The sequence below is a fragment of the Argopecten irradians genome, chromosome 11 (genome assembly GCF_041381155.1).
Source record: "Argopecten irradians isolate NY chromosome 11, Ai_NY, whole genome shotgun sequence".
Lineage (NCBI taxonomy): Eukaryota > Metazoa > Mollusca > Bivalvia > Pectinida > Pectinidae > Argopecten > Argopecten irradians.
In genome coordinates this window covers 1333004-1473670 of record NC_091144.1, presented here as the reverse complement: position 1 = coordinate 1473670, position 140667 = coordinate 1333004, and the positions used below count along the sequence as shown (strand labels likewise).

At 38.5% G+C, this 140667-nt stretch overlaps 2 protein-coding genes and 1 long non-coding RNA gene across 3 annotated transcripts; all 3 read left to right on the top strand.

Annotated features, from left to right (window-relative positions):
• Window positions 1-70912: 70912 nt before the first annotated feature.
• Window positions 70913-76900, top strand: LOC138335653 (uncharacterized). The gene is made up of 4 exons (XM_069284817.1): window positions 70913-70984; window positions 74645-74798; window positions 75090-75371; window positions 76423-76900. Exons 1-4 carry the CDS (start codon window positions 70913-70915, stop codon window positions 76644-76646), a joined length of 732 nt encoding a protein of 243 aa, XP_069140918.1. The 3' UTR covers window positions 76647-76900.
• Window positions 76901-80141: 3241 nt separating this feature from the next.
• On the top strand, window positions 80142-86966 carry LOC138334266 (uncharacterized). The gene is made up of 3 exons (XR_011210079.1): window positions 80142-80334; window positions 83480-83645; window positions 86820-86966. It is a non-coding gene; the product is annotated as an uncharacterized lncRNA (long non-coding RNA).
• Window positions 86967-89508: 2542 nt separating this feature from the next.
• On the top strand, window positions 89509-107179 carry LOC138334265 (ubiquitin thioesterase zranb1-like). Its single transcript, XM_069282901.1, has 7 exons — window positions 89509-89540; window positions 92556-92612; window positions 94745-94849; window positions 94968-95084; window positions 96407-96541; window positions 97867-97905; window positions 98717-107179. Exons 2-7 carry the CDS (start codon window positions 92591-92593, stop codon window positions 98836-98838), a joined length of 540 nt encoding a protein of 179 aa, XP_069139002.1. The 5' UTR covers window positions 89509-89540; window positions 92556-92590; the 3' UTR covers window positions 98839-107179.
• The last annotated feature ends 33488 nt before the right edge of the window (window positions 107180-140667 follow it).

Here is a 140667-nt window from a genome sequence, read left to right as displayed (position 1 = left end):
AGTCTGGTCTAGACTTACCCGACACAGACGAACACTGTGACAGTGATCAGCTGGGTTATTAGGGACACACTACAGCCGATATAGGTGACAAGACTGAGGACCGTCAGGTCTAGACTTACCCGACACAGACGAACACTGTGACAGTGATCAGCTGGGTTATTAGGGACACACTACAGCCGATATAGGTGACAAGACTGAGGACCGTCTGATCTAGACTTACCCGACACAGACGAACACTGTGACAGTGATCAGCTGGGTTATTAGGGACACACTACAGCCGATATAGGTGACAAGACTGAGGACCGTCAGGTCTAGACTTACCCGACACAGACGAACACTGTGACAGTGATCAGCTGGGTTATTAGGGACACAATACAGCGGATATAGGTGACAAGACTGAGGACCGTCTGGTCTAGACTTACCCGACACAGACGAACACTGTGACAGTGATCAGCTGGGTTATTAGGAACACACTACAGCCGATATAGGTGACAAGACTGAGGACCGTCTGGTCTAGACTTACCCGACACAGACGACTGAGACAGTGATCAGCTGGGTTATTAGTGACACACTACAGCCGATATAGGTGACAAGACTGAGGACCGTCAGGTCTAGACTTACCCGACACAGACGAACACTGTGACAGTGATCAGCTGGGTTATTAGGGACACACTACAGACGATATAGGCGAAAACACTGAGAACAGTCTGGTCTAGACTTACCCGACACAGACGAACACTGTGACAGTGATCAGCTGGGTTATTAGGGACACACTACAGCCGATATAGGTGACAAGACTGAGGACCGTCAGGTCTAGACTTACCCGACACAGACGAACACTGTGACAGTGATCAGCTGGGTTATTAGGGACACACTACAGCCGATATAGGAGACAAGACTGAGGACCGTCTGGTCTAGACTTACCCGACACAGACGAACACTGTGACAGTGATTAGCTGGGTTATAAGGGACACACTACAGCCGATATAGGTGACAAGACTGAGGACCGTCAGGTCTAGACTTACCCGACACAGACGACGGAGACAGTGATCAGCTGGGTTATTAGGGACACACTACAGCCGATATAGGTGACAAGACTGAGGACCGTCAGGTCTAGACTTACCCGACACAGACGACTGAGACAGTGATCAGCTGGGTTATTAGGGACACACTACAGCCGATATAGGTGACAAGACTGAGGACGTCAGGTCTAGACTTACCCGACACAGACGACTGAGACAGTGATCAGCTGGGTTATTAGGGACACACTACAGCCGATATAGGTGACAAAACTGAGGACCGTCAGGTCTAGACTTACCCGACACAGACGAACACTGTGACAGTGATCAGCTGGGTTATCTAGGAACACACTACAGCCGATATAGGTGACAAGACCGAGGACCGTCTGGTCTAGACTTACCCGACACAGACGACTGAGACAGTGATCAGCTGGGTTATTAGGGACACACTACAGCCGATATAGGTGACAAGACTGAGGACCGTCAGGTCTAGACTTACCCGACACAGACGAACACTGTGACAGTGATCAGCTGGGTTATTAGGGACACACTACAGACGATATAGGCGAAAAGACTGAGAACAGTCTGGTCTAGACTTACCCGACACAGACGAACACTGTGACAGTGATCAGCTGGGTTATTAGGGACACACTACAGCCGATATAGGTGACAAGACTGAGGACCGTCAGGTCTAGACTTACCCGACACAGACGAACACTGTGACAGTGATCAGCTGGGTTATTAGGGACACACTACAGCCGATATAGGTGACAAGACTGAGGACCGTCAGGTCTAGACTTACCCGACACAGACGACGGAGACAGTGATCAGCTGGGTTATTAGGGACACACTACAGCCGATATAGGTGACAAGACTGAGGACCGTCAGGTCTAGACTTACCCGACACAGACGACTGAGACAGTGATCAGCTGGGTTATTAGGGACACACTACAGCCGATATAGGTGACAAGACTGAGGACCGTCAGGTCTAGACTTACCCGACACAGACGAACACTGTGACAGTGATCAGCTGGGTTATTAGGGACACACTACAGCCGATATAGGTGACAAGACTGAGGACCGTCTGGTCTAGACTTACCCGACACAGACGACGGAGACAGTGATAAGCTAGGTTATTAGGGACACACTACAGCCGATATAGGTGACAAGACTGAGAACAGTCTGGTCTAGACTTACCCGACACAGACGAACACTGTGACAGTGATCAGCTGGGTTATTAGGGACACACTACAGCCGATATAGGAGACAAGACTGAGGACCGTCACGTCTAGACTTACCCGACACAGACGAACACTGTGACAGTGATCAGCTGGGTTATTAGGGACACACTACAGCCGATATAGGTGACAAGACTGAGGACAGTCTGGTCTAGACTTACCCGACACAGACGAACACTGTGACAGTGATCAGCTGGGTTATAATGGACACACTACAGCCGATATAGGTGACAAGACTGAGGACCGTCTGGTCTAGACTTACCCGACACAGACGAACACTGTGACAGTGATCAGCTGGGTTATAAGGGACACACTACAGCCGATATAGGTGACAAGACTGAGGACCGTCAGGTCTAGACTTACCCGACACAGACGAACACTGTGACAGTGATCAGCTGGGTTATTAGGGACACACTACAGCCGATATAGGTGACAAGACTGAGGACCGTCAGGTCTAGACTTACCCGACACAGACGAACACTGTGACAGTGATCAGCTGGGTTATTAGGGACACACTACAGCCGATATAGGTGACAAGACTGAGGACCGTCTGGTCTAGACTTACCCGACACAGACGAACACTGTGACAGTGATCAGCTGGGTTATTAGGGACACACTACAGCCGATATAGGTGACAAGACTGAGGACCGTCAGGTCTAGACTTACCCGACACAGACGACGGAGACAGTGATCAGCTGGGTTATTAGGGACACACTACAGCCGATATAGGTGACAAGACTGAGGACCGTCAGGTCTAGACTTACCCGACACAGACGAACACTGTGACAGTGATCAGCTGGGTTATTAGGGACACACTACAGCCGGCATAGGTGACAAGACTGAGGACGTCAGGTCTAGACTTACCCGACACAGACGACTGAGACAGTGATCAGCTGGGTTATTAGGGACACACTACAGCCGATATAGGTGACAAGACTGAGGACCGTCAGGTCTAGACTTACCCGACACAGACGAACACTGTGACAGTGATCAGCTGGGTTATTAGGGACACACTACAGCCGATATAGGTGACAAGACTGAGGACCGTCTGGTCTAGACTTACCCGACACAGACGAACACTGTGACAGTGATCAGCTGGGTTATTAGGGACACACTACAGCCGATATATGTGACAAGACTGAGGACCGTCTGGTCTAGACTTACCCGACACACACGACTGAGACAGTGATCAGCTGGGTTATTAGGGACACACTACAGCCGATATAGGTGACAAGACTGAGGACCGTCAGGTCTAGACTTACCCGACACAGACGAACACTGTGACAGTGATCAGCTGGGTTATTAGGGACACACTACAGCCGATATAGGTGACAAGACTGAGGACCGTCAGGTCTAGACTTACCCGACACAGACGAACACTGTGACAGTGATCAGCTGGGTTATTAGGGACACACTACAGCCGATATAGGTGACAAGACTGAGGACCGTCTGGTCTAGACTTACCCGACACAGACGAACACTGTGACAGTGATCAGCTGGGTTATTAGGGACACACTACAGCCGATATAGGTGACAAGACTGAGGACCGTCAGGTCTAGACTTACCCGACACAGACGACTGAGACAGTGATCAGCTGGGTTATTAGGGACACACTACAGCCGATATAGGTGACAAGACTGAGGACCGTCAGGTCTAGACTTACCCGACACAGACGACTGAGACAGTGATCAGCTGGGTTATTAGGGACACACTACAGCCGATATAGGTGACAAGACTGAGGACGTCAGGTCTAGACTTACCCGACACAGACGACTGAGACAGTGATCAGCTGGGTTATTAGGGACACACTACAGCCGATATAGGTGACAAGACTGAGGACCGTCAGGTCTAGACTTACCCGACACAGACGAACACTGTGACAGTGATCAGCTGGGTTATTAGGGACACACTACAGCCGATATAGGTGACAAGACTGAGGACCGTCTGGTCTAGACTTACCCGACACAGACGAACACTGTGACAGTGATCAGCTGGGTTATTAGGGACACACTACAGCCGATATAGGTGACAAGACTGAGGACCGTCTGGTCTAGACTTACCCGACACAGACGACTGAGACAGTGATCAGCTGGGTTATTAGGGACACACTACAGCCGATATAGGTGACAAGACTGAGGACCGTCTGGTCTAGACTTACCCGACACAGACGAACACTGTGACAGTGATCAGCTGGGTTATTAGGGACACACTACAGACGATATAGGTGACAAGACTGAGAACAGTCTGGTCTAGACTTACCCGACACAGACGAACACTGTGACAGTGATCAGCTGGGTTATTAGGGACACACTACAGCCGATATAGGTGACAAGACTGAGGACCGTCAGGTCTAGACTTACCCGACACAGACGAACACTGTGACAGTGATCAGCTGGGTTATTAGGGACACACTACAGCCGATATAGGTGACAAGACTGAGGACCGTCTGGTCTAGACTTACCCGACACAGACGACTGAGACAGTGATCAGCTGGGTTATTAGGGACACACTACAGCCGATATAGGTGACAAGACTGAGGACCGTCAGGTCTAGACTTACCCGACACAGACGAACACTGTGACAGTGATCAGCTGGGTTATTAGGGACACACTACAGCCGATATAGGTGACAAGACTGAGGACCGTCTGGTCTAGACTTACCCGACACAGACGAACACTGTGACAGTGATTAGCTGGGTTATAAGGGACACACTACAGCCGATATAGGTGACAAGACTGAGGACCGTCAGGTCTAGACTTACCCGACACAGACGACGGAGACAGTGATCAGCTGGGTTATTAGGGACACACTACAGCCGATATAGGTGACAAGACTGAGGACCGTCAGGTCTAGACTTACCCGACACAGACGAACACTGTGACAGTGATCAGCTGGGTTATTAGGGACACACTACAGCCGATATAGGTGACAAGACTGAGGACCGTCAGGTCTAGACTTACCCGACACAGACGAACACTGTGACAGTGATCAGCTGGGTTATTAGGGACACACTACAGCCGATATAGGTGACAAGACTGAGAACAGTCTGGTCTAGACTTACCCGACACAGACGAACACTGTGACAGTGATCAGCTGGGTTATTAGGGACACACTACAGCCGATATAGGTGACAAGACTGAGGACCGTCAGGTCTAGACTTACCCGACACAGACGAACACTGTGACAGTGATCAGCTGGGTTATTAGGGACACAATACAGCGGATATAGGTGACAAGACTGAGGACCGTCTGGTCTAGACTTACCCGACACAGACGAACACTGTGACAGTGATCAGCTGGGTTATTAGGGACACACTACAGCCGATATAGGTGACAAGACTGAGGACCGTCTGGTCTAGACTTACCCGACACAGACGAACACTGTGACAGTGATCAGCTGGGTTATTAGGGACACACTACAGCCGATATAGGTGACAAGACTGAGGACCGTCAGGTCTAGACTTACCCGACACAGACGAACACTGTGACAGTGATCAGCTGGGTTATTAGGGACACACTACAGCCGATATAGGCGAAAAGACTGAGAACAGTCTGGTCTAGACTTACCCGACACAGACGAACACTGTGACAGTGATCAGCTGGGTTATTAGGGACACACTACAGCCGATATAGGTGACAAGACTGAGGACCGTCAGGTCTAGACTTACCCGACACAGACGAACACTGTGACAGTGATCAGCTGGGTTATTAGGGACACACTACAGCCGATATAGGTGACAAGACTGAGGACCGTCAGGTCTAGACTTACCCGACACAGACGAACACTGTGACAGTGATCAGCTGGGTTATTAGGGACACACTACAGCCGATATAGGTGACAAGACTGAGGACCGTCAGGTCTAGACTTACCCGACACAGACGAACACTGTGACAGTGATCAGCTGGGTTATTAGGGACACACTACAGCCGATATAGGTGACAAGACTGAGGACCGTCAGGTCTAGACTTACCCGACACAGACGACACTGTGACAGTGATCAGCTGGGTTATTAGGGACACACTACAGCCGATATAGGTGACAAGACTGAGGACCGTCAGGTCTAGACTTACCCGACACAGACGACTGAGACAGTGATCAGCTGGGTTATTAGGGACACACTACAGCCGATATAGGTGACAAGACTGAGGACCGTCAGGTCTATACTTACCCGACACAGACGAACACTGTGACAGTGATCAGCTGGGTTATTAGGGACACACTACAGCCGATATAGGTGACAAGACTGAGGACCGTCAGGTCTAGACTTACCCGACACAGACGAACACGACTGAGACAGTGATCAGCTGGGTTATTAGGGACACACTACAGCCGATATAGGTGACAAGACTGAGGACCGTCAGGTCTAGACTTACCCGACACAGACGAACACTGTGACAGTGATCAGCTGGGTTATTAGGGACACACTACAGCCGATATAGGTGACAAGACTGAGGACCGTCAGGTCTAGACTTACCCGACACAGACGAACACTGTGACAGTGATCAGCTGGGTTATTAGGGACACACTACAGCCGATATAGGTGACAAGACTGAGGACCGTCAGGTCTAGACTTACCCGACACAGACGAACACTGTGACAGTGATCAGCTGGGTTATTAGGGACACACTACAGCCGATATAGGTGACAAGACTGAGGACCGTCAGGTCTAGACTTACCCGACACAGACGAACACTGTGACAGTGATCAGCTGGGTTATTAGGGACACACTACAGCCGATATAGGTGACAAGACTGAGGACCGTCAGGTCTAGACTTACCCGACACAGACGAACACTGTGACAGTGATCAGCTGGGTTATTAGGGACACACTACAGCCGATATAGGTGACAAGACTGAGACCGTCAGGTCTAGACTTACCCGACACAGACGAACACTGAGACAGTGATCAGCTGGGTTATTAGGGACACACTACAGCCGATATAGGTGACAAGACTGAGGACCGTCAGGTCTAGACTTACCCGACACAGACGAACACTGTGACAGTGATCAGCTGGGTTATTAGGGACACACTACAGCCGATATAGGTGACAAGACTGAGGACCGTCAGGTCTAGACTTACCCGACACAGACGAACACTGTGACAGTGATTCAGCTGGGTTATTAGGGACACACTACAGCCGATATAGGTGACAAGACTGAGGACCGTCAGGTCTAGACTTACCCGACACAGACGAACACTGTGACAGTGATCAGCTGGGTTATTAGGGACACACTACAGCCGATATAGGTGACAAGACTGAGGACCGTCAGGTCTAGACTTACCCGACACAGACGACACTGAGACAGTGATCAGCTGGGTTATTAGGGACACACTACAGCCGATATAGGTGACAAGACTGAGGGTACCGTCAGGTCTAGACTTACCCGACACAGACGAACACTGTGACAGTGATCAGCTGGGTTATTAGGGACACACTACAGCCGATATAGGTGACAAGACTGAGGACCGTCTGGTCTAGACTTACCCGACACAGACGAACACTGTGACAGTGATCAGCTGGGTTATTAGGGACACACTACAGCCGATATAGGTGACAAGACTGAGGACCGTCAGGTCTAGACTTACCCGACACAGACGACACTGAGACAGTGATCAGCTGGGTTATTAGGGACACACTACAGCCGATATAGGTGACAAGACTGAGGACCGTCAGGTCTAGACTTACCCGACACAGACGAACACTGTGACAGTGATCAGCTGGGTTATTAGGGACACACTACAGCGATATAGGTGACAAGACTGAGGACCGTCAGGTCTAGACTTACCCGACACAGACGAACACTGTGACAGTGATCAGCTGGGTTATTAGGGACACACTACAGCCGATATAGGTGACAAGACTGAGGACCGTCAGGTCTAGACTTACCCGACACAGACGAACACTGTGAACAGTGATCAGCTGGGTTATTAGGGACACACCTACAGCGATATAGGTGACAAGACTGAGGACCGTCAGGTCTAGACTTACCCGACACAGACGAACACTGAGACAGTGATCAGCTGGGTTATTAGGGACACACTACAGCCGATATAGGTGACAAGACTGAGGACCGTCTGGTCTAGACTTACCCGACACAGACGAACACTGTGACAGTGATCAGCTGGGTTATTAGGGACACACTACAGCCGATATAGGTGACAAGACTGAGGACCGTCTGGTCTAGACTTACCCGACACAGACGAACACTGTGACAGTGATCAGCTGGGTTATTAGGGGGACACACTACAGCCGATATAGGTGACAAGACTGAGGACCGTCTGGTCTAGACTTACCCGACACAGACGACACTGTGACAGTGATCAGCTGGTTATTAGGGACACACTACAGCCGATATAGGTGACAAGACTGAGGACCGTCTGGTCTAGACTTACCCGACACAGACGAACACTGTGACAGTGATCAGCTGGGTTATTAGGGACACACTACAGCCGATATAGGTGACAAGACTGAGGACCGTCAGGTCTAGACTTACCCGACACAGACGAACACTGTGACAGTGATCAGCTGGGTTATTAGGGACACACTACAGCCGATATAGGTGACAAGACTGAGGACCGTCTGGTCTAGACTTACCCGACACAGACGAACACTGTGACAGTGATTTAGCTGGGTTATTAGGGACACACTACAGCCGATATAGGAGACAAGACTGAGGACCGTCTGGTCTCAGGACTTACCCGACACAGACGAACACTGTGACAGTGATCAGCTGGGTTATTAGGGACACACTACAGCCGATATAGGTGACAAGACTGAGGACCGTCAGGTCTAGACTTACCCGACACAGACGAACACTGTGACAGTGATCAGCTGGGTTATTAGGGACACACTACAGCGCATATAGGCGACAAGACTGAGGAACAGTCTGGGTTTAGACTTACCCGACACAGACGAACACTGTGACAGTGATTAGCTGGGTTATTAGGGACACACACTACAGCCGATATAGGAGACAAGACTGAGGACCGTCAGGTCTAGACTTACCCGACACAGACGAACACTGTGACAGTGATCAGCTGGGTTATTAGGGACACACTACAGCGATTATAGGGTGACAAGACTGAGGACCGTCTGGTCTAGACTTACCGACACAGACGAACACTGTGACAGTGATCAGCTGGGTTATTAGGGACACACTACAGCCGATATAGGTGACAAGACTGAGGACCGTCAGGTCTAGACTTACCCGACACAGACGAACACTGAGAACAGTGATCAGCTGGGTTATTAGGACACACTACAGCGATATAGGTGTGACAAGACTGAGGACCGTCAGTGTCTAGACTTACCCGACACAGACGAACACTGTGACAGTGATCAGCTGGGTTATTAGGGACACACTACAGACGATATAGGTGACAAGACTGAGGAACGTCTGGTCTAGACTTACCCGACACAGACGAACACTGTGACAGTGATCAGCTGGGTTATTAGGGACACACTACAGGCCGATATAGGTGACAAGACTGAGGACCGTCAGGTCTAGACTTACCCGACACAGACGAACACTGTGACAGTGATCAGCTGGGTTATTAGGGACACACTACAGCCGATATAGGTGACAAGACTGAGGACCGTCAGGTCTAGACTTACCCGACACAGACGAACACTCGTGACAGTGATCAGCTGGGTTATTAGGACACACTACAGCGATATAGGTGACAAGACTGAGGACCGTCAGGTCTAGACTTACCCGACACAGACGAACACTGTGACAGTGATCAGGGTTATTGGGACACACTACAGGATATAGGGACAAACGAGGATCTGGTCCTAGGGACACAGACACTGTGGACAGTGATCACTGGGTTATTAGGGACACACTACAGCCGATATAGGTGACAAGACTGAGGACCGTCAGGTCTAGACTTACCCGACACAGACGAACACTGTGACAGTGATCAGCTGGGTTATTAGGGACACACTACAGCCGATATAGGTGACAAGACTGAGGACGTCCCGCACAGACAACTGTCTAGACTTAACCCGACACAGACGACGGAACACTGTGACAGTGATCAGCTGGGATCAGCTGGGTTATTAGGGACACACTACAGCCGATATAGGTGACAAGACTGAGACCGTCAGGTCTAGACTTACCCGACACAGACGAACACTGTGACAGTGATCAGCTGGGTTATTTAGGGACACACTACAGACGATATAGGTGACAAGATGAGGACCGTCAGGTCTAGACTTACCCGACACAGACGAAACACTGTGACAGTGATCAGCTGGGTTATTAGGGACACACTACAGCCGATATAGGTGACAAGACTGAGGACCGTCAGGTCTAGACTTACCCGACACAGACGACTGAGACAGTGATCAGCTGGGTTATTAGGGACACACTACAGCGGCATAGGTGACAAGACTGAGGACCGTCAGGTCTAGACTTACCCGACACAGACGAACACTGTGACAGTGATCAGCTGGGTTATTTAGGGACACACTACAGACGATATAGGTGAAAAGACTGAGGACAGTCAGGTCTAGAGACTTACCCGACACAGACGAACACTGTGACAGTGATCAGCTGGGTTATTAGGGACACACTACAGCCGATATAGGTGAAAGACTGAGAACCGTCTGGTCTAGACTTACCCGACACAGACGAACACTGTGACAGTGATCAGCTGGGTTATTAGGACACACTACACTACAGCCGATATAGGTGACAAGACTGAGGACCGTCCGGGCTCTAGACTTACCCGACACAGACGAACACTGTGACAGTGATCAGCTGGGTTATATAGGGACACACTACAGCCGATATAGGTGACAAGACTGAGGACGTCTGGTCTAGACTTACCCGACACAGACGACTGAGACAGTGATCAGCCTGGGTTATTAGGGACACACATACAGCCGATTATAGGTGACAAGACTGAGGACCGTCTAGACTTACCCGACACAGACGACGGAGACAGTGATCAGATGGGTTATTAGGGACACACTACTGCCGGGTTTAATAGGTGACAAGACTGAGGACGGTCAGGTCTAGACTTAAGACCGACAGACGAGACACTGTGAACAGTGATCAGCTGGTTATTCAGGGACACACTACAGCCGATATAGGTGACAAGACTGAGGACGTCAGGTCTAGACTTACCCGACACAGAGGAACACTGTGACAGTGATCAGCTGGGTTATTAGGGACACACTACAGTGACGATATAGGCGAAAAGACTGAGAACAGTCTGGTCTATCTCAGACTTACCCGACACAGACGAACACTGCTAGACTTAGTGATCAGCTGGGTTATTAGGGATACACACTACAGCGATATAGGTGACAAGACTGAGGACCGTCAGAGGTCCTAGACTTACCCGACACAGACGAACACTGTGACAGTGATCAGCTGGGTTATAAGGGGACACACTACAGCTCGATATAGGTGACAAGACTGAGGACCGTCCAGGTCTAGACTTACCCGACACAGACGAACATTCTGAGGACAGTGATCAGCTGGGTTATTAGGGACCACACTACAGCCGATATTAGGTGACAAGACTGAGGACCGTACAGGTCTAGACGTACCGACACAGACGACGAACGACTGTGACTAGTGGATCAGCTGGGTTATTAGGGACACACTACAGCCGGCATAGTTGACAAGACTGACGGACCGTCAGGTCTAGACTTACCCGACACAGACCGACTGAGACAGGTGATAAAGCTGGGGTTATTAGGGACACACTACAGCCGATATAGGTGACAAGACTGAGGACCGTCAGGTCTATACTTACCCCGAATACAGACGAAACACTGTGGACAGTGATCAGCTGGGTTATTTAGGGACACACTACAGCCGATATAGGAAGATGGACAAGACTGAGGGGACCGTCAGGTCTAGACTTACCCGACACAGACGAACACTGAGACAGTGATCAGCTGGGTTATTAGGGGACACACTACAGCCGATATAGGTGACAAGACTGAGAACGCGTCATGGTCTATACTTACCCGACACAGTTGACGAACACTGTGACAGTGATCAGCTGGGTTTATTAGGGACACACTACAGACGATATAGGTGACAAGACTGAGGACCGTCAGGTCTAGACTTACCCGACCACAGAAGAAACACTGTGACAGTGATCAGCTGGGTTATTAGGGACACACTACAGCCGATATAGGAGACAAGACTGAGGGACCGTCTGGTCTAGACTTACGACACAGACGAAACTGTGACAGTGATTAGTGGGTTATAAGGGACACACTACAGCGATATAGGTGACAAGATGAGGACCTGTCAGGGTTAGACTTACCCGAACAGACGACGGAGACAGTGATCAGCTGGGTATATTAGGGACCCCACACTACAAGCCGAATATAGGTGACAAGACTGAGGGGACCGTCTGGTCTAGACTTACCCGACACAGACGACTGAGACAGTGATCAGCTGGGTTATAGGGACACACATACAGCCGATATAGGTGACAAAAACTGAGGACCGTCAGGTCTAGACTTACCCGACACAGACGAAGACACTGTGACAGTGATCAGCTGGGTTATTAGGGACACACTACAGCCGATATAGGTGACAAGACTGAGGACGTCTGGTCTAGACTTACCCGACACAGACGACTGAGACAGTGATCAGTGGGTTTATTAGGGACACAATACAGCGGATATAGGTGACAAGACTGAGGACCGTCTGGTCTAGACTTACCCGACACAGACGAACACTGTGACAGTGATCAGCTGGGTTTATTAGGGACACACTACAGACGAATATAGGTGACAAGACTGAGAACAGTCTGGTCTAGACTTACCCCGACACAGACGAAATCCCTGTGACAGTGATAAAGCTGGGTTATTAGGGAACACACTATCAGCCGATATATGTAGCACAAGAACCGAGGACCGTCTGGTCTAGACTTACCCGACACAGACGACTGAGACAGATGATCAGCTGGGTTATTAGGGGTACATACAGCCGATATAGGTGACAGGATGAGGACTCAGGTCTAGACTTTACCCGACATAGGCGAACACTGTGTACAGACTGGTTTAGAGACCACTACGACTGACGTCTAGGAACTGGAGAGAACAGTCTAGTCTAGAACCGACGACACTACAGACGAACACTGTGACAGTGATTCAGCTGGGTTATTAGGGACATCACTACAGCCGATATAGGAGACACAGACTGAGGACCGTCAGGTCTAGACTTACCCGAAACAGACGGAACATGTGACAGTGTTGAGCGTGGGTTATAAGTGGACACACTACAGCCGATATAGGTGACAAGGACTGAGGACCGTCAGGTCTAGACTTACCCGACACAGACGACCGATGAGACAGTGATCAGCTGGGTTATTATAGGGACACACTACAGCCGGCATAGGTGACAAGACTGAGAGGACGTCCAGGTCCTAGACTTACCCGACACAGACGAACACTGTGGACATGATCAGATGGGTTATTAGGGACACACTACAGCGTATAGGCTGAAAAAGACTGAGACAGTTCAGGTCAACCCGACACAGGAACACTTCTAGGGGTTATTAGGGAACACTACAGACGATTATAGGCGAAAAGACTACAGTCTGGTCAGACAGAACACTGTGGACAGTGATCAGCTGGGTTATTAGGGAACACACAGACTACAGCCGATATAGGTGACAAGACTGAGGACGAGTCGAGGTCGTAGACTTACCCGACACTAGACTCTGAACACTGTGACAGTGATCAGCTGGGTTATAAGGGACACACTACAGCCGATATAGGTGACAAAGACTGAGGGACCGTCAGGTCTAGACTTACCCGACACAGACGACACTGTGACAAGTGATCAGAGCTGGGTTATTAGGGACACACTACAGCCGATATAGGTGGACAAGAAATGAGGACCGTCAGGTCTAGACTTACCGACGACACGGAGACAGTGATCAGATGGGTTTATTAGGGACACAATAAGCGGATATGAGGTGACAAGAATGAGGACAGTGATCATGAATCTGGGTTATTAGGGGACCACACTCTAAGCCGGTTTTATATAGGTGACAAGACCTGAGGACCAGGTCTAGACTATACCCGACCACAGGACGAACACTGTGACAGTGATCAGATGGGGGTTATTAGGGACACACTACAGCGGATATAGGTGGACAAGACTGAGGACCGTCACGGTCTAGACTTTTACGACAAGAGGAACACTGTGACAGTGATAGCTGCGGTTTATTAGGACACACATAGCACAGCCGATATAAGGTCGACAAGACTGAGACCGTTCTGGTCTAGACTTACCCGACACAGACGAACACATGTGACAGTGATCAGCTGGGTTATTAGGACACACTACAGCCGATATAGGTGACAAGGAACTGAGGACGCCGTCAGGTCTAGACTTACCCGACCACAGACGAACTACATGAGTGACAGTGATCAGCTGGGGTTAAATAAGGGACACACTACAGGCCGATATAGGTGGACAAGACTGAGGACCGTCCAGGTCTAGAACTACCGCGACACAGACGAACACTGTAGACAGTGCATCAGCTGGGGTTATTAGGGATCACACTACGACAGCCGATATAGGTGACAAGACTGAGGGACCGTCAGGTCTAGACGTACCGACACAGCGACTGGTGACAGTGATCAGTGGGTTTTTGGGACACACTACAGGGCTATAGGTGGTCAAGACTGACGACGTTCAGGTCAATGACGTTACCGACACAGACGAACTGAGACAGTGATTAAGTCTGGTTATTAGGACACACTACAGCCGATATAGGTGACAAGACTGAGGGACGTCAGGTCCTACTACTTACCCGACACAGACGAACACTGTGACAGTGATCAGTGGGTTATTTAGGGACACACTACAGCCGATATAGGTGACAAGACTCGAGGACCGTCAGGTACTAGACTTACCCCGACACAGACGAACACTGTGACATGGGTTATTAGGGACCCACTACAGCTGGTGACCAACGATTAGGACGTATGTCATTATACTTACGAACAGAGACACACTAGCAGCCGATATAGGACCACCTACAGTGACAAGGTGACAAGCTGAGGACCGTCAGGTCTAGACTTACCGACACAGAGAACGGACTGTGACAGTGATCTGCTGCGGTTTTAGGGACACACATACAGCGATATAGGAGTTACAAGAATGCTGAGGACCGTCAGGTCTAAACTTACCGACACAGACGACTGTGTGAGACCAGTGATCAGGGCTGCGGTTGATAAGGGTACACATACGAGCCGATAGAGGTGACAAGACTGAGGGGGACCTGTCAGGTTAGACTTACCCGACACAGACGAACGTGAGACAGTGATCCAGTGGGTTAATAGGTGAAACTAAGCCGTATAGTGTGACACGACTGAGGACCGTCAGGTCTAACTTACGACACAGACGACTGAGACAGTGATCAGCTGGGTTATTAGGGACACAATACAGCCGATATAGGTGACAAGACTGAGTGACACTGTCAGGTCTAGTACTTACCCGACACAGACGATACACTGTGACAGTGATCAGCTGGGTTATTAGGGACACACTATCAGACGATATAGGTGACAAGACTGAGTGGTGGGGTGGTTGAGGACGCAGTCGGTCGTAGACAACCCGACACAGGACGAGCTGTGACAGTGATAGCTGGGTTATATAGGGACACAATTACAGCCGTATATAGGTGAACAACGATGAGGACCGCTGGTCTAGACTTACCCATGGACAGACGAACACTGTGACAGTGATCAGCTGGGTTATTAGGGGACCACACACTACAGCCGATATAGGTGACAAGTACTGGAGAGACGCGTCTGGTCTAGGACTTACACTGACACAGACGAACCACTGTGACAGTGATCTAGCTGGGTTATTCGGAACACACTACAAGCCGATATAGGAGACAAGACGAGGACCGTCTGGTTAGACTACCCGAACACACCGACTGAGACAGTGAATCAGTGGGTTATTAGCGACACACTACAGCCGAAATAGGTGGATCAAGACTCGAGGACCGTCTTGGTCTAGTACTTACACGACACAGACGAACACTGTGACATTGGATCGCTGACGATATTAGGGACACACTACAACGAAAGGCGAAAAGACTGAGAACAAGTCTGGTCTAGACTTCCCTGAACACAGAGCGCGAACACTGTGACAGTGATGCAGCTGGGTTATTAGGAACACTCTAACATCTACAGATTATAGGTGACATCGATCTCTGAGGTCCGTCTGGTCTAGACTTACACGACACAGACCGAAGTCACTGTGACAGTGATCAGCTGGGGGTTATTAGGGGACACCCACGCACTACAGGACGATCTATAGGTGAAGCTCAAGTACGTGAGGAACCGTCTGGTCTAGAACGCTTACCCGACACAGACGACCACCTGTGACAGTGATCAGCTGGGTTATTAGGGACCACACTACAGCCGAATATAGGTGACAAGACTGAGGACCGTCAGGTCCTAGGAACTTACCCGAAAACACAGACGACGAGACAGTGATTCAAGTCTGGGTTATTAAGGTCACAATAGACAGCGGATTATAGGTGACAAGGACTGAGATCACCGCGCATGGTCTAGACTTACCCGACACAGTACACGGAACGAACTGTGACCAGTGATCAGCTGGGTTATTAGGCGACACACTCCAGAGATATAGGGTGACCAAGAATCTGAGTGACCGTCAGGTCTAGAGACTTACTCCACACAGAACGGAACACTGGTGAACAGTTGTAAGCCGGGTTAGTTAGGTGAACACATACAGCGCTATATGTGATAATCTCCGTTACCGAGGAGTACGCTAGGTTAGTATTACCCGAAACAGACAACGATGAGGACAGTGATCAGCTGGGTTGATGTAGGGACCAGACACTACAGCCGATATATAGGTGAAATAAGATGTGGACCCGTCTGGTCTTGACTTACCCGACACAGACGAAAACTGTGCCATGTTCTCAGTGGGTATATTAGAGACATGACTACAGCCTCCGTTATAAGGCGTCAATAGATGAGAACAGTCTGGTCTAGACATAACCCCTCGGACAGACACTGTGACAGGTGATTCACAGTGGTGTTATTAGGGTACAACACTACAGCAGATCATCAGGTGATAACAAGGACTCGAGGACCGTAGGGGTCTGAGACTTACCCGACACATTGACGAACCACTGTGACAGTGATCAGCTGGGTTATTAGGGACACACTACAGCCGATTATAGGTGACAAGACTGAGAGGACCCGTCTGGTCTAGACTTACCGACACAGACGAACCAGACTGTGACAGTGATCAAGCTGGGTTATTTAGAGGGACACACTAACAGCCGACTATAGGGTGACAAGAATCTGAGGACGTCTGGTCTAGACTTACCCGACACAAGACGACACACTGTGACAGGTGCAGTGATCCACTGGTTATTAGGGAACTCACCCTACATGACCGATATAGGTGACAAAGACTGAGGACCGTCAGGTTCTAGGACTTACCCGACAAAGACGAACCACTGTGCCAGTGATCAGACGCCCTGGGTTATTAGGGGACACACTACAGCCGATATAGGAGGGACAAGATCTGAGGACCGTCTGGTCTAGTCTTACCGACAAGAGGAACACTGTGACAGTGATTAGCTGGGTTAAAGGGAACACTACAGCGATATAGGTGGACAAGATCGAAGACGTCAGGTCTAGGAGTTACGCACACAGAGACGGAGAGCAGTGATAGCCTGGGTATTAGGGACACACGTACAGCCGATATAGGTGACAAGTATGAGCGGCCGTCATGGTCTAGACTTACCCGACACAGACACAACACTGTGACGTGATCAGATGGGTTATTAGGGACACATACAGCGTATAGGTGACCAAGACTGAGGAGGTCAGGTCTATACTGACGACACAGACGAACACCTGTGACAGTGATCAGCTGGGTTATTATTACCTTTACAGCCGATATAGGGTGACAAGACTGAGGACCGAAGGTGTTAACCTTTACCGACACAGACGAACACTGAACAGTGATCAGCTGGGTTACCTTTAGGGAACACCTACAGACCTATACCGGTGAAAGACTGAGGACCGTCCAGGTATATACTTTACACAGACGAACATGTGACAGTGATCAGCTGGTGTTATTAGGGACACACTACATCCCGGTACCTGAGGTGACAAGGTGTGACCTTATAGAACTTACCTTTACATACTGACAGTGATCAGCTGTGTTATAGGACCTTTATACCCCGACCTGAGTCAGGTTTATATTACCCTTTACATCCCGAACCTGTGAGGTGATAGCTGGGTTATTAGGGACACCTACAGACGATTTAGGAGAAAAGACTGAGACCGTTGGTCTAGACTTAACCGATACAGATCCTGTGGACCTGAGAGGCTGTTATTATACAGCCTTACAAGATGGACCGTCATCAAGTCTTAATTTACGAAACACTGTGACAGTGATCAGCTGGGTTATACACTTTAATCCCGACCTGAAGTAGGATTGACAAGACTACCGTCAGGTCTAGACTTACCCGTCACAGACGAACACTGTGACAGGTGTTATACCTGGGTTATTAGGGGACACACTACAGACCGATAAGGTGACAAGACTGAGACCGTCCAGGTTTACCTTACATGTATATAGACGAACACTGTGACATATCAGCTTTTTATAGGGACACATTACACCGATACAGATGTGACTAAATGACCATGAGACAGTTCTGGATTGTTACTACCTTTACAGACGTTGGACAGTGATCAGGTGTTATTAACATATTTACATCCGATATTAGGTGAATATAAGACTGAGGACAGTTTTATCTAGACTTACCCTACTGAGACGAACACTTGACATGACCTGGGTTAGTACACTTTACCGATATAGGCGAAAAGACTGAGAACAGTTTATACTAGACTTATACCCTTCAGACGAACACTGTGACAGTGATCAGGCTGGTGTATTAGGGACACATACAGCCTGACAAACCTGAGGACCGTCAGGTTAGACTTACCCGACACAGACGACACTGTGTGACAGTGATCAGATGAGTTATTAGGGTTACATACCGATAACTGAGGAACGCCCAGGTCTAGACTTTACAGACGACTGAGACAGTGATCAGCTGGGTTATACCTTATAGGTGACCGGACTGAGGACCGTGTCTATACCTTACCCGACACAGACGAACATCGTGTGAAGTGATTAGGCCTGGGTTATTACACTTACCTGAACACCTTACTGAGAAGAGGTATAGACTTTAAATCCCGAAACCTGACAGGTATATACCTTTATTACACACTACAGACATATAGGCGAAAAGTGAGAGGGTGAACCCGACAGTTACACTGTTACATACAGGCAATGGTTATTTGTTACAGCCGATTTAGGCGAAACAGGACTGAGAGTGTGTCTTCTAGACTTACCCGACATTGACAGTGATCAGCTGGGTTATAATACCAATACACCTGAGAGGTGAAAACCTTTACCGCCCAGGTTACCTTGGTCTATTTACTTTACCTTTACAGTAATGGGTTATTCCAGGATCAGATAAGTTTTACCTTTAGGTTAGACCAGGTGTTCTTTAAACCTACTGCCGATATATCTACGAAGACCTGAGAGGTGTTATACTTTTTCAGAAGTGATGAGGTGATCAACCTTTACATCCGGATACAGACGGCATAATACACCCGCTGGATGAGGACGTCAGGTCTATACCTTTACAACCCGGACGATCTGAGACAGTGATACCTATGGGTTTATTACTCAAAATATATACCTTAGACTGAGATCCGTCCTGTTATACCTTGGAGGTGTTAACACTGTATGACAGTGTAGCTGGTGTTATACCTTAGGGACATCACCGGACCTGATAGGTGTTATACCAATCTTGACCTGAGCGGTGTTATACTTTTTAGAAAGTGACAGTGATACTTTATCCCGGACACTCAATATACCTTTAAGACCCTTGTGTTATACCTTTACATTATTGAGTGTGTTTTATACACTGGGTTATTAACACAAAACTGAGTGGATTATACCTTACAAGACCTGAAGGTGTTATTAACTTACCCGGACACTGAGGTGTTATACCTTTACAGTGATCAGTGAGGTGTTATTACCTATTAACACCGGAGCCAGAGGATATATGTTGAGAGGTGTTTACCAGTCCCGGACACAGAGGTGATACCTTTACAGTGACCTGAGTGGTTGTTATACCTTTACTCCCGTGACAAGACTGAGGAGTTGTTCTACCTTTACATCCCGAACCAGTGAGATTAGGTGGGTTAACCTTTACATCCCGGACCTGTAGTAAGGTGATACCTTTATTCCCGACCTGAGTGTGTTATACCTTTACATCCCGGACCACATAGAGGTGTTATTAGGTGACATCCCGGACTGAGGATACCTTTACATCCCGGACCTGTAGGTGTTATACAACTTTTACATCCCAATCTGGTGTTAGACGTTACTTTACATCCCTAACGCAACCTGAGAGGTGTTATATACCTTTACATCGGACATGACCTGAGTGATATACCTTTATGGTTGAACTTTAGCCGATATATCCTGACTGATGGACCTGTCTGGTGTAGACTTACATCCCGGACACTGAGGTGTTTATACCTGTTACAGTATTAGTGGTGTTTAACCTTTACATCCCGGACCTGGACCTGAGCGTCAGTGTTAACCTTTACGTCCTGACCATGGAACCTTGATGTGACCTGTGTTATACCTTTACATCATACACCTTTACATACGTTTACTTACCGGTACCTGAGAGTGTTAAGTGTTTATACTTTTACGTCCCGGACCAGATGTTTATTTTCAAACTAGAGGTGTTATATATGGTATTTGACCTGAGGTGTGTTACTCTTTACTTCCCACCTGAGTGGTGAACCGTGTTTACACCAGATCTGAGAGTTTATACCGTACCTTTAATGTTATTTACCTGGACTGGACTAGTGTGTTATACCTTTACGTTAGGACCTGAAGGTGTTCATATACCTTTACATCCCGGACCTGAGAGTGTGTATACCTTAACACTGATATAGCCATAGGTCCCGGACCTGAGGAGGTGTCTATACCTTTACCCGGACCTGAGAATACCTGGTTACATGGACATGACGAGCCGTTATATACCTTTTGTGACAAGACCTGAGGAGGTGTAATACCTTTACATCCACGGACCTGAGAGGTGTTATCACCTTTATACCGGACCTGAGAGGTGTTATACCTTTACATCCCTGACCTGATGGTCCGGTTATACTTTACATCCCGGACATTTAGGTGTTTATACCATTATAAACCCGGACCTGATGGTGTTATACCTTTACATCCCGGACCTGAGTGATATTACCTTTACATCCCTGACCTGATGGTGTTATAACTTTACGTATCCCGGACCTGAGAGTGTTACATTTAGGCTTTACCTTTACATACGGACCTGACTTATGGTGTTACACATTTTACATACCTGAGGAGTTACATGGTACTCGTCAATTTTACTTTTAACATCCAGTGAACACTGTAGTGTCTGAGAGTGTTATAATACTTTACATCCCGGACTGAAAGGTTTATACCTTTTATCCCTGATAAGTGTTTATACCTTACATCATTTGATGTGTATTATACCTTTAATAGGTGTTAAAGAATCCCGGACCTGTATTGTTATAACCTAGTGGTTACTTGATCCTGATCAGATGGGTTAATAAATACCTTTATGATCCGGACCTGTGAGGTGTTATACCTTTATATCCCTGACCTGAGAGGTGTTATCACTGTGTCCTGGATACCTTATTATAACCAATTAACTTATAGGAGATGAGTTGTTATTTAATATCCCTGACATGATGCTGAGGTGTTTATACCTTTACATCCACTGACCTGAGTTACAGGTGTTATACCTTTACAGTTTATTGACCTGAGTGGTGTTTATACCTTTATGATATACCGAACCCTTGAAGATGGTGTTATACCTTTAGACCAATGTGTTGGGTATACCTTTTATATGACGGAAGTTGTTATATGAAGACTGAAACAGTGTTATAACCTTTACGTCCCCGGACACTGAGTGAGTGTATACCTTTACACCCGGACCTGATTAGGTGTTATCTTTACAACGTATGAGAGGTTTAAACCTTTATCATCCTGACCTAGAGGTGTTATACAATTATCCCGTGACCTGAGAATGGTTGTTATACCTTTACATCCGTATTTAGGACCTGAAGGTGTTATACCTTTACGATGGTATGAACCTGTGAGAGTGTTACACCTTTATCCCGGACCTGAGTGGATATACCTTTACAGTAAAATGAGTTGATAGACATTTGTTGAGACAGTGTCATATACCTTTACGTAAAACGCACCTGAGAGGTGTTATACCTTTACATCCCGGACCTGAGTAGGTGTTATAGGATCCCTGACCTGAGAGGTGTTATACCTTACATCCCGGACCTGAGAGGTGTTATACCTTTACATCTGGTTACCTGAGGGTGTTATACTTTAATCCCTGACCTGAGAGTGTGTTATACCTTTATTCCCGGACCTAGTGGTGTTATATACACTTTACGTCCCGGACCTGACAAGTGTTTATACCTTTTACGTCCCCGGACCTGAGTGTTATACCTGTGACAGTATTCAACAATGAAAGGTTTATCCCGTAGGGAACCTGAGTGGTGTTATACTTTACGTTGATGGATGACAGTGATTACCTTATTACCTTTACAATCCCGGATATTCTTGAATAGGTGTACCATTATTGGTCTTTACATGGACCTGAGAGGTGTTATACCTTTTACTGTTCCCGATTAGGACCTGAGAGGATTAGGTTTGTGTTATATACCTGTACATCCCGTGACCGGACCTGAGAGCAGTTATTGTTATTTGGACCTTTATACCTTATCCCTGACCTGAGTGGTGTTAAAACCTTTACATCCCTGACCTGAGAGGTGTTAAGCCTTTACATCCCCCCTGACCTGATGTGTTATACCTTTACATCCCTGACCTGAGTGTTATACCTTTACTATCCCGACCTGATGGTGTATCCCTTTACATCCCTGACCTGAGTGGTGTTATACCTTTACATTCGCCGGAACTGAGGAGGTATGTCATACTAACCTTTTTACATCCCTGACCTGAGAGGTGTTATACCTTTATCATCCCTGAGGCCTGAGATGTGTTTATACCTTTTACATCCCTGGACACTGAGTGGGTGGTTAACGCCTAGTACCTTTTCATACCGGCCGTGGGTAGGGGTTATACCTGTACATCCCGGCACCTGAGAGGTGTTATACCTTTAATATCCCTGACCTGAGATGTGTTTATACACTTAACACCATCCCTGGACCCTGAGATCGGATGGTGGTATACTCTTTACATTCACTCGACCTTGAGAGGTGTTATGACGCTGTACGGTCCCGACCTGAGAGGGTGGTTTATACATTTAGACATCCCTTGACTGCAGAGGTGTTATAACCTCTGTACATCCCGGCAACCTGAGCAGGTGCTTAGTACCTTTACATCACTGTGACCTAGAGGTGTGTATACTTACGTCCCGACGTGAGTGGTGTCATACCTTACGTCCCGACTGAGAGTGTGTCTGTTCACCTATATACCGTCCCGAGGACCTGGAGGAGAGTGTTATACCTTTATACACATACCCGTGACACAGCTGAGAGGTGTTATATTTGGGGAGTAGTGGGGTTCCTTTACGTCCCGGACCTGAGAGGTGTTATACCTTTACATCGCCGACCTGAGAGGTGTTATACCTTTTACGTCCCGGAGCCTAGCAGAAGCGTTATACATTTACAATTCCCTACCTGAGTGGTGTTATACCTATACATCCCGGACCTGAGAGGGTGTGTATATCCTTTACGTCCCGGACCTGAGTGGTGTTATACCTTTACCTCCCTGGCCTGAGTGCTGGTTATAACCTTTACATCAGCATCCCTGACCTGAGTGGGTTATACTTTTAGCGTCCCGGACCTGAGTCGGTGTAATACCTGTACCATTAATCCCGGACCTAGGATATTTATACCTTTACATCCTCGACCTGAGAGGTGTTATACCTATTTACATGCCATGACCTTAGTGGTGTTATAGCCTTTACATACCCTAACCTGAGTGAGTGTTATCCCTTACGTCATTTTAACGGAGTGTGTTAGTACCTTTACATCCCGGACCTGAGAGGAGTGTTTATAACCTTTACATCCCTGGACGTTAGATGGTGTTTTATCCCGTTATACGTCCCGGACCTGAGGAGGTGTTATAACCTTTCACATCCCGGACCTCGAGAGGTTCGTTATACCTATGTAACAGTCCCGGAGCTTAGAAGCTGGTGTGTATACCTTTACAGTCCTCGGACCTGAATGTGTTATACCTTTAATAATCCCTGACCTGAGAGGTGTATTACATTTGACAGTCCCGGAACCTGTGCAGGTGTTATACCTTAACATCCCCGGACCTGAGAGGTGTTAACTTTTACATTCCCTGACCTGCAGTGGTGTGTTATAACCTTTCTCTTTCCCGGTAGGCGGAGGTGGTGTTATATTTCCTTTTCCGTCCCGAGCGACTCTGTGTGGTAGTTTTACCACTTTACAGCCCAGACCTGATAGTTTATACCTTTACATCCCTGACCTTGAGTGGTGTTTTAACCTTTACTCCCCCGACCTGAGAGGTGTGATATAACTTTGATTCGCGGACCTGAGTGGTGTTATACCCTTTACAGCCCGATCTGAGAGGTTGTTATACCTTTTACATCTTGGACATGAAGGACTAATTCTTTATACCTTGAAATCCCGAAGACCTGAGCTGGTGTTATACCGTTACTTCCCGGATCCTTGACGTGGGTGTTATAACTGTACAGTCCCTGGACCTGAGTGGTGTTATACCCTATACGTCTTTAAGTGAGAGGTGTTATACCTTTACATCCCGGCCCTGAGATTTTATACCTTTACGTCCCGGACTAGAGGTGTCATACGCTAGACAAGTCCGGACCTGAGATGTGCTATACCTTTACGCATTCCCGGACTTGAGTGGTACGGTGTAGTGACCATTACGTCCCCGGAACCTGAGAGAGGTGTATATAAACTTTACGTACGGACGGAAATGAGAGGTTTCGTTACACCTTTTATGCAATCGTCGACCGGGATAGGAGATATCACCTTTACTCCCGACCTGAGAGTGTTATACCTTATACATCCTCGGATACGCCTGCAGACGGATGTCTATATTCCTTTATGATCCCCGACCGGAGAGGTCGTTTGATACCTTTACGAGACCCTGAGCCTAGCGAGGTGTTGAGTTATAGCACATTAACTATCCGACAACGCTGTATGAGGTGTGTTGTGTCCTGTTACGTTTCCCTGACCCCTGAGTGGTGTGTTTACCTTGTTACTGTCCCAGACGTGAAAGGTTGTTAGTAAACCTTTAACATCCCGGAACCCTGAGTGTAGGTGTGTATACCTTTACAGTCTCGGACTCTAGCAGAATGGGTGTTGCGTTATAACTTTACGTCCCGGACCTTGAGTGAGTGATATAGCCTTTAACGTGCCGGACTTGATGTGTCATCCCTATACATCCCGGACAGAGAGGTGTTTATACCTTTACATCCCCTGGACTTGAGTGGTGTTTAGTAACTTTGACGTCCCCGGACCTGGAAAGAGTGTTATAACAGTTGTACGGTCCCGGACCTGGTTCGAGTGTGTTATTTCCTTTACGTCCCGGATCAGGTTGGTCGTGTATACCTTTAACGTCCCGGACTCTGAGTGGTGTTTAAACCTTTATACCTTTGACCGTCCACAGCGGTACGCCTTTTACGTCCTCGGTGCTGAGAGTGTTATGACCTGTTCACAATCCCCCATGACTTGAGTAGGTGTATGTTTTATGTAAAAACCTTTACATCCCTGACCTGTGTGGTGTTCTATAACTTGTACGTCCGCTGGACCGATGTGTGTCTGGTGTTTATAGCCTTTGTAAAACGTTCAATCCCGGACCTGAGTTGGGTATTATACCATCATTACATACGGTACTGTGAAAGGTGTTAACTTGTGTATACCTTTATATTCCTTTGGGACCTGAGTGGTCGTTATACTGTTGACGTCCCCGGACTTTCTCCGAGAGGTTGTTTCATAACTTAACGCTTCCTCGGACCTGAAAGGTGTTTATACCTTTTAAATTCGCCGGATCTCGAAGTGGGTGTGTATACCCTGTTACAACCTGGACCTGGAGTGCGTGTTATGTTTTTCTGAGTAGTCGCCGTGAAATGTGAGTGGTATGTATAACCTGTTACATCCCAAGACGCTGAAAGGTAGGCTCTTTAACCTTTACATCATACTTGACGTGAGATTCGGTGTTATATACTCGTTTACGTCCATGGACCTGAGAGGTGTTTACTAACCTTTCGAAGTCCCAGGACCTGAGAGGTTTGTATACCTTTAGCTCCCGGATCTGAAGGTGTTATACCTTTACAGCCCTGACCAGAGAGGTGGTAATACCTTTAGCAATCCCGACCTGAGGAGATTGTAAATACCTTTATATTCCCTGACATTAGTGGCTCTGTTTAAACCTTTACACCCTGACTTGAGAGAGCTCGGTTTCGTATTTCCCCTTTACTACTCCCGCGAACCGGTGAGTAATTGTTGAATAATATCCTCTTACAAATCTCAGAGACCGACCTTAGTGGTGTTCTATAACCTCTTTACGATCCTCGGACCTGCAAGTGGTATGTATACGACTTATACATCCCTGACCTTGAGTGGTGTTGACTACCGTTACATCCTGGAATCGCAAGTAGTAGGTGGTTATACCTCTATTAGATCCAGGCACCTCGAGAGGGTTTATATTACCTTACCTATCCCTGACACTGAGTATGTAGTTATACCTTTACATCCCTGACCTGAGTTGTGTTCTATACATTTACATCCCTGACTGAGTGGTGTTATACCTTTAACACAATCCCGGACCTGAGAGGTGTTTATACCTTTACATCCCTTGACCTGAGAGTGTGGTTATACATCCTTTAACATCCCTGACCTGAGTGGTGTTATACCTTTACATCCCGGACCTGAGAGGTGTTATACATCTTTACACATCCCTGACCTGAGTGGTGTTATACCTTTACATCCCTGACCTGAGTGGTGTTATACCTTTACATCCCGGACGTGAGTTGTGGTTATACCTTTACATCCCGGACCTGAGGACGTGTTATAATACCTTTAGATCCACGGACCTGAAGGTGTTGATACCTTTTATCACATTTTACTTCCATGACCTGAGAGTTGTTATAATACCCTTTACAATCCCCTGACCTGAGAGGTGTTTATACCTTGTACATCCCTGACCGTGAGAGGGTGTTTATACTTTACATCCTGACCTGAGTGGTGTTTTATTACCTTTACATCATCCCGTGAGATGGGTTATATCCTGACATCCTGACCTGAGTTGTACTATACCTTTACATCCGGACCTGAGAGCAGTGTATACCTATACGTCCCTGGACTGTTGAGATTGTTATACGATTTACGGATCCCGAGCGCTTAAGAGTGTTATACCTTTTACATCCGGACAGTGTGAGGTATTATACCTTTACAGTCCCGGACCTGAGAGGTGTTATACCCTTTACAATCCCCGACCTGAGAGGTGTTATAACCTTTACATATCCCTGACCTGAGAGGTGTTTATACATTTACATCCCGGACCTGAGATGGTTGTTATACCTTTAAGACACCCGGACCTGAGAGGCTGTTATGTACACCTTTACATCCCGGACCTGAGGAGGTGTTATACCTTTACATGCCCGGACCTGAGTTAGTCTGTATACATACCCTTTTTACTTCCCGCGAACCGCTGAGAGGTGTTATACCTTTACATCATCCCGTGACCTGAGAGCGTGTTATACCTTTACGTCCCCGAGCCTAAGTAGGTTGTTATATACCATTTAACTCATCCCTGACCTGAGAGGTGTTATAATCCTTCTACATCCCCATGACCTGAGAGGTGTTATTACCTTTAACATCCCCGGACCTGAGAGTCACTGTGATATACTTTACCATCCCGGCCTGAAGGGAACATCCCGGACCCTGAGAGGTGTTATATACCTTTACATCCCGCTAGACCTGAGTGAGGCTGTTATACCTTTACATCCCGGACCTGAGGACAGGATGAGTTAATACCTTAGTACATCCCCTGACCTTAGATGGTGTTATCTACCTTTAGCATCCCGGACCTGAGAGGTTCTGATATACCTTTACGTCACTCGTAACCTGAGAGGTGTTATACCTTTACATCCCGGACGTGAGAGGTTTGTACCTATTACATCCCGGACCCTCGAGAGGTGTTTAATACCTTTACATCCCTGGACCATGAGGTGGTGTTATACCTTTACATCCCGGTACCTGAGAGGTCCCGTTATACTCTTTACATCCCGGACCTGAGAGTGTGTTATACCTTTACGGTCCCGGACCTGAGAGGGTGTTATACCTTTTAGACATCCCGGACACTGAGAGGTGTTATACCTTTACTATCCCTGACCTGGAGAGGTGTTATACCTTTTACATCCGGACCTGAGTGAGGTGTTATATACTTTACATCCCGTACCTGAGTGGTGTTATAACATTTACATCGCCGCGAACCTGAAGAGGTGTTATACTCGCTTTACAATCCCTGAACCTATGAGTGGTGTTATACACTTTACATCCCGGACGCTGAGAGGTGTTATACCTTTTACATCCCGGGACCTGAGAGGTGTGTTATACCTTTACATCCCGGAACGTCTGAGATGTGTAGTGTTATACCTTTACACATCCCGACCTGAGATGTGTAATAAACCTTTACATACCGGGACCTGAGAGGTGTTTTACCTTTACATCCCGGACCTGAAAGGTGTAATACCTTTACACTTCCCAGACCATGAGAGGTGTGTATACCTTTACACGTCCGGACCTGAGAGTGTGTATTATACCGGTTTATCTTGGACCTGAAAGGTGATATTCCCTTTATATCCACGGACCTGAGAGTGGTGATATACCTTTACGTCCCGGACTCTGAGAGGTGTTTATACCTTTACATCCCGGACTGAAGGTGATAAACCTTACATTCAGGACCTTAAGAGGTGGTGTATTACCTTTACATCCCGGACTCTGAGTGTTATACCTTTACGGTCCCGAAGCGGAGAGGTGTTTATAACTTAACAAGTCCCTGGACCTGAGAGGTGTAATACCTTTAAATACCGGAGCTGAAGGTGATATACCTTTATATCCTGGACCCTGAAGGTGTAATACCTTTCCATCCCTGACCAGAGTGTAGTGTTTAAAACTTCAACATCCCAGACCTTGAATGGTTGTTATACTTTTACATTGGCGGACCTGCGTGGTGTTATACCTTTACGATCCCGGACGTGAGACAGTGTTATGAAACCTTTAGCAATCCCTTACTTGAGTGGTGTTATAACCCTTTTACGTCCTTCTGGACGCTGAGAGGTGTTGTATAGACTTACGGTCCCGGACCTGAGAGTGTGGTAAGTACCTTTACGTACCCGGATCTGAGAGGAGATATAACCTTACATTACGGACCTGAGAGGTTGATCAAACCTTTATATCCCTGACCTTAGAGGTGTTATACCTTTCACGTCCCCAGACCTGCGATGTGTAAGTACCCTTAACATACCGGGACCTGAGAGGTGTTATATACCTTTACATCCCTCGAACGCTTAGAGGTGTTCTATATACCTTTACATCCCTGACCTGAATGGTGTTATATCCATTTACATCCCCGGACCTGAGAGGTGTTGTAATACCTTTAAAATCCAGGCCTGAGAGGTGTAATACCTTTATATTCCCGGACCTGAGATGAGGTATATACCATTATAATACTGGACCTGAGAGGTGTAATACGGTTACATAGCGGACACTGAGAGGGTGTTAATACCTTAACAGGTCCCGGAGACCTGAGAGGTGGTTATTCACCTTTACGTCCCGAACCTGAGAGGTGTTATACCTTTAAACATCCCGGACCTGATATGTGGTGATAACTTTACATTACCCTGGACGTGAGAGAGTGTTTAGAACCTTTACATACCGGGACGGTGATAGAGGGTTTATACTTTACATCCCGGACCAGAGAGGTGTTATACCTTTTACATCCCGGACTGTTGACGAGGTTTTATACCATTAAACGTCCAGAGAAACTGGAGAGGTGTGTATATAACTTTACATCCCGGACCTGTGAGGTGGTTTATAAACCTTTAACATCCCCGGATCTGAGAAGTGTTATACCTTTACATCCCGGACATGGAGAGGTGTTTATACCTTTTACGCTCCCGGACCTGAATATGTTTATATAGCCTTTACAGTCCCGGACCTGAGATGGTGTTATATCACTCTTACGTCCTGGACGTGAGAGGTGTTGATACCTTTTACCTTCCCGGACCTGAGAGGTGTTATACCTTTACATCCTGGACTCTGAGAGGTGTTTATAGCCTTTACATCCCGGACCTGAGAGTGTTATAAACCTTTACGTCCCGGTAACGTGAGAGGTGGGTATAACCTTTACATCCCTGGACGTGAGAGGTGGAATATCCTTTACATCCCGGAACCTGAGAGGTGTTTATCACCTTTACATCACCGGACCTTAGAGGTGATATACCCTTTACATCCCCGGACCGGAGATGGTGTTATATACCTTTATAAATCCTGGACCTGAGAGGTGTTTATAACCTTTACTTATCCCGATCCTGAGAGGTGTTAAACCTTTACATCCCTGAACCTGAGTAGTTGTAATATACCGACATATATCCCTCGGACGTGAAGGTGCTATAACCGTTTACACCCGGACCTAGAGGTGTTAATACCCTTTACACATCCCGACCTGAGAGGTGGTTTATAACTTTACAATCCCGGACCTGATAGGTGTTATACCTTTACATCCCGGACCTGAGAGGTGTTATACCTTTACATCCCGGACCTGAGAGGTGTTATACCTTTACATCCCGGACCTGAGAGGTGTTATACCTTTACATCCCGGACCTGAGAGGTGTTATACCTTTACATCCCGGACCTGAGAGGTGTTATACCTTTACATCCGGACCTGTGGTGTTATACCTTTACATCCCGGACCTGAGAGGTGTTATACCTTTAATCCGGAACCTGAGAGGTGTAATTAGCACCTTTACTTTACGTCCCGGACCTGAGAGGTGTTATACCTTTACATCCCGGACATTGAGGTGATTGAGAGGTGTTATACCTTTACATCCCGGACCTGAGAGGTGTGTTATACCTTTAGTATTGTAGAGGTTTTATATTTACGTCCCGACTGAGAGGTGTTATACCTTTACATCCCGGACCTGAGAGGTGTTATACCTTTACATCCCGGACCTGAGAGGTGTTATACCTTTACATCCCGGACCTGAGAGGTATTACCAGGGTACCGTTTCACAAAGCTTCGTAACTTACGAATTTTCGTAACTTTTGCGTAAGTCATATTTACGAATTACTAAGCATTTCGTAACAAAATTTACGAATTACTAAGCATTTCACAAAACTTCATAACTTACGAACGTTCGTAAGTTACGTCACAAATCTTGCGTAACTTTACGCCAACTCTACCCTGTCGTAACTTCTACGCATTTTCATGTCGGTGTTGGAAAACTCGTCATATCTCCTTCATTTGTGGATCTATTCACCACACTATTTACACGTTGTAAAACTACAGATAGAAACGGAGAACTTTTGTCCTAAGAAAAATTTCATTTGGCAATGTCCACTTTCTCTTTCAGTGAGTTAAAAATCGTGCCAAAATTGTCTAATTCCGAGCATTTTTAAATTGTTGACGTCGGGCGGTGTAATCGCCGGAGCGGAAATTACATGAAGACATTGAGTTTCGAAATATTAATAAGTAGCGAGAAATAATGCTTGTATGTCACAGGTTTAGTAGTTGATTATATCTATTTTATGTATGACCAATTATATAGAAAGAAATACACTCTAAAAGTGATTTTCTCGTAGAATAAATGCATGCAATAGGTACCCTGTGCACTACACATAAAACTTAAACAAATTCTAATATAAGATAACCAAAATTAGCAATTTATTACACATACCATAAAATACAAGAAAACACTGGTCAAAATAATTCATTTTATAATTCTTTACGTATCCAAATAAGTTATTTATTGATTCCACAAATCAGCAAATAACTTCAACGGAAATCGCGGTCTGGTACATTTTAACTTTGACGTCATCAGTACAAAATAAGAACCTGTGTGATGGAGATGGACAAAGATTTTAGCGAACATTTAAAAGGGATATTAATTGCTTATAGAATAATGAATTTAAAAACAAAAATTGACATATGTAAAAAAGAAAGAAAAAACAAATATATCATGCGGACGGTCCAGCGATATCTATTTTATATATACATTTGTATATCAAACCGGGATGCATGGATGTTCACTTTCGATTTACAACACGTACGGACCATGTGCAGATGCATGCGGTATATTTTAGCTATACAAAGTAAACTTGTTACCAAAATATGTGTGATCCACATCCTGATGTTATTTTAACAAACAATTTCGAAGCGATATTGGCGTTGTTTATGATACAAGCCTGCATTGTACATGTACTAAAAACTTAGTTGTTAAATATGAATATGTACTTCATGCCAGTCCATTATACATGTAGGCCATATGTATGTTGGGTAAGTACATTTGAATTTCTTCAAACACTACTGTACAAAAATTATAATATAAGAATGAAATGCAGCGATACATGTTATGTATATGTAAAAAAGTCACGGCAAAGTGTGGTGTCCCCCCCCCCACCACCCCCACCCCCTCGTTCAGACAGACAGATGATGTATGAGCTAGCATGTACAATGCACATTGATTCACATAATACAGGTATGATCCCCTTATATAGAGATATTCAGGGCAAATCTTATTCCCTGTTGAACCCCATTACTCTCTCCCAAGTGAATTATGATTAGGTATCAAACCTCTCTCTAACGAATTCCTGGTTTTCTGAGAACGAAATTACAATGTACATACTTTTATATTGCAAGTGCAATTTGCATAAAGTTGGATCATTACACTAGTGAAAAAAACCCATTTCATTTCTCGACAATTTAATTGACACTCTAGTAAATTATTACTACATGTAGCCAATACTAGCCATTTCATTACGGTATGATAGACAATAATCACGCAAACGTTTAATTCAAATAGTCTAGTCTATGCATTTTGACAAATCTTATAATGAAGTCAAAATAAAATAGTGGGTACATAAAAGTTCGTCATAACTGCCTTTGATTTTATATTTCAGGTAAAAGAAATGAGTTCTCATAGATTTGTATAAAAGAACATAAAAATGATGTGGGTGCACGGAAGTCTATGGTAGCTACATATGTACGCGCCTGATCCGGCGCCTCTTCCTTGAATGCGTGAAGGGGCAAATACAGATTATAGACAAATTTCATTGAAATTCTCCAAATCCACTAAAAGAGGTTTCAGCCCCCAAACCCCCCCCCCCCCCCCCAAAAAAAAAAAAAAAGTCAACATTCTTCGTACATACCTAAGATCGCACACACACTCTGTTAAGCCATTTGCTGTCACCAAAAGGTTTACAAGCCTTACGAATGACATTAAATACAGTATTCATCATTTCCTCATTCTATCATTCTATGGACAGAGGTATCGGAAATCAGGTGACATCACAAAATATATATATATATATATATTATGCCACCAGATGAAAACATACAGTTCAAGTTTATTTTAATTTTAATGCATATTTCAATAAATATTATATATATTTTTTAATAACATATTTCTCAACACTTGATTTTAAACACTATTTTTTCAATAAACGGCACAAATCATTTCTACATTTGCAAAGAATTTAACCCGTTAACATACCTTACTTTAAATTCATCAGAAATTCATGCCAAAAGGAACGAGGATTCCTACGTCTTTTCGTAACTTACGCAAAAAAGTTAAGAACACCTTTGTGAAACGCACTTACGAATTTCGTAAGTTTTGCGTAACTTTTTCGTAAATATTTACGAACGTTCGTAAGTTACGAAGCTTTGTGAAACGATACCCAGCACCATATGGAAGCTTCATTATTTGGCACTGCAGAAGATTTAATGTTAATTGTTTCAGTCATGGAATACAGGTTTTGTTTTTTAAAATAAATAAGGCATGTTGAGGACCTTAACGTAGGGTTAGATAGATATCAAACTTTAAGACTACAACATAAAAATAAAACCAATTTATTCAATTACAAAAACAGAGAACATTTGATGGGTGACGTTTCGATGACTAGTACCACGTATAAACTGTCACCTTCATCGTCTTGCTGGTAATCGAAACTTCACATATGAAATACACACTGCCTTGCTAACACTATACCTACATTAATGGTATAACACAAAAAAGTTTAGAAATATATGTATGTAAGTCTTGATATTTTGCAAAGAAGTGTAAGGTAACTATGATTATTTGTGATATAAGAATTGACGAGGAAGGAGAAATGCAAATGAACATGTTTTGAAGTTGAACGCTGTTGTTTTTAACGTCGGTTGGTAATTTTAAAATATATTAATTTACTTTAAAAACCAACATGTTTTATATTATGACATACCCCGATTCACCATCAATGTATCCACAGATAATCTCAGCGCTTTGGTTGGCACCGACCCAGTCCTGGAATATAATGCGCATACAGTGATCGTTGTCAGAAAGGAATCGCAATTGAGATTTGGTTTTATTGGTTTAGCGTCCTATTAACAGCCAGGGTCATGTAAAGACGTGCCAGGTTTGTTGGTGTAGGAAAGCCGGAGTACCCGGAGAAAAACCACCGACCAGCACCTCGGAACTGCCTCACTCGGGATTCGAACCCGAATCCCAGAGGTGGAGGGCTTGTGGTAATATGTCGGGAAATCTTTACCACTCGGCCACCGCGACCCCCCCCCCCCCCCCCCCAAACATATTGAGATTAATTTGATAAAAAGTACTAGACAAGATCCTTTTTCTTTTTTTACTATTGTCAGTCGTGCAATATATTTACATTTTTTTTAAATATAACTATGCAACATGCGAGGCCATTCGATATAACAAATATCAGTGTTTCCATGTTTGTGTAAGGACTTAACATATCTAAGAGTTCGTGCATTTTCGCGGCTTTTATATGATAATTGATTTCGCACCAACTGCTAAGATTGCTCTGCGGTAGGTTATCATTGGTATCTTACTTCTTATCCTAACATATTTCAGTTATTAATCTTAATTCCCACATGACCCCAGTAAAACGCTATTGCGGTAAAAGCTTGACAGAAACTGGCCAATTTGTAAACAAGATTGACATCTACATCTGATATTACAGTTCTGTTAATTTGTCATCAATCCAATTAGATACGGTAAAAGTACAACTCGCCTGTGCTAGATGGTAGGTATGGCGGAGGGTGAAGGTGAGAGCCAGGGGGAGTGGGAGTGTTGATAGGTACCCAGTAATGGATAGAACACGACTCAGTAGGTACAGGTTGGTCCTGTCTATCTCCCCCGTCTCACTCCTGAAACAGTATATCTCTATTAGTGAGAACGTAACAACATATTAACTAACGGATGTCGCAAAAACAATGCTATTGACGAACTGCGAACGGTCCTTTAAATGAAAAACTTGTTTTCATACGTTAACGATACATAGAGAAGCTGCATCGTGATGATAAGTAACCTTTTCTTTTGATCAGATTACGTAAATGTATATGTCATATAATGAACAGATAAAAATGACATTTTCTATGGGGGACAGAGTAACATTAGAATATTAGCAGCACAGACCTTTTACTAGAGACATCCATGAAATCCATGACAATCCATAAACTGATCATTAAGGCTAAAAATAAACGTATCGTATTGAGAACAATGATATTATCCTTATTGTCATAGAAATAAACAGGACTTGCATAAGGATTACCTTCGAAGCTGGAGATGATAATCATCAGCTGTTGTAATAAGCATGATTGACAGTACCATTTCGTCATCTGAAACATAGTAATGTATCAGTATATTTACCAGCAGCACATATCGTTGCTGGACTTAAAGATGCTCTCATTATTATTGTAACTCCACAGCGCATTTTATCAGATATTAATGGTAATGTTTTTCGATTTAATTCTCATGCTTAAAGGGAGGAAATTCTGATGTTTTCTTATATATATATCTTTCGTTCTCCTTTAGTAAAATTGTAACAAACTGTTACTTAACTAACATATTCAAATTTAATAAAAGTAACCAGTGTGCAATGCTACTTTATCGTCAACGAGACTCAATTCTATTTGATATTAATCATCAGGGTAATTACACTGCACAGTCGTACTAAAATAATGACTTTTAAAGTGAATAGTCGGGCAAAGAAAACCAGTCTAAATGCGTTCATTGGCCTTCCAAAAGTTCTCACATATTAATACGACGGCCAAGTTCTGCTTACGTTTCCCAGTTCTGACCATTAAAGTAAAGTAAAGTTGAAAGCATTGAAAGCGAGGCTGCGTGTAAATGTAACCACGGACATAGTCAGCCGGGAGGACTTTTTAGGATTCCTATACTTTAAATTAATTTCTTCATACGCAGACAGATTTTGGCGAGAGATTTTATTTTTTGCATTTCATAAAAAATTATACTGGATACATTCACACCATTTTTACCGACTTTAGCCATCCTTGCCCGACTGTTCACTTTAAATTGGTTTTAAATGTGTTGCCCTGACGTACGTATTTAATGTGAATAATACATTGTCAGAAGATATACATCCCTCATTATCATTTATTTTCATCATACTCATATGATTATGTTGAAAATATACATTTAATTGCATATAAAAGAAAAAGGAAGCCAATTATGTAAAAAATGTGCTTTTTGATTCGAAGAACTTTTGCACCCTTTGGTTAAACTAACATGATAATGTAGAATATGTATAAAGGGACACAACTCCAGCAACATCGCCTAAACAACACGTTATAACATAGATACCTGCATGTAGGACTCGTGTCGATGTCTGTAGATCCGATACCAAGGTGTCGTTATTTCTATACAGGTACGTCCCGAGCGTTTTGACAGCGATGCGATCGATCTTGACATCTGAAATATTCACAGTGTCTAACCAGTAACGAATGACTCAAACATTGGTTGATATAAAACCAATACCACTAATAAATATAAATCAATTGTTTGTATGCATAATTTATAAAACTTCCACATATCAAAGATAATATTTAATTTCTAAATATATTCTAAGACTCTTTCATATGTAGATATGAAGGATAGGGATATTCTACCCGAGGGTCACAAAATGAAGCCGAGGGTTCTATAACATTTGTGATCTCGAGGATAGTATATCCCTATCATTCATATCGGCGTATCAAAGAGTATTTGTCTCTCATACCTCGACGATTTATTGGAATTTTACTACTATAATTTTCCGCTATTTTAAAATAAATTCGAAAAAAACGCGACGGCAAGTCAATTCTCCTTGCATGAAAATAGGCGTGATATCAACGCAAATACCGTTATTTGTATAATTTAGATAGATCCAGCCTACGTTTTGAAAATAAATTGCACCAAAAAAATAGTAATTCTGTTGACACTGTGACGTCACGAGGCTTTATTGCATGGGTAGTCATGTAATACAGTTTCAGGCCATGGACCAGAGAGTTTCACGCGCGTGGGTATGGGAGACATATCATTATGACTTATATGTAAGCTTGTCCTTAACTCGTATGATATATATCGACCAAACTATTATCTAACTCGAGATCCGCTTTATTAATCATGAGCCATGGGGCTATCCATCATGATAACCGACCGCAGGCACTACTGTTCCCGTATGAAACACACTGCATAAATATTTCTAGATGGTTATTACAAGTGCATATAATTGTTGGCACTTTCACAAATTGACATCAACATAACTAAAGAAAGAATACGAGAAAACAATGAAAGTTAACATAACATATTCTATCTAATTATTCTTAATTCTACCACCAAAATTGTGAATTGAGTAAATTCTTCAGTTCAAGTTTGTTGATAAACTTGGGACTTGCATATGACAAGTATGTGACCGATAGTGGCATTTGATGGCCGATAGTGGCATTCAATGTCCAATGGTGGCATTCATTGGCCGATGGTGGCATTAAATGGCCGACAGTGACATTCAATGGCAGATAGTGACATTTAACGATCGATAGTAGCATTTAGTGATCAATAGTGGCATTCAATGGCCGATGGTGGCTTTCAATGGCCGATAGTGACATTCAAAGACCGATAGTGACATTTAGTGATCGATAGTGGCATTCAAAGACCGATAGTGGCAATCAATGATCAATAGTGGCATTCAATGGCCGATGGTGGATTTCAATGGCCGATAGTGACATTCAATGACCGATAGTGACATTTAATGGCCGAATATGTCATTCAATGGCCGATAGTGACATTCAATGACCGATAGTGACATTCAATGATCGATAATAGCATTCAATGACCAATAGTGACATTCAATGAGCGATAGTGACATTTAGTGATCGATAGTGGCATTCAAAGACCGATAGTGGCAATCAATGATCAATAGTGGCATTCAATGGCCGATGGTGGATTTCAATGGCCGATAGTGACATTCAATGACCGATAGTGACATTCAATGATCGATAATAGCATTCAATGACCAATAGTGACATTCAATGACCGATAATCACATTCAAGGACTGATAGTGACATTCAATGACCGATAGTGATATTCAATGACCAATAGTGACATTCAATGACCGATAGTGATATTCAATGACCGATAGTGACATTCAATGATCGATAGTGACATTCAATGATCGATAGTGACATTCAATGACCGATAGTGACATTCAATGATCGATAGTGACATTCAATGACCGATAGTGACATTCAATGATCGATAATGACATTCAAGGACTGATAGTGACATTCAATGACCGATAGTGACATTCAATGACCGATTATGACATTCAAGGACTGATAGTGACATTCAATGACCGATAGTGATATTCAATGACCAATAGTGACATTCAATGACCGATAGTGACATTCAATGATCGATAGTGACATTCAATGACCGATAGTGACATTCAATGACCAATAGTGACATTCAATGACCGATTATGACATTCAATGACCGATAGTGACATTCAATAACCGATAGTGACATTCAAGGACTGATAGTGACATTCAAGGACTGATAGTGACATGCAATGACCGATAGTGACATTTAATGGCCGAATATGTCATTCAATGGCCGATAGTGACATTCAATGACCGATAGTGACATTCAATGATCGATAATAGCATTCAATGACCAATAGTGACATTCAATGACCGATAATCACATTCAAGGACTGATAGTGACATTTAATGGCCGATAGTGATATTCAATGACCAATAGTGACATTCAATGACCGATAGTGATATTCAATGACCGATAGTGACATTCAATGATCGATAGTGACATTCAATGATCGATAGTGACATTCAATGACCGATAGTGACATTCAATGATCGATAGTGACATTCAATGACCGATAGTGACATTCAATGATCGATAATGACATTCAAGGACTGATAGTGACATTCAATGACCGATAGTGACATTCAATGACCGATTATGACATTCAAGGACTGATAGTGACATTCAATGACCGATAGTGATATTCAATGACCAATAGTGACATTCAATGACTGATAGTGACATTCAATGATCGATAGTGACATTCAATGACCGATAGTGACATTCAATGACCAATAGTGACATTCAATGACCGATTATGACATTCAATGACCGATAGTGACATTCAATGACCGATAGTGACATTCAAGGACTGATAGTGACATTCAATGACCGATAGTGACATTCAATGACCAATAGTGACATTCAATGACCGATAGTGACATTCAATGACCGATTATGACATTCAATGACCGATAATGACATTCAATGACCGATAGTGACATTAAATGGCCGAAAGTGACATTTAATGGCCGGTAATGACATTCAAGGACTAATAGTGATATTTAATGGCCGATAGTAGCATTCAATGACTGATATTGACATTCAATGGCCGATAGTGACATTCAATAGCCGATAGTGATATTTAATGACCAATAGTGACATTCAATGACCGATTATGGCATTCAATGACCGATAGTGACATTCAATGACCGATAGTGACATTCAATGACCGATAGTGACATTCAATGACCAATAGTAGCATTGAAAGACCGATTATGACATTCAATGACCGATAGTGACATTCAATGACCAATAGTGACATTCAATGGCCGAAAATGACATTTGATGGCCGAATATGTCATTCAATGGCCGAAAGTGACATTCAATGATCGATAGTGACATTCAATGACCAATAGTGACATTCAATGACCGATAATGACATTCAAGGACTGATAGTGACATTAAATGATCGATAGTGACATTCAATGACCAATAGTGACATTCAATGACCGATTATGACATTCAATGACCGATAGTGACATTTGATGGCCGAAAGTGACATTTAATGGCCGATAATGACATTCAAGGACTGATAGTGACATTTAATGGCCGATAGTAGCAATCAATGGCCGATAGTGACATTCAATGATCGATAGTGACATTCAAAGATCGATAGTGACATTCGATGTAATATTACATTCAATGACCGATAATGACATTCAATGACCGATAGTGACATTCAATGACCGATAGTGACATTTAATGGCCGATAGTAGCATTCAATGACCGATAGTGACAATAAATGGCCGATAGTGACATTCAATGGCCGATAGTGACATTGAAAGATCGATAGTGACATTCAATGACCGATAGTGACATTCAATGGCCGATAGTGACATTCAATGACCGATAATGACATTCAATGACTGATAGTGACATGCAATGGCCGATAGTGACATTCAATGACCGATAGTGACATTCAATGACCGATAGTGACATTCAATGACCGATAATGACATTCAATGGCCGATAGTGACATTCAATGACCGATAGTGACATTCAATGACCGATAGTGACATTCAATGACTGATAGTGACATTCAATGACTGATAGTGACATTCAATGACTGATAGTGACATTCAATGACTGATAGTGACATTCAATGACCGATTGTGGCATTCAGACGTCCAATCATAATGTACCTATTAATGTGTTGTGGATATCGACTGTCTTGTTATTCATTGTCTTCTGCATTGTCGACGTCATCAAATGTTCCAAGTTCGTTAGACCATTTTCCTACCAAAATAATGCATTTATTACCTTTTGTCTGACCTCGAACCGATAAAGCCCTAACCAAAAATATTTCTGTAAGTATGCATATCATTGCAGAGCAGAATTAAAACTTAAAATTAAGACTTAATACATAGAAAACATATATCGTTATTTCCTTATTTTATTTCCTGTACGTTGTTTGTCAGTTTCATATACACGCTACAAATATACAATTTTAAAAAGTACCAAATATTGTGACTATTAGATAAAAATAATATTGAACCGTTTGAAATGTGTTTTAGCGAGATTAAAAATACAGCAAATGGGATTTTAACGAATTGACAAACTTTGATATAATTACAGGTATTTACCAGACAACCTTGTCCGCCGCTGTGTACTGGTCTGTCTCGAATGTCCACTAACACAACATCCACTAGGTCAATAATCAACTTGAACCGTCATATGTTAATAAAATAGCAGGTCAAAAATAATTGCGAAAAAAGTCTTCATTATTGTGGAAATTGATATTTATATAAGTGGTACACTTTAACAAGACGCCCATGAACCTTAACGGTCATCTGACTATTGGCACAAAGCATCATAGTCACAGTATATATTTGTGGCAAACAATTAAGACGATACGAAGAACTCCTTAGTTGAAGTTATAAGTTTCTAAAATATTTGATGGAAAAGTTCATTCACTTGAACAAACTAGGTAGCCCTTCTTCCTAGTATGCTGCAGGCCCAATATCAGGTCTATAGGCATTTTAGTTATTCATAAAAAGTCGTTTCAGGATTTTAGCCTTTTTGACCCCTGTGACCTTGAATTGCATTTGTTTCTACAGATATTCCATGACAAATGAGGTTGTAACCCATTCAAGGATTAAGGAGGAGGCAGATTTGTAAGTCTAACTTCATCAAAGTTCCCCATTCTGAGCCCTGCTCCTATATAAAAAATGATTGTAGCCCCTCCCTTTCTTCCTAAAGGGTTAAAACTGCATCATTTGCATAAAATTTAATGGTTTTACCAAAAATGATATTTCACATCAATTATGGTTGTAATCCATTCAAGAGATAAGGAGAAGTATGATTTTAAAGTCAAATTTCATCAAAGTTCCCTATTCTGAGCCTTTTTGACCCCTGTGACCTTGAATTGGATTTGTTTCTACAGATATTCCATGCCAAATTAGGTTGTAACGCAAGGATTAAGGAGGAGGCAGATTTTAAAGTCTAACTTCATCAAAGTTCCCCATTCTGAGCCCCGTTCCTCTGTCCGCAGGAATCGTACCTTACTCATTTATATAAAAAATATGATTGTCCTTCCTCAATGATGTTTAACATCATATATGGTTGTGATCCGCTCAAGAGTTAAGGAAGAGTAGAATATTCAAAGCAAAATGTCAGCAAAGTTTCCCTTTTGTAGCTCCTCCCTTTCTCTCTATGGGTTAAAACTGCTACATTTATATAAAATTTGACGGTCTTCCCAAAATAATATTTCACATCAATCAATTCAAGAGCTAAGGAGAAGTATGATTTTAAAGCCAAATTTCATCAAATTTCCCCATTCTGAGCCCCGCTCCTCTGTCCGCAGGAGTCGTACATTACTCATTTGTATAAAATATGATTGTCCTTCCCCAATGATATTTCATTCCATTCTAGGGTTAAGACGAAGTAGTCTTTTGTATCAAATAGCCTTACGCATGACGCACGGCGGACGGCGCACGACGACGGACGAAACACGATGACAATTGGTCATTCTGACCTTCGGTTAGATGACCTAAAAACCGATGAATAATGTTTGAATTATAACAACACCAATTGTTAAGCTTTAATTTGTAATAATAAAAAAAATCTCTGGAAGTATTAATGAACGGTGAAATGGAATGGGATTCTTACATAGCAGACCAAGAACTGTTAGGTTACGTATATAGTTTAGCTAAGGAATGTACTAAACATGGCATTTACAACAATTTAATCACTAAATGACGATTTTGAAAATTTGATTTGGGGACCAAAAAGGGCCAAAACCATACATAGTCCTTTTTCGTTTCAAAATAACTATTTGTATCAACGCCTGAAAGCACATACAACCTTTAATGTATCGATATCAACGGTTTGTTTTCCTGTAGCGCTGATGTTATCCACGACAGACTCGGCCAGGTCAGAAATGTTACACTTTCGGAATCTATCTTGATGCAGATATTTTCGGACACATTGCTGACGGGATAGGCTATCCGACATCCTTGTACACTTTTAAATACATATAACGTGGATAATTTTAGTTTATAAATAGATTCATTCAGTGAGGTATGCAAATTGTGTCAATGTGATTGGCGTTGGTATAAGAGGATATTAGAAGGTAGTCTCTTTACTTACGTTAACAATTAGCCTTTTTTGGGGAAAACCAATATACAAATCAATATTACAAATAAGGAAAAGGTCAAGAAAAGAAGCATCCGTCAGCAGTGGCTGTTAATCCGGGACAGATCTACATATACTGACTCTATCATTGAGATTATGTTAGTATGTTAACATCACTAATCATTGGTCAACGGGAAAACCTAATTATGTATTTGAACACAAACATAGGATTGTTAACACAACTTTGATACAATAGCATTTCTGTTCTATATGCCAAAATAAATTGTATATACAACCTGAACAATTTGAGATTGCCGCTTTAAAATGTCATCATCGTTATATAATGGACTGCTGTCACTCCAGTTTGTAAAGCCAACATTTGTTGCCATGACAACACCAATAGACGAGACTTCACGAGAAGTGCTAGGCCCTTCAGTTGAGGACAGTGATGGTGTCATATCAGTTGTGAACACAGTGCGCAACACAGTAGTGAAAAAGTCTTCTGAAAGATAAATAAATGATCAGCAGTACATTGGTATTAACAAAATAATAGACTAATGTCTGGCTTACAATATAATGTTGTTTGTTTTTAATCTATAACACGCATATTTTGTACTTATTTCCATACCTTTTGAATATTTTAATAAATAATAAATCGTAATAAATTAATGAGAACGTTGCTTTAGATGTTGTTGTCTTTGTCGTAACCGACATCGATATTAGAGCCTCTATTAAAATGAAAAACAATGTCACGAATAATCAGTATTCAGACAAATGCATCGATATTTTACAATAGAAGCTGATAACACAAAATATGTAAGCTGCCAAAACCACTACGGCACATAATAGTGTAATGTTTGATTTGTTATGTCAATGTCCTAATAACAACAAAGGTAAACAAAGGCTTTATACAATATACATTCAGTCTGGTAAACATAGAGGAGGATAAAGGATTGTGAAGTATATTAATCGCTAACTTTAGTATCAAAAAGGCATTTAACAATTAAACACCCGTCCAGAATAAAATGTATCAATCTCTACTGAAACAATATCTAGTAATTCCATTGTACCCAACATATAGACGAGGTTACCCAGAGCAACTCACAATAATACAGTGACTACAAAAAAAATATCTCTGGAATACCTTGTATTCCTTATAGCGATAACAGGTTGCTCAAATAGCTTAAAATCAGGTAAGTCATATTTTCACATGATTCTTTATTACGATTCAATATCCGATATATTAGTTAGATTTGTTTGGCAAGCACTAACGATAAACCATACTGTATGTTTCTCTTTAGCTACACCTGAGAATATATCCAGAAGCGTTCATTTAATAGCAATTCCTGTGTACTTGCAACGCAAACGAGATTAATTTGAAAGTAAAAAACTAAAAACAACATCTTACCTTGAAACATGACAGTTTGGAAAGATGGATGCAGATGCATGCTGGATTGAAGGGATGACTGGGCTCGACCATGCTTGGGTAAAGATATCACGTGCCTAGAGGTAGAGGTTACAACACCAGGAACAGAGGAGATTACTTCCATTTCTTTATTTTGATTTGTCAACGCCAATTGCGAATTATGGGTAAGGTTACGTGCGCTTGGTAAAGGGTTTTGACCTACACTATATAAAGAAGGATATATGATAGCGGATGGGGTGATGAGTAAAGTATCTGTATCAAGTATTCGGGAAGCAATCGCAGATTCCATCGGCAAGTCCCCAACGTCATCTGAAGACGATGGAAATCTAACAGGAAATATTGAGGCATGGAGTGCTAAATTTGTAGTGCTCGTATTATTTATCGACGACAATTTACCACGAATTGTCTTAAATGGAGACCTTAATGTGACTCGGTCACGTGGTGTTTTCAGATAGAGATCCGTGTTCAAAACACTATTTACGTTAACTATATTTCTTTGAGAAGGAGGTGGCATAGATTTTGTAGGAATAATAGTTATCCGATGGCTGTTTAGCTTTGCTGTTGATTCTGTTATCGACAACGAACATGTTTCGATAATTTGATGTTTATCTGAAAGAAAAGGGAGGTGGATATACAGAGAATGGAAGCCATCAATATACTCTGATATATAAACAACAAGCTAAAAATACAACACCAATGTTTGGTTAACATTAGGTATATGGTAGGCAAACTGTATATAATGTGGGAGGTAATTATTATATCAGGGTTTTATTGGATATCGTTTAGACCTATACCAATGATCCCGGCGTCATCAGACCTATAGGTTATGTTATTGTGAACTGTAAAAAAAAGGAAAATAGTTCTTATGTGGTAAGTGCACATGGCGTTTACTTGTACCTTTGTGCGTAACGTAAGTGAACATTTAATTACTGATTGGCACTAATAATCGTCAAATCATTCAAAGTAAACCAACATTCGTACGCGGAAACCTAATCCAGCATTTTTTATTTCATTGCATTTTTAAAATCCACAATAGCCCCTTCTAAGAAATAATAATGCCAGTATTTTGCACATACTGGTTTCTAATTTTGGGGAAGTCATTGACTATTATTATTTCATTTTTTTCGATATGAGGAATAACCGCTGGTCTCAATAATATTGTAATGAAACATGCAAGCTTACAACAAAGGGATGCATCTTCGTCCGAAGCGTCATGGCAATCGTTTTGACCATCACAAGTAACGCGCTTGTCCACACATTGACCATCTCGGCATACAAATACGTCTCCATTTGATTTGCATGTGGCTAATAAAGAAATGAAATGAGATTTCTGCGATGAAATAAATTTAAATTGTTTACACTAAACAGCAACTGCATTTAAGCATTCGAAAATAAAATACTGTTGAGGTTTGTCAAAATTATTTTCATATAGTGACAAGGCCAGCAATTTGGACTGATAGAGAATATTTTTTTTATTAAATTAACGTCCTATATGTATTAACAGCCATGGTCACGTATTTATAAGGACGGTCCCCCATGTATGCAGTTTGTTGCGTGTTAGCAGTGCAGGTGTGTGTTTTGGGAGACTGCGGTATCCCAAAAAACACTTTGTTATTGCCCTTGACAGCTTCTTCATTACCGATATTATTTACCCTTTTCACATATGTAGAGATATTTTTGGTTACAGCTGGTATTGAACCAAGTCAGGGTTGACCTGCTGTTGATTTCATTAAGGCCGCCACACAACGTTCCGCTCTGCTGGCTTCTATAAAACAATTAACACATCATCACAATAAAGTTTGTCCAGGGTAATTTTAGTCAGTTTGGTGGTGAAAACGAGCTTAAATATCCTTATAAGAGTTTCTGCCAAGTTTAGCATTGAACTTGCAATCGAATGATGGGTGGAGAGCTTGAGAACATTTAATCGCTTTCCAAAAACCTGTCATCAAATGAACAAGCATATATGATATCTATGATAAAATATACGCGACACATACGTCCAATTAACAGTCAGGGACATACAAAGGCGTAAAATAAAGCCGGAGTAGGCGGTCGAAATCTACCGACAGAACTCACAACGCAGGTCTAGAATTAACTATAAATATAAAACGATATCAAGGGACATCTGGACCACTTGGCCACCATGTCCCTCATCACGTTCATGTGTATACAAGTATCTTATACTTCCCTAACAAAAAGATACCTTCTGTTCTGTGGGATAAGCATAAACAACAATTAAAACTGATTTACACATTTACAGTAACACATAATGGTTACTTAGACCCTAGATAGATTTGGTTCACGCTATTGTACGATTTCGTTAAAGAATAAAGCTTTCGAATTAGCAGGAAAATACATAGTTTGCTTCTTATTTCATTCCTGATGGTTACATTGGCACGAAATTAAACACAACTCACTTCTGTACGAGCCATGTATCCGCAGCCACCTCGTCCAACCAATGGTACAGATTTGTAGAGGTATCGTATGTTAGACCAAGCCAAAGTTTCTGTCTTGTATAGCTAAAATGAGAATAGGTGAAAAATCAAATGACTCGACAAATTCAAGTGTCTATGGTATTATGTTAATGTGGAATACACCTAACCTTATCATAGTCCGGTTGAATAGGAATATAACGCTAATACATGACACTGAAAAATGAAAAACATCACTTTAAATGTATTGCGTATATCTCACCCGTGCATGTTTCTATAATAATCACACGGATTGTAATCTTAAGAGAATACATTGTGGCGGAAGTGATTCTCGTCGGAGCATAACTAAATTACCACCACATATTGCCGTATGGAAAACAAATAAGAGAAGCATACAAGAAAAATCAAATTCAATCATTTTTGAAAAATTTCAAACATGCGACCAATAACTAGAACAGGTTAACGTGTCACTGGTGAGTATCAGAAAATGAAGAGGTACCCTAATAATGATTTGATGAACTGCCACTCCGTGTCGTTGGAGAAGGTAGCTAAATCGGACATCTCCTGTTTACAGTATCCTCGCGCGTCAGGCCACGTGAGACTGGTAGACTGGTTCATAAGTTTGATACAGTGATGGCGTGGAGTTACAACCCAGCTCTGGCTTGTCATACAGACTGAAAACGTATCAAGTATCAATTCTGACTTGCCATACAGACTGAAAACGTATCAAGTATCAATTATGACTTGTTATACTGACTGAAAAGGTATCAAGTATCAATTCCGACATGTCATACAGACTAAACAAATACCAGTTCTGACTTGTCAAACAGACTGAAAACGTATCAAGTTTAAATTCTGACTTGTCATACAGCCTAAAAAAACCATGTCTGGCTTGTCATACAGACTGAAAAAATATCAATTCTGACTTGTGACACAGTCTGAAAAAGTACCAGCTCTGACTTGTCATATGACTAAAAAAAGTATCAATTCTGATTTGTCATACAGACTGAAAAAACATTAATTCTGACTTGTGACACAGACTGAAAAAGTACCAGCTCTAACTTGTCAAATGACTATAAAAGTATAAATTCTGATTTTGTCACACAGACTGAAAATGTCTCAATTCTGACTGAAAATGTATATGTAAAAGAGTGCATGATTGTATATAGATTGAGTCACTGCCTCCATCAGGGATCGAACTCAGGTCTTTTTACTAATTTGACGCTCAACCAATCGAGTTCAAGATAACTTCTCTCTAGCCGAACGGCATACTTTCAGCATACAATATGGATATATTCACAAATAGTTAACATGGCAATGTATAAACATATCTGTATTCAGTCTGTTATTGTTTGCATATAGAAATTAAAATATATAAAGAAAATAATCATTTACCCAAACTGTCAGCTTCACATACGAATCCAAGGTGGTCGCTGCAGCAAAACTGTACTAATGTGTTGTTTTCTATTGCCATACACAATCCCTGTCTGTCTGTATGGTGGTCTGGTTTATACACAATATACGGCGAAAGATAAAGACAACCGAACATTATTTAATGATGCTGTAAATAGTATAAACGTGTCTAGTTGGGCGTCACATTGACAGACACGATCTTTTAATGATGGCCTCCTATGTATGCAGTGTATTTTGGAAGGATGCGGTATACAAGTGTTGTCTCCTCTACATAATCATGAACAGTAAAAGATAATGGGGTTAATTTACAATACACTAACTAAAAAGCTGTTTGTTCTAACCCTATGTTTTCAATAATGTATTTGTATAGATTATCGTGTGATTCGGTAAAGGGACAGAACACAAAACCTTCACCAGAGGGAGAACGCTCAACCTAAGGCCAAAAGTGAAACGGTGACAAGGTTTACCTTAGGACGTGAAAACATAATACTCCTGAATTAGTCGCCTGTTACGATCAATGGAACGGCGAAAATGCCAATGGTCTACCTACAGGATAGTATATCCCTGGTCAACAGAACCTAGTTATTTATCCATTGGTAAAAGATTTTATAGTAAATTGATACTGACCAAGTACAGTCACATTTACGTCACTTCCGGTCAAATTATTCCCGCCAGCCCGCTGCCAGTTGTTAAACTGAAATACAAAACATTCAAAAATAATTCATAATCATTTCATTTTGTTAGCAGTTATATTCAAATTCTTCTTCCTATAGCTGATGTAGTTTTAAATGCAATCTAATCAAAATTATGTAATTGTACCAATATTGGAATGTAATAATAATAAATTCTAAAACAATAGAGAGCGTTACATATTTAAACATTCGTAGTTTATGATATGGCTGTTTAGGACACATACAATTGACAACAAAAATACAACGCTTCAATTATGCCAATATTACAAAAATAAACAAAATATACCCAAATAGTTTGTATATTATTAAGACATTATACATTTTAAAACATATTTAATAGTTTATGTATCTAAATAATATGTTGCACAAATATTTGTTAGGAACTGTGACAGTAGAGATATCACACATTAAAGATCAAAACGCAGGCGATAGCGTGTCCATCAAACTAATCGGCCTTCTGGTTATCCTTTTATAAAAAGCAACTATGATAATAATAGGACTGAAAGCAAGGCAGGGTGCCGCCAGATGTTTAAGTACTCATTACGTATTACGTAATGTGAAAAATGTGATGTTTTCTATAACGGAGTCATATTTTTCTCTTGTAATAACACTTGATCTTTAGTCCCTCAGCCCTATTTGAGATGAACGAGAGAGCATTTCCGTAACAAATATTCCGTTGTTGGTCATCTAATTATATTTGAATCTTGTAGGGAGGGTTTATTAATAAAATATAACACCACTCAAGAATATATTTCGTTGCCAAAAGACTATTTTGACGCTAAACATGGATTTAAAATATTATCCATTTATGGCAACGATCATTGTATAATCAAAAGAAATTTAATAAACAATTGGTCAAGTAAACATATCCCATAACTAAATATTTCCCAGGGCTCTTAAAAGTTTGTAAATTAGAGCGATAACATTGGATCAAAAGAGCAAAGCATCATATCGTGATGATTGTTACCCATAAATCTATGATTGCTCCCGAAAACCTATGCTCTCAGTGTGTAGAGCAAAATATTGAGGAAAGAAATTATATTTTCGATATAGATTGTGTAGGTTAAATGAAATGATAAAAATCAAATATATACCTCCACATTGAACTAGATCTAGAGTGTGGGGTTGATGTTTAACTATTGTTAACATTGAGAATAATCCTGGTAAAACTATGGTTGTATGTACGTTTTATTGGGTATCTTTAATGGAGTCGAATTTTCTTCCGAGGAGCGCTAGCGCGCGTCATGGGATATGTAGATAGCTTCTGCTATTCATAGCCGCTATGAAAATTAGAAAAATACATTAAATCCCTTTATTGATAATTAACTAGTTAACTTAGTGGACCATGGCCGAAAGGTATGATTTTAAAGTTCGCCGAGTGTTCTGAAATACTATGACATTTGAATTTATAAAGAAAATTTTTGTGGTTGATGATGTCAAATTGTCGCTTAGATCTTAAGAAAATACCTGAAAGATAACTGTTTCTCCTTGATTTTACTTACAACAAAAAACAATATTGGTCTGTTGTTATTTACAGATGTCTTTTCACGAGATTAACAAATTAAGGGTGACATTCGTCTTTTTCCAATCATTAGGAAAACAAAACCAGTTGTGACGGACCTGGAATGTACTGTAAAACATCGTAGTAGAGCAGAGTTGCAAGTCTGATTTTAATAAGAAAGCACAACACGAATACACACTACATACACGCTGCACATCGCATACACGGAAGGCCGTTAATTAATCAAATAAATAAACTAATTTTAGGCCATGGGCTAGGAGGGTCCTACATGCATACTCCCCCAAACCTCCGAACCAATATTTTTCTAAACCCTTATGACCCACTGATCACAAATCAAAATGTTAACATTGCATAAGTTGGGATGAACTTCCGGTTATGACGTCATAAAGATGGCCGCCATCTCGAATTTCACTAAAAATTGAAAAATAGTCATAACATTGACATTTTTTAACCGAAGTAGACAAATGAGGTATCAAAATGACCACAATTGCACAACAAATACACATCAGGACCAAAAAATCCAATATATGTAGTGATTTATACGCATAAAATGAAAAAATCTGATTTTAAGCTAAAAAACGGTGATTTTTCAGCAAATTTTTCATATTTGGCTTGATGCAGCACAAATGTTTCCCAACATGAAACTATTATTTCTAATAAGTTTTTTGACCACTCATCAATCAGATTAAGCATCAAAAACAACAAAAACCAATGTTAACATCGTATAAGTTCCGGTTATGACGTCATCAAGATGGCCACCATCTCGAATTCCACTGAAAACTGAAAAATAGTCATAACATTGACATTTTTCAACTGTAGACAAATGAGGTATCAAAATGACCACAATAGAACAACAAATGCACGTCAGGACCAAATAATCAAATATATGTAGTGATTTGAACGCAGAAAATGAAAAAAATACGATTTTAAGCTCAAAAATGGTAATTTTTCAGCATTTTTTCCATATTTTGCTTAACGCAGCACATTGTTTCCCAACAACAAATTATTACTCGTAATCAGTTATTTGACCTCTTATCAATCGGTTAAAACAACCGGGGGGGGGGGGGGGTGCATGTGGGACCCTCCTATCCCATAGCCTATTTTAATTAAATTGATTCACACAAACCTCGTATTTCATACCGATCCAATATGATGTTTCTGCACGTATTTCCAGTTCGCTACCCATTTTGGTTATAACTTGCTGTGTGTTTGGCAACACAAGAGAACCACCATTAAACTGCTCGCAGTGCGCATGTGCATCATTCCATGTCTTTAATGTCGTGAAAAGTCTGTAACATCTATCTTGGGAAAGCGACCATCCTTGGTAACACACCGTATCTATGGAAAGAAAGTCGTACAGGTACGTGTATGTAAACAAGCGTTAACAGGATAGTCATGTTATCGACTTCTTCAGTGAATAAGCGGAAAACCAAGTATTTGAAGGGATTTTGTTTTCCTTGTTTGTCAAGGTGTGTAATACTTTCCTTGGAACTAAAAGTACCAACTGTTGTAGATAAACCAAAAACGTAATTTGTATGCTAGTATTTCTTTAAGAATTTATACAAACTTGATGTTTGTTTTCAAAAATGATATTTAATTTGATACGATAAAGTCCATAACAAAATTATACTACTGGTGAAAGAAATGATACACATATACTTACTTTTGGCTTGTATAGCATTACAGACTGTCTGTAGTACTGTCAAACCTATCCACAACGCATCCTACCAATAAACATACATCAGTTTTACAATGTCAATAAATAACGGCGATACATCAAATATACTATTGAATATTGATTTAAACTTTGGAGACTGTAGAATTTTTGCGTTTGCTCTCAATGAAAGAACGGAAATTTGCCCATTTTTAGTCCATATAACATTCAAGACACATACATGTACGGTCACATGGCACCGACAAAGAGTTAATCATTCAGTAAATCCTTTTTTCATACTGACAGTTAAGTAGGAGTAGATAATGTCTAATAATAGGCAGTGCTCTCCCTTAAGGATTTGTTTACCTACTGGTCCCAAGGACCGGCTGACCCAAAACGTTGTTGGTCTTTAAAAATTTACAATTCGTCCTTCATCCTTGTAGTTTGTATGATTACAAAAAATACTAGCAAAGTACTGTAACAGCTTTTAATATACTAACAAAATATATCCGCATATTCAGATTAGTATCGTGCGCTCCCAACAGAGTTGACCGAACACCAGAATAGTTTTGTGTCATTTGATCTTCAACTTTTCTACAATTCCGTGGTGAATATGTTCAATGTGCATAAAGTGCCAACATGGGCAGTCGTAGTCTACGGTCACACGATAGTACGGGTTCGTATAATACGTCCGAATACAAGCATGACCAGGTGTAAACTACGCCGATAATGTTCACGGACTTCAACATATTGCCTTTGGTCGAGTTGACTCCCGAGAGGTGAACCCCAAGTCCTTGGAACCCCAAATCGCCCAGTGTCCTCAAAACAATTATTCTATTGATATTTGTTTGTATACATCTTCTATCTGGACAAAAAGTTGCATGTCAAAGAACCAGTTACATGGCAAAAACTGTCAGCCCGACTTTAAAATTGTCGTCACGGTCATACAGACAGGCGTTAATTTCAAACGCTGATAATAGGGCGTTGATTAAATGAAACAAATAAACAAACCTTTCCCCTGGTCGAGGCACAACAAAGTTTATAAAAGTGGCAGTTTCTTCCCCTGCTTAACGCTCTGCATACAGGAAACACTGGTTTGCCCGTTGTGAGTATAATGTGACAAGAAGTGTGCTCCAGTGGAGTGGTATACCCGAAAGTAACCCGAAAGTAAATTATCTATGTTAAGCCATTTCATATTCTGTATTTGCATTTACAGTTTTCTGTTATTAGATTCTAAGCCTATACAAAAATAACAAAGCAATGAACATACGTAAGCAGGGAAACCGTAGGGGCCAAATTGGAATTCGAACCCGGGACCTCCGCACTTACTGAGCTTCTCGGGATTCTGTAACCGTGCTTATTTTGCGCAAAAGCAATTTCAAATATATTATATTAGCGTCATGATGTGTCCGCACAATCAACATAATATATTTATATATATATATATATGTATAAAATACACAGAAAATAAAATAAATTAGCTCTACTGCTGTCATATTTAACATGGTATTTTAGTCTAAAAAAACACTGCAAATAATGACACCGCTACATGTCAATATGACGCCTTTACGGTGTTCAAATGTATATATATAGCTACAAATCTGAATGTTAGGATATTGAGCCTCTGAGAAGGTTATTATTTATTAACATAAATGAAAAAATTCCATTCGGACAACATAGTCAATTAACAGGGTATTGCGAATGATATTAGATTTCAAGGAATTGATCAGGCGTTTGATTTTTATTTCAACAAGTTTTATAGACCAGATCTGATGTCAAAAGAATTGAATAGCAAGTGAAGCCTATATAAAATATTTCCTTAGGTGATATGGTGATAATATTTACACACATTATGAAGTGAATAAGTATATAACAGAGCATAGAAAATGTACCTAATTAGGTCAAATATATATATTTCATGACATTCACACACACAAACAAACTTAATATAGATCTATGTAGTGATTTTAATCTAGTATCATATTAAATATTAAACATGTGGAATTAAACTTTTTATGAAACTTTGTAAAAAGTTATTTATATATAAATGGTTCGATCATTTGAGTATGCTGCTCAAGTGTGGTGTTAGTGTTTGGAAATTAATGTAACGTAACGATAACTGAAAACTTGAAATATGGACTGCATCTTCCAATGCAGGTCTAACAGGGAGATAGAGTTGATCAACGAAACACGTACCAGGGCTCCCTAATTTGTAATATATGGGCAACAATTTTTTGTCCGTTGTCAGCTGTCATTGGCCGGTCGCGAACAATGCAATGTAAAAAGGGCAAACATACCACTATTTCCGTCACAACAGGAACATACTGTAGTCAAAATACACACGCAACGCACCGGAAATATTTGGTGCTGGCCCTCCTTAAGTGATCTAATGTTAATATAATCAATCAACCAACCATCATCCATTTCATCTTCCAACGTTATAGTACAGGTGGTCACGTGATGGCATTACAAGCGTGTATGCAATAATTTCTGGAAAACACAATAGCTGTGATAATGGCTAACCATTGACGTCTTGTTCACATGAACCTTATTTAAAATCATTAACTTTAGTTAAAGATGATCCACAGCCGACAGAGCATAAATGATAATAATTACTTGAACAATAATTGATGTTTAATCGTGTATATATATTCTAATTAACACAAAAACTAATATAAAATAATTTGCTTTACCTTTGGTGTATGCGCAATCAGTACTTAATTTCATATAGGATATAGTGCCACGGAATTTTTTCCGGGATGAAATTAATTATTTTTTTGTAATTTTAACTTAAATTAAAATTAGAGGCTTAAACTTTCCAGTGCTGGCAATGGTGTAAAGTAAGTAACTTTTGTAACTGAATAAAAAAACTAAATCGTCTGCTCCTGTTTTTGATAGTGAAAAAATACCATTTGTCAGCGGTTGAGCATCTTTAATAATATAAACCATTTTGATACGACCTTGATTCGCATTGATAAAAGCAGCAACAGGAGCTGGAAACACCCCCAACAAAAACAAGACATTACGGCCAATCGAATGAGGACAAATACTGAACATCTTTCATGTATATATTTATTTTCAAATTAATATTTATAGCCTTATCTAGACCTTACAGGAAACGGAAGACATATCACCAGAATTGGTTTTACGTTTGGTTTCATATGAATATCACATATTTATTATATACATCAGATACTATTTATTTTTTAAGCATTGGTGTCACTATTTTTTTAAAACGTAACCCGGGTATGAAACAAATATTGTTTGCAAAGTATGGGATTCCGCATATTCACACAAAAGTCTGAAAACAAAATTTATTTCATAACCCGAAAATGAAGTTAAAAAATAGTGACACCAATGCTTTTAATCAATTTTAAGAGTATACTCACAACATAAAAGACGTTTAAACGCAAAAATCCATTGATTTTCCAATGGATTATTTTTTTTTCTAAATGAATGATTTACTTATGATTAATGCTATTTAATGATCATTCGTATTGCTTGGATATAATGTTATACCATCAAAACATCATTTTACACTTAAATTTTGTATGAAAATAAATTAAACAAAAAGAGTAAGGAAGACATTGAGTATTGCCGATATCATATAAACAAAGAACATCATTTATTACAAAAGCTTTTAATGTGAACATAAAAGCGATATACTCCAGTGAAAATATAATTTTTTATCTGTTTTTCACACTCGCTTGTGATCAATCGGAATGCAGCATTAACAGTGAAAATATCATTTTGTTACTTCATTAGTTTGTGCACAAAAATGACGTCATATTTTGTGTACAAATATGCTCACAAAAAACGACGTAATAATAGCAAAGGATTCGTACGAAAAATATCAAAGTTTCCACCTCACTCGATGAAATATAACTGGTATTCATCAAGAAACAAGGAACATTATCTATGTAAACTGGTAACGACGGTACAATGATTGATTCCAACATTTGGAAGTAATCCATGTCACTAAGTAATATTCCTGCTATATCTTTGATAGCATATCGGAGATAAATATACTTACCATGCGGAGATGTATTTTTGTTTAAAACGAGTTTTCTATTATATTAGTCCTGAGTGTCAGTCGAGGCTTCATCTGATTCAACATCTGTTGGTATCAATCCTTTTTTTTTAAACTATACACTGAAGACACGCTCACCGTATTTGGCATCAATATTACTATATGGCCATAGAGGCGAATTCCTAGTTATAGGATGGATTCAACCGGGATAACGCCATAACAAGACCTTGAGAATGGAAGTCAAAGGTCTGAGCAACTGGTTGTTATTAAGCATGATTTAAAGATGAATTGCTGCATTGTCCTGGTAAACCCTTATCGGTCACAGCCTGACCACTAATCACACAGACAATGAGAAGCTTTGTCACTTAATCACACTGATTACCGTTGGTCTGGGACAACACCATATGCTCCGACTACTTTGGTCACTGTGTCAATAGTCAGTTACCAGGAAACAGGTTCACACGCACCGTGCACATTCAATTAAAACGGACACCTTACCTGTTTAGTTTGGTGTTAAATTGTTTAAGGTTCCTTCATCATTACAATCCAGATGTTGTCAACGATTACGAGCATCCAGAACTTCTGTTTCATGGCATGACGTTCTCAAAGCAAACTACGAAATAAGTACAGTGTAATTAATGAAAACTCCATATCACTTTTTTCGTATGCGAAACATCGTTTTCTTTAAACGCCATATAATGAAAATATCTTAGACTGGTATTTGATGTACATGTGATGAAGCACTGCAGTGCTGTCTCGCTTTTGTATTGTGTATTCTGTATAAATCTGTCAGGTGTTGATTATATAAACGTCCTGCAAACATCTAAGGTACAGAGCCTGTTTTGCGTGTGTGAAAGTGTGTCTGTTTCCGGAGGTGTGGTTGTAAAAGTAGCAGAACTATATAAGTCATGAGTCCCATTATTACAAAGATACATAATAATAATGTCATATTTATCATATGTTTTGGTCGATTATTTATAGTCTTGATCTCTTTGATCAAATTAAATATTTTAATTGCAGTATTCGAGACTACGGAGAATACCCTAGATACATTTACATACATTTACATTTGTATTTTAAATTAAATATTTGTTGAACAGACATGGGTAATAAATCCACGACAGAAATATTTCTGATAAAGCTGAAAAATCTGTTATTATTGATCACTGCTGTAACTGTACGTCACTTCTGTAAACAATGTAATAGTAGGTATTCGTTGCTTACTTAGGAAGGAAAGTAGGTACATGAAAGTTTATATAAGTAAAAAACAATGATATATGAGTACAAAAGACCAATGCGGAAGATCTTAATTATAGCTTGGCGACACAACACAAATATGCCGCAGCCTCTCCAAACATACAGCCGTTCACACACACAAAAAGACCGTCTGTATTATGACATTACAGTACTTCGTGACGAAATGTGTAACCAATGCCCATATCGATCAACATAGCACCCTGATGTGTCTATAGTCGACTGACATCTACCGTTTATATTTGTATCGAGCGATGCATGATTGATTTCTGTCGTTATTACTGAACACACATTACAAAGTGTGCTATTTTAGTGTACAAGTATGTGTTTGTTCTAGGAACTGCTGACGCCTTGACGATGAGTGTGATGTTAAAAGGATGGATTGCATTTATGCAACTGATCCTAATTCCGGAAAACACCGTGATGTCAACAGGTAAGATCATTATACTTTTTCAGAAGTTCAAACAGTTTTATCAATGACTTCAATTAATACTAATATTCATTTTACGTATCACACAAGCCGAGACACATCGTAATATGTCGGATTATGTATATATTGTACGCTCTTATTTAGCGCTCACCTTTAAATGAGTTTGGTTTCCCCTAAGTTTATGACTTGGTTTGCGACTTTTGACAGTCATGTGATGCTAACATGGAACTATTGTTCTTGTTTTAGGCTTAACGTTCTCTAAAAAAACGATGTCTACCTGCTTTTTATGACTTATTTATACTTGTAAATACCAATCATTTAATTGATTTATGTATAATTAATAATATAAATATGTTATATTTTGAAATCAATATAAGCAATTTCAGGGTATGTTTCTTAGATACATATGCTTCACAGAAGGATGATAAAAGGTTCCCATGCTCAGAGTTCTTTCAAATGCCATAGACATAAAGGGCATGGAATGATATATTCTAGCAATACCCAGGGCATGAAGACCCCTTGCGGACACTTTTTGAACATACATGTATTTTTGATTAATGCTAATGAAGGGTTCATTTTTTATTTCATAATTTTCTATATTGACAAGTTGATTTTTAAAGCGCAAAATTTATAATATTTGACTGAATACAAATAAAGATTTTTGGGCATGCTATCGATTATGTATAAACCTTTAAAACCTTTCGAAAACATGCCATAAGAATATCGTTTCAAACGAAATTTAAAAAAACAAAATCAATGAAAAGCCTTCTCATAGGCTAAAATGTAGCTCGTTATATTTAGAAATAAAAAAGTGACTATTAATTCGAAAATAGACCATGTGCACCTAGATAAAACCAAATTAATGAATTGAAGAAATAGTTTTGTTAACAAAAATACTATAAAATTAGTATTAAATTTCCATTACATTAAGTAAATACATAACAACTGTACGCTTTTGGATGATGATAATTATGTATTTATAATATAACGAAATATGCCTTCATTAAAAAAAGAGGCCCATGGGCCTTAACTGTCACCTGAGTTTGGTTACAGAATTAAACAAAGCCATACAAACAATAGACATTGGTCCATTGTACCCATCAGTTCCTGAAATCCGTCAGTATCAATTTAATTCTAGTATTTGGTTCCGTCAAATTTGAATTCAATGTTTGAACTTTTAGTTATTTCAACTCCTTTTGGCACCGCCCCTCTGAACCCTTGGAGTCAGGCAGGACACATTTGAAAATTATATGATGCTAAAATACTATTTCAGCCTAAAACTAAAATTAAATAATTTGCTATGGACTATTTAGCAACTAATTCCCATAAATGTGTTTTCCGATATAGACTATAGTAAATTTACTCCCTCCCCAGGGAAATCTATGACCCAAGGGCTATGAAAATCACATTTATTCTAGAAGGTATTAAGACCTTTCAATCTATGAAGAGTATTAATTTTGATTCTACAACATCTGCGAGTGGAGACGATTTTGAAATGTTAAGTCAATGTTAACCCTTAGGACCCCTCTCAAAGCCTCCTGGGCGGCCTTAGCATTCACAATCATTATTTGTCTTATGGCCCAAAAGGTTTATCATTGAATTTGCTTCAACAGTTTTGAAGAAAAATGGTAAATGTAAATTATTTATGGATACAAGACGTCAGACGGACAAAAGGCGATAAGAATAGGTCAATTTTCGTCTCAGGTAACCTAAAAACCCAAAATACTAAATACTGTATTCAAATTAAATTCAAAACGAATTATCTATTTAAATAAATTATCTGTTTGATTAATTAACGTTCTATTAAAAGCCAGGGTCATGTAAGGATGGCCCCCTGTGTATGCGATGTGTAGTGTGTATTTAGTGCGAGGTGAGTGTTTGAGAGACAGCGGCATGTTCGTGTTATGTCTTCTTGTACATTGAGATAAGTGGAACTCTAGCCCTTTTTATAGTGCTACATCACTGAAGCATGCCGAAAGATACCAAGCAACACACCCGCCCGGTCACATTATACTGACAACGAGCAAACCAGTCCCACTCCCGGTATTCTGAGGAGGGCTGAAGTTGGTTGCGAGTTCCTAGTTCCTAGTTCCGTTTAATAAACGGAACTAGGAACCAGACCCGAGTTCCGTTTAACTTAAACGGAACTAGGAACCAGACCCGAGTTCCGTTTAAGCTTAAACGGAACTAGGAACCAGACCCGAGTTCCGTTTAAGCTTATACGGAACTAGGAACCAGACCCGAGTTCCGTTTAACAAACATACTGGCCAACGAGCGGAGTTCCGTTTATTAGGATTCCTCTCTAACTGCATGTTCAATTACCTATTATATACAGGAATCGAACTTAGAGCTTCCATGAATAATACAGAACAGAATTAATCTCCATAACACAAATTCCCTAAAACGGATCTGACACCTAGACTCCAGTTCCGTTTAACTTAAACGGAACTAGGAACCAGACCGAGTTCCGTTTAAGCTTATACGGAACTAGGAACCAGACCCGAGTTCCGTTTAACAAACATACTGGCCAACGAGCGGAGTTCCGTTTATTATGATTCCTCTCTAACTGCATGTTAAATTACCTATTATATACAGAAATCGAACTTAGCTTAGAGCTTCCTTGAACAATACAGAACATAATTAATCGCCTTAACACAAATTCCCTTAAACGGATCTGACACCTAGACTCCAGTTCCGTTTAACTTAAACGGAACTAGGAACCAGACCCGAGTTCCGTTTAAGCTTATACGGAACTAGGAACCAGACTCGAGTTCCGTTTAACAAACATACTGGCCAACGAGCGGAGTTCCGTTTATTAGGATTCCTATCTCTAACTGCATGTTCAATTACCTATTATATACAGGAATCGAACTTAGAGCTTCCATGAATAATACAGCACAGAATTAATCTCCTTAATTAACACAAATTCCCTTAAACGGATCTGACACCTAGACTCCAGTTCCGTTTAACTTAAACGGAACTAGGAACCAGACCCGAGTTCCGTTTAAGCTTATACGGAACTAGGAACCAGACCCGAGTTCCGTTTAACAAAAGTACTGGCCAACGAGCCGAGTTCCGTTTATTAGGATTTCTACCTCTAATTGAATGTTCAATTACATATTATATATCGGAATCGAACTCTGAGCTTTCAGCAGCGATACGACACAGAATTAATCTCTATAACACAGATTTTCTTAAACGGATCTGACACCTAGACATCAGTTCCGTTTAACTTAAACGGAACCAGGAACCAGACCCGAGTTCCGTTTAAGCTTATACGGAACTAGGAACCAGACCCGAGTTCCGTTTAACAAACATACTGGCCAATGAGCGGAGTTCCGTTTATTAGGATTCCTCTCTAACTCATTTTCAATTACCTATTATATACAGGAATCGAACTTAGAGCTTCCTTGAACAATACAGAACATAATTAATCGCCTTAACACAAATTCCCTTAAACGGATCTGACACCTAGACTCCAGTTCCGTTTAATTTAAACGGAACTAGGAACCAGACCCGAGTTCCGTTTAAGCTTATACGGAACTAGGAACCAGACCCGAGTTCCGTTTAACAAAAGTACTGGCCAACGAGCCGAGTTCCGTTTATTAGGATTTCTACCTCTAATTGAATGTTCAATTACATGTCATATATCGGAATCGAACTCTGAGCTTTCAGCAGCGATACGACACAGAATTAATCTCTATAACACAGATTTTCTTAAACGGATCTGACATATACGGAACCAGGAACCAGACCCGAGTTCCGTTTAAGCTTTAACTGAACTAGGAACCAGACCCGAGTTCCATATAACCCAACGCTTGTATAAACATTTGTAAAGCTCATCTGACCTGAAGGGCCTGATATCGAATATAATAATATATGATATCTTATATAATTCGATCAAATTCTGGATGGACCTTGCTTCTTCAATAAATTTTAAATTGGCTTGCCATAGCATTTACTCATTTTAGCTCAACTGGTCCAAATGACCGAGTGAAGTTATGCGATAACGCGACGTGTGGCGTTTATGAATGAGACCGGAATTCTTTTGAAATTAAATGGAAATTCCTAGCAACAGATCTAGACCGTTTAATCCCAGTACATACGATTTTTACAGATATCTTTATCTAATCCAGTCAAATGGTAAATGTAGGGGACAGGCCCCAGGCAGAGAATATAAAACAGGGTTGAATGAACAAAGGTAAAAACGGATATACCTCTCCTTGGAAAGAGGTGCACCATTGTGAAACCTGCTCGCATGAGGTTAAAAGACCATAAATGCATTTAATGTATACTGAGGAGGAACAGTCACAGACAGAAAACAGTCCATCAAAGTGGAAGGACAGAGACCGGAGGTGAAAGTAGACTGACCACGCCAAACGGCAGAAGACATTGATGTCCTGGTACAAGGACATATTGCGGAGAGCCAAAGAAGTCGCAAGGGCTCTAACCTCATGAGCCCTCACCTTGCATTCCGCATGAGATTGATCATTAGACGGCTCATAAGCAATCTTGATCACCTGACATATCAATGTGGAGATGGACTGGAAGGAGATATCCTGCTGACCCTGTTTTAAGGTCCCGACAGGAACAAAGCATCTGATAATTCTCCCCCAGACTCAATAGAGACTGACAGGAAAGGGATTCTCATGGAATGGGGCGAAAAACCTGGTTCCCAATTCTTTACCCAAATTTCAGGATCAGTGAGAAGGGTAACGGCAGAACTAGCTCTTGCCCATGAAATACGCGAAGAGCGAAAAGACAATGCATAAATATCACTTCTCATGTGGCCTGAGGCAACAGCAAGCAGAAAGACAGTCTTAAAAGTTAAAAACTTTATGAAGTCCGATCCTAAAGGCCCATTAGAAGCCGAAGCCCCCATTTATGACTCTAAAACGAGTTCTAGGTTCCACTGTGGAGCTAACTACTGTACGTTAGGCCTGTCCAGATTGAACCCCCGAATAAAGAAAAACAAAGAAATGAAGATCCTACCTCTGGTTTACCACGGAAAGAAAGTACACTGGCAATAGCTGTGTGATAGCCTGCAATAGTACATGATTGTGCTCCCTAAACAAGACAGAGAAGGAAACTCGCAATCAGCTGGGAAGAGGCCATGACCGGATCAATCTTCCTGACGCCAATCAAAGAAGATCTTCCAGCGTGACTGAAAGGCGGCAGAGGAGAAAGACCTAATTGATCGGGCGATGCGAGCTGACATATCCGAAGAAAAGCCTGTCTGAGCTAGGACTCCTGAAATCACGTCCAAGCGTGAAGGTAACGTCTGGGGCCGATGCTAACGAAAGACATTTGTTTTTGGTGAGAGAACCAGAGGACGAGCCACCAGAAACGACATTAGCTCCGAAAACCAGGGTTGACGCGGCAACAGTGGCGCTATCGGAAAGAAGGAGCAATAATGCTCCGGAAACTTCTGTAGAACCCTGCGTCCATGGCCAAAGCCATTTGGTTTGCCACGGAGAGACAAAGGTTGACAACTAATTATTGAGAAAAGAGGCAAAAAGGTCGAGGGATATAGATGCCGTTCTGTCATAACCAGCCGGCGCCGCCTGGAGATTATCCGCCAGAACATTTGCGCTTCCTGGAAGATGCTTGACTAAAATTGTTAACTGCATTTCCTTATAGATAGGAATAATACGGAAATACTGATAGCGAGGGCACAAAGGACGTGAGCTGGTGTCCCTTCTCTCCAGATAAGCGACCACTGTAGAGTTGTCCGTAGCCATTCAAACTGCATTGGAATGCAGAATCTTCTAAAATGTCTGCAGAGAAAACAGAAGAGCCATCATCTTCTGCATGTTCCCAGACCACTCCATCGACTGGCAATGGATGTCGAGGTAAGCCCCTAACACTTCCATGAACGCATCCGTGAACATGTTAACGGTGGGAGCTGGCATGGACGACAACGAAACCCCCTGAAATACATTTGTAATTGCCTTTCAGAGTACACCACCGAGCAAACCCCATGAGTTGAGATAACACAGAATATTTAGATACCAACGAGGGGCCAGCCGTTGAAGGTCAGAGGAATATCTCTGGCCTTCTCGAATTTCTTCAAAGTTGGAATGACAATACCATGAACCGCGTGGAAACGGTTTCCCAAGAAGACAATTTTTTAAGAAGGGGAACCTCATACTCTTTAAGGAACTAAGCCAACTCTAAGCAAAAGTTTCATGACCAGACGGGTGTTCCGATCCAAAGATTCCCGAACGAGATGGATCATTAGGAATTCGTCGACATAGTTGTGGACATGTCTTCCCTAGAGTGCGGAAATCACACTACAACCAGCAGCAGTTGATGGGACACCAAGCTCCAAACCTCTTGCGGATCAGAATTATTCTGGAATAGAAGCCGAGTGTGTAGTCCATAATAGGCACCTCCTCGACCGCGCCCTTTAAAAGCATGGTCCTTAGTTCCTCCCGGATGGAAACTGCCATCTCCGGATCCCTCGAAGGAGGGAAAAATAATACTTTGACACAAAGTGCGGATGCCGCAAGTATGGAATGCCAAACCGCTCCTTCACTACAGAAAAGGCTCAAGGGTCCTGGGTGATATCCTTCCATTGACTCTAGAAAGAAGGTGGAATGACGATCTCCTACAGGAAGATGAAAACAAGGAATATCGAGACCTTCACAGATAGAGAATTGTTGCCTTACCCAAACCCTAATTTACGAGAGGAGGACTTGAATCTGAGACTGGCTGAATTCTCAAGAACAGACCTTTCGTATGGAACGAGCAAGGACGGAGAGACGAATCAGGAACTTTTCGTCTTGTCCCAATGATTTGTACTCTTCCTACCCTTCCCAATGTTACCATTGAAATAAGGCTTTGACTTCGGTCGCATATAACAGTGGGAGCAGAATTTCTAGCTTTCTTTTTTTGGTGGTACTGACCTCTGTGAGGTAATGGCCTTCAACGTCTGAATTCTCTTCAAAAAAGGCAGAAGGGACCACGTCTGATATTGACGAGTAATGACACCTTCAAAGAAGCCAATCCTCTCAATGTCCTGTTCAGGGCAGAAGTTTTCAAGTTTATATATGACATTCTGGATGGAGAGACGCAACAGCCTCTCCATCGTGTGGTGCTCCTTGGAGCCGAACACTACCTGGTTCATTGACCAAGTTTCCAGAGTTCAACACTCAAGCTTAGCAGGCAAAGAGGACGGCAGTCTATCGTGTATTGCATAACCAGGGGCTTGAACCTTTGACCAAAACTGAGGTGCAACAGGGCTAACTTAAGCGTGCGAGATGAGGAAAATTCTTCTTCATAACTCGAGTTAAGATATGAATGCCATTGACCACTTTTCCTTGTTAGATAAAACACCCGTCATATTGTCCAATGAAAATGTCCAGTTAAACATCTTATTACACGTGGGAATCATAATAAACGAACTCATTGGTCAGTAAAAGCACGTGAACTGAATATGGAATTTGATTGCGTTGGGTTAAAAGGAACTCGGGTCTAATTTCTAGATTCGTATGTTCTTAAACGGAACTCGGGCATGGTTTTTTCGACTCCATTTCTACGCTATATTGAGTTTTTTCTGTGATTATATGTTCCTAAAGGTTCCGAAGACGATTACTGTTCAATACTAGAACACTGACACGTCAAAATAGGCCCCGCTCAAGGTGCTTTGCGATTAGGAAAAGTAATATCTTGACAATGAAATGTACAATTGAAGCTCTGATTTCGAAATGATTGATGACAGTATATATTACAAGATATCTTAGAGGATTCTTGGCGCGTACCAAAGAATGATGTATGTCTGACGAAAGAGGAATATTTTCTCTGTTTTTTAAACAATAAATATTAAAATCAAAGATGACTGCCTCTTGGCCATCTTGTTGATTTTGTTTGATTGAGTTGTATGGCCCATTTGGGGCTATCTTGTTGATAGATCGGTTCAAAAATGCCTTATACGCAACTAGGAACCTAGGGGAAACCAACCTCTGAAATTTCAGACAGATCCCTTTGGTGCTTAATAGAGATAAATATCTTCAACTACCAAAATCAAAATTGTTTCTCTGTCGGCCATCATATTGACCGATTGGCCCAAAAATGTAATATGCAGAACAAGGGCACTAAGGTAACCTATATCTGCAATTTAAGACTTCTTGGTAACAAAAAAAAAAGAACTAAAAAAGGACAGGCGGACGGACGGACGGACGGACGGACGGACGTACAGACGGACGGACAGATAGACCGACAACCTGATTACTATAAGGCACCCGTATTGTGATACGGGGCACTATTAAGCATCAGGATATTCATTAAAGTCTTTAAAGGCAATGTAAAGCAATGTATAGGCCAACATCGTCTTAAAGAGAACTAGGAACTGGTTCCTAGATCCGCATAATATTAAACAGAACAGAACAGGTCTCGTTGTCCGACTTCGTGTAAAGAAATATACACTGAAATGATTTTTACTTTAATTACATGGTCCTGAAATTTCAAAGACAATTCCTGTAAAAATATATCTAAAAAAGTCACATCTATGCAAGCGTCGGCTCTAAACTGACCTCGAGTCTGGTTCCTAGTTCCGATCAAATAAAACGGAACTCGAATATGGTTCCTAGTTCTGTTTGAGCTTAAACAGAACCCGGGTCTGGGTCCTAGTTTCCGTTTAAGTTAAACGGAACCAGGGTCTAGGTGTCAAACCCGTTGAAGAAATTCTATGTTGTATTATTCATGGAAGCTTTAAGTTCACTTCATGTATTACAATGGTAATTAAACATCTAATTAGAGGTAGAAATTCTAATAAATGGAACTCGGCTGGTTGACCAGTATTTGTGTTAAACGGAACTCGGGTCTGGTTCCTAGTTCCGATTTAGTTAAATGGAATTGGGGTCTAGGTGTCAAACCCGCTGAAGAAATTCTGTTATATAGAATAATTAAGTGTTGTATTATTCATGGAAGCTTTACGTTCGATTTCAGAATTATAATGGTAATTAAACATCTTATTACAGGTAGAAATTTTAATAAACGGAATCCGGCTGGTTGACCAGTATTTGTGTTAAACGGAGCAAGGGTCTGGTTCCTAGTTCCGTTTAAGCAAAACGGAACTGGGGTCTAGGTGTCAGATCCGTTTAATAAAATCTGTGTTATAGAGATTAATTCTCTGTTGTATCATTCCTGAAAGCTCAGAGCTAGATTCCTTTATATCATTTGAATTTAATATCTTATACGATGCAGAAATCCTAATAAACGGAACTCGACTCATTGACCAGTATATTTGTGTTAAACGGAACTCAGGTCTGGTTTCTAGTTCCGTTTAAGTTAAACGGAACTAGGGCCTGGTTCCATGTTCCGTTTAAGTTAAACGGAACTCGGGTCTGGTTCCTAGTTCCGTATAAGCTTAAACGGAACTCGGGTCTGGTTCCTAGTTTAAGTTAAACGGAACTGGAGTCTAGGTGTCAGATCCGTTTAAGGAAACTTGTGTTAAGGAGATTAATTCTGTGCTGTATTATTCATGGAAGCTCTAAGTTCGATTCCTGTATATAATAGGTAATTGAACATGCAGTTAGAGATAGGAATCCTAATAAACGGAACTCCGCTCGTTGGCCAGTATGTTTGTTAAACGGAACTCGGGTCTGGTTCCTAGTTCCGTATAAGCTTAAACGGAACTCGGGTCTGGTTCCTAGTTCCGTTTAAGTTAAACGGAACTGGAGTCTAGGTGTCAGATCCGTTTAAGGAAACTTGTGTTAAGGACATTAATTCTGTGCTGTATTATTCATGGAAGCTCTAAGTTCGATTCCTGTATATAATAGGTAATTGAACATGCAGTTAGAGATAGGAATCCTAATAAACGGAACTCCGCTCGTTCGCCAGTATGTATGTTAAACGGAACTCGGGTCTGGTTCCTAGTTCCGTTTAAGTTAAACGAAACTAGGGCCTGGTTCCATGTTCCGTTTAAGTTAAACGGAACTCGGGTCTGGTTCCTAGTTCCGTTTAAGTTAAACGGAACTCGGGTCTGGTTCCTAGTTCCGTTTATTAAACGGAACTAGGAACTAGGAACTCGCAACCACCTTCACTCCCGGTATTCTGAGCGCTTAGCAGGACCAGACAATTTTATAGACTGTGGAGTGTCTCGGCCACAGAGGCGAGCGTTCAACATTGTCAAAAGTGCGGCAAACTAGGTGGAACCAGAAAATTGTTTCAAATTTTTCCGGGACACATACGCAATCTTCCAAAAAATGATGTTCCAAAATTTTACATCAATATATTGCAATCGTGGTTGAAACTCAGGGAAAGTAATAAACCACTCGTTGATTATAATTATTGAGATATTTGTAGAGAAGTCATTTGGGGAAACAAATACATCAAAATTAATGGAAGTTCCCTCATACAATACATGGATTGAATCTGACCTTATCTTCATTAATGATATAATTGGTAATGACGGAATAGATGAATTGAAAATTGATCGACAATTAAAAGAAACAAGAAATTGAAGTGAGGTAATTCAGGTAAAGAAAGCTATTCCGAAAGAATGGAAAGATAAGCTGAAGGGAGATAACGCACGTACGACTGTACAAACATGTTCTGATCTTCTGGTGTTTGATAAAGGTGTTGGTGTTAAATTGCAAAATGTGAATAATAAATTTCTTTATTCTACTTTTATTAGAAAAAAGAAATCTCTTTCGTACTGTAGAGGTATGTGGGAAGGTATTTTTCAACTAGAAAATACTGGTTCGATTTATCATGGATTATTTGAATTTATCAATAATAACATCATAGAGAATGATGAAAAAATATACAAATGGAAACTATTTAATAATATCCTTCCAAATGGAATTGTGCTTAAAAGATGGAATATTATTGAGGATGATACATGTTTGATATGTAAAATTAAGGATGATTATCAACACTATTTTATTGAATGTCGATGTGTAGATGCTTTGTGGAATTTAATCCATATATTTTTAGAAAAATATCACTACAATGTACAATTAAGGAAAATGATGTTCATTGCTATAGGTTATAAGATTGCTGATCAGAATTACAGCGAATTTAATGTTCTTTTGTCCTTAATTGGCTATACAATATACAAACATTATCATATTTCTAACAGAAGAGTTGACAATTGTTCTATTGTTTCCCTATTCAAACTATATCTCGATAGAAAGTTACTGTTACAACGATACAGAGATATGAAATTATTGAAGAATATGTCAATGTACTTAAATGAAGAACAAAATAATTAAAAAGATGATTAACAGAATAAATAAAAAAAACATTGTGCAATGATGATAAAACTTGGGGCTCTGAGCGCTTCGTGCTTAAAATGTAGTTATAACAGTTTAATGTATAGATTTTAAATGTAAAAGATGGTGGTCGAGATAAGATCGTAGTTGTGGATAAGAGATAGTTGTAAATGAGAGAAGGTGGTTGAGGTGAAACGGTAGATGAGACGAGATGGTGGTAAACGTGAGATATCGGTTGAGACGAGATGAGGGTAGAAGTGAGAGGTTGTTGAGACAAGATGGTGGTAGAAGTGAGATGGCGGTAGAGACGAGATGGTGGTAGAAGTGAGATGGCGGTAGAAGTGAGATGGCGGTAGAGACGAGATGGTGGTAGAAGTGAGATGGCGGTAGAAGTGAGATAGTGGTAGAGACGAGATGGTGGTAGAAGTAATATGGCTATAGAAGGTAGAAGAGTCAAAACGGAAAATATAAAACTTGTTTTAAATACGCCTGAGACTATATGAATGAGATTAGATACAGGTGTAATAAGCCAATATCTGAGCACACAAAAAAAGTTTCCCATCTACTGTTAGCGGAGACACGGTGTCTCTGGGTTTTATTTACAGGTTTTCTTTATGTGTATACACTATATTTCAATACAGACGTTTTCGTTTATTCGAAACAACCGGTTCGACCTTTTGTTAAAGTAAGTATTTCAAGTATAAATCCTAACACACCTGCACATTTTTAAACAGGCCTGTAAGTGCTTTGTCAAGGCTCGTCTAATTGAAATGAACATATCCGTCATTAATTCATAAACGAACAACTAGGTCCAACCAGTCAAACCGTAACATCGAAAACGGCCAAGGACACACATCCAACTGTAGAGAACAGTCTCTCCATACAATCAACACTGGATAAACCTGACCGTGTTAACGCGACACAGTGTCCGGTACTGTCATCATGGTTACCCGGGGACCAGAGGGCGCTGTCGATCACTTCCGGTCCGTTACTGTAACGCCAAACGGGGGCCACGTATGTCCCGGACACGAACAGCTGGTTGTGGGCATGATCTGGTGAAATATTGAGTTTGATTTAGTCAGTCATATTGAAACACTCGATAAAAGAATTTGCATTTTTTTATTTTTATTTTTACAAAATAAGATATCACTCCACACAAAATATAACGTAAGTTTCACAGGCAGCATGACCCGCATTGAATATTCAACCCGCTTTTATTCTATTTACATTGAAACATAACACTTGTTTTTAAGGATGTACACCACTGAGGATTCAATGTGTTGAGGTCTCGGTTCATCCTAGATCAAATACGTTTTGACTCTTTCAAACAAAATTCATTCATATCTGTTGTCATCTCGAAAATTGAATATGTATCTTTCTTCGCTCTGAGTAGAATCATTTTCATTTTTAATTTAATTATTTCTGATAGCGTTTAAGCTGTACCGAATATCTATGCTCTAAATCTGTATTGTACTCATTTCAATTGAAATAAAAATCAGTCCTATGGTAAATGACAATTGTATCACTTTATGTTTTTGAAATTTTAGGTTAATTTGTACACCACTTATTATCTTTATTCTAAAATATTGCAAAAAAGCAAAAAATTAATTCGAGAAAACAAGTCAGTACACGAAACCCCAATTTTGTTGGCAGATTTAGAAAGGAAATTGGTATTCAAATTATTTTTTTTTCTATAAAGGATCAAAGCTGGAAAACGTTGTTAAAACGAAGCATTAAATAAGGGTTAGGTGTATAATATATATTTTATAAGAAAATACTAAGACATTACAGTCAATATCGTGTACAAGCCAAGCTCCTGAAGTAAGACATTACAGTCAATATCGTGTACAAGCCAAGCTCCTGAAGTAAGACATTACAGTCAATATCGTGTACAAGCCAAGCTCCTGAAGTAAGACATTACAGTCAATATATTGTACAAACCAAGCTCCTGAAGTAAGACATTACAGTCAATATATTGTACAAACCAAGCTCCTGAAGTAAGACATTACAGTCAATATCGTGTACAAGCCAAAGTCCTAAAGTAAGACATTACAGTCAATATCGTGTACAAGCAAAGCTCCTGAAGTAAGACATTACAGTCAATATCGTGTACAAACCAAGCTCCTAAAGTAAGACATTACAGTCAATATATTGTACAAACCAAGCTCCTGAAGTAAGACATTACAGTCAATATATTGTACAAACCAAGCTCCTGAAGTAAGACATTACAGTCAATATATTGTACAAACCAAGCTCCTGAAGTAAGACATTACAGTCAATATATTGTACAAACCAAGCTCCTGAAGTAAGACATTACAGTCAATATATTGTACAAACCAAGCTCCTGAAGTAAGACATTACAGTCAATATCGTGTACAAGCCAAACTCCTAAAGTAAGACATTACAGTCAATATCGTGTACAAACCAAACTCCTAAAGTAAGACATTACAGTCAATATATTGTACAAACCAAGCTCCTGAAGTAAGACATTACAGTCAATATATTGTACAAACCAAGCTCCTGAAGTAAGACATTACAGTCAATATCGTGTACAAGCCAAGCTCCTGAAGTAAGACATTACAGTCAATATATTGTACAAACCAAGCTCCTGAAGTAAGACATTACAGTCAATATATTGTACAAACCAAGCTCCTAAAGTAAGACATTACAGTCAATATCGTGTACAAGCCAAGCTCCTAAAGTAAGACATTACAGTCAATATCGTGTACAAGCCAAGCTCCTGAAGTAAGACATTACAGTCAATATCGTGTACAAGCCAAGCTTCTGAAGTAAGACATTACAGTCAATATATTGTACAAACCAAGCTCCTAAAGTAAGACATTACAGTCAATATCGTGTACAAGCCAAACTCCTAAAGTAAGACATTACAGTCAATATCGTGTACAAGCCAAGCTTCTGAAGTAAGACATTACAGTCAATATCGTGTACAAGCAAAGCTCCTGAAGTAAGACATTACAGTCAATATCGTGTACAAGCAAAGCTCCTGAAGTAAGACATTACAGTCAATATATTGTACAAACAAAGCTCCTAAAGTAAGACATCACAGTCAATATCGTGTACAAACAAAGCTCCTAAAGTAAGACATAACAGTCAATATCGTGTACAAGCCAAGCTTCTGAAGTAAGACATTACAGTCAATATCGTGTACAAGCCAAGCTTCTGAAGTAAGACATTACAGTCAATATCGTGTACAAGCCAAGCTCCTAAAGTAAGACATTACAGTCAATATCGTGTACAAGCAAAGCTCCTGAAGTAAGACATTACAGTCAATATCGTGTACAAGCCAAGCTTCTGAAGTAAGACATTACATTCAATATCGTGTACAAGCCAAACTCCTAAAGTAAGACATTACAGTCAATATCGTGTACAAGCAAAGCTTCTGAAGTAAGACATTACAGTCAATATCGTGTACAAGCCAAGCTCCTAAAGTAAGACATTACAGTCAATATCGTGTACAAGCCAAGCTCCTAAAGTAAGACATTACAGTCAATATATTGTACAAACCAAGCTCCTAAAGTAAGACATTACAGTCAATATCGTGTACAAGCCAAGCTCCTAAAGTAAGACATTACAGTCAATATCGTGTACAAGCCAAGCTCCTAAAGTAAGACATTACAGTCAATATCGTGTACAAGCCAAGCTCCTGAAGTAAGACATTACAGTCAATATCGTGTACAAGCCAAGCTCCTAAAGTAAGACATTACAGTCAATATATTGTACAAACAAAGCTCCTAAAGTAAGACATCACAGTCAATATCGTGTGCAAACCAAGCTCCTGAAGTAAGACATTACAGTCAATATATTGTACAAACCAAGCTCCTGAAGTAAGACATTACAGTCAATATATTGTACAAACCAAGCTCCTGAAGTAAGACATTACAGTCAATATATTGTACAAACCAAGCTCCTGAAGTAAGACATTACAGTCAATATCGTGTACAAACCAAGCTCCTGAAGTAAGACATTACAGTCAATATCGTGTACAAGCCAAGCTCCTGAAGTAAGACATTACAGTCAATATCGTGTACAAGCCAAGCTCCTAAAGTAAGACATTACAGTCAATATATTGTACAAACCAAGCTCCTGAAGTAAGACATTACAGTCAATATCGTGTACAAGCCAAGCTCCTAAAGTAAGACATTACAGTCAATATCGTGTACAAGCCAAGCTCCTGAAGTAAGACATTACAGTCAATATCGTGTACATTTTACAGGCGAGTGTTTTTCTTATAGTAACCGTTGTCTGTTATACTTAACTAGTCTGAAAATATTGTTTGGTTACACAATGGTTCTAGCTGTGATTTGTTAATGGGACACATGTCGATGCATTGTTTTATTCCGGGAGTCCTGTTTCGGTGTATTTACAGATTTTTTCGGAGTAAGTATGTTATTCTTATTTCTACCAGCAAATAAATTATTTCCAGTTCCAATCTGGCAATCCATCGGATATGTTCGATGTAAGTGGATTTTGCAGACATTGCTTTTTCGGGCATTTTTCAGAAATTAGTTATTTTCATCTTGAAATCATAGTCATAAATTTGCTTGATGATTAATTGATATCATGAAAAAATCAGCTTCTTCGCTATGTGTGGGATATGTGGTTATATAATGTATGTTCATAACAATCTATCCAATTATTATGTATTTGTTCCAGGTGTTTCCCGGGAATAGTGACAGAAGTACTACAGTCACTACCACATTTAAGTCCAGATTCCCTGCTCGGTTTTTCCGTATCACACCGATGAACTGGACCGATTACCCAAGTCTACGTTTTGACGTCAGTGGATGTTACCATGTAAATGAAAATGGTAAGCAATTTAAAAATGGCCTCCTTGTGTGTAACTTTTTAAAATGCTGTGGTACATCCAGGATTTGCCTCTTTGTAATCGTGACATTTTGTTTTACAGTTTTATCTCCCCATTACAAGCCTCACCTTACTCCTTGTTTCAAAACGTTCATATCATATGAATAAATCAGAGTTGCCCAAACATGTATACATTTTATGACCATTCATAGCATTTTGTTATCTAAATATTCACTTAAATGCAATGAATGATACAACTGTATATTATCCTATGTAAACATTTTTGGGGTTGCAGACTGGATTTCAGGCCATTATTCAATTACCCCTCCTGTATCCTTATCAGATACTCAGCATTATACAATGAGAGAAGGCTGTCGATCAACATATGAATGTGGCTTATTGTGTCACCAGGAAAACACCTGCCATGCTTTCTTTTTTGACCATAGCAGGGCAATGTGTGAGGATGTGACGAAAACATTTAACATCAAAGGATCAACCAACACAGGATCAACCAACACGGGATCAACCAACACAGGACCAATGCATCCTATTAACAACGTTAACTGCTGGATATCTAGTATGGTCACTTTGCTTCCATAAATGATAGCGTTGTGTATAAATTGTGTTACTATAACATAGAACTATTTTAATAATTTGAATATGTGTGAATACTTTCAAAATGGTGCAATTTTAACTATAGGAAATTAAACAAAAATGCCATATAACATGGAAATAAATATGGACACGTTCTGTTATTAAAGGTACTTAATTTGGAATTATTATCTCTCAAAGATACCTATTTGACAAAACATTAGATTATCTTACCATATACAATATCAATTAACCCATATATTTATTTAACGGGTTTTTTGTATGCATAAATGTTTGCAGAATTTATAATGTCGCTGTTTTCTTTAAAAATATAGTAGTTTTGACTTGTATTTTCTTATAAAATATCTATGCTACACCTATCTCTTATTTAATGCTTCGTTTTAACAACTTTTTCCAGCTTTGATCCTTTATAGAAAAACATATTTTGAATACCAATTTCCTTTCTAAATCTGGGGGTTTCGTGTACTGACTTGTTTGCTCCAATAATTTTGTTTTGCTATTTTGCAATATTTTAGAATAAAAATAATAAGTGGTGTACAAATTAACCTAAAAACTTAAAGTGATAAAAGTGTGTCATTTATCAAAGTAATGTTTTTTATTTCAATTGAAATGAGTACAATACAGATTTAGAGCATAAATATTCGGTACAGCTTAAAACGCTATCAGAAATAATTAAACTAGAAATGAAAATGATGCTACTCAGAGCGAAGAAAGACACATATTCAAATTTCGAGATGACAACAGATATGCATGAATTTTGTCTGAAAGTCTCAAAACGTATTTGATCTAGGATGAACCGAGACCTCAACACATTGAATCCTCAGTAGTGTACATCATTAAAAATAAGTGTTATGTTTCAATGTAAATAGAATAAAAATAGAATAATAGCGGGTTGAATATTCAAAGCGCATCATGCTGCCTGTGAAACTAACGCTATATTTTGTGTGGAGTGATATCTCAACTTGTATTTTTTTACAATAAAAAATTTTTTATCGAGTGTTTCAATATGACTGACTAAATCAAACTCAATATTTCACCAGATCATGCCCACAACCAGCTGTTCGTGTCCGGGACATACGTGGCCCCCGATTGGCGTTACAGTAACGGACCGGAAGTGATCGACAGCGCCCTCTGGTCCCCGGGTAACCATGATGACAGTACCGGACACTGTGTCGCGTTAACACGGTCAGGTTTATCCAGTGTTGATTGTATGGAGAGACTGTTCTCTATATGTGGATGAGTGTCCTTGGCCGTTTTCGATGTTACGGTTTGACTGGTTGGACCTAGTTGTTCGTTTATGAATTAAGGACTGGTCTGTTGATTTCAATTAGACGAATCTTGACAAAGCACTTACAGGCCTGTATAAAAATGTGCAGGTGTGTCAGGATTTATACTTGAAATACTTACTTTAACAAAAGGTCGAACCGGTTGTTTCGAATAAACGAAAACGTCTGTATTGAAATACAGTGTATACACATATAGAAAACCTGTAAACAAAAGCCAGAGACACCGTGTCTCCGCTAACAGTAGATGGGAAACAATGTTTTTATTAGATGTACATGTGTATGTGATGTTTAGCCATAATGGTCTAGTTGTCAAAAGTGCAACAACTTGGCTATAGTTATTGGTTTATGGTATAGTTATTAATGTTTTCTTAGGTATTGTAATATATTAAATAAACCTGTCGTGTGTCATGATGTTGGGAAAACTGTTCTTCTTTTCAAAAATTCTTTTCAATATCAGTAACTTGCTATCGTAAAGTCGTCAGCCCACTACTTGTGAGTACGTATCCCCGGCGCGATGTATTGTGGCCCTGTAATCTTGACAATGGTTTTCGTTAGTTTCTGTGTCATTTCAATGTTGAAGTTGACGTTGTGTAGAAGTCAAACGCAGATTTTGTAGGTTCAGCATGTTTAATGAATAATGCTGGAGAGACCCAGCACTCAGGTAGAGTACTTGGGGAGTGACAACAATACATGATGTCGATGGGATTCATATAGGCCAAAGTGTTCATGCTGAATAATATATACGAAGTTACATCAAGACCTGACCACTAGTAGGCATGACACATCACAGCTATGTGTATCTGTATATGTAAATGTCTAGTGAGCGTCAATATGTTAAAATTTAGAAGATGTTATGATTTCCACAATTTCCTCACCCGTGCTTTTATGCACCCCATTAACAACTATTGATTTCGCCCTCCTTATCAGTTCGTTATGATACACTTACTTTGTGAAATTTCTATGAAGAGGAATTTAAGTTTTAGACCTTGTTTAAATTAGTGATATTTGTTCTATTCAAATATTACTTCTTAACTGAATTATAACATAACTTGGCTGATAAGAAGTGTGTATGAATTATGTCTAACCTTCAGTTTTTCATTTGTACTGTTGAGTCGTCGATTGGTGTGTTGCATGTGGCGAAATATGAAAAAAATGTACATTTCAGTTTAACAAATCCACAGGATTCGATACATGTTTCTGTCAGCAAATAACCTTGCTACTATGCTTACAAGTGTCTATAGCATAATTCGACTTCACAAAAACATACACGTCGAGTCCTTTTCCCCCTTGTCATTCAAATGGCGGTTGTAAACTATGTCATGCATATGTGTTACATAGGAAAGCAATCAATCATCACAAATATTCCTATTACAGATTTTTAGTAACACTGAACATAAAACGAAGACTAGTTTTGAGAAAAAAAAATCCAATCAATGTAAAAGGGGCAAAATATGCAGGTTAGTTGAAATGCACTAATATCCTAAATTTAACATTTTCTCTTGAAAACAGTATTTCAACTATGTTCAGATGACATTATAACACTGAATATGTACATAGGGGCAGTTTAAAGGTAGTGACCGCTGGTCAGTAGTTTTTTCCAGATACGTCTTTCCTCCACCAATAAATCTGGCACGTCCTTGCATGACCCAGTCTGTTAATGCGACTTTAAACTAATAAAACCCAAACCCAAAGTATGTACGTGATATCAATTGGAACGCCTCCAAATATGTCTTTTTGCATGATATAATCTACAATAGCAAGTTGCATGATATGTCAAAATTCTACAAACAACACAACGATCTACGAGTCCACAGTAATCCCTAAGGTTAGGTTCGAAGCATAATCACTTTTAATCAACTAAGTTATGTTCAAGTACACCTAGGAGGTGATATTTAGGCATACGAACTATCATTTGTTTAAACAGGTGTTATGTATAGTTATTAGATAAGGGAGGTAACTCATATAGCTATATTATCAATACATCCTAAGGTCATATCATTAATTTAGTATATAGAACTTTCTAGAATATTATCATGTATAAACAAATATGTTTGTAAACATGTTGAATATAAAGTAGGGATCTAGAATGATATATTTCTAGACAGTTCTGTGGGTTTATTTGTTAACTTTTTTAGTTACATATTTCTAGAAGTAGAAGGTTCTCCAATATTCTTGAAATTGGGTTTAGCTACATAAGTTACATGTATATATACTCCAGCTGTCCAAGGCTAATCAGAACTGTAATTAGACATATCAAAAATTGTACAGCGCCATATTAGACTCTATTTGGAGAGCTATTGTGACTTTATCTGTGGATTGTAACAACACATTGTGTGGATTTATTCATATTGCCTGGAACTTTACAAAGTATCTGTGGACATTAAGTTTCCTCGCACATTTGTGAACATTATTAATTCGGAACCTGAAAGGATTAAGGATCATACCAGGACATTCACATATAGATAAGTAACACATGAAATTCTCGTATTACTCTTGTACCACCACCAATTACTTTAGATATTGTAAACCCTCTCATTATAAAATTGTATATATAATTAAATTGTGTTTTGAATTTAGCTGCTGGTTTTTCATTTCTGTTATTCTTTTGTCATAACACAGGGTCTAAAACCTTAAGGAAGGTACATAGTTTTGACAACCGCGCCATTTCACCTAACGTTACACAGGAAGCTGTGGAAGTTGCTTTGAATTCAAGAATGCTTTTCGATATAATACGATATTCCACTTAGATATTTTTCTCTTACACATAATATCTCATTTCTAAAACGATTTTAAAATTAAATCAAATAAATACAATAAAGTGCCAATTAGATGATGTCTTGTTTTGATAGTTTTGTTTTAAATGTGAATGGAAGTATCGCTGGTCGCAAGAAATGATAAAATATGATCCGTCCGTAAAAACATTCCGGAAATAAAAAACAACCGCATATGAATGCCTTTTAAACCAAATATATGGAGAAAGTTATAAGAATAAACAGGCATAAACCAAGTGTAATGTCACAAAAACAAATGAATTGATGTAATGTTTGTGCCACTTTTTTATTTTTATTTTTTGTCGTGTTTTTAAAAATAGTCAAATATGACCTATTTAAGCACATGATGAAACTTTAATGGAAGTAAGGGTACATGTACGAGTTACAAACTTTTAAACTTGCGAAATTGTAAAAAAAAAAATTATTAAAGACCCATGTTTTTATATGCTATTGATAAATGCATTACCTTGGGTATATCATATGTAAATATTATGAATAATTCGACAATAATGTCGAGTCATTTAAACATACAAACGTGATCATTACAACAATAAAGCATACTAAATATAGGTTCTGTAAAGTTTCGATTGCGTTATATATATAGGCCTATTATATTTCTACCTAATTGCCATTCAGTAGTGTTATTGATAGGTGTGTTTATACCTAAGGCTGGGGTGTTTTATCTTTGCGCTGTCAAGGTACTGTGTTGCACGATTGTATAGACATACCACAACATAAATAAACACGTATATATATGTAACTAAACGGATTCCGAGAACATATAAGACGCATATTCTGTCTGTGTAAGCACATGAGAAAAGTAACGTGCGTACCATACATCAGTACGACGATGACAAAGACGTAGATTAAGGTAAGTGTAAACACTGCATTGATCATATTAAATACGGCCTCCTGGGTATGCAGTGAGCTGCGAATGTGTATGTCTTGCATGTTTTGGGAAGCTGCGGTATATTTGTGATATCTCTTTGCAATATACAGTTTATATTGGAATGTCTTTCTCATTTTATCAGTTAAGCATGTCAATAGAGACATCACACCCCACGCGGTCACATTATACTAACAACGGGCGAACCAGTCGTTCCTCTCCAAAGTTAACGTCAACAGCTGTACATAACATTTTATTGATGCATTGCTATAGTAGCCGCTTGGTTTTCGTTATTAGGATATTAATTAATTGTATTCATTTTAAGTTATAGAGATTAGGTCAAAACAAATATGTCTGTTTAGGGTAACCCGACCGACCCTATTTGTTTTCCACGTTTCTACGAAAGAAAAAAATTAAAAGTCGGTATTTCGATCTCAGACTCCATTTTCGGCCATTGATTTAGAGTAAAAACACTAAAAAAATATATCCCGACCTACCGACCCTATTCTTTGGCCAATGTAACTCTAAACAAACATATTTTCGGCCTTAACACCTTTATGTATTGTAATTTTAGTGTACGTGTAAAAAATTTAATGTCATATGCCGCATTGTTTATGTTAACAAATCAATAATCATAATTTTTATTTTAATTTTAATTATTTCATAAACAGCCAAAAGGTATTAATGTGTTGAGAATTACTTTACATTTTTAAGTTAAGGAGATAAGCCGATAACTGTAATATAGGTGTGAGAGGGTACAGCAACGAAGTGCTGTTCTCTCTCTCACACATATAGTACAGTTTGAAACTTTTAAAACAAACTGAGTGGTTAAAGATTATATATCAGTGTAGTGGGCCATGGATAAGATTTTTGGATACCTTTAAAATAAAAAAGTGCTTAAAGCTGACAATGCAAGTTAAAAACATGCATTTGAAATTAAAAAAAAGGGTAACGAAATATTTTTTTTCGAAAATTGTTTCTGAGACATCCCCTAGTTATGACAGTGCGGTATCTAAGGAAGTGGCAGCCATTTTTCTTTTGTTCTGCTTAGTAACCTTCACTGGCCAACCCCCTATATAAAGCACGGGACACTTGACACACGTGTGTCATTCTAAACATGTCTTGTCTCAGATACACATGCCCCGATATTGCAAATAACAATGTCAAATTGAAAATAAACACTGCACTCACCTGACAATATTTCATTGAAGTAATGGATGAATGTGTTGTCAGCTATATCCCAATATATGTCCAATACGAACTTTTATCGCACCTCGGACAGAAATGTCCCCAAATGATTGGCGGAGAGCCGTCACGTGGTGACCCCCTATCACTTTATAGGGGGTAAGTAAATTTTATTTTGGTGAAATATGGCGGCTCTCGACCTCGCTTCAAAATTTTAACACATTATCTTCAACTAAATATACCACTTCATTACCGTAAAACTATATATTAATTGTTAATTTTTGTGTAAAAATAACTTGAATCGTTTTTATACTTCAAATTATTTGAAATGCATTTTTTTAAATACGAGTTGCTTCCCTACGCCAGTTTGAAAGTTGATGACGCGGCGAAAGTCAAACGTAACAAGTCAGGTACTATAGTCACATGTATATGGTCAGTTGAGTGCATCGAATACGATGATATACGTGAAGATATGTGGACGGATTATTGTTTGGATTTCTATTCAGTTGCGTTGAAATTTTATTTTGAGAAACATCTAAATGACAACTTAGAGGAGTTGACATGTTTTCTTGCTAAAAAAAGTCCCATATAGTTTTACATGTGAGGGTTTTGTTTACCTATTTGTAGGTGATATATACTGTGGACTGCTAGGTGTATATGTACATAAATGAGCGCACGTGTATCGATTCACGCGCCTTATATAGGGGTCGATGAGTCGTCGGAATGTAAAACAAAAATGGCTGTCCTCAACCGGGGAATGTCTCATAAACGATTCTTGAAATTTGACTATACTTACATAAAAAAAAATCATTTTAATAATTTTAACTTACATTGCAGCTACAAGATATTGGGATATTACAAGAAATTCGATATAGGATATTTATTTGTGTGTTGGTAAACTAAATAACATGTGTGATTTACCCCAACAAAGAGTTTATGAATACGAAAATTATGTCCATTGGATTTACAGGAATATACTTAAATATTATAATAGACGTGGCTGGTAGGAGCATACATAATGTAAGAGTGCACTAGTGAATGTGGAACACATATTGAAATCAAAATGGTCAATGATCACCCAATGTTGTATATATGTACATGCAACATGGAACACGCTCGTGTGCATGCTTTGCTGCAGAAGAAGTGACAGTGTACATTCAGCCCTAAAATATTACCAACGAAAAACAGTGCAGGATGTATTTAAAAAAAGTTTATTTTCAAACAAGGAATTAATATATTCAGCTTGAAATTCTGAATATTGTCAATATTGTCTATGAAAGATATGTGTATATATTCAAGACATAAGCATGTCATTCTCATAAAAGTGTTTTGAAACTCTTCTGGAATTGCTTATGCCTTGACACTTCGATATGTACTCAGGGTTTACCTAACTGGTTGATAAGTGACTGTCCAAAATATAATTACATCTAAACCGGGCAGCAGTCCAAAATATTAATATGAACCGGCTACAGGTCACTTATAGACCAGTAATGGGTACATCCTGTACATTCCATGAAATACAACACTAAAAGAACAAAGGATTTACGCTAACTGTGTTTTAGATTATATTTATAAGACACTGCTAAATGTTAGGCCATTGGCTATGATTATTTTGAATACGTTAGGATGAACTGACGTTATGACGCCATCAAGATTGCCGCCATTTCAAATTTCACTAACAAGTGAAAACTAGTCATAACCTTGGGTATATCATATGAAAACATTGTGAATAATTCGACTATAATGTCGGGTCATTTAAATATATAAAACATGATCATTACAACAATAAAGCATACTAAATATAGGTTCTGTAAAGTTTCGATTGCGTAATATATATAGGCCTACTATATATTTCTACCGAATTGTCATTTAGTAGTGTTATTGGTAGGTGTGTGTTCAACCCGTCTATACCAACGCGGAGACGTTTTATTTTTGTGTTTTCAAGGTACTGTGCTGTACGTTTGTAAAGACATACCACAACATAAATAAACACTATGTAACTAAACGGATTCCGAGAACATATAAGACGCATATTCTGTCTGTGTAAGCACATGAGAAAAGTAACGTGCGTACCATACATCAGTACGACGATGGCAAAGACGTAGATTAAGGTAGGTGTAAACACTGCATTGATCATATTAAATACGGCCTCCTGGGTATGCAGTGAGCTGCGAATGTGTATGTCTTGCATGTTTTGGGAAGCTGCGGTATATTTGTGATATCTCTTTGCAATATACAGTTTATATTGGAATGTCTTTCTCATTTTATCAGTTAAGCATGTTAACAGAGACATCACACCCCACGCGGTCACATTATACTAACAACGGGCGAACCAGTCGTTCCTCTCCAAAGTTAACGTCAACAGCTGTACATAACATTTTATTGATGCATTGCTATAGTAGCCGCTTGGTTTTCGTTATTAGGATATTAATTAATTGTATTAATATTACATATTTTCGGCCTTAACACCTTTATGTATTGTAAATTTAGTGTACGTGTAAACCATTTTAAGTCATATGCCGCATTGTTTATGTTAACAAATCAATAATCATGATTTTTATTATTTCATAAACAACCAAAAGGTATTAATGTTTTGAGAATTACTTTACATTATGTACTTACAATGCATAGATTTTAATCTTACAGGTACATATATGAACTGAAATCATAATACTTTACATGTACAGTGCAGTAATCTGAGTATATACTGTCAAACTACGAAGCGAAATTGTGATCTACAATTCCATTTCACATTTTTACAGTGGTATTTTTAATAACAATCTAAATATAAATAAGGTGATGAGAGCAAGACTTTTACAATGCATATATTTTGTATTGTAAGTTAAGGAGATAAGCCGATAACTGTAATATAGGTGTGAGAGGGTACAGCAACGAAGTGCTGTTCTCTCTCACACATATAGTACAGTTTGAAACTTATCTCTAACTAAAACACAGTTCCTTTTATGTTAATATAACCCTACTATACAAAGCATTCATCACTTATACACCAGGTGGGTAGCATATGCTGAAAATAACAACAATGTGCATTCATCCATATCATTCTATTCATCACATGTCATACCAGTAACAGGTAAAGCATGCACATTTTCACTCACGTGTTTATGAGTACAGACAAACATACCAATGCATTCATCACATATAAACCTGGTGAACCTACAATATCCATAGTCATCCTTGTATAACGAATATTATTCATTTCTAAAATGTCTTCCAAGAATGGACATAGCCTTCCTCTACCAGGACATCGACTCTTTAGTGGTGATTACATGATTAGTTATACATTGTATATAGAAACTGAAAAGGATTAACAATGTGTGATTTAGTGTTTCCTTGCATATGAAACAAACATCAGCTTTGCTTTACCTGAAAGACACTCGCCAAAATAAAGTTTTTAAAACAAACTGAATGTTAAAACACTATTTCTACCACAATAGGGGGTGTAACACTGCAGCTGTTGATTAACAATTTGTTTATACCACACGTGGTATAAACTCTGTACGCATTCTGATTGGCTGACACGGTGAACTTTGACCGAACTACTTCTTTCCCAGTGTCACGTCATCATTGTCAACGTCATCAATAATCAATTGACGTCATTCTATGTTGTGATGGCCGCTTGACGTCCAAAACTGCTGTTGGAAAGCGTATGCGCCGTGGTCATTGTGTCATAATACGTGACGTTTTCATACATGTTAAATTGACCTTTATTACTAATTATACATCTTGCCGGACAAGAATTTTACTGATGAGTTTCGTAGTTTTAACGTTTATGAACGTTTATCTTGACGGTAATGGCTTGATGATTATCTGGCGGGAAATAGACGATGCCGTGTCGTGCGAATGCTTTTACATGTATACATGTAGTCCGACATTGAGTTTTATTTTCTGGAAGCAATTTTGAAGATTTGAACTCAATAAGACGTTAAATGAGTATTTTTTGACCCTAAAGATGTTCCCAATTAGAAGAATTTGATATCTTTATTCTTTATTGATTCTTTATCAAACGCTGACTTTTGAATATTAATTAGAGTCTTTTTGCTGATGAAAATATTACTACACCTTATTTGCATATTTCTGTAAATACATGTTACCGTATCCCTGCCGTATTTCTATCGGCTAAAACCGAATATTATTGTGGTAGAAACAGGTCACACTACTCGTGGTTGTTGAATATTGAATTTATTCCACACTCGTAAGTTATTTTTTAAAAGTTACAAAAGACACTCGCTAAAGCTCGTGTCTTTTGTAACTTTTAAAAAATAACTCACTCGGGTGGGATAAATTCAATATTCAACAACCACTCATTGTGTAACCTCTATATATCAGTAAAGTGGGCCATGGATAAGATTTTTGGATACCATGAAAATAAAAAAAGTGCTTTAGATATTGAAAAATTACAAGAAATTCGTTATAGGATATTTATGTGTGTTGGTAAACTAAATATTACCCTAACAAAGAGTTGATGAATACGAAAACTATGTCCATTGGATTTACAGGAATATACTTAAATATTATAACAGACGTGGCCGGTAGGAGCATACATAATGTAAGAGTGCACTAGTGAATGTGGAAATCATATTGAAATCAAAATGGTCAAAGATCACCCAATGTTGTATATATGTACCTGCAACATGGAACACGCTCGTGTGCATGCTTTGCTGCAGAAGAAGTGACAGTGTACATTCAGCCCTAAAATATTACCACAGTGAATGATGTATTTTAGATGTATTTTAGAAAAGTTTATTTTCAAACAAGGAATTAATACATTCAGCTTGAAATTCTGAATATTGTCAATATTGTCTATGAAAGATATATCTATGTTATTCAAGACATTAACATATCATTCTCATAAAAAGGTGTTTTGAAACTCTTCTGGAATTGCTTATGCCTTGACACTTCGAGCTGTACTCAGGGTTTACCTAACTGGTTGATAAGTGACTGTCCAAAATATGATTACATATAAACCGGGCAGCAGTCCAAAATATTAATATGAACCGGCTACAGGTCACTTATAGTCATATACTTGGGTATATCATATGAAAACATTGTGAATAATTCGATAATAATGTCGGGTCATTTAAACATACAAACCTGATCATTTCAACAATAAAGCATACTAAATATAGGTTATGTAAAGTTTCGATTGCGTAATATATATAGGCCTATTATATTTCTACCAAATTGTCATTCAGTAGTGTTATTGGTAGGTGTGTGTTTAACCCGTCTATACCAACGCGGAGACGTTTTATTTTTGTGTTTTCAAGGTACTGTGCTGTACGTTTGTAAAGACATACCACAACATAAATAAACACTATGTAACTGAACGGATTCCGAGAACATATAAGACGCATATTCTGTCTGTGTAAGCACATGAGAAAAGTAACGTGCGTACCATACATCAGTACGACGATGGCAAAATAAGTACATTAAAGTTACTAAATCATTAGATTTACATAGATTTCTTAGGGTTTTTGACTTCCTACAAACGTTCTTATACCTGAAATTAGAAAGTTTTCAAAATTACAACATTTAATTTGAACTATTGGCAATGTTTATCAACGTTAAAATATCGCCAAACACAACAAGAAATTGTATCTGTCGGCATTGAATGTTTACAACGGAAAGAACCGAGTGCATCATTGAGTTCGGAATCGAGGTCGCTGAAAATCTCATCCGGCTAATGGATATAGATGTAATAACACCACTAAGAGGCAACTTATATTTTATCGGTTACATTGGCCTGATTAAGCGTAATAGCCGATACATTTACAGCGTATCTCAGTGGCGTAGAAAGAAACGTAATGGGGGGGGGGGGGGGTGCAAAGGTCCTCAATATTTGGACCCCCCCCTCCTCGCCCCGCACCCGCAGGAGGAGATTGATTCTTTAATTCAACACACAACCATATATACTTTATAAACTTTTTTCATATATCGTTGAGTAGAATCCTTGTACACATTTATAGACAGTGGCGTCGATAAACGGAAACTAATGAATACGCAAATTGCCATGCTAGCGCCAAAGGTGCGATATTTTGGTGTTGGGGGGGGGGGGCGACAATCTCCTACGAGAAAAAAATATTACGATTTAGAATTTTACGATGCATTTTGATGAATGTGGGAGCGCCTGATGGCGCGAGATTTGGGTGTTTGAGGAGGTCCGAGGGTCTCCCCCGGGTAAAATATTAGATTTAGAATGGCTGTGATGAGTTTTACGATATATTTTAATGATTTTAAAGCGTTCTTAACATAATACTTTTTTTATTTAAATTTACCTGCATTAAGAATTGGTAATTGTGAATGCCGTCATATCTATGCAACTCGATCTGAACATACTGGCTTCACACCATCGGTACATTGTTGTTTAACACAAAATAATAATGAATTAATTGTTTTGCTAAGTCATATAAACAGATGAATCTTTTAAGAGACATTTTTTTAAATAGTACGTAGAACCCCCTGATTGACATTTTAAGTCTAGTTCACGAAAATGTGCAGGAGGACCCTTTTTTCTTTCAAATGTGCAATTTTAGAACATTTCAGTCGGCGAAAACAAGAAATGTATGCCCTCGTCCTTGCCCCCCCCCCCCTGACCCCCTCCAACCCCGCCCCCACCTCCCACACCCGCTTCCTACGCCCCTGTATCTACATTGCCAAATAAAACAGCATAGTTCTATGAAGCTTTAGAGTATTTGATGGAAATATGACAAGAAGTGAGAGGTATTTTCACCCGTTAATTATGTATATATTATACATGAATACAGGTGTACATGTACATTATTAAGCAAACATATATGTACATAGGTCTACAATGTATATGTAAGGTATATTTTTGCTTTGAATACATAAAAGTACACATAAAATTTATATATATAGTTAGGCTGATTTTTTTTAAGTAAATCGGGTGTAAAAAAGTTATATAACTAGTGACATATAGGGGAATGTCCATTAGACGGATAGAGACTATAACTAGGTATATATAGGGAATGCCCATTAGACGGATAGACACTATAACTAAGGATATATAGGGAATTTCCATTAGACGGATATATATTATAGCTAGGGCTATATAAGGAAAGTCCATTAGACGGACAAAGACTATAACTAGAGATATATAGGGAATGCCCATTAGACGGATAGACATTATAACTAAGGATATACAATGTATATGGAATGTCAAATATTGATATAATGATAAAAGAAATACACGTACTTACTTAGTCCGCTAAACATGCCTATAATATTAGTTTTTCGTCATTTTTTCCTTATTATAAAGTCTATATATTAGGCCATTTTTTTTAAAGCCTAATAATATTGGCAGGTTTAGCGGAATAGTACATAATATCATGACAAATGAAAATAAAATAATGGTAGAAGCAAGTATAAAACCATATAATATAATGAAAACCCCTTCTTTATGGCTACAAAAACCTGTACAGTATAGGATTATTTACACTTAGAAACTCTTCACAAAACTTTTGCATACGTTTCAACGTTTATTAGATTAACACAGTAATCAGGAACCTGTAGTCGATAAATTTGTGTTTTCAGTCGATAGTAGATATGTCCATTAGACAGATGAAATTTCCTTCGATCGGATGTTTGGAATGTTCACGCGTCGCGCATGCACATAGGGGTTGTTTACACTCGCCGAAAGATAATAATATGAAATAGTGACTAGGTCGGTCCTATTTATTTTCAGTTTTTCTCCATTTTGAACAAAATTGTTATACAAACTTTTAAATATTGTTATTAACACAAAGTACACAACTTTTTAGTCCCTTTAAGGTAAGTGTAAACACTGCATTGATCATATTAGATACGGCCTCATGGGTATACAGTGAGCTGCGAATGTGTATGTCTTGCATGTCTTGGGAAGCTGTGGTATATTTGTGGGATCTCTTTGCAATATACAGTTTATATTGGAATATCTTTCTCATTTTATTAGTGAAGCATATTACATCACGAACCAGTCGTCCCTTTTCAAGTTATGGTCAGTAGCTGTACATAACATTTTATTGATTCTCTTAAGCCTCTTTGTTTTCGTCATCAGGATATCAATTAATTATATTCATTTAAAGTTGTAGTGATTGTTTGTTTGTTTGATTATTTTAACATCCTATTAACAGCCAGGGTCATGTAAGGGGCCTCTCATGCATGCAGTGTAGCGTATGTTAAGTACCAGGTGCGTGTTTTGGGAGACTGCAGTATATTCATGTTGTGTCTTTTTGTATACTGGAACTGTTGCCCTTTTACAGTGCTATATCACTGAAGCATGCCGCCGCCGAAGACACCAAGCAACACACCTCACCCGGTCGCATTATACTGACAACGGGCGAACCGGTCGTCCCATTCCTTGTGTGCTGAGCGCTAAGCAGGAGCAGAAACTACCGTTTTTATAGACTTTGGTGTGTCTCAGCCAGGGGACAGGACCCAGACCCTTCCTCATAGGAGCGAAAGCTCAACTAAAGGCCAAAGGTGAGGCAGTGCCAAGCGAGGCATTAGGAAAGATAAAGTCAGTTAGGAAGAAGAGAAAAGATAATATCCTAAATTTAGTCGCCTTTTACGACCATGCAATAGGGGCAGCAGGTATATTTCCAACGCCCTACCTGCATGGTAGAATTATAGTGATTAACACCGTTTATTAATTGTAATTTTAGTGTACGCGTGAAACCTTGAAAATTATGTGGCGTAATTTTTATGTTCACAAATCATGAATAGTTTTTATTATTTCATTCACTACCAAAAAAGTACAAATATTTTGAGAATTACTATACAGTATGTATAGTACTTATAATGCTTTTTGTTTGTTTGATTAATTGACGTCCTATTAACAGCTATGGTCATGTAAAGACGCCCCCCATGATCTACAAGGCATGTTTCAATCTAAAGATACATAAAGTGTAAACAACAAGAATTTTACAGTGCAGAAATTTTGTTTATAAGGCATTGTTAAAGTGAATAGTCGGGTAAAGAAAACCACTAAATGTGTTCATTGGCCTTCCAAAAGTTCTCACATATTAATACGACGGTCAAGTTCTGTTAAGTTTCCCAGATCTGACCATTAAAGTAAAGAAAAGTTGAAAGCATTGAAAGCGAGGCTGCGTGGGAATGTAACCACGGACATAGTGAGCCGGGAGGACGTTTTAGAATTTCCATACTTTAAATTAATTTCTTCGTACGCAGACAGATTTTGACGAGAGATTTTATTTTTCCATTTCATAAGAAGTTATACTGGATACATTCACACCATTTTTACCGACTTTAGCCATCCTTGCCCGACTGTTCACTTTAAGATATGATCAGCTTAATGTTTCCCTTGTATTGATTTGTAAGCACTAGATCTCAACATGTGTGGAAAAGTTGTGGATCCTGATAGCCTCGATTTGTACTTATATGGAGTTATGTCTAAATACGATGTATGTGTAAACATGCTATTTGAAACCTAAAAGTACTCAAAATATATCACTGTTCTCTCCAAATACTAAATGACTACAGATTTTTTCTTACAATGAAATTTCCGATGAGGCCGTGGTGACCGACAGTTTTTATCCCCACATATAACTGACTAATACGATATAGTACAAGATATCACCTAACTCTGCGTCGGACGTTAGAATCTCATGTTAATCAGTCGTCAGTTACTGACTGCTGTTCTGTAATTTATGTGTATTAGTCTAAAATAAGACTTTTTGGGATATCGAAAAGATCTTATTTTACAAATGCTCTACTGTACCACCACATGATACGCTCTGAAATACACACATGAATTCCATTTAACAATAAATAAATAAATAAATAAATAACTAATGAGAAAGAGGCTTGGTAAATATCAGATAATATTAATTATTTTCAGCGCATACATAACTATCTTCTGGAGATTTTATTATCATAAGAATTTTCACAAGAATGCCTTTTATATGTATGTCAATGCTTTGGTTTAATATGCATGTACAGTGTTCATGATTTTTTAAATTGACCATTTTAAAATCACATAAGTTATACAGCTACGAGTAAATGAACACTATAATAATTTCTTAAGCTACGTATGGTTCGTCCAATTATCAAGGTATCAAGGTTTTAATTATGAACAAGAACTAATGTTACTTACTGTGTAATATTATTATAAACCGGTTAGAACATGTGAATATAATGAGAACAATATACATTCTGTGCATGTCTGTACAAATTTGTAGGTCGTGTTCAGATATTGTAGTATCGTACAACGCTGTTTAAGCATGCAGCGATTACATATAGGATTGGTTGTAGAAAAAATCGGGTTTAAATTGTATAGATGAATTCAACAAATGTTTACTATCGCATAGGAATCCCGCATTTAAAGAGAGCTATTCATTAAGGGTTGATTTAAATTCACCCTTTTAAGCGTACATTGTAAAGATTTGTGCACAAAATTACTTCACACTTGGACTAAATCGAAAGGTATCCCCCGGTGAGATCGTGAATCGTCCGTTATATATCACAAAGGCACTGTTTTTTTAAAGTTGAGACATTAAGGACGGCGTCATATGTGTGTAATATATCGCAGTGTGTAAATGCCTATACGTTTGAGGAGGCTTCGATATTGTTTGTGTCTCTTTGGTATCTTGTCCCTCTTATAATGCTGCCAACGAAAGTATCGGACAGACACACCCAATCCGGGCACACATTATATTGATAAATAGCATGCCAGTCGTCCCAGTCCGTTTATGTAGCGCTAAGATAAAGAGAAACTACCATTTTATAGAATATGGGATGTAGGAAAAACGTGAAAATATAATGTCCTAAATTCAGTCGCCTTTTACGATCATATATGTGAATTACAACCAAATTGGTAAAACAAACGGAAATATCAATATACCATATTTCCATTAAAAATTAAGTAGAATTCGAATAGTATGTTTAACGGTTTGTAAATTCAAATCCAACTTCATAGATTAACCGTGATTTATAAATACTCATTTATTTAGCAATGTATCATTAGAGAAAATTCATTTTTCTTTCAGCAACTTTAGAAGACGTGATAAATCAAATAGGAAATATGGATTCTGCTGCGGAGGATGGTATGCATAAACTTCTATATTATTTCTAAATGAATGGCATTACTGTTTAAGCATTATTCTCAATATCATTTTGGGTTATGCAATCATAGACAAAAAAAAGGAAAGACATTCTTCATAGACGCGAAGTCCATTTTTTGTCTATGACTTCATAACCCATTAAGATATTGAGAATACAATGAAACAAATGGAGTTAAGGCGCATTGATATTTATGCAATAATTCAGTTTGACCAATGACTGCTTTTAGAATTCCCCGCGAAACCGTTCTGTAGGTATGATGTCATAATACTTGACGTACCATTCTTTCGGTCTATGGGAAAATAACCTCAAAGATCTAACCAATAGCAATGAGTGTTACTTATGAAATTAAATTATCATTCCATAAACTACAACTTCCAAACTGAAGAAAATGTTTAGAAACTATGGTACATGATTTCATCTACAGTATATATACATGAACGCACATGCATTTTTATTAACATTGTACGAGACTAAAAGAACATTAAAGTAAGCAAAGAATCTAATATAGTCATAATGTAGTATGGTCAGTTAAGGTGTAACCTTTTTACTGTGTGATGTAACTTTCCAAATAACATGTATTGAACAATCGTCTCAAAAATGAAGTCATTCTTTTGACATTAAAATTGCAGTCATGTATATACCTGTGTTTTTAAATGTTCGTACTGTGTTTTGTCTAGACAGTCCAAAGAATTAAATTCTAATTTTGGCCGAATCGTGCACTTTGTGATGCAAGTATGAAATGGCACACCATTACTATGACCTAATACAAGATGTCTGAGAACGGGTTCCCAAGTTGATATTGTTGCTGACGGCCATGGCGCCATTTAAAAAAAATGGCCACCATAAAAATAACAGAAAAATGATAACAGCTGTCGGCCATTTTGTTTTTTTCAAAATGGCTGTCATAGAAATGTTTAAATTCTAATATTTTGAAAACTAAATGATGTAGAATCCTGATTTTTGTTCAATACATGGATTTGCAGTGTAACTGAATGCATTTATGAACATTAGTAACTGATAAAAGCTGTAGGTCATCTTGTTTTTTCAAAATGGCAGATACAGAAATGTTTAAAATCTATCTTGAAAACTAATTGATATATACTATTACCACATCTTGAAAACTAATTGATATAATTATTATAATCATAATGTTTGCTCAATACCTATATTTTCAGGGTTACTGAACGCATATGTGAACGTTTGTAATTGATAAAAGCTGTTATAAGCCATCTTGGTTTTCAAAATGGTCGACAAAGAAATGTTGAAATTTTGACATCTTGAAAACTAATTGATATAGAATCCTAGTTTTTGTTTTATACCTCTATTTTCAGGGCTACTGAAAGCAAATGTGAACATTACTTATTGCTAAAAGCTGTTGTCAGCCATCTTGTTTATCAAATTGACCGCCGTGTATATAATTAGAATATAATACCCTGAAAGCTTATTAATAAAGAGTCCTTGTATTTGTGTCTATTCATATATGAAGCCATAGACAAAAAAGCACACGGACATTCTTTTTGATAGACGCTTCGCTTTTATGAATTATGTCCTTACGTTTTTTGTCTATGACTTCATAACCCCAAAAGATATTGAGAATTATGCTTAAAGAGGCTTGTAGCATGACGAAACAAACATACTACCATGTTTGTTAAAAATGCTACAGCGCTGACGAATGGTATGTTTGTCTTTTAGTATTTTCTACAGTTATACATTTTCATTGCAAGTTACTTAATTTTCATCATTACCATCATTGAAAAGGTTGACCATCTTATTTTTTATTTACAAACATTGTGTCTCGAACAAAATCCATGAAACTATGCCCTATACTTAGTTATTGTGCATGTACTAAAAGCCAAACTAACAATACATATATGTATAAAAGATCAAACATCAGTTAGTTTTCAAATGATGGGTATCGCTTATGCTCTGTCGGCGTTGGAATATCTTTAATGTGAATAATTTTGACCTTAATTCCATGTCGGTGAAAAACCCCTTAAATTATCCAATGAAAGTTTCCAGTTTAATATTGGTTTCAAATTAACAAAAACTACAGTATACTTACATTTTATTATTGTCCGAAGGGAGACATTTTATTTTCATTGTTGTCTTCTAGGATGGTCATGTCATAAATGCACCTTCATCAATAGTGATTATCGAAAGAAATGTGAAATGTGTTTTTCATCTCGCAGTTCCACAGAAAGTTCACTGCCCCGTACAGGTAAGTATAAGTTAAATACTTAAAGTTTCAGACTCCAAGTTATCTTATACAAACTAGCGAAACCTTTTTTGATAATAGGAGGTCATGTTTACAATTCCTTAAATTTTACGAGTTACAGATTGGTCATTGGTCGACAGACCGAGTAATGGATCAGGATCATGGTATAAAGGAAGGAGTCCGTTGCATAAATTGGAAGGCGACAAAACAGAAAACAGTCGTGGCCTATACAACCCGGGTTTGATTTATTAATACAATTTTCTCCATTTAATGTCTGTAAACTGTAAATATTTTTTTCATTCTACAGAAAAACGCTATTTCTAGCCTTAAACAAAATGTTTTACATGAGTACGGGAAACTATTGTTCACACTACATAAATCAAATATTGTTCGTCTTACATAAATAGAAATATTTTTCTCCATACAATAAATACTATTTTCACCCCACATTAAAAGCATTTTGTTCGTGTCACCTCAATCCGAAAAACAACCTGGTCACGTAATAAGCTAGTTTTACGTGTTCATGCACAAGAAAAAACATATATCGTCTTACATAAATAAACAACTATTTTCCATCCTACATTATGAAATAATTTTATTTCCGTTTTCTCTTTGATATATAACCTTGCCCACTGTGACATCGTTTACACTTGTGTAAACGCAGTCGGTTCACGGGCAAGAATACGTACATCGGAACATGGACTTCCGCAAGTTGTTTAAATGCGCATCAGATTCGCCTATCATTTCTGTATTTTTAATTCTTGAATATAAATAATTTGTATGATATGACAACCTTAAATTATATTTCAGAAAATAAAATGCATGAGAAATATTGCATCGAGCGAATGACAAACATAGTGTTATTGTTCACAGGTTTACGACGCACGCGCAAAAAAAAACAAAAAAAAAAAACTAAAAATACTGTAAGGTTGTTTACTTAGCCCTGTATCCCATTTCCAGAAAATGAGGTAATTAATTTTAAAATACTCTGAACACCACAAAAATCAACCGATCTGAATATTTTTAGCTTACATTGGAGACAATTCCTTACTGGTCACTATGGTATATGATATGATGGGATTATGGGCGAATTTTATTTCATATCGAAAGTTGAATTACGAGGGCTAAGTAAACAACCTTTCAGTATTTTTAGTATTTTTTTTTTTTTTGCGCGCGCGTCGTAAACCTGTGTATTGTGGAACTTTATTTTGTTTACTTTCTGAACTTGACAACATTTACCGCCAAATTGGAGCCAGCTTTTCCGCGATTCAATTTTTGATCAGCTGTTACATCAATCGTATAACGTTGAGAAAACTTAAGAAACTTGAGAAAAAAGTCTTTTTTTATCGGAACATTAGATTTTATAGAAATAGTCGATAAAAATATGAATATAAAAATGATTTTTATTTTGTGTAAACAATAGAAATTAAAAAAATATTTATTGAATATATTTATGTGTCACCTCTATGCGGCCGAAACCAAGCATTTTAAAGCATAATTAGATATTCAATGAAAATTGATTAGATCGATGTAAAACAATAATTTTACTTCTCTTTTCAGAATGGACGTGTACACGTTGTACATTAGTAAACAGAGATAGTACAAGGAGATGCTTGGTCTGCAATTCGAGACCTGACCATCTAGCGGCATCCATAGGAATAGAAAGGAGCAAGACGGAGCCGTGTTTTGATTATGGTATTGTCGTGTTGCTGTTTTTGTTTTGTTGGTTTATATCTGTAATTTAGTCAAACATTCATGTAATCTTTGAATAATGTCCTTCATAATTATCTCACCGTAAATAGTTTAGTTCAGTCGATAAACATATTTGTTATATGAGTTTTGCCGTTTTCTGATTGGTCTAGATCGCTCGGAAATGACTTGACAAAATGCAATGTCAACCTGAGACCGATGAACACCTGTTCAGAGGTTGACATTGTAAATCCAGCAACCTGACTATAAATAGACACAGGAAATTCCCTGTATCTTCCATATATTTGACCAATCAAAATAAAGCATTGACGATCATTGGGCAATAGCCTAATTCAACCTGGCAGACAACAGTGAGAGAGGATTAGGGAAAGATGCTTTAACACATTTTAAATGTAACTATATGTTCGAAAGTCATATTGTGAAGAAGTACAGCAGAAGTACTAAAAGTACCTACCGAGGATACGTGGATGAAGATTTTTTTTTTAATTTTTAGTTTTTGTTTAATTAGTCATTCCGCTATCCTTGCTTCAAAATTGTTTAAAGTAGCAAATTTTGTATCATTGTATCATTTCATATAACAAAACAAATATTAATTTTTTGTAGGTTAATACGAGGAATTGTTAAACCTTTGAAAGGTGATACTTCCCTCGGCCTTCGGCCTCCGGGAATATCACATTTCTCAGGTTTTAACAATTCCTCGTATTAACCTGCAAAAAGTTAATATTTGTAAATTGTAGACTCGTCAGAATTCTATTTATAGTGCATTATGGTGCACATCGAGATGATGTGCCCTATAGTTATCAGGTTGTCCGGCGTCTGTTCGTCGGTCTGTTTTTCCGTCTGTCCGTTTTCCTTGTTACCACTATTTCTCAGAAAGTACTGAAGGGAACTGTCTCAAATTTCTTTCGTAGGTTTCTCTGCTAGGACCCTAGTTGTGTATATGTCATGTTGGGACCGATCCATCAACAATTTAGCCAACAGGCAGCCACTATTGATTCTGATATTTTAAGTTTTCTGTTGTTAGACAGAGATCATTCTTTGGTATGCCAAGATCCCTGTGGAATCCCTTGTACTATACTGTCATTTTAAAGTCATATCTAATCTTCAATTGTACATTTCATTGTCAATATATTACATTTGTAATCCTTAGGCACATTGAACGGGACCCTTCCTGACGTGTCAGGGTTCTAGTTCAACGACGTTTCAAGTTTTGTACTATAGTCTTACAGTGTACCACCTTTACTGTCCTTTAAACGTTATACTCTGATGTGATGTTAAACATAATTATAATCAAAATTATGAACTTACAGAAAAACGAGAATTAGCTGCGGAGCCGTCAGGTAGAGACGGTAAGTAATCTAACTGTTACGTAATTGAAACAACAATTAGTGTACCTACCTTTGATTCTGAAATACAGACGTTACACGAAATTGCAGGTGTAACTTTGCTCAATTAAGATGACCTCCGCGTTTGATATTATATAATGATTAAAATTACCCATTAAAATACGAAAATTATTATATGGACTATATGATAATATTGTAATCATTTAATGTGAGATTTAATTTGTATGTAAGTGTGTAAAATGTGGGTATTCGATTCTCTTTGTGAATATATGTTTCGACATTGTCCATGTATCGTACCTTTGTGGCCCCCGAATTAACTTCTATGTGTCCTAAGATATTAGGAAATATTTAGTGTCAATGATTCAATTGTAATGGCCAGTTTTATTTACCATGATAACCATCCAAAATATAATTTATAAGCGAATTGACAGTTTTATTATTTTTTACTTATTTTTGATCATCTCTGTCTTAAAAATAGAACGCAATATTGAATAAACTCAATATTTATTAATAGTATTTAGGCACTTCAGATAATAAAATCTGTTCAATGATGCTCTCTATTATTTCTAGACGAAAAGCCAGCAACACAACCAATGTAAATATTTCCACTTTTTCATAAGTTAAACATATTTAAGATGGCTATCTTAACAATTGTAATGATAATCAACCATCATGTCATTTGTATCAAATGAACAATTTAGTCAATACATAACACGTAAAGAAAATGGGACAGATTTGGGGGCCAAAAAGGACTAAAACCATACATACCTGTAGGTCTTTAGTACAATAACTATCACAGAACAAACTGTTTCAGCTTTGACGCGTCCACCGTCACGGAGCAGCAAAACGCACAGTTTTAAAAGGGAAATGTCACATGACTCAATGGACATGTCAGCCATGGCGAACAGTTTGGACATCGGTAATTATTTGCTTTGATTTTGGTTTCGTAGTTTGCTGGCATTTTGTGTTTTGACAATAACAAAAGTATCGAGCTTACTGTTAAGTCTGTTAGGTACAATGCCCGAAAGCGGCCGGACACATTTGGGTGATAACCCGTCTTCATCGACAACCTGAATACATCGAACATTGCCTATACGAGGTTTTCTATTGTGCATACCGACTAACAATGATTAAACCAGGTGCAGGAGTAATTTGGATTTAGCTAGGGCATACATGTTATACGTGGCTATCTACCACTAAGATAGAAAATAATACCGTAAAGACTGATAAGTATTGCTTCATAAACAGCAATAAAAAAACGAAATCACTCAAAAACATGTCAGAGAATCAAATTGACAAACTGCACAATTTCCGGTGAAATCAAAACATCGCTTCATGTACCATGAAAATACCAAATACATGGTACGCACAAAGCTTCACAATTCTAAATTGTCACACATGAAATAATTAATGCATTTAACATTAAACTATACTCTTACAACGTGTGGGGCCACGTAGTTGCTACATTTTTGCAGTGTGTTTTGTTTAATCTCTCTCGAGACCATGCTCTCTTTGGGCGGAAATGACATACAACCAGGGGCAGGTAACTCTAATACCATACCTTGATAATTAAGTTATCAATTAAAGAGAAAGAACTCCTGGTTCCATCACAGCCATGGTACACTTTTAATCACTTCTACTATATCTACGGGCGATTTCATATCTTGATTTGTTCCATACTTAGTTGCTATGATCTTGTAAAAACGATTCAAATTCTAAACATTACTTTTATGTTCTTCTGACGTGGTGTTCTTTTAATAATAAAAAGGACTCGGGTATTGTGCAAGATGAAAAAGGTCCATATAAAGGAAACCCGAAAAATACCGAAATAGCGACATTGGTTAACAGCAAAACAACAATGAAATATACTGAACTGTCCTGGTAAAAATGCACGAAATAGATCTGATTAAATTCATGATCGTAATCATCAGTAGCTTTACCGATAAAAATATAACAATGTTTTACGAATTAATTCAAGTTTCCCTACAAGTAACCCGGCACCAAAAAGATTATACAAGATAATTCCTAAGTGTCAGTTTAAAATATGCTTCCTTTAATTTGTGTACCGCATAAAAATGTTCCATGGTACAGAAACGGGTAAAACATGCTTCCTTTGTGTACCGCATAAAAGTGTACCATGGTACAGAAACGAGTGAAAAATGCTTCGTTTGTGTACCGCATAAAAGTGTACCATGGTACAGAAACGAGTAAATGTTTACTCAAATTTGCTAGGCCGCTTTCGACTAACGGGACATAATTGAATAAAGAATATGTACCCCATAATATTTGGTGTTACAGAATCAAGTGAAAAATACTTTGTTTGTTGTATCATGTAATAGTGTATCGCGGTACATATTGAGTAAAAAATGCCTTGATTGTGTATCAAACAAAAGTGTACCACGGTACACAAACGCATTAAAAAAATTTCGTTTGTGTACCATGCTAAAGGGTACCATGGTGCACAAACGACTAAAATATCACTCAGATGTGTCCGGCCGCTCGGTGGTGGTCACAACTCGCTTTACGTGCTGTCTACAGGTGAACAAACCCTGGTAAAACGTCGAGGATACGTGTCACATTCCAGCTAATATGTACAGTGTACGTATCTGGGTGCACGCAGACAAGACGTAGCATTTCAGTGCATATAGACCTAAGATTTAAGAGACTGCAGAAACAAATAATTTCCCTAAGGGGACATTGTTATGTAGCGTTTGCCAATTTCCAGGTTAAATGAAGTTATACGATTGATATTCGTTTATCACTAATTTTGAAGGTCTCCTCTAGATCTCACAAATGTGAATAAAATTGATAAAGAAGTATCATGTCCCTTAATTTTTAGTTGAGTGTTATATTGTATTGAATTCCGCACCAAAACTTTATCAAAATGTTCATAAAATTGTAATCTTATTATTATCTCCCCTGTAAGGAATAGTCTTAAAATAATTTCAAATTATCTTTACACATGTACATCTACACTACATGTATATATGAAATGCCCAACCTACACATTAAATATTTGAAACTGATGTACCCTGATAATCCAACCAGTCGCCTCCAAAACATGTACCTCTTTAAGGAATTTATGGTTAGTTTGATTTTGCGGCGGTTCCTATGAACCGAGGGTGGGAGACTCGTGTGCACCGTGCGACCAACGCCCGCGCAGTACAGCCTCCGTGAGTCTTTAAATAGATTTACCCCAGTTCACTAGTTCTGCGGACGGAACATATCCTGCTCTTACTTGCAACTATCACAAGGAAATTTTGTGATAAAATGCGTCGTGCTAAAATTGACTTTGAAACGAAAAACGTTTACTCATAAGACTCCTTTTTTGAATATATTTCTAAGACATCGGAATTAGCTAATGTTCATATTGTTAATATTTTCAATGTATATAATCAGTGTTCCGGATGTCCAGCTTGCCTGTACATGTCAACATTGATCAAGTCTTTGTCGTATAGGTATAACAACTCAGCTGAAATGTCCATTATGTTACTTAAAATGATTATCATACCAAGCCGCCACTCCGGAATATCCTTCCGTAAAGTCAAAGTTATCATTATTAAATTTCAACTTTTAAAAATTTAACTTCAACATTCTCTTACGTCATCTTTCTACTTGACAAAACGGTCGGAAGTTCCGTGTGTTGCAACTTTCAAAGCGCGTGCCTACGCTAGGTAAACTGCTGACAGCACTGGTTACTCACGAAGCCAGATTCTTGTTATTTCCATGGTGATATTGCAGTATCAGAGCAGTAAAATGGGTGTATGCTAGTTTCATACACTTTTTATCGGATGATAAACAAACTTTCAACATATGTGACCATATATTAAAACATGCGTAAGAGGAATTAGATAAAGTGACAACCGTTCGAAATTTGTATAATGTGAATGTAACTTGGGTGACTTGAGAAGCTGACTTTAAAAATCGCACACATGCCATATATACATGTAAAATTTAGCTAGAACACTTGGTCCTCCATAATATGTTGTTGACATATTAATGGCAAATAACCAGAATACTCTTTCGGATGAAGAGTCCGAGGCGGACTTCTCAGGGGAACCCGACGTGCACGTGGCCCCATCACAAGGGCAGCGCGATGAACTTAAAGTTGAAGAATCAACGAGGTCTACTCCAAATAAAAAAAACATTTCTCACAACCACTTATTGCAAAGTCAACCATACAGGGTAAAGAAGCAATAAATTGATGATCAATTACATCCCACGTGGACCCTCTTCAACATGAACTTGAAATGGCCACGATGACTTCCGGACTCCGGGCGATAAAAATGAAGGAAGAAAAACTGAAAATGAGAAAATAAATCGCAGAGAAACGACAAAGAATTGCGGGTTATCAATCACACCAACTTGTCCTAAATGGGACTGGTGATGAACATAGGCCCGATGGATTCCACGTGGTACAACCTCGAGCTCCTTCAGTGAAACCAGCCACCAAGTCAACAATGCTGAGAGAGACACAATACACAAAACCCAAGGTGAGAACGATGATTTCGTGAATAGTATGCGACAATTGTTATTCAGAGGCACACAACCTAGTAAAAAGTCATCGCCGTATAAAATCACCGACTTCATTTGGGAAGACCCCACTATGAAATCTGAGAATAGTGATACCATAACAATTAGCACCGAAGGCAATATGAGGTAAGCAAAACAGTAAAACCAGAGATACAAAATATCTCAGTCGAGCAATGGAGATACGGTTACATTGCAATATTATTGCACATGCTTGACTCCAAGGAGATAGATAATGCAGGCATGCTCAATTACCCAAAGTACACTCAAAACAGCCTGCGTTACTTTCATAGATACCAACGAGTAAGTGTATTAGCATACGACAAAGAAAATCGCGAGGCTCAAAAGAATGGGGGTTTTAAGTGGTCATCGTCTCGAAGGGACATACAAGATTTCCAATTGGTATTAAAAACAACCAAATGCAGTTCAGAAGTTTTATCTACGCCCACTAATAGTAAACGCAGAAAAGGTCCGTTCCTTCCAAATGGAAAGGGAATTTGTCGTCGTTTCAACGTGGAATAGTGCGACAGATCACTAACAAATTGCAGAATGGCCCACTATTGTAGTCTATGTTTTTTGAGGGACCATCCTGCAACAAAACACCCTACAGGTTCTCATTCCATGGATTAAAAAAAAGTAGATTTGGGCCCGGGCCCAGTAACGAACAATACCCCTGGGGATATTAGAGGGCTCCTACGTATTGCAGAGTGGTCTAGGATTTTAGATAAGGATGAAACATGGATTTAAATTACTAGAATCAAATCTAGAGTCAATTTCCACAGTAAAGACAGAAAATTATTCATCCTGCACAAAATACATGAACTCTTACATGGCAATTATAAAGTGACAGCGTTTAAACCGACTATTACTAGAGCTTTAATGGCCATTCAAGAGAAATCTTCTAAAGAACGCCTTATCCATGAGCCAGTAGACCATCTAAATTATCACTAAATGACCGCATTTTATCGGATTGTTCATGCGAGTATATGGAATTAAGGGAGGCTACAACGCATATCACCCCGGGAAGTAGACCTCGGTAACGCGTATAGATCTGTTCCAATTCAGCCATCCAACTACACAGCTACAGGGTTAAAATGGACTTTCTCTGGTGAAACCCAATCCACCTATATGTATGACTGCAGACTTCCTCTTGGCGTTTCGAAAAGTCCACAGATATTCCAGCGCCTTAGTAGTGCAGTATGCCGTGTATTAAAAAGTAAATATGGCTTCAGGGTAATATCTTACCTTGATGACTTTTTGATCATGGAAAATTCATTTGACAGATGCCTTCAGGCTTTGAACACTCTCATCAGAGTATTAAGTAAATTCCGTTTTTCTATAAACTAGTCAAAAATAGAAGGACCAACCACGTGGATTCGTTTTCTGGGAATAGCCATTGACAGTGAAACTATGACATTTTCATTACCGCAGGATAAGCTAAATAATTTTGCCTGTCTGCTACAATCATATGTATAAAAAAGCGTGCTAGTAAAAAACAATCAGAAACCCTTTGTGGAAAGTTAAGCTGGGCAGCTCAGGTAATATGTCGTGGCTGAACTTTTCTCCGTCGTATTATTGGTATGAAAAACGTTATGACTGATACTCATCATAAAACCCTTCTGTCTCCAGGATTTTTTTAAGAATTTGGAGTGGTGATTGTCATTTCTACCCTTTTTTAATGGGACACTTGAATTCAAAGCCAGTTACCTCCCTTCAATCAGACGCATGTGATAAAGGTGCAGGCGCATACTACAATGGAGACTATTACTATGTTAACTGGGAGCTAGACATGCCCCCTATCTACAGAGAACACATAAATATCAAAGAACTAGTTGCCATATATCTTGCTATCTGTCGCTGGTGTCATTTGCTTAAAAATCAGCATGTTGTTATATATACTGACAATAAAACGGCGGCGTCATGTATTAATAAAGGATCCTCTCGAAATGAACTCTGTATGTTTATATTGCGAATTTTATTTTGGTTTTGCGCATGTTATAACTTTACATTGAAATATGTGTATTTTCCTGGAGTTTAAAATGTCATTGCAGACACGTGTTCTAGACTTCACGAAACTGGAAAACTTAGCTTACTATACCAGTTGTTACCATCTTTACAACTTGTTCAATTTAATGTTCATGAACTGACAACTCACATGTCACAAAACTTGTTCATCAACTGGTGGTATGTCAGAGACTGCGCTTATGGAAACAGCAGAGCTACTAAAAAGCAAGGCGTGGGCTGATTCCACCAGTAGAATTTATTCCACACACTTGAGGTGCTGAACAGCTTTTTGTTACAGGTACAAGTATAATCCAGTGCCCGCATCTTCAGATGTGCTTCAGGTATATGTGTTTACCTAATAACAGTGAAACAGTTGAAATATCATACAATTCGTCAATATATGAACATCATATCGAACATTCATCGTGTTTCAGGATTTTCGAATCCGACTCCAGGAGACTACTAGTTGCACCAGGTGTTAATGGGTGCAAAAGTGTGCTGGGATTAAGTCAGATCCCAGTGGATGCTATTACATCTCAACTTTTGTTAAGAATAAGATCCTCGCTCAACTGGAAGGATCTTGAAGACATTTCAGTTTGGTGCGCGTTTGACAGCTTTTTTTGGGCTTCTGAGACCAGGAAATATTGTATTACATTCTCATTTTAATCCGCACCGTGATCTACGTATACTAGATTTACTAGCATGTTCCTGGGGATATATCTTGCAACTTAGATTGTCCAAAAAATACAATACAGGGAAAGAGTAGCAGAAGTTTCCTTACTAAAACTTTCAACAGACAATGTCCGGCCAAAACCCTTCAAATGCTTCTGGCCCAGTCCATATCTGCAGACCCTTATGGCCCATTGTTTCGGCAATTGGACGGATCTGCATTTGACTTATGAAAACTTTGTGATAAGTTGTATACCTGCCTCAACTTAGCAGGAATAGACTCGTCCAATATCGAGGGTCGCTCCTTTCGTCGGGGTTGGGCTTCATGACTTGCTAAAATCGGGATCTCTCTTGACATTAGTGAGACACTAGGACTACTGTTACTAAGGGACTAGCTATTCTCAAATGACGTCTTACAACATCGATGCCCACACAGGTGTTCACTAAGGACACCAGATTTTATTGTACCCACGCGGAACACAAACAGGTTGCCCACAAAGGAAGATAAGTTATCTGACGCATTAAAGATGTGCACGAGTTTCAACAGCGAACATCTCACCAGAAGCCGCCTGACACCGTCACAAATCTGCCCACACAGGACTTCAAAGTAGTGGCATTCTTATACCTCCCACATCTGGTTATCGTGTATAATGCTTTACATATAATCTAGTAATTAATTCCAAATTGACATGCCTCCTTTGTACATGATTAAATTAGCAAATACTATTTAAATGAGTGAAAAGGTGAGATACCGGTAAGATAAATGTAATATTTATATAAAATCAGTTAATTACATGTACATAATTATGAGAAAATGACAGAACATTGTTGCAAATGTGTTTGTATTTGTAACGAGAACCGACCGGAATTGTTCAACCTTCCTTTAAGCATAAGTCAAACTCCCAGAATACAATATTTACAAGTTTATTTACAACAAATAATACTAATTACAGTCATACCAGCACATAACACACACTCATACAACAGGCTCTCTCCATCTAACCTTATCATAACCTTATCATAATATATTATGTACAAATGTTTATTAACAACGATATAAAAATGTTCATTATATGGCTGCTTTCCATTGGTCCAATACACAGTTCCAAAATAATGTTCAGTACCACTGCCCAGTATTGCCAATTTGCCGCTGTCAATGTCGCACAAACCAAGGTGAAGGTCACCCAGACCCGCCGGCTGAGGTGGAGGTCACAAAGGCCACGATGACGGTCACACAGACCAGACCTTCCAGTAAAGGTAAAGGTCACACAGACCAAGATGAAGGTCACAACAAATAGACTCGCTAGTCGAGGAAGAGGTCACACAGACCGATGTAAAAGTCACGTAGACTAGGTGAAGGTCACACAGACCCGTCACTGGTGCATGTAGAGGTCACACAGACCCGTTAGTAGTCGTAGAGGCCACACAGACCTTCTGGTAAACGTGGAGGTCACACAGACCTGCCAGTAATCGTGGAGCCACACAGACCTTCTGGTAAATGTGGAGGTCACATTGGCTAGCGACGATATGGCTCAATGGCATATGTATCCATCAGTTTCTGGATAGTTCTGTAGTTCTCCATGGGTGGAAAGCTATAATATACGTATGGTACGATATAACACCAATAAACAATTTATATGTTTGCTCTATACAAATCTGTGCTATTTATCTAAATATTCACTATCTCAAAAGGCATACTATATAGCTATATTAAAAATACTAAGATAATCATCTCATTTCTAAGCCTTTACGGTAAATAATATCACGAATGCTGACTTAACAACCTAACAATGCTTTACAAAACACACCCACGCATATACGCATGGCCCGTGCACACACATTGCCGTACGCAAGCACACACGCCAGGTGAATTACACCTAACCATAACTCATAAACTATAGCAAATACCTATACTTATGAAACCTCATTATAATTAACACTATGACAAGGACATATGAATGTATTTACTTACCGCAAGCTGTATTTCGCGCTCTGAGTTCCAACCCTGCTATCGTTCGCTACCGTTACCTGTGTCCTCTGCTTTCAACTCACACCTGTGCGCATGCGTGACTTACCTTGTTTACATGTTCTTTTTTTGTTGGGTTTCCTGAACTTAGTTGTTGGGTTAGCATGTTATACTGAAGCAGTATTAATATATCTATCTTTTGTCGAAAACCGAAACAAATAAGTAAAGGCCAATCCTTAACTTACTATCTAACCATACCATGACTCGCTACACAAAACGTCAACATTCGTAAATTTTAAGACCCTGACTGTGATAATATTCCTCTTTCTCTTTCAGAAACAACGCCGGGGCGCGCCCTTCAGTATTGTTGTATTTGTGTCATAACAAATGTATCGCTGGAGAAATTGATAATTTTATATTGTTCATATTTTATTGTCTCTATGTAAGAGGTAAGGCGATAACCCAAAACAATTTACGTATTTGAAAATATAAAACAAACGTTTTAATAATGGTTTTGCATAATCATTACTATACTTCTGCTCCATTAGGCATAATAGGCACCCAAATATGTAGCTCTAAAGTACGACAACATATTCCGTCTAAAAAGTCATCTGTAGTATCTACAATATTAGCAGCACAGCTGCTGCGAGTGATATCTGTTATTGATCCTATGATTATGTTGCGAGTAGTCTTGGATCAAATATTTGTTTCTTTTTTATTCCGTTCAAGATATTAAATCAAACTTCCTAGATTTGGTACAAGTATCAAGCATCGCGCGTGGTACTGAGTAACTGGAATTCAACCACAGCCAATTTGCGCTGACTTATGTTAGTTCAAATGAGTATGAAAACATGTGATTTATAGTTCCTTAATGTTTATTAAATGAACATATCGCTGGATATTTTTCGTGGAGCAATGAGGATTTCATCATTCAAGACCCCTAAAATTATCCAAGCGTCCGTGTACCTCCCATAATGCAACAAGAAGCCATTTAGAGATCCGCTACAAATGTCCGGTCATCGCATCGCACCCAAACAGAGCATCAAATAACGCTCTACGTGGCTGCTCTAATTGTATCGTTACATATAAATCTATAAGGTCCATCAAACGGATCAGGTGTTAAGAATTCCACAGTACACGAGAAACACAATTACCTGGATAGTTGAATTCCCGGTTTCATACCCTCTCAGTGGACATAGAACACACGGTTTGAGCTCTGTAGATAACACTAATGTATCAATGTTTAACCTGTAGGTACACAGACCAATATTTCATATCCCATATCAGTTTAATATCAGCCATCTCCTGTACGCTATAGTACGCGAAGGTCTCTTCGTTGTTGTTTCAATTCCTGACACAAGATCACATCTTGCCATAAAAGAATATTATCAATGGTTCTGATGGCAGTTCAAGAGTACCAGTGGCATATAAAACAGAACCGGATCATGAGGGAAGTATAAATTTAATTCAGGATTTGTTTCTTACTCAGTGTATCTTCTCTGTACCTAGAGACGACACAATGGAAAATTACCGAGGTCAGGTCCGTGAAAAGTGGAAGTACTGATTTTGCAAAAGGATATAAATGCCTTGCTCCTAAATGGTCGTACCAACACACGAGCGATATTATTCACAAACCTCTGACAGTGGGGTTGAAGACGTTTTTTATCTTTTATTTTTATTGGGGGGGAGATAACATTTGACCACCGTCTCAACCGCACTGTAAACCGTTCTAATAATCATTTCTAGTTTCGTGTGGTATCACTATGAACTATGCCTGGTATCGCACGTAAAACGAATGGACTGTGCCAATGGCAACTTTTTAAATTAGGACAACAAAGGAAACACCATTCAAAAGTTCTTTTGACGAGATCAGGATTTCTAGTTACAGACCATAATGCGACCGGACATTAGGAAACTCAGAATCAAAATGGATAACGGTACTCAAAACATCAAGTCGATTATTCCACTTACGATGTTTATCCTCCTGCCTTATTCGCCATTCCGGTGGATTTATAGTAAGTAGTCTGAATAGAGATTATGTGGTCGATCTTACACTTCGCATGATGTCTCCATACACAATAGATGAAACGAAATTAGAATATTAATATTTGCGCTTCCGTGTAATTTATGGCCTATAAAACTCTTCATGTCATCCGAACTCACTGCACCTACTCACTTCTGAAACTATAACTACTTTTACATTAGGAACTCACGTGTTTCCCGTGATGTTAGACATCTATTAAAATAATTTTTTTTACTTTTTTTTTATAAAATCCGCGGAATTTATGTTTGGCTACAAGTAATGTGAACGCAATCTATTTCATAACATACAATCGGATTCAGAGCGTGCACATTAGCATATTCTCGGTGAGGTTAGGATTCTCTTCTTAAACAGGATCATATGAATAGCTGCACGTGTCAGTAAAGAGTTTACGTGATAAACAAAGCATTATATTAAACTCTCAATTTGAAAGGAAATAAGAAAACAAATGGACTATCTAAATTCTTCGGCTATGATTGCTGTGACATTTGTAATAATGAAGCGTTTTATTAATCATGTTTTCAGATAAGTTCCTGTTATTGTAGCACGATTCTACGTTCATAGTGTTTCAACTTACCAAACCAAAACGCAATAATAATAGTTCGTTTTGATTACTTAGAGTATTTCTGAAACAAAGCTAGAAGTACCATCTTGACCGGTTCCATTATATATTTGTGGATTAATAATACCATGTTCTTTCTGAGACTCAGACCGCTCTATTGACACCCATTTAAGACTTTTTGAGTACAAGAAATATCCAAGAGAGAGAAAGTTTATAGCAGGTGCATAAAATAATTGTATCATGCAGCTTTTAAGCACGTATATTCAACTTTAGTCATAAGCAGGCGATTTCGATGTACAGTTGAAATAGTGGTTGACCGTTTAGTTGTATCAATAATGACAATTAAACAGATCTCAACAAATCAATACCTTGAATTTTTTCTGCTCTATCCAAGTCCACAACTCTCAAACAACGGTATTGCAATTGTCACTATACCACATCAACAGTAGAGAAAATTTACTCTGTAAGCAAAGAAGAAGCGGGACTATACCAGGATAATGGTTAATGGGATAATCGCTTCAAACTTATTAAAATTTATCTTACCAGTGCAGAACTCCTAATGTAAAAGCACAATTTAAAAACAATTGAAAACTTTACCGTTAGTCTCACATAACCCATACTGCTGTTTTCTTTAGCTTGAACATTAGTAAGATTAAACTGCTTCATTGTTAACACATAAAATACAGTGGTGGTTAAATTTGAGCGGGTACATTATAATTCAAATCGATACAACACAATGGCGAGAATTATCAGTGACGCGTAATATCCTAATTTCTTCCCTCTATATGGAGGGGGGGAGTTGGGGGGGCAATATGTATAGATACAGATTTTTCGTTTTAACCCCTCTAATATCAGCCTTAACCTGAGATCCCTTTTAAGGCCTTTATTAAGTGGTGATCAGTAAACTGACATACAAGCGTAACGGAATTTGATCATGCAGCGCGGTACCATTGTATTTGACTTCATTAAGGCCTTTTTTTCCTATCTGTTTGGGTCATAGATCTGAAATCAAAGTTGAATATGCTTTCGAAGGATAAAACAATCTGAGCCGCATATCATTAATAACAAGTTAACTAGAATTGGTGAAGACCCAAACATTTTTATTTACAGGCACAGAATATCTTTACAAGAGCATGTGCACAATGCCAATTCTGTATAAGGAGCACCTCTGCAGGGGAATAAGTACTGACAATTCATAAATCAACAATAATTTCGACAGTGCGTCCTACGTAATAAATTTACCAATTGAAATTTTTGAAAAAATAATCAGGATATATATTTTTGGTAATAAAAACGTATATTGAATTGTTTAGAATGTGTTTTCTTTTAAATTTTGAAAGCGACGGGGGGCGATGTTTAGCCTCCATATTGAATTATTTCCACATAATCCAAAATTCAGTAGATGTCCCCTATAATGTGTAAGGGAGGGATCACCATTGCTGACGTGCGCTTAGCCAAGTTTTTTTCTCATTTTGTGACTGTTGCCTCTTCGAGGTAGGCGGATAAATAACTCTGTAGATTCCTCAATTTAAACGATATGTAAAAAGAAAACATAGGTACATGTATGGCCTGTAGTGAATAAGCATTCCCAAAACGATGTTTTAATTAGCATATATAACTGTACATATATTTAAATCATCAAATCCAATGCTAAGACCTTATCATTGCGGAACACATTTTTTGATTTCAGAATTATTTTATTGTCAGATGATACAGAAAATCGGAATTGGGCAACAGGCAACATGCCTATACACGCCCTCTGTCCTTACATATATTATAGTGGGAATACAAATGAAGTATTTATACACATAAATAATCTAAATTGCTATTTTTATTTAGTGATGATTGATATCTTTAAGAAACTTCAAGCTAGATTTTGAAAAGCATCTATGTCAGAGTTCATTATCATTACTAATAGAAAAAATGATTTACAAGTCTATTGAATTCAACGGAAATCTATTCAACAAAAATCTGACAAAGCAAGCACTGAACTTTATCCAATATAGCTTTATTAATGTTAATATCGTGTCTTTCAGAGCCTTGCAAAAATGTTTGTGTTGTCAGTGGTTTATCATTGTCAAGTTCCAAGATAGAGTTACAAAGAAGAAGTTGAAGATAAAAGTAGATTTGAATTCATCAAAGATCACTCTCTGTCTCCTATTATTCAAATAAGATGAAAACCATTTCAACATATTACCTTCGATTCCATATTTTTTTAAGCTTATATATTAAACCATCATGCCAGACACGATCAAAAGCTTTGTTTATATCACAAAATATCATTCTCGCTTCTTTGCCATTATCCAAATGTTTTACCAATAGTGTCATATATAGCTATTAGTTGATAGGTTGTTGAATCTTTAGGTAAAAATCCTTATTGATGTTTGGAGATTATGTTATGTCTGGAAAAGATAGTTAAAACAGATTTTTAAACACAATTTTTTCCAAAATTTTGTTAAAAATAGGAGTCACAGAAATAGGTCTATAATTAGAAGGATCACTTCGTAAACCATTACCTTTATATTATGGGTGTAACATTGGCATTTTTCCACACATCAGGAAGCATACCAGCTGATATAGAATTATTAAATATTACATGAAGAGGATTTATAATTGACTGAGAAACACCCTTTATGAATTGAGAAGGAATAGTACCAGGGCCTGAAGGTTTATTGGTGTTGAGAAGATGAAGTTGATCAATTATGTCTTGTTCTGTAATGTCGAAAGTGGAAAATGTATGCTGTGGCTGAGGACTGTCAGGAGTCAATCGTTAACATCTTATTAGAAACAGAGATGTAGATGTAAAATGTTCATTGAATGATTCAGCTTTGTCGATAGGGTGTAGTTTTAGATCACCATTAATATTCAGAGGAGCGTCGGTTTCATTTTTGTTTATTAAGATTCATAACTGACTTCGCTATTCGCCACCATTTACCAGGCGGTATAGATTTATCAATTAAAGAGGACTGAAGTTTAGATAGATAATTTTTTCTTTTGCATCACGGATTGAAGAAATAACATGATTCCGAATGGTTCTGAATTTGTTCCACGAGGCAGGAGTGTTATATAATTTGGCTTTAGAATCAGTTGACGATTTCTTCTACTATCATTACTCGTATATCATTTGTCATCCAAATTTTATCATTGGGTCTGATAGTTACTGTTTTATGAGGTACAAATAGGTCAATACAGTAGCTGCTAGGATTTTATCATTTAAAATAGAATTCATATTATCAATACTTCCTTGTAGTTCGACAGCCCAATCAATAGAACGAAGATATTAATTTGCCCATCATAGTCTGCATTATTAAAGTATAAGACAGTCTTTTTGTATGTATGTTTTTTTTAAATGATTTTTAAAATTTATATCGAAACTTATAGGAGAGTGATCGCTGCAGGATGGAGTAACTTGTACAGTGGTATTAGTCGTTTAAATTAGTATTATTAGTGATAATTACATCTAATTGGATTTTGAAAAAGACGAAGTAATCCTAGTAGATTCAGAAACAGTATTTTCTAATCCGTTATTTAAGTAAAAGTCTGTGAAGATGTGAATTAGAATAAGATTTATCATATCCATGATTTTATATCACCTACAAGAATAACGTCTTTTTGTGTGTCTATAACTTTATCAATATTTTTTATCAAGTAGGTCCCAGTAATTAACTAAGGAATTAGGGGGTCGATATAAACAGCTAATTAAAAATAGTTTTATTATGTGTTTTGTGATTTTAGACCATATCTTATGGTGGCATATTTCTGCCATCGTGTTATATTAGGTCGAGTTATGTAACGTAACTTTGCCGAGATATAGTTATGTCGACCTGTCGAGTTATTATCATGACTTGTTGTGATATTTATGTCGGCAAGCCGACTTACATCACGGAAAGTCGACTTATATCTTGGAAAATTGACTTACCTTATTACGACGAGATCCAGTATAGTCAGTCGCGATAGTGTAACTCGACTTTCCAATATGATTATGTGGATTTGTCGTGTTAAAAACTCATCTTACCGACATAAATATCTCAACAAGTCATGTTATAACTCGACTGGTCAACATAATTTATCAAAAAGTCATGTTATAGCTCGACTTGCCGACATAACTATCTGGTCAAAGAACTCGATGGCAGAAATATGCCACCATACATATCAGTTCAACATTATTACATTCAAGGTATGTATCTCTGAACGCCAACATTTTGGGATTTTACCTGTAGGGTAGTTTGTTGTGACAGTACTAGTGGTTATAGTCTTTTTCCTAAAAGGGAGTCCCAATGCCAACAGGTAAATTTACCTGTAAAGTTTTCATTTTCATTAGATTTTAGATTGATACTTAATATAATATAAGCCTTTTGCCTGTTGAAACGTGATATTTTTCAACAAGGTCTTCCATACATGTCTGTTAAGTGACCTTTATATACATATATAGTACATGTAACATCTGACATTAATTACCTAAAGAGTAAGTGAATTTATGTCAAATATGATTTCCAAACTTTAAAAATGTATTACTTGCACTTGACTGACCTTTTTAAGTTAACAGAACATATACTATATTTTAAAAAAGCTGCATTTGGATGCATCATTTATCATAAATATGTAATTTTCCTGCTTTCTTATCCTAAGATGGTATTTCTAGATCAGCGTGATATTACATTATAATGTAAATGTCTGCCATTATAGTAAAGGAGTAACTCAATAGTTAAACTGTTGTCCGTTAACAGCGCAGTAAAATGATATATTTTTGTGCATATTAGAAATAACATATAAATTTCTCTCCTAAGGTTGATTTTCGGTCAAACATTGTTATTAGATACAAATCGGTATATGTACTATAATCTTTAAAACAGAAAAAAGACGAAAACTGTTAATTTGGTATTCTGAGCACTAAAAGTTTGCAACATTTTGAGAACTACAAAACCTACAACCACATGGACTTGAAATAATTTTTGCCAGTATTGCAACATTATATTAAAATTTATAATGTGTATTTAAATTGAATATACAATGGTTAGGACCCAAAGTAATAGTCTTCAATCTCATTTCAATAGTATTTTTTCATTGTTAAGTGACGTCTAAAAATATTTTGTATCTAAAATACATAAAGAGCATTTAAAACCAATGATATATTATTACCAATGTTTGTAAAACGTCATATATGTGTGTTTGTGTCGGCTTCAATAGGTAACTGTAGTGTTATCAATGAGTGACACATAAATATATTAAGTGTGTGGTTCGTTATCTATCCAATTAGGTCCAGCGAGGCACCGCCTGCTAGATCAACTACCCAGGTGTTTACCCTATGACCCTGGTGTCATGTTTATGATGATGGGAACCGTGGTGAATGTATCTAGAACAATACTGTAGATTGATTCAGATTAAAACTGGTAGAGCTAGAGTAAAACAGTCTCCGAGTCGTATGTAACATAACATGGTGGCAGCGGTGAACTAAGAAAAAACCACTAATGAAAACCTAACGTGCAAAACTGTTGCAGTTATATTGACACAATGGCTTCCTTCCAATTTACTAATCCTGACAAGTTGGACTTCTCGAAACCTGAAAACTGGGAAAAATGGTTTCAGAGATTTGAGCGATTTCGCCAAGCTTCAGGATTAGCTGAGAAGGATGAGGCGATCCAAATCAGCACTCTGATATACTCAATGGGAAGTGAGGCAGATGATATTTTCACATCATTTAGCCTAACGGATGCCAACAGAAAGAAATGGAAGAATGTGGTTTGAGAAATTTCAACGAATATTTCATTCCCAAAAGAAATATCATATTTGAACGCTCCAAGTTTAACCTCAGAAAACAGGAGGAAGGAGAAACAGTAGACAGTTTCGTCACTGCCCTTCATGTTCTCGCAGATCATTGCAACTTTGGTGCACTGCATGACGAAATGATACGAGACCGTATTGTTGTCGGAGTTCGGGACCATAAAGTCTCAGAAAAAATGCAGTTAGACGCAAAACTAACACTAGAAAAGGCTGTTATCTATGCAAGACAAAGCGAAGCTGTAAGAAGACAACAAGCCATTGTAAGGGAGACAGAGAACACCAGCCAGGAAACCACAGAAAAATACTGTGAACAGAGTGAAGCAAAAGAATGTCCGACCAAAAACAAAGAACCAGACATACGCAAAACAGCAACATTTCCCAGCCAAGCGGACAACGGGTTGCAAACGATGCGGCAGTTTTTAAATCTCACGGCAGAGATAAATGTCCAGCACGGGGATGCGAAATGTTTTAAGTGTGAGAAAAACGGGACACTTTGCAAAATGTTGTTTGACCAAATCAACGCTGGGAAACATCAATAGCAGAAATGAAGACCAGGATATTCCTAGGAGCAGTGAACAAAGAAAAGAGTCACCCATGAATCACGAACATTAAAAATAAAAAACGTGGACATTCCATTTAAAATTGACACAGGAGCTGACGTCACAGTCATATCGGAGAGAGAACACCAGAAGATGAAAACAATGTGAAACTGTCAAAGTCCACGAAAACTTACATGGACCAGGAAATTCAAAATTATGTGTTTTTAGGCAAATTTCATTGTGAAATAGAATCTAGGGATAAGATAAGTGTTGAGAAATTTTCGTAGTTCAAAGGACTATCACAGGCACTTCTGGGCAGACCAGCAATACAGGCACTCGGGATAATAGAAAAGGTAAATATATCTATTGTTCACGAAAAATCACCAAACGCGACAACCGCGAATGATGACACAAAATACCGCGCGGAATTTCCCAAACTTTTCACTGGTCATTGGCAAAACAGAATGGAGGTGAATACAAAATTAAGTTAGACAGTAACGCTCAGCTCGCTTACTCTCTATCCGTTCCGCGCAGGGTACCGATACCTTGATGACAAAAGTCAAAAATGAGTTAGAAAGAATGAAAAACTAGGGGTCATTTCAAAATGACGAACTGAGCGCAACCGAATGGTTAGCGGTCAGGTATGTGTTGTATGTACCAAAAACCAATGGAGAGATACGCATTTTGTGGATGCCATTTGACCAAATTAAATGATTCAGTCAAGCGCGAAAATCATCCGTTCGTAAACTTCATATTCAAATTAAAAACTTCGCCATTCCTACTGGATAAGTTCAGCATTTCTGAATTTTTCCAAAGAGAATTTTCAGAAATTTAGTCTACATGGGAATGAATGAGGAAAGCGTTGACCCTTTTCACATCATTTGAACCTAAACAGATACTTACTAATATATGCAAACCTATTGTAGTAAAGAGCAATGACAAATAGTTCAAATTAAAGCACATTATTTTTCATTCCCCAACGGTGAAATATCATATTGAACATAATCCAAATGTTTATATTACCAGATGTTTAACAGGAAAAAAGTAAGAAACTGAGTCCTTCATTTGTCAAATATTTCACGATACCTGTCATGGTTGATAAAGCTTCCATCATTACTTGCAATTTCTTACACACTTCAGCATGACTCCATGTTAAGATTCATGGTATGTAATAAATCAAGCTACTGTATGTTATCCAAAATCTCACATGTAAAAAACATGATAGTTAGCACAGTTCCATGGAACCATAAGAAGTTATGTAGTCAAATCAAGTATAATCCATGTACTGTTCTGCAGAATTAACATTGTCTTTAGACCTTGGTATACTAATAAATACGCCACAAGCCATTGTAACCGAGTTAGCATACAGTCACTCATGGAAACCACCAGAAATACTGTCTAGAACAAGATGCTTCAGAAACATTAAATCAAAGATTCACATGAGATGAGTCCAGTATTGTATTATAAAAACACTGTTAAAAGTCATTCCCATAAAAAGGCAACATGGGTTGCAATCGATGCACCAGTTTTAAATTCAACAGAGATAAATAGCTTCAAATAACGGGATGGAAATATTTTAGGTCTGAGTATTACATGGTAACTTTTAAAATAATGTTGCCTATGTGACCTCATCAAATTAAGCATCTCAATAGTAGTGGAAGTCAACCAAATCTTTCCTATTTGTGACAAAGGAAAAGAGTACAAAAAGAAATTGGTAAACATCATGAACATTCTAATTAAAAACGTTGATTCTCAAATCGTTTGAAATTGAAAGAGCTACGTCACAGTCTAGACAATATCGGAGAGCGACTCCATCAGAAGATGAACGAATGTCTACAATGCTTGTTGTCAACTAGACGTCACGAAATTACTTACATGGACCAGGATAAAAGCTTTCAAAATTCATGTGCATTTATTCAAAATTTCATGTGAAATATAATCTAGGGATAAAATAAATAAATTGAGAAAATCGTATGACTTCGTAGTCATCAGTTGGACTATCACAGGCACTTGTACTCTATAGATTAGTCTAAATGCACTCCCAAAGGCTGATTTTCCGTATTTGGATATTAGAGCGTGTTTACAAAAATATGAATATTGTTCACGAAAGAACACCCAAAGTAGGCGTATTAAATGATGAATATCATTTACAGCAAAATACCAGCGCGGAATTTCGCCAAAATTCAAGCATGGGAATAAACCTAATTAGAAGTGACGCTCTAGCCCTTATTTCTCTATCTTTTCCGCGCAGGGAATTTACGACTTGATGACCAAATCAAAAATGAGTTCATGAAACATTATGTAACTAAACATCATGACATTTAAAAGTTGAAAATACAACCGAATGGTGCACCTTGGGTAGGGTGTTGTAGGCCAAAAAATAGGACAGTTAGCATTTATGTTGATTTGACCAAATTAAATATTCACTCAAGCGCATAAAATCTGATTTTGGATCAACAATCGTCGCTAGGGACCGCCATTAAATCAGGTTGGGTAAATTGTCAGATGAGCCAAGATTTTTTAACTAGATGAAATCTAGGGTTTTGGCAGATAAAAGCTACACACCAGAATATACCATTAACCAACATTTATAACACATTCGCAGATTCAGTTTTCCTATCGCCTTCCTTTTGGATAAGTTTCAGCATCTGAATTTTTCCAAAAGAGAATGTCAGAAATGCTACAGGGGAATAAAGGGCGTCCTTTGTCATATGGACGACATACCTCATATATGATATGCAGGATCCCTCCACCCATTAAAAGAGCATGACAAGCGGTTAAAAAGGTTCTGAAACTGCTATGTGAAAAAACGGGCATAACGCTAAACAAGAAATGCGAGTTCGCAAAACCGAGATGTAAGTTCCTCGGTCAGATTTTTGTAAGATGCTGATGGATGTAGAGTTGATCCTGAAAAGGCTGAGGCTATTGTGAAATTGAACATCACCAGAAAATGTGTCTGATGTGCCGCAGATTGCTTGGTATGATAAATCAGCTAGCAAATTCTCACCAAATTTGGCAAACAAAACAACACCTCTTAGAGCCTGTTAAAAAAAAGACAGAGCATGGCTATGGGGTGCATCTCAGGAAAAATGTTTAGCCGAAATAAAACATGAACTGACAAGCTCACCCACTTTAGCTCACTATGATCCAAATAAAGACATAGTACTGTCAGCTGATGCTTCATCATTTGGACTAGGCGCTGTGCTGCGACAAAAACACGGGCAAGCACTCAAACCCGTAGCATACGCGTCTCGATCGATGACCGAAACTGAAAAACGGTATGCTCAAATAGAAAAGGAAGCGTTAGGCATAACGTGGGCTTGCGAAAAATTTCATTGCTACCTCATTGGAAAGAAATTTGAGGTTGAAACCGACCACAAACCGTTGGTACCGTTGTTAGGCACAAAAGACCTATCAGAATTGCCGCCGAGAATTCAGAGATTCAAAATGCGCTTAATGAGATTTAAATTCTCAATAGGCCATGTCGCGGGTAAAAGCCTTTGTACCGCAGACACACTATCGAGATCTCCGGTAAACAAACCCTCAGAGCACGATATTGAACTTCAAGAGGAAGTTATGGCCTTTGTAGACCAGGTGATAGAAAGCTTTCCAGCTTCAAAAGGTCGTCTGGAACAAATATATTCAGAATATAAGAATGACAAAGTTTGTGAAAAACTCCTGACTTATTGTAAGCAGGGCTGGCCAGAAAAATCTGCTCTAGATGAGACTATGAAACCGTATTGGACTCACAGAGGCGAGTTTACAATACAACATGATTTATTGCTTAAAGACAATAGGTTAGTAATTCCAGAAAACTTACAAAAAGAAATGCTTGATAAAATTCACGATGGGCATCAAGGCATTGTAAAATGTAGAGAGCGAGCAAAATCATCCATTTGGTGGATGGGACTCAGCAAACAACTGGAACAAGTTGTTAAATCATGTCAAAGGTGTATTGAAATTACAAATGAGCAGGTCGAACCAATGATTCCGACGGAATATCCTGCACGTCCGTGGCAAAGACTTGCTTACAGACTTGTTTGACTTAAACGGTCAAAACGTATCTAATTGGTTGTAGATTATTACTCGCGCTAAATAGAGATAGCAAAATTGTAACGGACCACCGATTCAAACACTGTCATTAACCATCTCCGTTCTATTTTTGCTAGACACGGGATACCTGAAGTGTTAGTATCGGACAACGGTCCACAGTACTCCTCTGCCAAATTCAAACAGTTTTCAAGAGAGTATGGATTTTACCATACAACAAGTAGCCCTAGATATCCACAAAGTAACGGGATGGCAGAAAGAGCTGTGCAAACTGTGAAAAAGATGCTTAAGAAAGCAAGCGATCCGTATATAGCTCTGTTAACATACAGATCAACTCCGCTACACAACGGATTCAGTCCGGCGAATTATTAATGAGTAGAAAACTCCAAACGCGCAGTACAGTCGCTCCAAAAACGCTAAAGCCAAAACTTGCAACGAGCGTAAACTCAGAAACTTCGAAAAAAGCCGAAAACAAAAACAAAAGTCCTATTTTGACAGAAGACATAGGGCACGCGAGCTTATAAAGTTAATAACCCAAAAGACCGTGTTTGGTGTAAAAGATATCAAAAAACTACTGGACATGTGAAAAGGTGAAAGCGGAAATCCGCGTTCGTATATAATCGCTACGAGAGATGGTGATTTAAGGAGAAATAAGAGAAATTTACAGTATATCCCTCCAAAGCCTGTAGTGCAAGAACACCCAGATGTTTCTGAGACAGCCCCTCCACAGGAATGTGTACGCGTGCCTGAATCAAATCCAGTCATAGGATTGGATGAGGAGCGAGGATATGATAAGACACACACAAGATCGGGAGAATCTCTAGAATCTCAAAACCTCCAAACAAACTGACTCTGTAAACACTTCTGATCATTAAATACATATTACTGAATCAGATTAAATTCTCAGTGACTTGATGAAGGGGAGATGTAGTGTTATCAATGAGTGACACATAAATATATTAAGTGTGTGGTTCGTTATCTATCCAATTAGGTCCAGCGAGGCACCGCCTGCTAGATCAACTACCCAGGTGTTACCCTATGACCCTGGTGTCATGTTTATGATGATGGGAACCGTGTTAAAGTTTATTTGTATTGTTAAAATAAGAGTTTTATACTATTTAGTTCATAGTTTTAGTTTATATATATGCAGTCTGTATAGTGTATATATACATACATAGGACAGTTAGGGGCCAGGTGGCCACGCGCACGTGCCCATCTGGGGTCGTTACGTATAAGGGAGCTAGGGCACCGCATTCCGTTTTTCCATATAAGGAGTTGTTTACGACTAGGGCTGTGTATTAGGGTCCAGTTTGATGGACAGGTTGCGTAAGGTGTTCGTATTAATAGTAACAGAGAGCTAAATTTAGGTAGTGGTCACTCCGGCCAGCCAATTAGAGTTAGGTTGGGAGGGGGGATGGAAGTAGGTAGAAATACGTAATCATATTAAGATTCAGCCAATGAACGGGAGAATGGATATGGAAGGAGCGAGGTTTTAGCCAATTAGATGATAGTATGAAAGTGGTATAAAAAAGGGGCGCACGTGAAGAAAAGAGAGAGTACATGGAAATTTTTGGGACCTACTCCACACATCTCAGGATCAGTTATTTCAATTCGGATTACTTTACTACACTTAGTGTTTGTGACTATGGGATTTTATACTTGGGATGTACTGTACGGATATTTCCTACATGTATCAGTGATGTGATATACATACGGATTACTCTATCATTCTTAAAGTGTGACCATGGGATTTATACTTGCATTTGGGATGTACTGAATACTTCGCAATTATGGATATCACCTAGCAGTGATCATGAACTTAAGTGAAACAGTGTGCCAGTGTGTGTGTTCCTAGTGGATTTATTGTGAACTATATTACGTGGATGTTTATGTGAATAAACTATGTGAATTTTAAAGTGACGTTTTCTAGTTTTCCCTGCCGTAGTCACCTTCCATCACGGACTTATGATATACAACAGCGTCTCGTCATAGCCCAAGTGCTATCATATTTTGGAGAAACGCTACAAATCGTAAAGGAATGCGTCACATAATAATTCACCGGATTGGTAAAGTTCATCAGTGGTATCTAAGTGTCACGTAAAATGAATATCTCGCATAATAATCCACAGAATTGTTTTTCACTTATATGCTTTATGTATAAGTGTCACACGTAACTTTGCGCGAAAGTCACATTATTATTTCAAAAATGTTCATTTCAAAGTTCTTCAGAGTCATCTGGAACGGCCACCACACATTAGGTCATCATCAGCAAAACAGGTAATTTCAAAATGTTCATCGTAGCCCAGCCTTGTTCCGGTACTGCGACAGGCATGGTACAAGTACGTGTACACACACAACGTACAGGTACTTCTTCCGGTTCGTCCATTTTATTTCAACAAAAATTGGGTTTCTAAGGCTAGCGCTCTGAATGGATCACCACAACAACATTATCTTTGGAATCAGCCCATGTTCATGTGTCTCACGGGTACTGGTTGTAACAGGTTCCAGGTCACTCTTGGGACATCACAGCTCATACAGCATGTAGTTACTTGCCTCCGTGTTCAGCATAAATCTCCCGTGTGGGACGTCTGGATTTCTAAAAGTTGAAGTTAACCATTTCTTCACGTCACCAAAAGTTTCTGTTGTCTACCACCAAACTTTACATTGCTTGGTATGGCCATGTAGACACTTCGCTATTAATGCGAAGTTTTCACCAACTTCCTGACATATGGTTCTGGATCGGTTTCTGGTGATTACATCTTCAGCGTTGCCTCTGTTCTTGAAGAATCAGTCCGGACGCCATCCTGGACACCACATGTCACAGGAACGTCACTTGTCTGCAGAACAAGTGACACCTTATAGGCCTTCAACTTCAAATCGGCACCGTCAGGTATCTTCATGCATGACTGCCATCAATACAAGTTGTCCATCTTCTGACTTAAATTCTTCTCGTACACAATAACACAGTCCAGATAAAACACTGCAATGTTCCACTGTAATCCACTCGGCGTTTTCTCAATAATTCTGGAGAAAGTGATCCAGGCGTTGACCAAATCAAACACCATCACTATAACATTGGTAAACAATCCACCTAGTGGAATAACGAAGGCGATCTTCAATATATCGTCTTCACTGAAAGGCACTTGATGATAATCCATTTGTAGATCCACAGATAAACACAACACAACTTTAATATCACACACCAAGTTGACGTCTTTACGAATAATATACACAAAATGGGGTTTCATCACAACGTCGTTTTTAAGTCGACAACACTGTCCAGCAACTGTCCCAATTAAAATACAATATAAACTTTATGGACTCTCCGATTCCCTCTATCAATCATTGTGGTTTCTTGCATGGCTATAATCCCTCGTCCAATACTTCACACTTGTCGAGGTATTCTCTCCATAGTGCTTCCTTAAACAGCACGTGATCCATTGGCTTGATCGACTGTCTTAACAACGATAGTTCCCGAATGATAAATTTTGATAAAATCACTACCACAAACAACGTGTTTACATCGGCTGTCTTACACAGAGAAAGGTCAGGCTCCAATACAGGACGATCCTCATAGCACCGCTATAGAGATCTACGGATATAAAAGTACGTCTCCGGTGTCAACTTTCCAGTCCACCATATTACGCACTTCCGTAGCTAAATCACACATTATTACATCACACATTACTCTGGTTTCGAGTAAGTCGTACTCTTCTTCCTGTTTGCAGTTTCCCGCGGAAGAAATAATTTCACAAAACTCTGTGTCTGTATCCCTCTTAGTAGCACATATTGCTGGGTACAGTCTTAACTCCGTTCCTCGCCTGTATTAGTCCTCCATTCCCGCGCGGCCGACGCGCACGCATGGCCTTCTGCTCCAGCAGGGACACACTTGACGGAATTTCGTGTACATAAAATATCGCTTCATCTTGGCTGTTTGACGACATTAATTCACTATCGTCCACTAATACCTGGGACATATTTGTCGTTATGTCTACTATCACGGGATTCTGAATCGAATTCACTATCACAGAAAACGTGATACACAACCAGAACACTTGAGTTCCAAACACTTTAAACTCTTTTATGAAGCACGGGATAATGTGGTTTGGGTATCTATGGTACATTATACCCACAGAACTTGCCACATACAGCAACACAATAATCCATCTTAGAATGAATCCCTCATATTGATGTTCCGACTTGCGTTGATTCGCTGTCCGTGAACTCGACGCACAAATATCAAAATTTACTGTAGTCCCTAGTCCAACACTCGGAGTAGAGGTCACTGATGATATTTCAACATCCGAATCACGGAATGTCCGAGGTGAATAATAAAGCACATCAGCACTCATCACTTCACTATGGTCGAAATTATAACTGAAATTTCGACGCACATGCGGAAAAGTGAGCCCTCGCTGAAATGATCTCCTCGATGTTTCCGAAATATCCATCATCACAAATAGTCACAGATATAAAATCCAAAAAGTTCAACAAAGTAACATTTCCCCTGCCATAATCATGGTAACTTCCATCCCACCGCTGCCACCATTTGTAGCGTTTCTCCAAAATATGATAGCACTTGGGCTATGACGAGACGCTATTGTATATCTAAGTCCGTGATGGAAGGTGACTACGGCAGGTAAAACTAGAAAACGTCACTTTAAAATTCACATAGTTTATTCACATAAACATCCACGTAATATAGTTCAACAATAAATCCACTAGGAACACACACACACTGGCACACTGTTTTCACTTAAGTTCATGATCACTGCTAGGTGATATCCATAATTGCGAAGTATTCAGTACATCCCAAATGCAAGTATAAATCCCATGGTCACACTTTAAGAATGATAGAGTAATCCGTATGTATATCACATCACTGATACATGTAGGAAATATCCGTACAGTACATCCCAAGTATAAATCCCATAGTCACAAACACTAAGTGTAGTAAAGTAATCCGAATTGAAATAACTGATCCTGAGATGTGTGGAGTAGGTCCCAAAATTTCCATGTACTCTCTCTTTTGGTTCCCGCGATGAAACCCCATTTTGTGTATATTATTCGTAAAGACGTCAACTTGGTGTGTGATATTAAAGTTGTGTTGTGTTTATCTGTGGATCTACAAATGGATTATCATCAAGTGCCTTTCAGTGAAGACGATATATTGAAGATCGCCTTCGTTATTCCACTAGGTGGATTGTACCAATGTTATAGTGATGGTGTTTGATTTGGTCAACGCCTGGATCACTTTCTCCAGAATTATTGAGAAAACGCCGAGTGGATTACAGTGGAACATTGCAGTGTTTTATCTGGACTGTGTTATTGTGTACGAGAAGAATTTAAGTCAGAAGATGGACAACTTGTATTGATGGCAGTCATGCATGAAGATACCTGACGGTGCCGATTTGAAGTTGAAGGCCTATAAGGTGTCACTTGTTCTGCAGACAAGTGACGTTCCTGTGACATGTGGTGTCCAGGATGGCGTCCGGACTGATTCTTCAAGAACAGAGGCAACGCTGAAGATGTAATCACCAGAAACCGATCCAGAACCATATGTCAGGAAGTTGGTGAAAACTTCGCATTAATAGCGAAGTGTCTACATGGCCATACCAAGCAATGTAAAGTTTGGTGGTAGACAACAGAAACTTTTGGTGACGTGAAGAAATGGTTAACTTCAACTTTTAGAAATCCAGACGTCCACACGGGAGATTTATGCTGAACACGGAGGCAAGTAACTACATGCTGTATGAGCTGTGATGTCCCAAGAGTGACCTGGAACCTGTTACAACCAGTACCCGTGAGACACATGAACATGGGCTGATTCCAAAGATAATGTTGTTGTGGTGATCCATTCAGAGCGCTAGCCTTAGAAACCCTTGTTGAAAAAAAAAGGACGAACCGGAAGAAGTACCTGTACGTTGTGTGTGTACACGTACTTGTACCATGCCTGTCGCAGTACCGGAACAAGGCTGGGCTACGATGAACATTTTGAAATTACCTGTTTTGCTGATGATGACCTAATGTGTGGTGGCCGTTCCAGATGACTCTGAAGAACTTTGAAATGAACATTTTTGAAATAATAATGTGACTTTCGCGCAAAGTTACGTGTGACACTTATACATAAAGCATATAAGTGAAAAACAATTCTGTGGATTATTATGCGAGATATTCATTTTACGTGACACTTAGATATCCAAGTGAAGAACAATTCTGTGGATTATTATGCGAGATATTCATTTTACGTGACACTTAGATATCCAAGTAAAGAACAATTCTGTGGATTATTATGCGAGATATTCATTTTACGTGACACTTAGATATCCAAGTGATGAACAATTATGTGAATTTTAAAGTGACGTTTTCTAGTTTTCCCTGCCGTAGTCACCTTCCATCACGGACTTACGATATACAATAGCGTCTCACGATCGTCATATAGCCTAAGTGCTATCGTATTTTGGAGAAACGCTACAAAAATGGTGGCAGCGGTGGGATTATTAAAATGTGACATTCCTCTAACGTGGATTGATATATACATGACACTTATTTTAAAAGTGATTCTACGTGGATTTATAATTTGTGTAGTGAACAATATATGTCAACACTTATTTCAAGTGTACAATTGTGACATATGAATTATCTGTGAACAGAGACTTGAAGTGTGTCCGGATTATCGGTACGATATCCGTAAAAAGTTACTTTCGTGAACGATTGACTTTTAACTTTTAAGTGAAGTATATGTGTTCATTCCCATGAGTGGATTACTTCATTCCAAATGTGACATTTTCTCTTGTTGGATTTATTATGTTGATTTTCTATTTCATGTTGATCATTATTGTTGAAATAATTATGTGAATGAGAGTTGACTGTATGGCCTGTTTCTTTCATCATAAATATGCATAGTTCAGTGACTGTGAACGTGGATATATTCGCGCATGTTTCATTGCGCGGAAAACGTGTTAAATTGTCGCGAAGCTGGTATTTTCTCAACGAATACGCGTGGACGTCTATATAGTATCACGGAATGTACACCGGATATTGCGCGCGGAATTGGTTTCTAATATTTATGTACACCGGATATAGCGCGCGATATATATCCTTTGTGCAGTTGGCGAAGATTACTCTTCCCGTAAATTTTCATGTTTGCAGTACCTGATTTCATTATTTTATACCATTGTTTAACTGTAATTCAGTTATAGTATCTTAACTTTTGTCGGGGACAAAACTTGAAAAGTTGGGGGTAGTGTAGCGTGGAAATTTATGTCACGCTTAATTTTTATTAGTTGTTAAAGTTAAAGTTTATTTGTATTGTTAAAATAAGAGATTTTATACTATTTAGTTCATAGTTTTAGTTTATATATATGCAGTCTGTATAGTGTATATATACATACATAGGACAGTTAGGGGCCAGGTGGCCATGCGCACGTGCCCATCTGGGGTCGTTACGTATAAGGGAGCTAGGGCACCGCATTCCGTTTTCCATATAAGGAGTTGTTTACGACTAGGGCTGTGTATTAGGGTCCAGTTTGATGGACAGGTTGCATAAGGTGTTCGTATTAATAGTAACAGAGAGCTAAATTTAGGTAGTGGTCACTCCGGCCAGCCAATTAGAGCTAGGTTGGGAGGGGGGATGGAAGTAGGTAGAAATACGTAATCATATTAAGATTCAGCCAATGAACGGGAGAATGGATATGGAAGGAGCGAGGTTTTAGCCAATTAGATGATAGTATGAAAGTGGTATAAAAAAGGGGCGCACGTGAAGAAAAGAGAGAGTACATGGAAATTTTGGGACCTACTCCACACATCTCAGGATCAGTTATTTCAATTCGGATTACTTTACTACACTTAGTGTTTGTGACTATGGGATTTATACTTGGGATGTACTGTACGGATATTTCCTACATGTATCAGTGATGTGATATACATACGGATTACTCTATCATTCTTAAAGTGTGACCATGGGATTTATACTTGCATTTGGGATGTACTGAATACTTCGCAATTATGGATATCACCTAGCAGTGATCATGAACTTAAGTGAAACAGTGTGCCAGTGTGTGTGTTCCTAGTGGATTTATTGTGAACTATATTACGTGGATGTTTATGTGAATAAACTATGTGAATTTTAAAGTGACGTTTTCTAGTTTTACCTGCCGTAGTCACCTTCCATCACGGACTTAGATATACAATAGCGTCTCGTCATAGCCCAAGTGCTATCATATTTTGGAGAAACGCTACATTAGTGTTAATCAAACGGCTTTATACATCGTATGGCATTATTTCAAAACTATTTGGATCACCTATTCATTAAACTGTATATGAAAGACAATTGTTAAGGTGGTTCGTGACTCACGTGTTAACTAATCAAACTGTACTGGAGATTTACACAAACACAATCATATAAAATGATATTTCTGAAATCAGTGTACACGTATTAGTCCCTAAGCGCTGGACAGGTAAAGGCCTGTTCTTGTTAAAGGCTCCCGTGAGTAATCTACATCAAAACTGATTAAAATTCAATACAGGTTATAAGCCTAATTGAAACTTTAGAACAATGATCAGAAATCAAATATTGTTGGCAGACAAATAATATACGTGATTAGTTCAAATCCATTGACTATATCCAGGAGCATATATTTAACCATTCTTAAGCTAAAGTGCAATCTGAGGTTATATGAGGTGGAATGAAATTAGAATACTGTAGTTTTATTAACCAATCCGTGTAAAAAAGTACGGAGCATCTTAATTTTCCGAATATATTATTGAACCTCGTGGTTAATATACACATATTTATACTAATGTTATTAATGCACCAACGCACAATGTTATAATAAACCGAGTTTCACTATTCCTCATTGATTTGGAAATCGTTGATTATATCGTGGCTGGAATTTAAAAAGCTGTCTTGTTAGAAGTATATATAAAAACGAATCTAAAATCAACATTGTGAATACTTAGACAATTATCATATTTACTCTTGATATTAAACACTAAATTAATCTCTATCCACTACAATCGGTGATATTTGACTGATACTGGGCTGCTTGCGTCCCCAGGCGCCTGTTGGCCACACTCAGCAGGTGCTCCCTTTGTTAATCCGAGAGGAAGAATTGGATAAACCTATTACACTTAATATTTCAATCATTAAACGATTCTTAAGGGGTTAATCGGCGGTATTAACGGCATATAAAACAGAATAAATGCTTATAAACGATAATTGTTCTTTATAGCTGTCGAACAGCTCATGATCAACCACCATGTTCTTGTTTGATGTTTTTTTCTTCGTCATAAATTCGTTTCAAATTGGACTTCTATATCAGATTGTCGAGTGATAGTCGTATAACAACTGTTACCCGAATATAAAACGACCATTGATATTTGTATCAAAGGCTGCAGTATTAAATATATCCTACATTTGTAAAAAAATAGAAACGGAAAGAAATGTGTATACCAGCGTTAGGAAAACGACATAATTACGTAATCTTTGCAGTTTGTGACTTGTTATTCGCTATTTCTATAACAATTAAGTGAATGCTTTACTACGAGTGGTGGTGGTCGTTACGGGAGGTCTCATAGCATGTTCACGGGAAAATGAACAATGAAAAACAAAAATTCATATAAGACCTTCTTTAGCATTATTGCCGTGTTTCTTTGAGTATTTACGGATTTTGAGAAAAAAAGCAATATAATATAGCAAGAAAATCCCAGCGATTCTTTTCACATCTTATCCAACCTAAGACTAAACGTCATGTATAATTGGTTGTACGCATTATCTTTTATTTTTCAGTTTGTGTATATTGCAACGTTAACACCGATAGACATGTTCCGGAAATGACTACTTTACCCAAACCAGATAATTGTACTGTTACGTACATTTAACACATAGTAAAAGAAGTATTTGATGAAACTTGTTGAGGTGAAATAACCTATTGATTTCGCGTTTTCACATCCATTTTTTTTCAAATTAAAAGTACATTATCATTTACTCCTAAATGTGTGTGAAATCGAAACCCAGAAAGAATCTCTGCCATTCAAAAGAATTACACGCAACATACCAAGAGACAAAATAAGAGTTTAACCTTGGCTTAAACATTTCCATTTTAACATCATTAAAACTAAACCTTTAAACATTTTTTTTGTTATTGACGCGCCAGTAAAATCATAAAAGAGAGTTTATGAATCCGCTAAGCGTCAAGTCGTAGAATGCCGAGAGTCCAATGTCTATGACTTTCTGGTTTGGGATGTGGAGTCTAGATTTGCCTTAACACATTGCTGGGCCAAACACTTATGAGTGCTGCAACATTAAGATTTACTGATAACGACACAGAATAATTCTTTTGCCAATTCCTATTTCTACATCACTCAATCCTGGGCCTAAGATAAGCATGTGGTTTCAGATATAGCAGAGCAAACGCCTTTACCATCACGACAATGGTCCAAACTATCGCAAACAAGGATTCTACATCACAATCGCTTATTGAAAATGAAGGACAGACATATATTTTACTGGTGCTTCTGTCAGAGAGGCCTTATCGGGGTGTTAAACCGAACATAAAATGGTAATCATAAACCTACGTTTACCATGTGTAAGTTAATGTATGTAATTTCCCATGTGAACTTCGCCCAATCACTCATTACCAAACGAACAACTTAATTACATTATCCGTTCTGAACGTTCTCCCATAACCCTTATATAATAACTGAGTAAAACAGTGCAGCGTAATTGCGTTTTATAAATATGAAGTCGACGCCTTTTATTTCAAACGAAAAAAATAACGAATACTTTAAAATATAATACTATTTCAGTAAAATAAAATTAATTTTGCAAATTACATATCTAAGATTAAAGATATACTGTAAATGTTATCAAAGAAAATGCTCTGTGTCAACCATACAATTTTCAATAAATTTGCAATGACATTTGTTATGTTAAATAGGATACAATAATAACCGTACATGATTTCTTCAGACTTTACACATGTACATTGTAGCATACATGTATATCATTAAGTGATATAAATAATGGATGCCTGAACATACATGTATATGTATATCAGTATATTATCATCCATAGTAACTATATAATACTATAATGAAACATGCTTGTGCCAACTGATAAGCTTACGTTTCATTGTATATGTAATTTGACTTTAAGTAACTTGTTTTTAAAACGTGGTTTATCAATAACATTTTCTTTTGTTCTCGGTTTTCTTTAAATATGTGATCCCACCTTGATGAAACTCCGTGTCGTATCTGTATAAAGAAACAATACGATATTGTGTCAGGGAGGTCGCCCAACACAAAATGTATACTGAGGATCGGTGACACGAAAGTTCCAAATATCCATATATGATATTGTCTAGTTTGCGTCAGTGATGAACATGAGTATACATTACAGATTGTTATACTAATAGTTATACGAGAAACGACTAGACATACTCTACACATGTCAATATATAACGGGATAGAGCTTTAACCCAATTAAATCACCTGATGAAATGTCCAACATATGATTAAAATCCACGCAATATTTGCAATCATAATATGATGCATTGGTATCACAATAAAGAGAAAAAAACTAAATAAAGAGGTTTAAACTTTATTGTCATACGACATATTATCTATAATAAATTTCGTATAAAATTACTATCTGTCAAATGAGTAATTGTGATGTAAATAATAAAATTTTTGTTCACATCAGATCTTAGATTTTATTTCTATATAATTCCATTTTGCTTGTTACGAGCATTTTCAATGGCTTAAAATTTTACTTTATCAATCCATTAAGGAAAAAATGGCGTCGCCGTTTGTAAGGTTGCTTCTCATTTGCTGAGATGACGGCGTAATTATTTCATAGACAAAAGAGTCCCAAAATGAATTTTGAATATTGAAGAGATTATCTTTAGTAAATTGAATTATAAGGATTAAAGGTGATAAAAACAGAACGGACATGGAAAATGAGATAATACGCTAGAAACATTTGTAATGCCTATCTAAACATATACCAGTTTGATATTTGCTTATATTTTGTCTCTAAATAGTAAAATTAATGAAAGCAATCTTCACATCTTTTCGACGACAGATTTTTTTCTATGACTTACCTCCCTTGAGTTCCGATGAGTTGTGACGTCATCTGAGACAATCAACTACCGGAAGCCGGTGTGCCGATCGCGGAACTGTCAACATTTTAGTCACATGTCTTAGTACTTACGGAAATACACACGGAGAAAAATATGTTATATTTCGACTTATTGGGTAGCGTGATTTATCCCCTACATAATGACACATTATTGACGTCATCACCTATGAAATGACGTCACTACATGTAAATAATGATGTCATTAATGTCGCGGGTACATATGCCATGTGGCGTATGGTGTGCCAGGGGTTAAACCACGAATGAATAAGTAGTTCTTTCCTATTCAGTCCACCCTGGAGTAATACGACTGTGCATGTATGTAATTTATAGTTTACACATACATAGAATCTACTGGTAATTTTATGTGCGAAATAAGATCGTAGCGAAAATGGACAATTATTGGGGCCCACCTCTTTAGACCTACGTTTTAATAAAAACAATAAAAACAATTCATTTATTTGCATTTTTACATCCACAAACAAGGATCGATAGCAAATTACAAAGATAACATTACATGTATAACACAATAACAATAAAACAAGAACAACTTATGCATTCAGCAAGCCCGCTTTCCTCAGTTCAAACGACTTTTTAATGAAGAGGCCCAAATCCTGCAGAAGTTGTGGTTCATTAGATGACAATAACTTTATTAAATTTTCATAGTCTGTGAACATAGAATTAATGTTGTATTTAGATAGGAAACTTTTTCTTTCAGTAGAATTTACTGTACACTGGAGGATGAAGTGAGCTTCATCCTCTACAATATTGCAAAATTTGCATAACCGGTGCTGGCGAGGTATCTTTTTTGTCCTACCAGCTTCAATTTCTAGGTTGTGATTGCTGATCTGAAGTTTTGTCAACAATTTTCGATATTCAAAATTTTTCAAAGAGAGATAATATTCCTCTTTATAGTTTTGTTTAAGTTTACTATATAGAAATAGCTTATTACTACAATCTAAAAGCTGCATTTTGCTTGAGAAAATAATGTCAAATCTGCCATGTATGAATCTTTTTAACGACCGTTTTAATCTGGCCTGTGCCTTCCTACTGAATTTTCCCCTTTTAATGTCAAATGTGATGTTATTTTCGTTGATAATACTTGATACGTATGAATACCACGAATATGATCCACTTTCATGAATATTTTGACTGACCTTCAAAGCCTCTTTTACAAGATTATTAATGTCATCTTGTGATATTCTAGCCAAATAACACAATGCTTGAGTATTAATGAAACAGTCTAGTGTATATTGTCCTAATTCAGCCCTGGAAGCAGCATTTACTGCATACCTTCCAACCCCAAAGGCATTTTGCAAAATTTTAAATTTATTTGTTCAAATGGCGTTTTATCTATTATTGAAAATTCGTCGAATGTTGAATAATTCACACCTGCTCTTTTACTTGGATTTGCAATTTTACTGTAAAAGTCAGCATACCATATGTCAGAAACTTATGCTAAGATTGGTCTGACTAAAGTATGTTACAACTTTTTCCAGAGCCATATGGGCATATCAGCTATTTTATTTAAATATTGCTTAATTGAAAACAGAACTTTTCTACTTTTTACACTAAGTTCCTTAGCAGCTAGCATGAATTTACCGTTGTTACATAAAGTTGTACCTAAATATTTATACTCAGAGACTTGTTCAATTTCCTGATTTTTAAACATAAACGGTTTCACATTATGTTTGGTTTTTATATTTCTCTGCCTAGTTTGGAAAATCATCGTTTTTGTTTTTTTTAGAATTTATTGAAAGCTGCCATTTTTCACAGTAGTTTTCCAATTCAATTAATGATTGCTGCAGTCCCTCGGGAGTTTCTGATAAAATCAATAAATCATCCGCAAATGACAAACTACCTACTGCTAAATCCCCTAATTGTAGTGGATTATTATTTAGAATGACTGGTAAATCATTGATGTACATGTTGAAAAGGGTAGGACTTAAACCATCTCCTTGTTTTACCCCCCGAATAATGTTAAAATATTCTGTCGTGAATGTTTTAAATTTTATTGAGGATTGCGTTTTTCCATACATGTCACTAACAATTTTGAAAATATTTTTTCCGACACCATGCTGTGCAAGCTTAAATAATAATCCATTTCTCCATACACTATCAAAGGCTTTATTGAAGTCCACAAAACATGCGTAGATTTTTCTCTTAGACTGTGAGTATTTAGTTAACAATGTTTTTAGTACGAACAAGGCATCAGTAGTTCTACTATTTTTTGAAACCCAAATTGATTTGGGCATATAATATTTTGCATAAACATGGTAAGCCTTTTGTTTAAAATGGAATTGAATAACTTTGCCAAACAACTTTGGAGAGAGATGCCTCTGTAATTCGTTGGTAGACCTGCATCACCAGATTTGAAAATAGGAATTAAGAAGGATTTGTTCCAAAACTCTGGATAACAGCCACTACTAAAAATAGCATTAAAATATTTTGCTAAAAGAGGCATCATGATATTTATGGAATATTTGATTATTTCGTTACTAATAGAATCAGGACCCACCGATTTATTATTCTTTAAAAGCTTAATTACTTCTTTTATTTCTTTTATTGTAATGGGCCTATCTGTGATATCATTATGTTGCAACTGGGTTTTTAGTTGGTCAAGTTGCAATTCAATATCCCTCTTAAATTTAGTATCTGGGTACAAGTTTTGATTCCCCAAGTTTTTGAAATGTGCAATAAACTCTTGCCAATTAGGGGGGTCTTCACAGTTATCATTGCTTTTTGGCTTAAGAGTTTTAAGCACTTGCCACAATTGTTTAGCATCTTCATTTGATATACTATTTATCTTGCCCAGTATTGTTTGTTTGAAAGCTCTCTTTTTGGTTTTTTATAGAAAAATCATCTGTTACAAACATACGGAGACATGAAAAATACATGCAGATTAAAAAAAAAAATCAATAATTTATAAGTTGTGTCTTTTTGCCCCCCATTTTCGTCGACTGAAATGTTCTCAAAATGCGCATTAAAAATAAAAAATCTGCACATTTTTCATACTTCATTTTAGGGATTTTCATATTTATTTTGGGTTACACAACAATGTGCCGGTGGTGTGAAACCGGTATGTTCAGATCTAGTCCGCTAAACCTGCCTGTATTATTAGGCTTTTTTAATTAATTTATTTTTTGCCTAATATATAGGGAAAAAAACAACTAATAATATAGGCAGGTTTAGCGGACTAGTTCAAATCGAGCAGGGTTGCATAATGATATGACGACATTCACAGTTATCATTATTTAATTGCAGGAATTTAAATTCGAAAAATTACCATGTTAAGAACGCTCTAAAGTCATCAAAATACATCGTAAAACTCATCTCAGCAATTGTAAATACATTTAGTAATATTTTTCCTTCTCGGGGGAGACCTTAGAACCCCCCAAAAACAAAATCATTAAAATACATCGTGAAACTCATATCTCAGTCATTCTAAATTGTAATATCTTTATCGGGGTCTCCCCCGAACCCTCAAAACACCACAATGCTTGCAAATTCATAATGGTCAATAGGCTATCTAGTGTGCTGTGGTCTGTGCGTATACTTTTAAAATTTACTAAGGTCGACAGGTTTCTTATTTCCAAAACTACGCACGGTTAGAAGATTTGTGTTTTATAAGAAATATATGTTGTTTCATGGTCCTGTGTTAGTTGAACTATTACATGTGTATCTTGTCCACGAGTACATGTCATCCATATTAGGTCATTGTATCTAGTATCTGTGTTTTGTGTCCCGCCTTTTTTATCGGCCGTGCGTGTATTGTTACTACCACAGGGACTTGTAACGTAGGTTGTGAGAAAGTCTGCTGTGTATACATGTGTACTATATACTATATAAAAGGACAAGGGAACCAACGACTCGCTTGGAAGAGGTACACCTGCCTCTACAAAAGTCGCCCGTATTCCGTCAAACATGGATAAATATGTACATATTTAATACCAATATATTCTTAAATAAATTTTCGACATGGAAAACACAACTTCAAACACGAAATAATATATTAACATACCTTTATTTCACTATGAACGTGGAAAATGCAGTCAGATATCACCGATGTCGTTTTGCCTGTCCACTGAAATCTAGGTCAAAAGCACTCATATTCCCTTGTAACAAATTTTGTATGCATTCATTTCACTTTCTGGTGATATTTTCCCATTGCAAATACAAATAGGCTATCTCTGATAACTCTTTCATTAATCCAATCCAACAGCTAAGCGATGAATCACACTTTTTTTATCCAGCACTCGACTCTTGTTCGTATAATCCGCCATATTGTAATTGATATTGGGTACCTTTTTCGTGTACTCGCCCTAACCCGATTTACTGCACTGAAATTCTGTACTCAGACTCTGTATAAATTAAGTTTCACGGTTAAGGTTCTTAGAAGAACCTTCATTTGAGATGCATGTACCATTAATTGAAGAATCTAACTTAAATTGAGGCTCTAATGTTGTACTTGACCGTAATCACATTGATATTGTAGCTTTTAGTGTACAGACACCGGGTATATGGTGTTTCCAGTCCGGGTCCGGGTATGGGGTACACAATATCCACACAAACGTGTTTAACCTAGATTTCAGTGGACAGGCAAAACGACATCGGTGATATCTGACTGCATTTTCCACGTTCATAGTGAAATAAAGGTATGTTAATATATTATTTCGTGTTTGAAGTTGTGTTTTCCATGTCGAAAATTTATTTAAGAATATATTGGTATTAAATATGTACATATTTATCCATGTTTGACGGAATACGGGCGACTTTTGTAGAGGCAGGTGTACCTCTTCCAAGCGAGTCGTTGGTTCCCTTGTCCTTTTATATAGTATATAGTACACATGTATACACAGCAGACTTTCTCACAACCTACGTTACAAGTCCCTGTGGTTACTACTGTACATGTTATTCTATTTCGTACACATCAGTAAAACTCATTATATAACTTTAAGAAAATAAATAAGTCTAGCCCTTTCTGTGCGGTGTTCTGAAGGATTAAGCTTCAAATAGGAAATATAGAGGTGTGCAGTACGTACATAAGGCGGGATAGGGGCACGTTTATCGCGGTATGATAGGGTTTTGGATAGGGTATGAAGGGTGGCGTTTTTTTTTTTTTTTTTTTTTTTTTAAATATGCATTATATGTACATGTATGTGCATGTAGCATGTAGTCTCATTGTAATTTGGGTCCATTTTCTTGTAAAGTTATATTTCTTCTTGTTGGTTTAACTTTAAAGTCTATGTTTTGAGTTTTAAGTTACAGACAAAAGTCAAGCGCAACCCCCTTGAACCTGAGTCAGTGACACACACGTACACGGTGTCAAATGGCTTTTAAAGATGCTCCACCGCCGACAGAGCATAAATGATATTCATCATTTGAACAATAATTGGTGTTTAATCGTGTATATATATGTCTAATTAACACAAACAATAATATAGAATAATTTATTTCGCCTTTTGTGCATGCGCAATCAGTACTTCATTCCATATAGGATATAGTAACACGGATTTTTTCGGGATGCAATTAATTATATTTCATGTTTTTAACTTGAAGTAAAATTAGAAGCTCACAAACTGTTCAATGGTGGTAATGGTGTATAGTAAAGTAACTTTTGTAACTGAAGAAAAATACTAAATCGTCTGCTCCTGTTTTTGATAGTTAAAATTTACCATTTGTCAGCGGTGGAGCATCTTTAACATACTGAACATAACAATTTTATAGCCCAGAATATGACGATAAGAATGAGTAAGCTATCGTTTTTATTATATCATTGTATGTTATAGATTATATATTATATACGGATTCATTTCCACTATTCAATATAGCAACTACACGTAGCGCGACTGTTTTAAATATCTATAATCGCCAATACCGCAACACTGCCCCATTGAGTTTCCCGGCTCTTGTCACAGCTGTTGGTCTCAGATGACGTCACGAATCTACGGCCACCTGGTGATATTAGGGGCGATAAGCGATGCGATTGTTCTAAACAAGGGTCGTTGTGGACTTCGTTTCAAGCACATTTCATGGAAATTACGTCAAATACAACCTGTATTTTTTGTTGGAAATCATAAAGTGCACCACAATAAACAAATATCAACACAAAAATAGCATATTTAAAATCTGTTTTTATCACCTTTAATTTGAATAAATTTTTTATGCTATGGAGATATATCACAAAAATCTGAGTGTACTCTCATCATAAACCGCTTCGCTTTACTATGACCTTGTGCAGATATAATATTTTCGAAATTTTATATTGTTTATCATTTCAGCGTTTACAAAAATGGTAAAACGAAAGTTTTTTCAATACACACATTAATAATAACAAAATACATTTTTAATGTACAATATAACAGTTTTATTGTGTTGCAATAGTTATTCATTTCCAATCGTTGATATTTTATTCAAGAAGACAATTTTGTAGTATGCACATAGTAGATGTGAGTCTCACAGAATATCGAACCAATAGAGTAACACTTTACAGACGAGTATAACATGTATTCGCCGGCCATTATCTAGGTCCAGAAGTTTGGCATTGTGAAATAATACGAATCGGTTTAATTTGATTCGCTAAGACCTAACTTTCTAATTATGGATGCAATAATTGCCCGCGTAAATAACCAGTTATACGATAGTATGTTGGTAGATTTCTTTGTTACAAACGAACACTCCATATTTATTTATGTCGGATTGTCGAGAATGACGTTAACACAAATATGTCAATGATCATTTACTTTTTGACGAATATATATTACACATAGAACATTTTTTAATTTAAGTTAATACAATATGTTTCTAAGGACATGCTCCATATCAACAGTGTAATATAAACTATTTTATTTTCGCTTGGTGCAAATGTTCGAGTAGGTTTGCTAGGGAGCTCAAACTAAAAAAAGTTTTACAAATAGTTTTAGTTAACGTGATTTCAAAATGTATATATACTTATCAGGCCTTAATCGTGTTGTTATTCGCAAACTTTATCAAATGAACGACACCGCTAGAGTAGTTTGATTTACGGTACATGTATGATATGTGTGGGCAAAGGGGTGGTCAAAAACAACTCACTGAAATGGATAAAACAAACGGCACTAAATCAGTGTGATGTAGATAAACATTTATCATCTCCTTTCAACGTCACTGGGAGGTTCAAACTATGTTCCACTGACAGCTTACAAAATGTAAAAAATCTGACGCATGCGCAAATCGTGATCAGTTGCCATAGCTGTGCATAGTGCGGAACCGACAGAAGGGTGATGTGTGTTAGAAGGCCAAGATAGAATCGGCCAGAGGGTGGACAGGTAATTAATGAACTATCCAATGCTCATCTTTGTTTCGGAAGTTTGATAAATTGTCAGCATCAAATATATCAGATAAATACTGGGCAATTAAAATCGTTTTTGTGGAACGAAACTGGCAACAACAAACGTCCCATGTACAGCGATTTGTTCAGGAAATATCAGAGAGATTTCCTAGAGGATCACAATGGGGTATCGTACTGGTGTCTTCACCAACAGTTAACGCCGTATGTACTATAGATCCGTAATGAACTAAATTCGTTTACCTTTCCTTTAACAGATTTTCTTGACCCAATAGCAGTTAACTATTCAATGCAGTGAATACACCAGAATCCCAAAATAACATATATTGAGTGACCACTACGCTAATATAGCGAGCCTACTAATGATGCGGATATTTGGTGTGAGGTATTAGTGTTAATGCTGAACATCTTTTGCCATTTCATTCAACGAATGAGTCTAATTACCGCCTCAAAGCTGGCCGTGTGTTGTCTTTTCACCCTCCCAAGGCCTCACACTCTAATCTAGCGGCGTTTGATTTGTCCCGAAATTTGCTTCATGTGTAACAGATAGCTCCTGACGTTTGATACGGTGTTATTTCAAGCGAAATATCTCGGAATTCAGATGTTGAACAAATTTAAGTGGGAATAGGGTGGAAAATACGATTAATGACAGAGGAGATATCGTACTTATTGCTAGCAATACTGAAAGGAGGTACCTAATTATCGGGCGGGTATCAGCAACGCGTACCAATAAAACGCACAGGAGACCTCCTTAACGGAAATAAATCGACGTCTTTCAAATTCTTTATCTCACACGAAATGATAACGATACTTGAAGAGCTTCACGAATTGAGTTCACATATTATCAAAACGAAATCGTAATGGCAATAAAAAGTCTGATCGGTTTGTCGTCTGTAAGTTGAAAAGAGCTCGTTTAAAATGTTTCAGTAAGAAGTAAAGTAAGAAGCAATATCATTTGTAAGTAGACGATATATCATGCATTTCACAGCCTAAAATATAGATGTTAATATCAATAAAAAGTAATTTATTGCAACCTTACCTTAATTTATACTTCTAACAAGGAACATTATATAAACAATAACAAATTGCAATATCATTACAAAGGACCAATCAAATATCGCGTTGCTAATGAAATGAACAAGCAAAGAATACATTAT

Bases quoted from the DNA above. Each gene is read 5' to 3' on its own strand.
- LOC138335653 (XM_069284817.1), top strand. From the start codon at position 70,913: ATGGTTACCCGGGGACCAGAGGGCGCTGTCGATCACTTCCGGTCCGTT. The intron at 70,985-74,644 runs GTATGTCCCGGA...TATTTGTTCCAG, and splicing joins TAACGCCAAACGGGGGCCAC to GTGTTTCCCGGGAATAGTGA. The intron at 74,799-75,089 runs GTAAGCAATTTA...TTGGGGTTGCAG, and splicing joins TTACCATGTAAATGAAAATG to ACTGGATTTCAGGCCATTAT.
- LOC138334265 (XM_069282901.1), top strand. From the start codon at position 92,591: ATGGATTCTGCTGCGGAGGATG. The intron at 94,850-94,967 runs GTAAGTATAAGT...TACGAGTTACAG, and splicing joins AAGTTCACTGCCCCGTACAG to ATTGGTCATTGGTCGACAGA. The intron at 95,085-96,406 runs GTTTGATTTATT...TTCTCTTTTCAG, and splicing joins TCGTGGCCTATACAACCCGG to AATGGACGTGTACACGTTGT.